Raw genomic sequence first — 144,179 nt, 5'->3', positions numbered from 1 at the left:
AGTTTTGTCATTGTTTTCCTATCTCTGTGATCTCTCTAGTGCTGTCAGTGGGGTGTAAACTACCCCACTATTTTTGTATTGCTATCTATCTCTTTTCTTAGATCTAGTAGTATTTATTTTATGAACCTGGGTGCTCTGGTATGGGGAGCATATAGTTAGGATAGTTGTACCTTTTTGTTGAATTGAACCCTTTAAAATTATATAATGACCTTCTTTGTCTTTTTTTACTGTTGTTGATTTAAAGTCTGTTTTATATAACTATAGCCACTCCTGATTGTTTTTATTTTTCATTTGCATGGTATATCTTTTCACCCCTTTACTTTGAGTATGTGGGTGTCTTTACCCATTAAATGGGTCTTCTGTAGGCAGCAAATAATTGGATCTTGTTTTTTATACAGTTTTCTAATCTATATCCTTTAAGTGAAGAATTTAAGCTATTTATGTTCAAAGTTAATATAAATATGTTAGATTTTGCTCTTGGCATAATGTTGTTACCTAGCTGCTTTGTAGTCTCAATTGTGTAATTACTTTATAGGATCTGTGAGCTTTGTACTCACGTGTGTTTTACAATGGTGAGTATTGTCCGTTTATTTGCACGTTCTTTTATTTGAGTATTTCTTATAGGTACGGTCTAGTGATGAATTCCCTAGTGTTTACTTGTCTGGGAAAGACTTTGTTTCTCCTTCATTTATGAAGCTTAGTTTAGCATGATACAAAATTCTTGGCTGCCAATTGTTTTAAGAATACTGAAAATAGGACCCCAGTCCCTTCTGGCTTATAAGTTTTTTGCTGAGAAGTCTGCTGTTAGTCTGAAGGAATTTTCTTTAAATGTAATTTGGTTCTTCTCTCTTGCTGCTTTTGGGATTCTTTCACGTTGACATTGGAAAGTCTGATGATTGTATGGCTTGATGATGTTCATTTTGCAAAGTATCTTCCTGGTATGCCCTGAGCTTCTTGTATCTGGGTGTGTAGATCTCAAGCAAGGCCAGGGAGATTTTCTTAAATAGGTTTGCCCAATGTTTTACTTCTTCTTCTCCCTCAAGAATGCATATAACTTGTAAGTACATAATCACATATTTCTTAAACATTGTTTTCCATTTTTTTAAATTACTTTTCTTTATTTTTGTCTGATTGGGTTTGTTTAAAAGACCTGTCTTTAAGCTCTGAAATTCTTTCTTCTGTTCAGTCTAGACTATCCTCAGAGCATTCAGCTGTATTTTGTAACTCCTTCAGTAAATTTTTCATTTCCAGAAGCTCCATTTGTCTTGTTTGTTTGTTTGTTTTTCAGATATCTATCTCTGCATTTACATCTTACATTGGTTTTCTGATTTATTTTTGCTGGTTTTCAACTTTCTCTTAGGTCTCATTGAGCTTCCTTACAATCTGTATTTTGAATTTTTTACTTTATCATTTCAGAAGTTTCATTTTGGTTAGGATTCATTGCTAGATAGATAGTGTGATTCTTGAGGGGTGTTACAACACTGTATTTTTCATGGTGCCAGAGTTCTTACACTGTGTCCTTTTCACCTGGAGAAGCTGTTACTTCTTATTTTTGAATTTACTTTTATTTGGATAGGATTTTTTTTTCTAACCCTTGAAAGTATGACTGTAGTGTCTGTTGTTTAGGGTTTTTTTGGCTTTACTTTTTTAGCCCGGTGCACTTCTGTTAGTAGTTTTTGTATTGTGATGTGCAGTTCAACCTCCAGGCCAGTAGGAGGCACTTACATGTAAGAATTGGCTGAAACAGCAGTTGAATATGTGCTTGATCTTTGCTTATTGAGATGTGTTCTCTGGTATTTCAGGTGATGAGCTTCTCTGTGGAGTGCCCCTTGCCTTAAGTTTCTTGGTCAGCAGGGAGTGGAGAAGGTGGGGAGGACCAAACTGGGTAGAGTTGGGCCACCAACTACCAAGTTCACTCATAAATACTCCAACGACAAGCACAGGCACCAGCCCTAATGGGGGTGGGTGGTTGAGCTCCCAGTGAAATGTGCTGAGATCTCTGCAGTGGGGGATTGGGCTGCACCAGCTCTGTATCCTGAGCAGGCAGGAATGTGAACTATTTCCCTATCACACCCCTGTCCTAGGACTCGAGACTCTCAGTTCAGAAAGACACTGCTATCTCCAGGCCACAGTGTAGCTGAGAGCCATGAAAAACACCTGTCCCAAGTTCTTCATGGGAGTGACTTTGGGGTGGATACATGTTTGTGGCTCACTTGTTCTCTGATGCATGAATACTGTTGCTTTGTATAGAGAGGAGGAGGGGCTCTGCCTTTCAACACACGTGGGTAAGTGTCAGCTGTGGTGGTATTGGCTGGTTGGGTGTGTGGAGGTGCGAGTAGTTGTGGACTGGGCTAGGCATTCCTCCAATCCTCAGGCCCCTGGATGGTCTCCTGGATAGTGTGCACAATCCTACAAGTACTAGAGCAGGTCCAGACTAGTGGACTTGTTCTCAGGTCCTCAGGTTTTAGGTGCTGGCTGTGTTAGGGAAGGGAGGGCTAGCTCCCAGGCCACTCGGGCAGGGACAGGCAAAACACTCAGGCAGCTGTAGAACATTCAAGTGACAGCAGTGCCAGGGAAGATCACAGGACTTTAGGAACTGGGCTCTCAGGAGGGCACCAGGCCACAGCTGAAACGATTAGGCAGGGGCAGGGCAGTTGTACGGAGGGCCTGTCGACAGGGAGGATAGTCCCCATCAATGAGAGCAGTGGAGGCCAGCAGTTGTCAGGCATGACAGGCCTGCTCAGGCCTCCCTCCCACAGAAACAGTGACAGAATCCACAAAGATGCCCATTCTCTCCACTCCCTACTTGGCTGGATGTTGGCAGTGACGGTGGTGGAAGCCCCAGGGCAGATCACAGGCCTCTGGAGGCTGGGTTCCCAGAAGGACAACAGGTCAGAGACTAAATGCTTAGGCAGGGTAAGGGTGGCTGTGTTAAAATTTTCTGTTAAAAACGAAGACACAAACATACACATTAGCCTAGGCCTATTCAGGGGCAAGATTATCAATATCACTGTCTTCCACCTCCACCTCTTGTCCCATTGGAAGGTCTTCAAGGGCAGTAACATACACAGAGCTGATATTTCCTGTGATAAGAATGCCTTCTTCTGCAATACTTCCTGAAGGACCTGCCTGAAGCTGTTAATTGACAGCTAACTTTTCTTTTATATAAGTAGAAGGAATACACTCTAAAAGAATGATGAAAGTATAGTATAGTAAATACATAACCAGCAACGTTGTCATTTATTATCAACTATTGTGTATTATACATAATAGTATGTGGTACCTAATAGTAAATCGAGTTTCTAGCTCTAAAAACTAGAAACAAGCTACCTGTGAAAATGCTTTGTGATGTGTTGTTTCATATCACAGAATGGAACTTGTGTTTTGATTCACCAGATTCCAAACATTCTTTTTGTAGAATCTATGAAATGACATTGCTGAGCCTGCATACTTTTATACTCCTGTCAGGGCAGTAGGTTTGTTTACACAAATACCACCACAAATGTATGTGTAATGTGTTGTGCTATGTATTACAACAGCTATGATGTCACAAGGCAGGCTAGGAATTTTTCAGCTCCATTGTAATTTTATAAAATCACCATTGTATATGTGGTCTGCTCTTGACAAAAATGTTTTGTGATACATGGATTGTGTATTGTTTAATAGTGTTATGTATTGATCCACTTGTACACTGCTCTCCTCCACTGCCTACTGAGCCAGACAAGTACGATACTAGTTTGTTCTTCTAACTATAGAAACAGCCTTTACAAAGTAGGTATTCAATAGATACCTTGTGAATAAATGAAACCAAATGGGAAATAATAAAATTAGCACAAATTAATTTAGTGCCATGAGAACACAACATTTTCTTTTCAGTTGGAATTAATTAATGATAGATATTACAGGACTTGGTATACAAGACCTCATTTTATAATGAGGTACTAAAAGAATGGTTGGAAATGCTGAAAGTGGAATTACTTTGCATTAAAATTCACAAGGTTTGGAATCCTACTGACCTGAGTTCCAATTCTAGCTTTCTCACTTCTTGACTTTTGGTTGAAAGCAAACTGCGTAAAAAAAATTTTCACCTTGCAGTGAGCCGAGATCACGCCACTGCACTCCAGCCTGGGAGACACAGCGAGACTCCGTCTCAAAAAAAAAAAAAAAAAAAAAAAAAAAAATTTTCACCTAAGTCTCAGAATAATGCATATACATCTTTGGGTTGTTTTGAGGTATAAATAAAATTATGCTTTCAAAACATACAGCACAAGGCCAAGCACAAAGGATAAGTTCAATAAGTAGCTGTTATTCTCATTGTTGGTGGTAATTGTGATAGTGTTATTTACCTACATTTTAATTTGAAGAATACATTATTTGGAATATAAGCTAAGCTGCTAGGACAAACAGACCTCAACGTTTCATGATTAAAACAAAACAGAAGTTCCTTTTACTTTTAAATGTACAAGTCCAAAGCAGCCAAGTGACCCAAACAGAGTAAACAATCCTGCTCTATGAAGTAATTAAGGCAATCAGGTACTTCCCAACTCTGTCATCCTCAAAAGGGTTGAACTTTTCCTTAGTCAAATCTGCCTCAGCCCCACATCTACATCCTGCCCTAAAAGAAAGAAAAAAGGCACCTGCATTTTAAAATCATTTGAAGCAGAAGTTGCACACATTACTTCTATTCATATCCCATTGCCTAGTTACCTAGTTACATGGCCACATTTCCCTGAAAGGAATACTGGGAACTCTAATCAATAGTTGGACTACCATATACAGTAGTCACCCCTTACTCAGAGTTTTGTTTTCTGCAGTTTCAGTTACCTATAATCAACCATATTTTGAAAATGTTAAGCAGGAAACTCCAGAAATAAATAGTCGATAAATTTTAAATTGTATACAATTCTGAGTAGCATGATAAGATCTCACATCATCTACCCGGGATGGAAATAATCTGTTTGTCCAGCATTTCTATGCTGTATGCGGTATCCCCCATCAATCACTTAGTAGCCTTCTCAGTCATCAGGTTGGAAAAAACACTATATCTAGGGTTCGGTGCTAGCCATAGTTTTAGTCATCCAATGGGAGTCATGAAAAGTATCCCCTGCAGATAAGGGGGGGAGTCCCATATACAGTCTATGGATTGAAGTAAGAAGATAAAGGAAACTGGGAGATCAATATGGTTTGTCCATGTCCCCACCCAAATCTCATCTTGAATTATAGTCCCCATAATCCCCTCGTGTCATGGGAGGAATCTGGTGGGAGATAATTGAATCATGGGGGCAGTTACCCTCTTGCTGCTGTTATCATGATAGTCAATTAGTTCTCTCAAAATCTGATTATTTTATAAGGTACTTTTCCCTCTTTGCTCGGCACTTCTCCTTCTTGCCATCATGTGAAGAAGGACATGTTTGCCTCCTCTTCTGTCATGGCTGTAAATTTCCTGAGGCCTCCCGAGCCATGTGGAACTGTGAGTTAATTAAACGTCTTTCCTTTATAAATTAACCAGTCTTGGGCAGTTCTTAATAGAAGCATGGCAATGAACTAATACAGAGATCACAGCAGGTTACTTAGTTGTAAGCTACATACAGTCCTCTTTATTGTTTGATCCTTTTCACAGATTAGGGCCTTCAGCCTCCCCCTAGAAAATGAGGCTATATATTTTAGTTCTTCTTCTGGAAGCAGTCATTAGATTGCTTTTGATTTTGAAAATTATTTACATTAAAATATCTTTATATATTCATTTTTTGCACTTTATTCTCTAAAGACAATTCTTAAACTTTAGCTCATAAATGTTCAAAGCCAATGGGGGTGGCTTATAACACACAAGGTGGGAGTGAGGATGATTGCAAATTTAACAATATAACTTGGGATAAGTTTCACCTAACAAGCAATGAAACCTTTTATGACCATGTCTGCAGTAAGGAAGATATTTACAATATGACTCACAGTATAAATACTTGGAATTCTCTATGTGCAGCATTCTAGCAAATTATTTAACTTATCTTTGCTTCATTTCTTTATCACAAAAAAGTACTAATAACACCTACCTTATGAGATTGTTGTAAAAATTAAACTACTTGAAGAATCTCATAACAATCTTGCAAGTATTAAGCAATTTTAACTCATTAAACTAATAGATAGGTGGATACATAGATAGATAGATAGAAAGAACACCAAATATGCATGAAGCACATTTTAGGCACTTGGATTACAACAATTAACCAAATGGAAAAGCAAAACAAAACAAAACATTCCAGACTTTGTATAGCTTATGTTTTAATGCCATCTCATTTAAACTCTGAGAAGTAGGTCTCATTATCCTCATTTTACAGATGAAGAAACTCAGCTCAGAGCTGTGATGTGATTTATCCAAGTAGCTAATCACATAAACAATGATAAGTAGAGCCAATATTACACACAAATTAGCTCTAAGAACACTGGGTACCAACTACCATGCTATATGTACAGTAAACATTTATTGAGCTTCTACTATGCACCAGGCCAAAAAGTGAGCCACACACTACACACAGCCACTGAGAGGCAAAGCACTTTGACACTTTGATGTGATATTTCCAGAGAACTTGATCTAACCATTCACTTACACACCCTGTGCCATGTAAACACAGCCTCACATCTCTCTACTCCCCACTCCCAAATTCGTCTCTGGAAAAACATATCTGTGGCAGGAATAAATTAATTAAGAGTTAAATCACTTCTATTTGAAATTATTTGAATGGATAAGAAATAATTTGGATGGCAAGTTTACAAAGAATACATGCCTCATTCACTGAAATTCAAGGACAGAATCAATATTCCTGGAGGAATAGTTCTTTCACTGTGGTGTTGTGTCTAAATATAACTCTCTGGCTTTAATGATTTGCTTTTACACAGGGGAACAGTACGTGCCGGTGATTTAATGAGGGAATGGATTTTCTTTCTAGTTTCACTATTTTACTACCACTTAAATACATCTGAGTGTACATTGCTGTTCTCATTTGTATATGATTCTATATAGCATATGAAAAGAATTTTTGTGAGAATCTTTAATTTTAAGGAAAAAAGTAGTAAATGTGAGTCATTTATCTAGATTAGTTAGAAAATATATTACCTATTTAATTGTTCTGAAACATTGGTAGAATGTTCATTGCTCACAGAAACCATGAGCAAAACAATGTTTTAAGATATAAGTATAATAAAAATGATACATAATCATGAGCATGTGATATGGTTTGTGTATTTGTCTCCTCTATCCCATGGTAAAATATAATTCCCAATGTGGGAGGTGGAGTCTGGTAGGAGGTGTTTGGGTTATGGGGGCAGATCTCTCATAAATGGCTTGGTGCTCTCCTCGCAGTAATGAGTGAGTTCTCGCTCCAAGTTCACATGAGATCTGGTTGTTTAAAAGAGTGTGGCACCTCCTCCCTCGCTTTCTCTTGCTCCAACTCTCTCCATGTAATACATCAGCTCCCACCTTGGCCTTCCACCATGATTGTAAGCTTCCTGAAGGCCTCACTAGAAGCTGAACTGATGTTGGTGCCATGTTTTTACAACCTGCAGAATCGTGAGCCAAAATACAATTCCTTTCTTTGTAAATTACCCAACCTTGGATATTTCTATACAGAAATGCAAAAATGGACTAACACAACTTAATTGAATCATTCTTTAATAATTTAAAAGAAAATTTAGAATGTTTCATCATTCTAACATATTATTTAAAAAATTAATAGACTTTTTAAAATTAATAGATTTTTTAACTTTTATTTTAGGTTTTATTTTAGGTACATGTGAAGGTTTGTTACACAGATAAACATGTGTCATAAGGGCTTGTTGTACATATTATTTCATCACACAGGTATTAAGCCCAGTACCCAATAGTTATCTTTTCTAATCCTCTCCCTCGTCCTTCCTCCTCCATCAAGTAGACCCCAGTGTCTGTTGTTTCTTTCTTTGAATTTGTAAGTTCTCATCATTTAGCTCCCATTTATAAGTGACAACATGTGGTATTTGGTTTTCTGTTCCTGAATTAGTTTGCCAAGTATAATAGCCTCCACTTCATCCATGTTCCCACAAAAGCCATGATCTATTTCATTCTTTTTTGTGGCTGCACAGTATTCCATGGTGTATATGACTACATTTTCTTTATCCAGTCTCTCATTGATGGACATTTTTCCATGTCTTTGCAATTGTGAATATTGCTGCAATGGAGATTTGCACAAATGTGTCTTTATGGTAGAATGATTTATACTCCTCTGGGTATATACCCAGTAATGGGATTCCTGGGTTGAATGGTAGTTCTGCTTTTAGCTCTTTGAGAAATCTCCATACTGCTTTCCACAATTGTTGAACTAATTTACACTCCTGCCAACAGTGTGTAAATGTTCCCTTTTCTCTGCAGCCTCGCCAGCATCTGTTGTTTTCCAACTTTTTTATAATAGCCATTGTGACTGGTGTGAGATGTTATCCCATTGTGGTTTTGATTTGCATTTCTCTAATGATCAGTGATACTGAGCTTTTTTTCATATTCTTGTTGCCCACATGTATGTCTCCTTCTGAGAAGTTTCTGGTCATGTCCTTTGCCCACTTTTTAATGGGGTTGTTTTTCTGTTATAAATGTGTTTAAATTTCTTATAGATGCTGGATATTAGACCTTTGTCAGATGCATATTTTGCAAATATTTTATCCCATTCTGTAGGATATCTGTTTACTCTGTTGATACTTTCTTTTGCTGTCCAGAGCTCTTAGGCTTAATTAGATGCCACTTGTCAATTTTTGTTGAGATTTGTTTGCTAGTTTTTGTCATGAAATCTTTGCCTGTTCCTATGTCCAGGATGGTATTGCCTAGGTTATCTTCCAGAGTTTTTATAGTTCTGAGTTTTACATTAAAGTCTTCAACCCATCTTGAGTTGATTTTTGTGTATAGTGAAAAGTAGGGATCCAGCTTCAATCTGCCTATGGCTAGCCAGTTATGTCAGTGCTATTTATTGGATAGGGAGTTTTTTTCCCCGTTGTTTGTATTTGTCGGCTTTGTCAAAGATCAGATGGTCATAGCTATGCAGCCTCATTTATCGGCTTTCTATTTTGTTTCACTGGTATGGGTCTGTCTTTGTACGAGTACCATGCTATTTTGGTTACTGTAGCTTTGTAGTATAGTTTGAAGTCAGGTAACGTGATGCCTCCAGGTTTGTTCTTTTTGCTTAGGATTGCCTTGGGTATTCAGGCTCTTTTTTTGTTTCCATGTGAATTATAAAATAGTTTTTTCTAGTTCTGTGATGAATGTCTTTGGTAGTTTGATAGGAATAGCATTGAATCTATAAATTGCTTTGGGCAGTATAGCCATTTTAATGATATTATTCTTCCTCTCCATGTTCATGGGAAGTTTTTCCATTTGTTTGTGTCGTCTCTGATTTCCTTGAGCAGTGTTTTGTTATTATCTTTGTGAAGAACTCTCACTTCCCTGATTAGCTATAGTCCTAGGTATTTAATTTTGTATATGTGGTAGTTGTGAATGGTATCACCTTTCTGATTTGGCTGTTGTTGGTATAAGAATATTAGTGCTTTTTGTATGTTGATTTTGTATCCTACAACTTTGCTGAAGTTGTTTATCAGCTGGAGGAGTTTTGGGCCTGTGACTATGGGGTTTTCTAGATACAGAATCATGTTGTCTACAAACAGAGATAGTTTGACTTCCTCTCTTCCTACTTGGATGTCCTTTATTTCTTTCTCTTGCCTGATTGCTATGGCTAGGACTCCCAATACTGTGTTAAATAGAAGTGTTGAGAGAGGGCATCCTTGTCTTGTGCCAGGTTTGAAGGGGAATGCTTGCAGCTTTTGCCTATTCAGTATAATGTTAGCTGTGGGTTTGTCATAGATGACTATTATTATTTTGAGGTATGTTTCTTCAATACCTAATTTATTGAGAGTTTTTAATATGAAGGGGTGTTGAATTTTATTAAAAGCCTTTTCTACATCTACTGAGATAATCATGTGGTTTTGTCTTTAGTTCTGTTTAAGTGATAAATCATGTTCATTGATTTGCATATGTTGAACCAATCTTGCATCCCCAGGATGAAGCCTACTTAATCACGGCAGATTCGCTTTTTGTTGTGCTTCTGGATTCGATTTACTAGTATTTTTTGAGGATTTTTGCATTGATGTTTATCAAGGATATTGGCCTCAAGTTTTCTTTTTTGAGCAGTGTATAATAACATCTATCCACTATCACTGTATTATACAGAACAGTTTCACTGCCCTAAAAATCTTCTGGGCTCCATCTGTGTATCCTTAACCTCCTCTCCCCTGAGCTTTGGGCAACCACAGATCTTTTTATTTTGCCCATGGTTTCAGCTATTTCAGAACATTACATAGTTGGAAGCATGCAATCTGTAGACTTTCCAGATTGGCTTCTTTCACTTAGCAATGTGCATTTAAGGCTCCTCCATGTTGTTTTGTGGCTTAATACCTCATATCTTTTTATCTCTAAATAGTATCCATTGTATGAATATACTTCTACTTCTGTTTGGTTATCCATTCACCTACAAAGGGCATCTTGCTTCCTTCCAAGTTTTGGTAATCATGAATAAAGCTGCTATAAAAATGTCTAATGCCATAAACCATCATTCTAATATTTTTTTCATTCTATAGTCCTCTGTATTTAAAAATAGGAAGCCTAACAGATCTCCATGAATAAATTCCAGAAGCTGGTTAAAAAGAACAAATACCTGATTCTAATCCATTTATAACCATTTTACGTATCCATAGATTAAGGAAAAGTGTTTGAAAAAGCATGCTGTAACTTTAAGTTTTAGATAAATAGGTGCTTGATGTATAATTATATGTTATTTAAAGGCTAAAAATAATCAAAATTCAAATTATAATAAATGAAGTCCATTTTCTTTAGTTTTGGAAATGACTGAAAACACAATTTACTCTCTAAATTACATTACACTATATAGCATGTAATTTTTTTTCTTTTCTAAAGGACTTAAAAATTTTTGCTATAGCATACAATATTATGTTAATTTTCTTTTGTAAAACAATTATGGTTTGCAGAATAAGCAACATAAAGCAAATAATCAGATCGCCAATAATATTTATAAGTATCTACAATTAACACTTGCATGATGTTTACTAAAAGATTCTCCCTGGAGCACTTGCATCAGCAAGATAGCAGAAGCAGGAAGAGAGTTGGCTGGAAGACAGGTACCCCGTGAAGACCCAGAGAGAGGCCACCCGGGTACAGCCTAGCAGTTACATCAGACTGAGACGCTTCCTGTTTACAGGAGACTATAAAACGCCTGCCTAGTCCTCATTTGTTGCTGACGCCATTTTAGGCCTCAGCGCGTCTGCACCCAGGCTCTCATGGAAAACAGCGTCTTGCTCCACACCACCTTGTGTTGTTTGTTGGCATGCTCTCCGGGTTCAAACCGATACAACAGCCTTGCATTTACTATGTGCAGGCACTGTTTTGAGTGCTTTTATATACATTAATAAATTTTTTCCCTTACAATAAATGTGTCAACACTATTAATAACTCCATTTCACAAATAAAGTGTGGTGGTCACCCTGGAGAGGCAGAATGGGCCCTCTCCACTCAAAAGTTGGTTGAGTTGTTGAGAATGATGACACTACACATGCACAGAGGGTATGAAAATATTTGTTACTCACATAATGAGGTTTTCTGAGAGAGGAGGCTCCCAAACAGTCCCGAAATGGCTTGAGAGTAGCGGCAAGAGACCGGTTTGGCTTTTAGGGTTTTTGTACGGTTTAAACTTTTTACAAGAGCCAAAGGAGGGAAGACTCAGGCTCTCTTACCACTTTCTCTAGAAAGGAGGCAGAGGATCCATAAGGAGTGGCAGGGCTTGAAAGCTGATAGCAATCAAACAACAGAAATGGAGTCAGATGCTTCTTTTAAAAAACAAAAAGGCTCAGCTTAGATAGTTTACCCTAATCAAAGAGCTTTTAAATTGCAGATCTTAATTACAATTCAGTCAGTTGGTTCCAGTATCCATGCTCTTAACTCAGATACAACTTTTCTAACTATAAAAGCATCACTTGCTTGCTGTAGAAAATATGGAATTTATAAATAAGCTTTGAAGAATAAATAAAAATCACTCTTAATTATACAACTCAAGGGAAGGCCATTGGTTATATATAGTTTAGTTCTACATTGTCCTTTAACTGTTACACTGTTTTAATATTATGTAAGGTGTTTTGGATTTTTTCTAAATTAAATATTATATATAAAACATTTTTTCAATAAATTAAATATTCCTCAAAGTGGTAGATAGAACTCTAAGATGCCCCTGAGAATCCAGCTCTTGGTGTTACGCCCTGTATTATCCTCTCCCCTGTGATTTGATTCTAATGAATAGAACCTGGCAGAGGTGATGGGCTATTAGTACCATAATTACCCTACTTTATATAACAGGTGCAAATATTTTAGACATATGACTAAGGTCCCTTGAGTTCATCAAAAGGGACATTATTCTAGATAGGTATAATGTAATCAAGATAGTTCTTTTAAAAAAAAAAAAAATACCATCCCCGAAGAGAAACATTCTTCTGCAGGTCTTGAAAAAGTAAGCTGCCATGTGGAGAGAGGGACTAGGAGAGGCCATATGACCAGGAACTGCAAGTGGTCTCTGGGAACAGCAAATCCTGGCTGACAGTCTTATAATCACATAAAATCATAGAAAATAGGGACTTAACTCCTATAATCACACATACACACAAATGGAATTCTGCGGGCAACCACGTGAGATTGGAAGAGAACCCTGAGAATGGCATGCAGTCCAGCCAACACCTGGATTGCAGCCTTGCGATACCCTGAGGAGAGGATCCAGTAAGCCACCCCTGGACTCCTAACCCATGGAAACCATGAGATAATTAATAAATGGTTTAAGCCGCTATCTGTGGTAACTTTTTATGCAGCAACAGAAATCGCATAAACATGTGTTTTCAAATCACGGCGCAAATAACTAACAGATGACTCAGACTTAAATGATTTAAGTATTTTTAACATAAACACAACCCTAAATCCATGATTCTTTTCTTGGTATAAATTTAAGGAAATATAGAGAAGAGAGTGCACATATGTTATTTTTTGCATCTTCAAATTCATGGCACCTTATTTTAGTAATAGCAACTCAATCGTCCGATACTTGCAGTCTTGATGAGACGTCAGCCTTGGTATGCAGCCTTTGCCTGACCTGAGGAGAGTCCTGGACCTAACACGACCCATCAGACTCTCTTCCTGGAATTTGAATTTAAAAAAAAAAAAAAAAAGGCACTGAAAATCCATAAATTTGATTCAAGCTTATTATGACATCTGATGAGACTTTCTGTAATTCCCTTCCAACTGGATCCCCACGTGCCTGTTTCATACCACTTCTTATGCTTCATTGTTCAATTTGTCTTTAACTCCATGAGTGCTGACTCATATCCTTCAAATAAATCTCTCTCTCTCCCTCTCCATGCATACACACAAACACACACACACACACACACACACACACGAGTCAATCCTCATTATTCAGTACTTGTGAATTAGCTTGCTAAATGTATCTGTAACTCCAGAATTAATATTCACTATGCTTTTGTGGTTATACCCTCACATGTACAGGGCATTGAAAACTTTGTGTCACCCACACATACATTCTCTGATGGGGTGGAACAAGGCAAGACTCCACCTTCTTGTTCCAGCTCTCACACTGTAAACGTGCTCCTTTCGCAGTCTATGTAATGCCATTTTCACATTTTTGTGCTTTTTTGGGGGTGACTTTGATGTATAAAATGGCCTTTATGTGTTAGGCTGAAGTGCTGTCTAATATTTCTAACCACAAGAAGGCTGTGATGTTCCTTAAGGAGAAATGTGTGCTAGATAATCTTTGTTCAGGCATGTGTTACAGTGCTGTTGGTCATGAGTTCAACGTTATGAGTCAACAATACCACATGTCTGGAAAAAGAAAGAGAAAACTCACTGATGTGTACATGAATGAGCACACAAGGCTGCTTTGGAAGGTGCTAAAGTAACATAGACACAGGATGTAATGAAACTATAGAAAAGACAAAAAAGTAGTTAAACGTTTGGATTCATGTGATGACTACGAATTGTTAAGAAGCATAGTGGTCAGCACTGTTGTGAGGTTAAAACCCAAAAATATGTATGGTCACCTTATCCATATTCAAGAAAACGTTAAACCATTCTCAGCTAGTGCTGGCTGGTTTGCATGTTTCAAAAAGCAATGCTACATGGAAAGTGTTTAACTGGCAGGCAAGGCAATTAAAAAACACTTGCCAACTGTCATATAGAAAATGAGTTGTGTAGAAGAGCAGGTTTTTAAAGGTAATGAGACTGGCTTGCTTTTCAAAGACTTTGGCAAACAAACCTAGATAACACAAGTGGTGTTAGGAGTGACAAAATTTTGTGACCACAGGCTCACAGGAACCTAATCCTATATTTCCCCTTGGAGCAATTGTTCGATATCTGCTAAATTAATATTCATAGTGACTTTATGGGACATAGCTACCATGAATAATGAGAATTAACTATGTGTGTGATACACACACACACACAGCCCAATGTTCTGTTGCTGGCAACTAAAGAATCCAATCAATAATACACTATATCAAAAGATTGAACTTCAATCACTTTTAATATAGCTTGCCAACCAGAAAACTTTATCAGCTTGCATCAGTGATATTTCCAGTTTCCCTATATCGTAAATCTTGTTATATCTTTCCAATTTGGTAGACAAAATATTTCCAGTTTCCCTATATCATAAAACTTGTTATATATTTCCAATCTGGTAGACAAAAAAGAAACATCTTTTTGTTTTAATCTACACTTCCATTCAAGCAAAATTTGCCTTCTCTCATTTATTGTATGTGCAATTCTCTTTTGTTGTTGTTGGGGTGTATTCAGGCACTATCAAATTTTCTTAATGCTTTCTGAAATCATTTTTTACAATCTTCAGACTGAACCAATCTCAATTTTCTGGTCTAATTCAATAACCTATATAGTTTCCTCATTCTTTTGTGTTTCTTGTTTTCCTCGTCTTCCTTTTGGATTCATTTTGTGATAAAAATCCATCCTACAATATTTCTTCAACTAGGAATTTTGAGAGTAAGCTTTATGAGTCCTAGAGGTTTGAAACTGTCATACTGTCCTCACACATATAATTCATTGGTTCTAGAAAATTCTAAATCAGACCATTTCTTAAAATCAGATCGTATATTCAGAATTATGGCAATTATATTCAGAATTGCCAACTAGAATTCCAATGTCAATGTTATACTTTGTCCTTTAGAGTCTCTAATTTTGTTCATCTTGAAGCTCATAGTAAGTTTCACTTTATCCTGGGTTTTCTAAAATGTTACCAGTATGTCTAGGTATGAAGTTTTGCTTTGTTTCATGTATTTACAGTATGTTAAGCACCCAGTTAACAAGATTAATGCATACCTTTCTTCAATTCTGATGGTATTTATATTTCCTCCTTTCTAATTTTGAGTATTCTATTTATAATGAAATTACTTTAGACATATGTTGGAACTTTTAGATCTATCACTCTTTTTTTCTAACTTCTGTTTTTATACATTTTAATTCTCTGTCCTTTGTGGGTTGAATTAGGAAGGATTTTTTTTTTCTTTAATCTTGTACTTCACTAATTCACTCATCTGAGTCCCATTCTGACATCAATTCTATCTGCTAATTTTATTTATTTTAACAAATTTTAGTACTTGTAAAATTTATTCTTAGCTTTTTTTGTGTTTTGGGAGGTGTGTTAAATTTCTTCTTCATCACTTTCAGGATAATTCTGTCTATTCTAAAGTTGTGTGTTCTATTCATGCTGTTTCATTAGGCATTATTTCTTGACATTCATATCTTTTCTTGATGGAGTGTTGTTGCTTACAGTAAGCTGAGATTTTTTTTTCTTGTGTGCTCATTTTACTGGGCAAACTAGTGAGAGGCAGGATGCTATAGAAAGAACTACATCAGAAGTTAATTTTCTGGTCACAGAATTTTACATTTTACATTTCTTCCTGGCTGTCTCTAGCTCTTCAGTACATTGCCATGCTTCTCTGACCCAAATGACCAATTTCACGGCTTGTGCCTGGCCACAAAAACCTCTACTTGGCCTTAAACTAAGAGAGACAGGGAAGGGTTGCATGTCTTTGGGGTAGCCTCATCTACCAAGGCTCTGTTAGTTGACTCAGGGCCCCTTTCTCCTTAACAGATGCATCATATCCAAGCTTGGAAAAACTTCCCCCTGCATCCCCCCCAACCCACCATCTTTATTTTTTCTATCAGTTTTCTTGTATATAGCTTTTGAGCGGTGACTCCCTCCTTTAATCTCATTCTGTTGTCTGCCATCTTTCAATGATTCATATCCGGTCCACTGAGGTTATGACTTTTCTATTCCTAGTTCTAATGAATGTTTTTTTAAAAGTATACTGTTCAGCATTTAGTAAGGGAGGGTTGTCTAGAGTGTGTACTCTGTTAATCATGTTAAGGTAATCCTTAAACAACTTCCTAAGTTTAAAACCATCTGAAAACATAAGAAATAAAATCAGCTTTAGATTTGGCTTATTTAAAAATTAAAAGCTGCATTACATTAAAAAATAAATAATTGAATAGAATTAAATGAAGTAATGCAAAGGGGACATTTGCAATAAACACAACAAAAAAGAGTTCATATGAATATATAAAAAATTAATGTTCCAATAAATAAAAAAAATAAACTGGAAATTTAAATGACAAAGATAAACGTAAGTAAACAGAGAAGTACAATCCAAATAGCAAACAACGTAGACATTGAAAAACTGAGAAACTTTTATATTTGCTAAATTCACACATAAAAATAAATTTTAATGAGAATATTTAATACTACCAAGTATGTGGTAAAATGAACATTATTATATACTGCTGATGAGTATTGGAATTGAACTACTTGCTAATGCATTTCAAATACCCCAAATGTTTACCCATTTGAGCCAAATATATGACTAGATTTTAAAAAATGTTCAAATGATGATATGTTCTATAGAAAATGTATAATGAAGAAAAAACAAAGTGTTCTTTGAGAGAACAGTTAAGTGAATTAGAGATCAGCCACATCATAGACTATTCTGTAGGCATTAAAATTATGTTTACAGATATTTATTTTATAGGGAAATGCTTACAATAGGTTATGTCTTTAAAATAAAATATAATTATGTATATAGGTTTCTTTTGACTTAAAAAAAATGCACATATGAGTAAACCAAAAACTAAAAGGACGTTTATGAAAATGTCAAGGAAGGTTTTCTTTAGTTGATGAATTTATTTTAGATTTTAAAATCTTCTTATGTATTTTCAAAATCATCTGCAGTGAGGAGATAATAAACTGATAAATAGTAAGAGAAATTATTTTAAAAAGTAGTTATCTGAAAAATACTTTACTTCTCAGGATCCTTTCCTTTTATTTCATGTCTGGTAGCTTTTTTCTTCTTGTATTAGTTTCCTAGGGCTGGTGTAGGAAATAGTATACATTGATTCTGTGACAGTTCTGCAGACCAGAAGTCCAAAATCAAGATCTTGGCACATCTATGCGCCTTTGGAAGCCCGTGGGGAAGAATCCCTCTTTGCCTCTTCCTATCTTCTGGTGGTGGCCGTGGATCCCTGGTGTTCCTTGGCTTGTGAGAGCACAATTTCAGTCTCTGCCTCCATCTTCACATGTTCTCCCTGTGTCTTCGCATCTTCTTCCTTCTGTGCAAGTCTGTCCTGTGTTCAAGTTCTCCTTTTTGTAAAAAGCACACTGGTCCTATCAGTTTAGGACCCACTCTAATGATTCCATTTTAACTTGATTATCTCTGTGAAGATCCCAGATAAGGTCACATTTGGAGATACTATGGGTTAGGATGCCAGGGTATCTTTTTGAGGGGACACTATTCAATTCACCGTAACCCTGCTTGCCAAGTAATGATGCTATATCTATGTCTGTCTTCAAAGGGACTATCTCTTGATTTTGAACATCTCTCTTAATCTTCTCAATTATCAAGATGTACTGAATTAGTATGTTATCGCTTCAAGTTGTCTTCTCAATTTTCTTACAGAAAAGGGCTTCATTTTAAGATAGGCTTAAGGTATAGTAATGGCTTATGGGGTGAGGGTAATTACAGTCTGGAAGACATTTTCAGCACTCTCCAATCATGTCGTATGGGAGACGTGATAAACTACTTCACCTAATGCAGGGAGAGCAGAACCAAGCAGCTGTCACCACGCTGGCTCACTAGAGGCAACAAAGGAAGACAAGATTCAGGATCATTGAGAAGTGGCAGAAATGTCATGTTAGATAATATGTGTAGTGACTCTTTAAATTGCTTCCTTAATTTAATATTGTAATTTTTGTTTAGAGAAACCTCTCTTGGAAGCAGTAGTAACCCTTTCAAAGTAGAAAATAATAGCATGAAGCTAGAGCCAATTTCCTGGCTTTCTTTTCAAAGTCTACATCCAAAATATAAAGAAGCAAAAATATATAATACATATGGTAATTTAGGTGATCTTGGAAATTCTCAGTAAGATGCATTGAATAAGGTATCTATTAAGTACTTGAGAGGTACTAAGCATTACTTATTCACTAAATGGGTTATAGTTTTCATCATCAAAATAAATCTTTAATTGTGAAGGCAGTAAGTGAGAAATCAGGGAATAATACATTATTAATATTTCTTGATCCCCCAAAGTGTTCTGGTATGCATTATGAATTATACCTAGAAAGATTTTTGATTTTAAAGCCACTTTGGAACCAGTGTCAGTGTCTACTATTTAGATCTCTATATTAAATTGCATGGCATTTTTTTCCAGTTTATTTCCACATTTAAAATGTATATGCCACACGGTATTGCATCTACAGGCAGACTTGCAGGAACTAATTTCAGAGGTAACCCTGTTACAGAATCAGTCCTAACCCATTACCTCAGCATGACTTTGTGGGATCACACTGGGGAAAAAAATGCCCTTTCTTTTATGGTGAGTGATTTTTTTCTGGCCCTGTCCATTCAGTTCATGACAGCAGAATTAATGGTTTTGACATGTAGAGATTATTCTAAGCCAATCCAAAATTACAGACGAGTGTCCTACCTGTGTAAACACTGCTGCTCTTCCAAATGGAAGGCTTACATTTGAAATTTTCTAAAACAAATCTAAGCACTATTTTTATATTTAAAACCAGATGTATTTAATATATTAGTTTTGTTGTTATTCTGAGGGAAATGATGATTTAATACCAAAATATCTTTAAAAATCCTTAAATCTGAGAGGTAATAATTCATGTTGCATTACTCTCCCAAGACATTGTTTTATTTTTTTTTCTGCTTCATAAATTCCTTAGTCTTTATGATACTGAATTCAGAAAAACACTGCAAAATTTCAAACAAAAGCGTGGGTTTGCTAAAATGCCTAAATTATCTCTCAGAAGACCAACTGGACATCTACTGGCCTATATTTTCAACTTCCTCCAAGATGATTTTTCTGATAATTTTTATCCAGCATTAGCCACTTCCCTATCTTGAATTTCTCAACACCTTGATTATTATTGGGGTAAATAAAACTGCAGAGTTTTATTTATTTTTATCCAGCATAAATGTTCTTTAAATACTTTTGGCTGTTTCTCTTTCTTGTGGTAGAGATATCAAGTCCTCAGTTTTGGAAATGTCACTGGAATGCCATCCCAGTAATTACCTCCCGCCATCTCCCGCCCCCACCAAAAAAAAGCACATGACCAAAGTCATGATGTATTTTGTTTTGGTGAAGACCTTTGGCTTAGGCACTGGTGTTGGATGGTGGTGTATTATGAATGCACTGCCTTACCTGCTGTACGTCTCTGCATCCAGAAATTTACTCAGAGATGAAGGAGAAAACTAGAAGTATTGTGAAGGAAACATCTGTTCCTTTCTTTTAAGGTTTGAATATTTAAAATAGGAAAATATTTTTGCCGTGATAAAATGAAAACAGGGTTACCCAAAATGAAACTCTGTTTTAAAATGGGGATTTGGCCCATGACCCAAATTGCCACGGAAACTTTGTTCACTGTGTGACTGATGCTGGAATCCCGTGGAGCCATTGTACATAGCATAGGTGGGTGTGCCTTAGGATTGGAGGCTGTAGGTAAGAATAAAAGAGCTGCTCTATAAGAACTGAGTCTAATTCTGGAGGGAGATGGACTCCTACTTAGACCTCTTGCCATTTAAAAATAAGCGTAGGAAAATAAATATAACTTTTTACCCCAGTGAATGAATGCGGCATACCAGTTACATTTATAATAATATTTTTTGTATTTTTGTAGACTGTTCCAGCATAGTAGTTTTATTTCTTCAAGAATGTTATCTCCCTGAGAAAAAGAACCATATTTCCTACAGTTTTTTGGTTTATGATAACATTGTGAATTGTATTAATTTGTGGATAGTAAACATCTGATGTGTGGTTGTTGAGAAAATGATATCTCACCTGTATGTGGCTTTATGGTTCATAATGTGCTTTCACAAAATTATCTTACATCTGAACAGAGAGGCAGCTGTGCCAAATAAAACTGTGTCCCTGAGACTTGAGGAAATAAGAGATTTGTTCACAGTTGAAATCTCATAGCTAATAATGGAAGATACCAAAACTCAAAAGTATGATGACAGAATCTGAATAAATTACTATTTAAACGAGTACTAGAGGCAGCAATCTAGGAAACTTCAAGCTAGAGTTTAGTCACAGATTTTTTTTTTTTTTTTTTTGAGATGGGGCCTCACTCTGTTGGCCAGACTGGAATGCAGTGGCACATTCATGGCTCACTACAGCCTTGAACTCCTGGGCTCAAGTGATCCTCCCACCTCAGCCTCTCAAGTAGCTTGGACTACAGGCATATGACATCACACCTAGTCTTTTTTTTCACCTACCACTTGATGAGATGCTCTCTCTCCAGTTGATCACATTACTCAGGACTCACAGTTAAGCGATGCCTAGCATTTCTCAGTGACTCATGTTACCTGCCTAGTCACTGAAGACATGATTTCCTAAACTTCACTATAAACTAATACAAGATGTAGAGCTTCTGTATCAGCTTTGGGACTTGGCTTAAAACAGAAATTATTAGGAGTTAGAAAAAAAGCAAAGTAATCAGTGAATGGACTTGGATGGATGCAGAGCTGTGGGAAAAGACTTTTATCAGAGATCCTCATGAAAATTTCAGTGAGCCCTGAGACCTCCGTCATGTAATGATCATCCCCTCATCCCTTCTTATAGAATGCAAAGGAATTACAAACTGTGAATTTTGGTTTTAAGCAAATAAATCTCTTAATACCCCTTTCAAGAAATAAGCACCATATAAAAAAAGGGATAGAATTATGTAAGTCTACAGTTTCACCCTTATAATCTCTCAGTGTCTTTAAGGGATCTCAACATCTGCAAAGTCCAAGCATTTATCTGCGTTTCATACCCAGTTACTGTGAGAGAACCATGAGCCTCTGCTCAGAATTGGCAAGATAAGGAAAAAATGCCAAATCAAGCCGAAACTGGAAGGAGTGCTAGTACTAGTAGATTCACATTGCTTAGCGTCGTATTTAATAGGGAATTGAAAGGTAGGATATCCCTTTCTGGCTGTCTATACCTCTAATTTTCCTGGAAATTAACCTTCTTGATGCTCTTTAAAAATAAAATAAAACTTAAGCTCAGAGAAGGAAATCACTCTTAATTTTCTTGAAAGAGGATTGCTGTTCTAATTTGTACTGAGGGTCTTTGAATCATTGAAATGCCTTAACTTGCATCACTTTTATTAAAAATCTCTGTCCCTTTCCATCTTCTCTAATTCCTATTACATTTTTCAAGATTGCATAAGAAGGTTCTACACATTTTTTAAATAGAGCCCTTTGGAGAAAAGGGTCTTTCTGTGGAAAACAAGTCTTTAAAGATTTAGGTTTTATTCCTCTGCTGATCTATTGGTAGTAGTTTTCCATAGCAGTTAGTTAAGAGGAACTATAAGTCTATGTTGGGCTCAGTAAGAGTTTTAAGTCAATTTGTGTATTTTTCAGAGGTTTCCAAGAAAGAGTGAAGATGGAAAGGCCAGGCACTTAACGTGATCACTGTGATAATCTTGTTATGATCAATATGTCCACATGATTAACTCAGGTGACTATGGCTCAGGTTTGCTGGAATCTCAGTAAGAAACAAAGGCTAAGGACCTGGTCAACTCTATCACAAAACTGACAGCTGACCCTGGCTTACCCAGTGCCTAAGAATAAAATTGCAGCATGCAGAAGGTCCAAAGGAACTGAAGCTCAAGCAGGTCCATCCTCAAAAGGCCTGCTGTGGCAACTACAAATCAATTCAAATCTTAATATGGAAAAGTACTTAAGGTGATGTAAATGCTGAGCACCTGGTGGATTCATCTTCTGTTTATGACTCATGGCAGTGTTTTCTAGGGGAGAGGAACACTGGAATTGGGTGGCATCAAGGGTCAGTTGGTCAAGGCTGAGCCTCGTAGGGAAATGGGGCTGGGAAGTAGAAATTGAGGTTAAAAGAGAGTAACAGCAATTGGGAAAATCTGGCCAGGGTGGTTAGAGGAAGCTTGAAGTTAGTTGAGCTGGGCATCCCAAATCCTGACGATAGTGTTGAAGACTGCAGGCCCCATGACCAGTTCAACATAGTCCTACCTTTTCTCCAGCCAGCCCTCTGCTCCCTGCCTCATGTTGAGTTGCAGGGACGGGATGGGGATTCTGTCTGGGACTCCAGGTCAAACTGGGTCCACTGAGAGTAGTGTGTCATTGGCATCATTGAAAAAAGATCCTTTTCTGAGCTTTCTAGGGAATACAATCATCATGGACCTAAACTTGGAGTAACCATTTTGACAGGATCTCCACTTCTAACTATGGCAGAAGAGAAGCGTTCAAAACATTTTACCTACAGATTTCATGCTGCTCGGTACATCTCTTACTTATGCCAAAATGCAAACATGTTTATCAAAATCGTTTTGATTTTTTCATAGATGTGGTCTTAAAAAGAGCAATTTATAGACAACAAATCCAATACAACAAACTGCCTAGTGTCACGGAATGCATTCAATGTAAAAAACTGTTCTAATATATTAAAAAAATAATTTTATTTATTTATTAGAAGATATTGTCTGCTTTGTAATTCTTTCCCAACACTGGAACATTGGGACAATGCCAATAAGATAAATGACATAATGTGGATATTAATTTATCCTGAAAAAGTGGACATATTTTGCCATCAAATAAAATATGAGAGAAAAGAAGAAATCATGATGGGTAACTGCTCAAATCTGGAGTTGCCATGGTTCAGTACAAAAGTTTCTCAAAATGTAGTATATGAGAATCACCTGGAGATCTCTTTTTGAGTCATAAGTTTGAGGATTGCAGATTTATCCAATTTAGAAAATTATCTTAAGTAAGATAGTTTCCCAGGCTAAGTTTTAGAGACCCAATTATGAATGTCAAATGCAAACTGTACACAGCAAGAAATTATGAAGATTATTTTATATGGTGTACTATAATTTTAATTTATTCTATATATCAAAGGACTGTTATCTCTGTCTTTAAAAATTGAATTGATTTTCATAATAATGAATGTGAAAATGCTCAATAAGTAGAATGTTCTAAATCTACTTCAGTTATGGAATACTACTTTTTGTTTGCTTTTTGTATATGTGCATTTATCTGTATCTTTAAAAATATAAAAGCAATGCCATTTTCTAATGTACTGGAGAAAATATGTGACAAAAGATGTAACTGCTAAAAGACATGTAACTTCTAAATAAGAGGGATATGTTAATTTGGCATAGTGAAATACATTTTTAACTATTAGGTTGGTGCAAAAGTCACTGCAGTTTTTGCTATTGAAAGTAATGGCAAAACTGCAATGACTTTTGCACCAACCTAATACATAACTACATAACTGATGACCTACCAAAAAAATGGCTAGTAGAACTAAACTTGCTCAGTGGAAGAACACAAGGTCTCTAGGTAAAGGCAGTGCTGGTGTTCAGACTCACCTGGATTTTTGCATTTTCTAACCAGAAACATTCAGACAAATAATACACTTATCATCACAGGTAGTAAGAAATTTGTTTATTTTGTATTAATGCCAGTATGGGTATTTTATCTGACTATATGGAAAGAATTTATTTTTCTTATTATCAATAGCTGTGAATTCAGACACATAATTTTAAACAAAACATAATTTAATATGACTTCCTCTGTACACTGTGCAGGACTGGGTTTTTGTTCTTTTATATTTCAAGCTGAATTTTAACTGCCTCAGGAAGGAAGTTAGATATAAGTTTGCCTTGAATTTATAAAATAGTTTTCTTCTCAGGAACTCAAAATTACTTGCATTTATTCTTTGAAAATGTTTGTCAGGCTGCCAGTCTTACTGTGTTCTTTTATGCACTAAGATGTGCCTGGCAGAATGTCTGTTAACCTCTCCTGCCTTCTAATCAAGAGAACTGGGCAGACTCAGGTGGAACTATATGAGTTATAGGTCTGATTTACTTATTGACACAATAAAACTTAGACATCCATGTGTTTGTGAAACTTCATCAAAGTGGTCACCTCAGAAGGATAAACATTTAAAAGAGTTGTTATTGTCTCAAATGTTTAGTGCCCTTTTTGATAAGGGATGGCATTGCCTTCAGAGCCAGTGGATGGACCCCCTTAGCACCACACATCACTCTTTCATCTTTCATCCCATTCCTCCTTCCTCAAACACAGCTCCCACCTATTTTATTATTGTTTCTCTTTTTGTTGCCTTCTATCAAATTATCCCCATGAGGAAGATTTTGTCACCACTGTAAATATGCAAAGAATGATAAACCAGCTCCTGCCTTCACAGATCTGTTTAACAAAAATGATGTTCATAAACATAATGTTATGTTATGTTATTTTTTTAAATTTGCTGAGGTTCCTTTTTTCATTTCTAATAAATATACAATTTCTTCCCCTATCATTGTTCACACTTTTGTAATCTTTTCCTTAAAGGGCAGGTTTTTACTGAAAGTTTTCTGTAAGCCAGAAACATTCTGAGTCCTTTGTTTGCATAATTTTAACATTCAACACAGCTCTGTGGAATGGGAACTATTATTCCCATGGAACAATTTTTAAAATGAGATATTGAGAGATCTCAAGCCTATAGTCATAACTTGTAAAATGTTCATAGGCAAGCTTGATGTTGCCCATTTTCAAGTGATCTCTGACCAAGGCAGGGAATATATGGGAAGGTGACACAGACATACCACTAGCAACACAGAGAGTGAGAAAAATATACTACAAAAATACTAACAAGCAAAAAGTTTGCAGTAGAGTAGACATGACTCCTCATCCTCCAGTTTTCTATTCATCAAAGAAGCAGTATTGTGCTGGGCATGATTGCATGCCAAGAAAGAAACCCACCGTTGGACTCAGCTGACTCAAATTTTGTGGTGCCTGAAGAATTTTAATTCAGGGGCCTGCCCTTTAAGGAAAAGATTACAAAAATGTGAGCAATGATAGGGGAAGAAATTGTATATTTATTAAAAATGAAAAAAGGAACCTGAGCAAATTAAAAAAAAAATAAACAGTATCCCAAGTTTCACAAAATAAATAAAAGAACACATTAGTATTACTAATTAATAACCTGTGTATCTAACATTTATTTCCTACAATTTTTGGTGTATACTCTCTGACTGTCTCTTCCCATGGCAACAATTTTGTGACATAATTTTCTAAAAAGAAAATAAAAAGGTAACAGTCAATCTTTCTTCTGACATGCTTGATAGAAAGTTGGGTGTACTTTTAAAAGTTATTGACACAAAAGTGTTTGTGTATGTCACATTTCTTTACTAATAGTGCCACATCTGCTCAGACAGTGCTCCTTGAGAGGGGACAAGTCATCACAGAACTGAAAAGACAGCAATTGGACCACCTTAACTGTGTCTTCCTTGAACCATACCAGCCCTCACCAGATCATTGGTGTGCAGAGCATGAGGTAACTATGAAGCTTTGTCATAGTAACTTCTGGATAGGAAGCAATGGGGAAGACTCTGAGTCACTTCCCTCTTCTTTAGGTCAAAGACGCGGTTCCAGATGAATGATGACATTTACTGGGCCCAGATCTAACTACTGAAGGCAAAAATGGCAGCCTATTGGCCTACCCTCAGCCCCAGGGCCACCACTGGTGAACAGAATGTGGGACCTAAGCTAGGCATCATGCCATGCTCCCAGCACTTCTCCACATACACTATGAAGAATTCTCCTACTCATTTTTTATTAGCTTCTTGATAAAGCCATCTCTAACTGCAATATTTTTCAGTAGTTAGGAGAAGTTAGGAGGTGGCAAGTAACACCCATGGACTATGCAACAATGGAAGGTTTTAGCCAGAGAAATATCTGGTTGAAAGAAAATGCAAAACTCCAGGTGAGTCTGAACACCAGCACTGCCTTTACCTAGAGACCTTGTGTTCTTCCACTGAGCAAGTTTAGTTCTACTAGCTATTTTTTTGGTAGGTCATTAGAACTTTGAGAGACAAGAAGACATTAAGGAGAAAAATTTTCTCCTTCCTAATGCTCTAAGAAAGAATGAGTTTTGGATCCTGATAGACAAGGTCTGACTCTATTACTATTTTTATAAAATTGGAGTAATACATGTGGTGTAACGTTGAGTAGAGATTAAATGAAATTTTTTTTTTTTTTTTTTTTTTTTTTTTTTGAGAGGGAGTCTGGCTCTGTCGCCCAGGCTGGAGTGCAGTGGCGCGATCTCGGCTCACTGCAAGCTCCGCTTCCCGGGTTCACGCCATTCTCCTGCCTCAGCCTCCTGAGTAGCTGGGACTACAGGCGCCCGCCACCGCGCCCGGCTAATTTTTTGTATTTTTAGTAGAGACGGAGTTTCACTGTGGTCTCGATCTCCTGACCTTGTGATCCGTCCGCCTCGGCCTCCCAAAGTGCTGGGATTACAGGCGTGAGCCACCGTGCCCGGCTAAATGAAATATTTTATGTGCAAATAACAGTGTAGTGCTTGGCTCATATATGTTTTATGATAAATCTTTATCATTTTTCCTGAACCAAATAGGACCAATATTTTCCACCAGTGGAATAAGTTTGACTGCTGTACACTTGGCAGGTGGGGCATCTTGTTGAGCACTGGAAATTCAAATATGCACCATTGCACAGCCAACCTCAATCTCTGCTCTCTATGTTTGATATTGCACTTTTGAGCATAGTATGCCAGATCCCCAATGGATTGAATCTGTGCTGTAAATCTCTGCTCACTTGACTAATTCTGAATGTATTCATCACTAGGATACTTTGTGTTGGCCGCTTAGTGACTTAAACATCCTTTGATGTGAGTGACCTTTGCTGCCTTGTTCAATCAACTAAATTAGATTGCGTTCAGTGTTGTTGCTGACCTGTCTGAAGCCTAGAATTATCCAGGTCCTGTGGCACCAAGGGCCTGGCTACAAAGCTAAGTCATTTGATTTCACCCGGAGCATTAGTGCTTCTCTTTGCTGCTGTCTCATGCTGCCAGGTACTCAGCCAGGAGGAGAGTCTAACGCAGTCTCTTAAGCCATCCCTAAAGGTGGACGTGAAACTGCTCTCAATAACAACATAGTTGAAAAATACAAATTGGCTTCTAGGATGACAAGTTTGAAAATCCACACTTACCTGAATAGAAATTGTAAGGGCCAAAATAATGCTCACAATTGTGCCTGCACTCTCTCTCTTACTCTTCAAAAGAACTCTGTAAGGGAGCTATATTGTTATCACCATTTCATAGATCAGCATTTAACAAACTATGGCTCGTGGATCTGGCCTGCTACCTGTTTTTGTATGATCCATAAACTGAGAATGGTTTTCACATTTTTTAGTGGTTGAAACAAAATCAAAGGAAGAATAGTATTTTGTGACATGTGAAAATTACATGAAATTCAAATTGTAGCGTCCACAAAGTTTTTTTCGAACACAGCCACATCCGTTTGTTTACATATTATCTATAGCTGATTTGGGTCTAGAAGACAGAGTCCAGTAATTGTAACAGAGACCCTATGGCCCACAAAGCCTCAAATATTCACTATCTGACCTTTTATGGAAAGCTTTCCTGACTCCATTTACTAGACAACGAAGCTCAGAGAATTCTGTAGCTTACCTAAGGCTACCTTAAAAATCAGTGGGGAGACACATGAAAACCCATGTCTGATTGCTCCCAGAGATCATACTCTTAACAACTACACACTGTCGCTGTAGTGCTTGATTGTTATGAAATCAGTGAATTTCACACATGAAAAGTAAATCACATTGTAGTGACTCTTTGGTTGTATTTTCTATCTAGAACATTGCAGAAAGGTTTGGCAGAAGGTGACTGCTACCACTTCTGTAAAGTGGCGTGCTGCTGAATTTAGGAGAGTGTTTTGTTTTGCTGACATCTGCACAGCACGGTGAAGTTCCGGTCCTAGTTCAAGTGCAACGGTTGCCAGCCACAAATTATAAACACTTCTGCTTCTAACCTAACTTCAGAAGCACAGCACATATGCTAGGGTTTTGGAATTGGATAAAAGGTATGGGGACCATGCCCAAGAAATAATTACAAATGATTATTCAAAATTATACATTCGGTTAATTGCCAGTGAAGAGAAAAAATAATCCCTTCCTGGTTTCAGAAGCCAGAAATAGTGGCAAGATTTGGTCCATTAAACCAATGAAAAAAAAATTATTATGTCAGAATTATTCTCTCACAGCAACATTTTAATATCCAATATTCATTTTAATATCCGCTTTTAAATGCATTTATAATATTTTAGTTTGCACCTTGACAAATTGTACATTGTAGATATTAGGGTTTAAAACAATCATACAGCCTGGTTTTTTAACTATAAAAATGGCATAGTGCTAATATTCAAGAGTACTATTTTGTATTCTGTTAGGGCACCTAAGCAGGACCATGAAGGATTGAGGGATATCTTTTTAAAAATATTTGCAGAGATGTGTAGACAGGGGCACAGTGGCTAACTAATAATTAGTTTGGGGATTATATGTTGACTTATGAATTAACAAATTTGTCATTTGTATCCCATGCCATCCATGTTGTCAATGGTTTTAGGATCTTTGGAGTGAAACACTTGATCTACATTTGTTTCATGGTCTGTTCTGGAACATGTTGTCCTCCAATGATTGTTATGTTGGATCTTAGGATGTCTATTTTTATGACTTTGCAGCAAAGATACATAGCACAGCTTGGAAGAGCACTGCTTTGGTTAAACTAGTATTTACCTTAAGTGGAAAAGGGAGATAGTTATTAGAAAATTATACAGAGTAAATGTCTTGCCTAAAAATTAAAATGGATATTTCTAAACTTTCTTTTTTACTTTTGGGTATCTTTGACTCATTTTTTGGACAAAGTTTGCTTCAAAACTAAGTTATTTTCAAACAGTAAGTAAAACATGAATTTTCATCAGGTTATGTTTTCTCCCTCCTCTGAGTCCTCTTAGTATTTTGTGTACATGGCTCTTACTGTACTTTTGATCTTTCATTACAGCTATTTATTTACCTCAGTCATTCTACATAGCCCTATATATTATTAAGTCATTGAAGGCAGGTACCAAATCTTTAAATGATATTTTTTATTCTGGTTCTATGATAAAAGGGAAAGCATTAATTAAAATTGAGTAAAACATTTAATTGTGGAAATGTGTATTATAAGGAAAGCTGTGTGCTTTTGTTTGACAGACACAGGGAAATTAGGTGCCACATAGTTTTCTGTGTTCAACTAAAGTAAACCTGACTACTTACAATGTTTGATTTGCTTTGATCATTTGCAATGATGAAAGAGAGATATATATGTAGCAGAGAGGGCAATTTGTATTTTGAAGAAAAGGAAAATAAGGAGAAAGGAAACTTGAGGGAGAAGTAAGAGGGCTAGACATGAAAAGAACTTGCAGTTCCTAAGGCAAGAAAAGTATGAAGATATAATATTAGGAGCATTGGAGAACATGCCCAGTCTGAACAGTTTTCAGCATTATCCTTCTTTCAGATACAATCACAGTATCCAAACATTTTCCTCTTTTTTCACTGTCTCTAACATTTATTATTTAGTATATGCAGGACATTCTGCTAGGAACCATATCTATACCTTATAGGCTATGTGTCTCAAATTAATTTTAAAGAGGTAAATAGATAAATATGACTATTTTAATTTAGGAGAATAAATCTGGTCTGAACAGACTTTGTGGTTAAGACATTAATGGGCATATAATGTGTTTTGAACCACAGTCAATTAATCCAATGAAAGATGAATCTGCTTTAAAATATGGTTTTTTCCTTATGTGGACTTTGAAAGCTAATTTTTTTAGTTCAGATTCTAATTCTGCCACTTACTAGCTCCTTGTCCTGTGAGACCATTAAAGGAGATTCAGCTTCAGTTTTCTCATTGGGTGAATGGAGATGTTAGTAAAGCTGAGTCAATACAATTTCTATGATGATCAATTAAGATAATGTAATTAAAACACTTAGCATGTTATAAGCATTCAGTACATACTAGTTAATACTGTTATACTGAGTCTTGATTTATTGTGCAGCTGTCCCTATTATGACTCTCCTGTCCTATGGGGCAGATATTTTTGAATGGATAATTAATGCTGGTAAAGTGTAAATTTGTTAATTGGTCTCAATAAGCTAACATTTGTCCACTTAGAATGCTTTATGAAAAGGGAGCTGTCTCAAGCCCAGGAGACCCTGATATTCTCTCATTCATAACAATGCACAGAATTTCCAATCCAGATTATCTTTCCATTTTTATTTTAAATTTTGATCCTGCTCTAAATAGTCAGATGTATTCAAATATATCTTAAAATTAATTCATTATTTAAATTAATCTGAACAGAATACCTAAACCATTAGTGTGTTTTAAAAATATAATTCTAGTGCATTATCTTAGAATAGTGTCAACACAACTACCCAGTAGCTCTTTACTGTGATTATATAACATCAATTCAAGAAGTAAAAGGTTGGACTGGTGCAATGGCTCAGGCCTGTAATCCCAGCACTTTGGGAGGCCAACATGGTAGGGTAGCTTAAGCCCAGGAGTTCAAGACCAGCTTGGGCAATATAGGTGGGATCTCCTCATCTCCGCAAAAACTTAAAATTAAAAAATTTGCTGGGCATGGTGGTGTGCGTCTCTATTCCAGCTACTCGGGAGGGAGGATTGCTTGAGCCCAGGAAGTTGAGGATACAATGAGCTGTGATTACACCACTGCACTCCAGCTTAGGTGACAAAGTGAGAACCTTGGATTCTGCTGTTATTTATGAAAATGAGGCTCTTACGTGGACCACCTTATTGTTTCCTACTCAAATGTTTAAAAATTATCTTTAATGGGTTTCTCAAAAATTTCAGAATTCACACTTGAAGTACAGGGTATTTGATAATGTGTTTCTTTCTGCAGAACAGCCAGATCAAACTGATTGCAACCACAGAGCCCTGGAGGAACAGCAAATATGCCGTCTTGTCACTAAATATGGTAAAAGCTTTAGAGAAAAGAAAAATATTCCATTCTCAAATGGCAAATTAAATGTTATTTTAATAAACTGCAATGATATAGAGTACACAATTCCCAATCTAATTTCACATTATTTATTTAAAATATGCATTAGCACAAAGACAAATAAGATTTGTTTCAATGAGAAACTAATACAGATATAATTCCTCTCCACTTCTGACACGTATATCATTTTACAGCTAAGCAAGCAACATCTTTAAATTTGGATAAGGCAAATAAATCAACTTTGCACAAGTTGAAGAGGGAACATTTTATGTGGGAAACTATTTCTAAGCTTGAAGATGGAGAAATTATGGTTTCTCTCTAATATAATCTTGTTTAACCAAATATAGGTCCTAGGAAGTGTGTGTGTGTGTGTGTGTGTGTGTGTGTGTGTGTGTGTGTAGAACTAGCAAACAGGAGAATATAATATCTTTCCCTATACAATTAAATAAACTAGGGCTCATCAAATAGGTGTATAATAATGTCATGAGAGACCGATTTTATAAGAGATGGTAAAGAAGGAAAATCATTCCTAAAAGAACAAGTTTTAATATTTTATCTTTGTGGAATTTATTAAACATCTTGATGTCAATATTAAATTCTGGTAATGCAGCCTCTGAAGTTAAGACTTAAGAGGTTTTTTTTTAGCATTACTAGAAAATTAGCATTCAATGACTCAAATTATGATGCCCAGGCTAGCAGAGAAAGCATCATCCAGGGACTTAGAAATGCAAATTCTCAGGCTCCACCCAGACCTACTAACTCAGAAACTCTGGGGGTGGACATCAAGAAATCTGTGTTTTAATGAGCTCTTCAAGCAATTTAGATGCATGCTAAAGTTTAAGGACTCCTGGTCTCAATCAATTCCTCAAAAACAAGGGAAATTTGATGTATGTAACCAAGATGTTCAGGAGCAAACACATGAAATCATGCTTAGGTAACTTACTTAAGTTTGCCACTATTGCATTTTCCAGATGCTTTCGAGTCCTATTTATTTTACTCCTTTGACTAAATTAAAATGCAATTTATACAATGCCCTATTTGTTCCACTTTTGCTATAAATTCAAGTTCAATTTTATTTTGATCTTTAAAACTGGTCTTGACTGCATTCAAGGTAACTCCAGATCAATAATTTGAAGCTCAGTGCTATGACTCTTTTTGCCAATCTCACTTATCATAATGGCTAGTTCTACCTTGTCTAGTTATCAAACCAAGTTCCTATTTCTGAAGCATTTATGCTTCATTCTTATATTTCAGTTTCTTGTCACCGAAGATACAATGTCCACCCAAGCATGTGCCTCTGACTACTCTTTCCTACTCTGCAAGGGTGGAATAATTATTAAGCAAACTAGTCAGAGACTAAGTCATTGAATAGGCCATTCTTCACCAGCATGCAAGAATACTAGTGGTGTGTATGAGAGCAAACATGGTTGGGTAGAGGGACAGATGGTAGCAGAGAGGGATAGGAGTGTAGCAGGAAGCACCCAACAGCATGCCAGGTCTAAGTTTAATGCTACTTCTCAGCCAAGCCTTGAAGGTGGTGGGGCATCAGGTGCTTTCTTATCAGAGAATCCCAGAAGGAAGAAGAAACAGTGGATTGAAAGGTCCTTGTGGCCAGCCATCACTATCTATATCAATTGCTCTGAGATAAACCAGCAGTTTATATGCTCCATTTGCCAATATTTGGGGGACTCATCTTACCCTTTGTTTGTATTTCCAAATGTTGAGTTCTGTTTTGGGCCATCTCTTGTGGTACAAAACATCTATATTATACTTCCAGTATTTTAAGTTCTGCCTTCCTCTCATCATCCTGGAGAAACTTCACTTATTCCATGCCCCATTAAAAGTCATTCTGGTTCTAACTCTAACTCTTAGATCTTTCTTTACAGTTCTGCTGTAGTTACTCTGTCAAAGCCTGGTTCTATTGTGAAATAGAATAATCACTTTATTCAGCAAATGATATCAGGCTAGAAGAGATCTTTGAAAATGTTGCACTTTTGAGTTTGAGTTTTCATCATGATAGACCATCTGGATAAAGAGAATTTCAATAGATGACACACTTAGAATAAGAGAGCCATCAAAAACTTCTTTGGTGGTTACTTTTAGCCTAAGGCAGTTTTATGGCTGTTGGCATCTTGAGAATTTATTTATACACGTTCATAAATGCAGAAGCAGTATTTAAGATACATAGCCAGTATCTTGGATTTTAATCAGGAGTTTCCAAGTAAAGATTTTAGGAGAAGTCCTTAACTATTTAAAAGACACAATAAATAATAAAATAAACAGATTTTTAGCAGAGAAGACCCATTTATTTTGCAGACATTAATAAAGGAAAAAAAGGACCGAAAAAACCTGCCATTTGCTCGTCTCTTCTCTTTCTCCTGTCTTTACTTCCTTTTTTGTTTCTCTGTCTCTCTGCACTATCTTACCTAGTGTATTAATCGCTTCAGTTATAGATTCCAATGCAGATTACTTCCCCATCTATCTCATTCTTCTCCATTGAGCTCCAGGTACATACCATTAATGCATACCTATAACCTGGGTACCCATTAATGGGTACCCAGGTGTCTCATGGTCAACTGAAAAATAATCCAACTGCAAATGACTCACCATCACTGTGCCCTGTACCGTTCACACAAACACACATTGAACATGCTCTTCCTTCTACATGCCTTATCTAAGCTAAGAAGACCATGCAGTTTCCCAAGATAAAAATATTGGAATTATCTAAAATTCACCCCCTTTTAAATAAAAATAATACATTTGTTATTAATTTTTATTTCAATTCCATAGTATTTCTCAATTTTTCTCCTATTCTTCCCCCAATGCCACTGTATTAGTTTGTCACTCATTACAAATTTCTTGGATTACTGAAATAGCTGCTCAGTTGGTCTCCAAGCCTCCAGGTTTCCTTCCAGTCCATCTTTTGTATCACTTCTTGAGATTTATTTTTAACAAAAATAAAAATAAAAATAAAGGTCATTCTGTACCTAAGAGCCTCCAAAAATTCCTCGCTATTTCCAAGGTAAAGTCTACTTCAGCTAGGCACATAAGACCCCTTACAATTTTGCTCTAAAATCTGTTTTCTATCATTTACTGTTTCTCCTTTGCACCTCCATAAATGCTAAGTTCAAATCACACAAACTTAATTGTTTTAGAAAAATACCTTTTATGCTCTTTATTGGGGAGTCGGGGGGTGGTGGGATGGAGTCTTGCTTTGTTGTCCAGCTGGAGGGCAATGGTGCTATCTGAGCTCACTGCAACCTCCACCTCACCTCAGCCTCCTAAGTAGCTGGGGTTACAGGAGCCCACCACCACACCCAGCTAATTTTTGTATTTTCAGTAGAGACGGGGTTTCACCATCTTGGCCAGGGTGGTCTTGAACTCCTGACCTTGTGATCCACCCCTCCTTGGCCTCCCAAAGTGCTGGGATTACAGACATAAGCCACCACGCATGGCCCTTTTATGCTTTTGTTTCTTTTTACAGTATATATTTTTTTCTTTACATAGAGTATCTCTTTTTTTATCTTACTGTCATGCAGTATCTCCACTATGGCTTCTCAAATGGCATGTTAGTTGTGTGTTTGTGACTCCTTGCTCATTGAACTGTGCTCCTGGAAAAAGGGATGATGAGTATACCGTAGTTATCTAGCAAATAATGGACATTTAATTTCAGTGAATGATTAAACAAATCAATATAAGGCAACATGCTTAGTAAGTACACCTGTAAATAACAATTTTAGTGATGTTTGAATAAAGTTGATAAATGATTGAGTAGTAAATTGTACATATTTGAGGAAGGACTACAAATCTGGAAAGATACCAGTTTTCTTCTCATTTACTTGCAATGTAAAGGAAAAGTTATTTTCATGTTTAAAGTACACCATGTTTGCCATTTTACATCTCTGTCGAAAACTAACTCAAAAATTTTGTCAGAAATTTTCCTCATCTAATATCAAGTCAATCCTCAGTGTATAATATTAAGGAAATGTCTTTTAAGTGAAGTTTAATGTTGACTATGAGCCAAACAAAGAAAAACATTTTTGGATCTTTGCTGATATTAAGAAATAACTTGTACTGGTATTATACAGTTACATTAGATAAGAATCCTTAAATTTTAGAGATACATTGGAAACACAGATATGACTTGTGAGATGTGCTTCAAAATAATGCAAAATGGTGATGTAATTAAGAATGTAAACAAAAAATGCTTATCCACAGTTTAATGGGTGTATTAGTCTGTTCTCACGCTGCTGACAAAGACATACCTGAGGCTGGGTAATTTATAAAGAAAAAGAGGTTTAATGGACTCACAGTTCCACGTCGCTGGGAGGCCTCACAGTCATGGTTGAAGGCAAAAAGCACGTCTTACATGGTGGCAGACAAGAGAGAAGTGAGAACCAAGTGAGAGGGCTTTCCCTCGTAAAACCATCAGATCTCATGAGACTTATTCTCTACCATGAGAACAGTTATGGGGAAAACCACCCCCAGGATTCAATTATCTCCCACCAGGTCCCTCACATAACATTGGGAATCATGAGAGCTACAATTCAAGATGATATTTAGGTGACAGCCAAACCATATCAATGGGTATATAGGACAGGTGATGGATAATGAACATTCATTCAAATATATGTTCACCTTTGTGTATGTTTGAAATTCTCTACAATAAAGTTTAAAAAAGAAATACATTTTCCATCATGACCAGTGCCTACACAAATATGAACAATTAAAATGACATCAAATGCTTGTTGCTATTTGTGACATACTCTAATATTTTCTTTTCTATTCTATTTTTAATTTAAATTAAGCCTACTAAGGATGAATGACTAAATTTATTTCAGTCTTTGCTAAAAAGTAATGGCAAACACTGTTCTATGTCATAAAATAATCCTTCATGAATTAATCTCCCTCTTATCCAATGCCCACTTTAAAAATCTTCCATAACTCATATTAAATATTAACCTTCTCATAAAGCTCCTAATCTTTTAAGCATCTCCCTAATGTTACTCTAATTTCATCACATGGTTCTCATCATAAAGTCTGCGGCAGAAGAGTTTTCTGGGGTTGGTCTAAACAGTTGAAGACTGAGACACATTATGGACAAAGTTATGCTTGATTTCATGTATTGTCCTTCCTTCAAAAATTTTTTTTCTGACTCTATATATTTAAAGATAAAACAATAAGCAATATTGTCAACAATATTGTCCCAGATGATTAAACTGTATCCTTTATTTAAACTTGACCCTAGCATAAAAGAGTCTTCCTGAACGTTCACCCTTACCTGTGTTCTGTTCTGTGTAAAATCATCTGCAATTCTCTTTGTTTTGCTGGACTTTCTAGTGCTACATTCGGATTGTTTTTTAGCTTTGCAATTACAGAGAAACTTCCAGTTTCCTATATTCTCTAGGCATCCCAAGTCACTCCTTAGATTTTATTTGTACAGTCCATTTTTTTCTGATTAAAAAAGTTAAATGCCATTCTGTTTTTATTAATAAATACACTTGCTTTTACCCATGTCATTTGTTTTCTATGGTACAAGCTAGGCCTCCTGGGATGTGCCATTAACAAATAATAAACATTTTTTATATTGGACCAGTTAGTGATACTGTTGCATCTTATGCAGTCCCACTGAACTGCCTTTATTTTTTGCCCCTCCAACTTAGTTGGACTCTCAAATCTATTTTAACTGATCAAATAAGTATACTTCCTCAAACCTGTTTTCAAGTTTCAAACTTATTTTAACTTATAAAATAAATGTTTTACCTCAGACTTATTCTCAAGCCTCAAATCAATTTTAACTGGTCAAATAAATATATTGAAAATGAAAAACTGAGTACCACTAAGTTCTTGATATTAGCAAGCCATATAGGCATCTAAATATTGACAAATCAGTTTTTGAATTATTTAATAGATATTATCTACATTACTACATTTAAGAATAATAAAGCTTGATAAAAATGAATACATTTAACCTATACATTGTGTTATAATCTTTAACCCTTCAATAATTGTTCTTATGTATTTACATTATTTCTATAGATGTGTTTTAAGGTACTTGAGGCCTGTACCCCATAACTTTGAAGACAGTGTTTGATGTGTGCTAGCTAGTTTGACAGTATGCATATTGAATTAAAATACCAACTCATCGGCCGGGCACGGTGGCTCACACCTGTAATCCCAGCACTTTGGGAGGCTGAGGCGGGCGGATTACCTGAGGTCAGGAGTTCAAGACCAGTGGGCTAACATGGAGAAACCCCGTTTCTACTAAAAATACAAAAAAATAGCCGGGCATGGTGGCGCATGCCTGTAATCCCAGCTATTCAGGAGACTGAGGCAGAATTGCTTGAACCCGGGAGGTGGAGGTTGTAGTGAGCCGAGATAGTGCCATTGCACCCTAGCTTGGGCAACAAGAGTGAAACTCCGTCTCAAAAAAAAAAACAAACAAACAAAAAAACCCAACTCATCCTAGCTCTGTAATGTATTACCATGGTCTAGGGAGAAATAAGAACAAGATAACGTCTAGGTGTAAATGGAAAATAATTGGGTAAGCACTTGAAAAAAAATGACCTATAAGTAATTTTTGATTATATACATCAAGTAATATTATGGGAGAAAAAAAGCCTTGCATGAATTTGATGAGTCAATATGGAGTATAACATGGCAAAGTTTGTAACTAATCTAAAATCTATCATGTAGTACGTATAATAATCAATCCTGGTTGCCATCTTTAAACACAGATTTTGCCATTAACCAAACTCAGATGTGTTGCTATTGTGGTAGAAAGTTCATAGAATCTCATTCTAGTAATTGCCTGACATTAGATAAAGATAACTTAAAAATAACTTCCCAGGTTTATTAGGTATTAAAATATTTTACAGTCTCTGAAAATCATTGTCTGTAGGATTCCAACAATAAGAAATGGGTTCTGTCATTCTGACTGATGGAGTCATTGTTACTCTACGCATGTCACAGGGTGGCTGCATCAGAACACGTCCAATCTTGGGGGCACTAGGAGCAGCACCTGCTACTGGCATGCTCTACCTCTAAATCACTCTGTTCCAGCTAGTCTCTGACCTCTGATTATATGGGCCTTAAAGCTCATACATAAACATTTAATCTAGATGACATTTTTAATTATATTTTACTCTCAAATACTTAGTTTTAATTCCAGCATCTGGAAATCTACCCTTTTGCTAAACACTGAGTCCAGTGAAGAGAACTACTAAGAATTTAAATATTATTACTGTTTTTACCTAAGTAGAAAAACAATGCAAGAGGGATGATGATCTATGGTAATATTTGCCTTGTGCCCCTTTCAAAGGGGCACAACTTGTAAGATAGATGTCTTTAATATTTACATATTTTCATAAAGTAAAATACAATGTTTTATTTCATATGAAGGAAACCAAGTACAAATAAGTTTAGTGTCAAAAAGTGAGTTACCAGAAGGTAGAAGTAACATTAGGCCTTTCACCTGCTCTGTGCTCTTTTTTCCATTTCTATGTAATTTTATTTCAAAACAATGTCTTTTGCCTTAACTTATAATGCAAAATCTCTCTCAAATTCTTCATCTGAAAATAAAATGAGATCAGCACTTATTAAGTCCCTTCCCTATGTCAAGCACTGTGAAAGCACATGGTGTAGCCAGTATTGTTTAATTTTGTGTCACATGAAACACATTTTGTAAATGCTTTGCGAAGCAAAATATTTTTTCATACTTGAATTAGCAAAATACATAACAATTTCCTTCTGTCTTTAAAAAACAACATTATATTCTGCTTGAAGAAGAAAAACAAGAAATCAAACTTCAAGTATTTTAGACTTTCCACTTATAGAAATACATTTAGTTCTTAGCTTTATGGTAGATCCCAATTAACTAGAATACTTAATAACTATCTGACTTAGCCTTAGCAGTTAACTAACATTAAATTTTGGTAATGTGTAAAGCAACCAACACGCAAACCAAAAATACACAAACAATAAGAAAAAATAAGTTTCTTTCTGAAATGTAGGCTATTGAGTCTAACTGAATCTGCCAATCGAATTGAGACACATACAGATTATTAAAATGCTAAAAAGAAATTTAGAGGCAAAATACGCTAAAATTAAAATATACACTGAATGTTGTTTTCTAAAACAAATCCCTGATAAAAGGTTTTGTTGTTGGACTTTTTAAAAATTTACCTCTTTTTTCAGATGGAGTCTTGCTCTCTCACCTAGGCTGGAGTGCAGTGGCGCGATCTTGGATCACTGCAACCTGGGCCTTCCAGGTTCAAGCAATTCCTCAGCCTCCCAAGTAGATGGGACTACAAGCATGCACCACCATGCCCGACTCTAAATTTACCTAATGAAAGTAAAATAGTGATCATTCTGTCAAAGTCCAATTTTGTATATTGTGTCTGCAGTTGTTATAACCTTTCAACAATAGCACAAGGGCTGCTGTTGAAAGCAAGAGGTCGAGTGTTCTGAGGTCCTCAGTGAAGGTGCTCGCTGCTGTCACTACTGACACCAGGCTGTCCTCACTATACAGATTTTAGAGGAGCCATTCTTCAATTACGGTTCCCATACAACCTGCCTATGGTAGCTGAAAATCTAAAGGACTAACACAAAATCACCACTCCCTTCCCTCATGTACCAATTGCCTTTGAACTTGATTTGTTGAGCTCTACTCTTTTTTCCTTCAAGATGAATTCATCAGGGGTTTTCTTTCCTGCACAAAAATATATGCTAGGAAGACCAATACTTCTGGGTCTTTAAAGATGCCCAGATTCTAGGGTTAATGTGGCTGAAGTTTAAACTAGCACCCTTGCTGCATTAACCTATCTACATCTTCTAATACAAATGCCTATTCAGGTAGTTATAAAATGCCTATTTTAATGTATGGATATTAATGGACTATTATATTTTCCTAACTGCAGCTAAGGAAATGACTGGATTCACACATCAAGTATTTATCAGGTATCTTTTATTGCACCCTTTTTTAGGCACTAGGAGTACATTAAGTAACAAGTTAGGACAAATACCCCTCAAGTAACACAGGCTTTTGCTGTAAGTTGGGGTATTCTTAAAACATGTATGAAAACTTGCTGGCAGCCTCTGATTATCCTGATTATCCAGACAACCTTTTTTTTTTTTTTTAATTTTTATTTTTTCCACCAAAAGCCTACTATAACCTACATACTTGGAACAAAGTAGGTCCCCAGTATAACTGTTAAATAAATCAGCCAGATTGTTGAAACATTCATATTATAGGAGAAATGTCCAAACTTAACATACTAACCCTTTGTTAACTCAGAAATATTCCTCTGTATATCTCTTGCTTGTGTTTCTCACTGCTTGAAGCTCAGGTAATTCCCCTTACGTCAAGTGTTTCCCTGGACAGGATACACATATATCCCATTCAGTGCCCTTCCATCTTTCCCAGGTCCAATTACTCAAGATGGTCTTTGACTCCTTAAACCAACTGAACCTATTGATAACTTCCCTTTCAGATGGCCACAAAAGTGAAGTCTTATCCATTTCCCTTACTATGCTAACTGAACTAGGCTTTTCTTAAACTTTGGCACTTATGATTAATTTATTCTACCATTTGTTCTACCATTCATTATGATTAACTAGTTAAAAAGCACATTTGCCTTTAAAAGGACACAATTTTTAATTTGCAATACACACTATTTCAACTACTTCATAATCTGTGATAAAAAGGATATTTTTTTCTAATAAATTCTGAGTCTTAATTCACTAATTCTCAGACTGTAACAATGTCACTAATACAAATGCACATTTAGAATATTTTACGCAAACCAAATGCTATGAAGTTATACAGAAGTCAGCCATCATTTTTTTTTCTTTTTTAAAGATTCTCTATCTTTTAAAGTAAAAATTAGGCCAGGAACAGTGGCTCATGCCTGTAATGCCAGTACTTTGGGAGCTCAAGTGGGGGCGGATTAGTTGAGGTCAGGAGGTGGAGAGCAGCCTGGCCAACATGGTGAAACTTCATCTCTACTAAAAGTACAAAAATTAGGTGGCAGGTGCCTTTAATTCCAGCTACTCAGGAGGCTAAGGTAGGAGAATTGCCTGAACCCAGGAGGCGGAGGTGGCAGTGAGCCGAGATGGTGCCACTGCACTCCAACCTAGGTGACAGGGCAAGACTTAATCTCGAAAAAAAAAAAAAGTAAAAATTATTTAAAGTAACCACTATATTACAGTAATAACAGAACTAAAGAGAACGTGGATATATAATATTTCGCTTAAAGGAAGAGAATTGCCACTGAATTTCAAATATGAATAAATTACTATATGAAATATAATTGCTAATCAAAATAATATTTTAAAGATGATTTCAAAGTTCATGAAGAAATATTTAAAAATATGTCCACATCTAAATTCCTGATTAGAATAACTAGGTGAAAGACTGAGCTTGAATGCAGAAATGCAGAGTATGAAGATTAAAAAAACAACAGCTTACAATATATTGATGTTTGTACAAAATAATTTATTATTCATTTATTGATCTAAAAACAGAAGTTCATTTGGAAGAATATTTCTTTATAACATCGTACATATATAAAATGTTGAGCTACTCAGGAACCTGAGGCTGGAGGATTGCTTGGGCCCAGGAGTTGGAGTCCAGGCTGGGCATACAAGCGAGAACCCATCTCTTAAAAAAGAAGTTAACAAGTTGACTCTTTGGTTTATCATTTTATCCTTTTTGTTTTAAATATTCTAGAACCCAGAATCTATCTGAATATCATTATAAAGTTATTTAAAAAAAAAACAGCATTGTACACGTCACATATATAGTCAGTGTAAAACAATTCTAGTTTGCATCCCTTAGCCACAGGCACATTAAGAATCAACAGATATTCACAGAACACAGAAATATCTGTGGAACGATACTTGAATATGTGGATCTTGAGTAAAGCTGAATTCAGCCAGAATTAAACTTTTTGCATTGTTTATCTAGATGACACTAGACATCATCTTGATTAAACAAGATATTTGCTTCCACAAGTGTAGACTGATAACATATCCCCATATCTGAACACGCCCTATCAGAATTATGGCTAATCCCAAACTTGTAATAGAGGGATATCTGCGTATTTGGGATACAGGGTCACTTACAGTATTCTCTAGCCATCTGCCAAGAACTACTTTGAAATTATACCCATTTTCTTGTGTTTCTGATTAAAAACTAATGTACAGTATTACATATAGAGTAAAAACTGCATTACCAAACTTTAATATCAATGTACATCAAAGTGATATTATCTGTCCCCCAATATTAATATGGGGAGAAAAAGACAGAAAGTATATTGCCTAAAACTATTTCATCCACAAACTGTGGTGGTGTCTGTTTAAAACTTAAACAGTAGCTGTAAATTTTTTGAAGTATTATATTCTTGCTCAGTCTTGTCCCTGGAGAGTTTCTTGGCCACAGAGACTTTGGAAAGTTGCTATGTACATATTCTCAAATATAGATATTTTTGAAGAAAAAAGATGCAAGAAAAACAATTTTTAAAAAACGCAGAGAAAAGTAAATCTGCTGTGCAAAAGCGTAAGTTACCTGTCAGGGGATGATGAAATAAAGCATTCTGTACTCCTCAATTCCACTTAAGAGGAAGAGCTCAGGAACTATTTAAAAGGATGTTTCCATAAGCTATCTATATTTCCTGAAATTAAGGAAATTTCTGTACAAAAAGGCAATAGGCTTTTGGTTGTAATTAAACATGATTAAACTTCTACTCTTTATATAATTTCAATTTTAAAGTTACATTGCACTAAATTTCAGGGCTTTCCATTTCAGAACTGCCTAATGGCTCATTATCCTAATTCCCCATCCAATACTAACAAAGAATGGGTAATAACAAAGTCAGTCTAGTTTGGTTAACTGTGGGTTCGGGCCTTTGTTAGGTTTTCTTTTCCTGTCATATTTTCTCCTGCTATGTTTTCTTTTTCATGGTTTCTAAACACTATGGAAAATTATTTTAATGGCATAGAAATTTTATACCATTATTTTAATTATTTTAATGAGATACATATAAAAATTTGTCTGAATCTTCCATTTTTAAAACAACAGTATACTGCTCCACACAGCAACTTATAATGTATTAAGTAATATATTTAAAGTGATGTAAAAACACTTCACACTTCTCACAGGATGCATTGCTTCTTGAATTCTGTTCTTTGTGAATGAAGCAAAGTCAAGTTAAAGTCTCTGGAACAGATATGGAGCTTATACTTCATTACTGTAAGAAAGACAAAGGGTATCTTATAATCTGAATATCATCCTCAAATCATGGACGAACTAGCCCAGTACAACTTTTTATTTTCCCAATGATATTCTTACAAAAACACTATGCAGTCATATAATATTTGGCACAACTTAAAGAAGAGCAAGACCTGTAATCCCAGCACTTTGGGAGGCCGAGGTGGGCAGATCATGAGGTCAGGAGTTCAAGACTAGCCTGGCCAACATAGTGAAATCCTGTCTCTACTGAAAATACAAAAATTAGCCAGGTGTGGTGGTGTGCACCTGTAATCCCACCTACTCAGGAGGCTGAGGCAGGAGAATTGTTTGAACTGGGGAGGCAGAGGTTGCAGTGAGCCAAGATCATGCCACTGCACTGTAGCCTGGGAGACAGAGCAAGACTCCATCTCAAAAGAGAAAAAAAAAGGAGCAAGAATTTTTGCAAGAAGGACCCCTTCGCATTGTCATGCCAATCTGACAAAAATTTAGGCAGAAATTTACATTTCTAAAAGCTTTTACACAAAAGAAAAAGGAGGGGGAATCCATTCAGATTTTCTAAATTCCTACTGGTTTGTTCTAAATGTGAAGTAAGGATTGACTATAAAAAATCAGCAGCCTATGGGTAAGAGGGGGACAGCTCCCTGGGTCCAGTGTAGAGAGAAGCACATCCCAGACCGTTTTCAAAGGCTTAGGAAAATAAATTCCTACGAATGTCATTATACTACATGAGGCTGATACTTTGCAAACACTTCAGGCAAAAAAAAAAAAAGTTTAAAAGGTACTGCTGTTGCCCAAACAGCTGTACAATGCAACAGAGAAAAATTAATATTAATAAAATATAACAAGTTATCCTGTAGAATTTAATCTTAGAAAAAGGCTTTGTCCCATTTGCTTATATTTTTGAAGATATGAAAATATTATAAAGACATATTATAAAGGGTTACTGAGGGTAGTATGACCTTTTTAAAAGGAAATGGTTAAAATCCATACACCATACACCATACATCATCCACGAAAGTTTCTAAGTAAGACTTAAAATCTTCAGTCTAAAGAAAATGATTTAAATACACCTGTTATTTTTACCATTACCACTTACAAATCATGTGTTTACAGAGAAATTCTATCTACAGCAGACCCTAACTTTATCACACAGGAAAATAACTTTATACAAGGACACTGGTAAACATAGATATCATACCCATAATTCTGTCCTTAGGAAAATCTATTGGCATGTTACAAAGACTGTCCACAATTTTCTTTGGACAAATATTTATAGCCTCATTCATTTTGCATTTCAATAGCTATTTATTTTTGTGTATAAAGTTTCCAAACTTTTGCATAAATCCTCGAAACTTGTTCTCATTGGGTTGATACGAGCGATAAACACCAGTGTTGTAATTAAGCATTGGACTAGACCTGCCATAACTGTTGCTCACCGTCGCAGATTTTATTTCTGGGCGATTTATACTGGTATTTGGCATGTTGCTTGTTGGCTGAATAGAGCTCTCAATCTTACAAAACGGCTCAAAACGACTGTAAACACGCCTATCAGTTGAATGAGATCGTAGAAGCTCATTGGACGTTGGCCTTGGAGAAGAAGTTGGTCTTCTTTCAGGAGTAACAACTGCATTAATCTCCCTTGAGTCTCGGTATTGGATCTGTTCAGTGTTAAATCTTGGGGCAGAGGCATCTCCTGCTCTTTCCAACAACTTGCTTTCAACTGGACCTGGAGAAGGTGTTCTTTTATTTTCATCTGATGGAGCATTTATCTCTTGAGATGGACTAACTGTTACATCTTCCTTACTCTTGTGGATGCTGCATTGAGAATTCGATGAGGAAGAATGTTTTCTTCTAGGAGATGAATCAACTTTTGTGTCTGATTTCTTTGGTTTTTGATTTTCTTCACCCTCAGAAACTAATGTGTCAGAGCTACTACACAATCTATAAAAGGCAGGTGCTTTATTTTTGGATAGATTTTCTTTCTTATCTGGGGTAAGGCTAAGTAATGACCTTAACTTCTGAGACCCCTTCTTCAAAAAACTTGGGGAACCCTTAACTTCCTTCTTTGAAGTGAGTTCTTTGTTGGATTCCTCTTTATTCACGTCAAGTAAAGCAGCAATGGAAATTGACTTGGTAGTAGTGCTACTTGGAGGGTTTTCCTTGGTGACTTCCTCCTCATCCTCCTCCAAGTTATGAGTCACGTTGTGCATGCTTTTAGAACTTTTCAGCAAATCTTCTTTGGGCTTTTCTGGTTGTCTAACTCGATTCCTGGTAAGTGTACTATATACATAATGCTTACTATTTCCAGGATCTAAGTTGGCTCTTGAGTTGTCAAATAATGGGAAACTTCGCCTTTTAAGTAGATTCTCAGTCTGTTGATTCTTTAGATTTTCTGTCTGCTTATTTACACACAAGGTTGTATATATATAGTTATTTGATTCAGTATGGCCATTTGTAGTTTGGTTTAAGGCTACTGAGTGGTTTTCAGGAACCTGCAAGGTGTGCATTTTTGGTGCCTCTGACTGCAATGGGAGCTTGGGGACTGATTCTGGCAAGGGTTTGTCTGTCAAATGCTGTACATTTGTAGGGGTGTCTGGGACCTCTTTAGGTGTCTCACTTCCCTGAGAACCAATGATAGTTGAATTTGAGGAGCAAGTTGTACAACTGTTAACTTCCTTTTGCTCAGGTAAAGTGGGTTTAAATACTAAAGAGGAACGAAGCCGAGAATGAGTATAAAGGGCATTAGCCTTCAAATTCTCAGGATTATCATAGCCCTCAAATCGGTCACCTAAAGCTGATCCATTTGAGTCTGGTATTGCTTCTGAATGATCATTTAAGTAGGATTCAATTCTCCAGTTACGTAGGAATGACTTTGTGGTATGTTCAAGAGTTGGCATTCGTTGTTGCAAAAAGCGGATATGGTTATCTGTTCCATTAAAAGACCTCCGAACATTTGAATTCCTGTCTGCAAGATTTGTTGTTTTTCTCTGTGCAAGCCGATTGACAAAACTCTGGGCGGGTGCGTTGTGGTGGCTTGCATAGCCTTCCCGTGATGAGGACGCCACACTGAGACTATCAGATGGCTTTTTCCAATTACCAGGTGGATTATTGGTTCTATTCAGAGCTCTATTAAGCAGGAGGTATGGCACTGTTTCCGGCTGTTCCCCAGCATAACTATGTCTTTTCCAATTTTCATTTATCTGACTGGGTTGGAAGTGACGTATTGTGTTTGGACCATTAAAGTTTGGAACAAAATGAGGTTTGTATCCGTGACTTCTTATGTTATATTTGTCATGTTCATTTAAAGTATATATCCCTCTGTTTTTGAAGTAACTAGAATCTAGTTTATGAATCTTGTCTTGTTTACCAAAAAGGTTTCTTTGGCTGGAAACAGATGCTAATGAAGAAACCGAATGTTGGTAAGTGCCATTTTCCCAGAGGGCTTTGCCATGCTTCACCCTTGCTGATTCTTCCTGAGCAAATGAACTGGGGACACAGGATCTGGCATAGAGAGTTCTAAATTCTTCATCAAAGGACTCAACAAGTTGTCCTGTAATTATCTGAACCATGCTGAGGTGAGCTTTCTCAAATGACCACATATAGCTGGGGAAAAAAATGGAAAAATTTTAATCATTTAAGTTAAAAGACTGATAATAACATATAGTTCTACTAGAAAAAGTAAAACTTAATGACTGAAATATGTTTTTGTACTTTTCTTTGGCTACCATTATTTAGAATATTTACCATCATTACATGCACTACATGTCTTCCCATCCTCATATTCACATTTTAAATATCAATGCAACTCAAATTATGGCTTTGAATTCACTACTTCCCAGAAGTCCAAAGAAAAACTTGCTGTGCATTTTCAAAAGCAATCTGTACATTCAATGCAATTCCTATCAAAATACCATCATCATTTTTCACATAAGAAGAAACAATCCTAAAATTCATATGGAACCAAAAAACAGCCTGCATAGCCAAAGCAAAACCAAGCAAAAAGAAGAAATCTAGAGGCATTAAATTACCTGACTTCAAACTATACCACGAGGCTATGGTTACCAAAACAGCATGGTACTGGTGTAAGAATAGGCACATACACCAATGGAATAGAATAGAGAACCCAGAAATAAAGTCAAATACCTACAGCCAACTGATCTTCAACAAAGCAAACAAAAACATAAAGTATGGAAAGGACACCCTATTCAACAAATGGTAGTGGAATAATTGGCAAGTCACATGTAGAAGAATGAAACTGGATCCTCATTTCTCACCTTAAGCAAAAATCGACTCAAGATGGATCAAAACCTTAAATCTAAGACCTGAAACCATAACAATTCTAGAAGATAACATCATAAAAACTCTTCTACACATTGGTTTATACGAAGAGTTCATGACCAAGAACCCCAAAACAAATGCAACAAAAACAGAGAAAAATAGATGTAACCTCATTAAACAAAAAAGCTTCTACACAGCAAAATAATCATCAGAGTAAAGAGAAAACCCACAGAGTGGGAGAAACTATTTGTGAACTATGCATCCAACAAAGGACTAATATTCAGAATCCACAAGGAACTCAAATTAGCTAGAAAAAAACCAAATAATCCCACCAAAAGTGGGACAAAGACATGAACAGACAATTTTCAATAGAAAATACAAATGACCAACAAAAATACAAAAGAAAATGCTCAACATCACTAACTATCTGGGAAATGCAAATTAAACCCACAATGAGGTGCCACTTTACACCTGCAAGAATGGCCATAATTAAAAAATCAAAAACTAATAGACACTGGCATGCATGCGGTGAAAAGAGAACATTTTTACACTCCTGGTGGAAATGTAAACTAGTAAAACCACTATGGAAAACAGTACAAAGATTCCTTGAAGAACTAAAAGTAGAACTACCATTCAACCCAGAAATCCCACTATTGGGTATCTACCCAGAGAAAAAGAAGTTGTTTTATCAAAAACACTTGCACATGCATGTTTATAGCAGCACAATTTGCAGCAGCAAAAATATGGAACCAGCCTAAATGCTCATCAACCAACAAGTGAATAAAGAAAATGTGGTATATATATACCATGGAATACTACTCAACCATAAAAAGGAACAAAATAATGGCATTTGCAGCAACCTGGATGGAATTGGAGACCATTATTCTAAGTGAAGTAACTCAGGAATGGAAAACCAAATATTGTATGTTCTCACTTATCAGTGAGAGTTAAGATATGAAGATGCAAAGTCATAAGAATGATATAATGACTAGAAGGAGAAGGTAGGAGAGGGGTGAGGGGTAACAGATTACACATTGGGTACAGTATACACTGCTTGGGTGATGGGTGCACCAAAATCTCAGAAATCACCACTAAAGAACTTATTCATGTAACCAAAAGCCAACTGTTCCCCAAACACTAATGAAATAAATAAATAAAATAGAACATTAAAAAAAAATAAAGAAAAACTTGCTGTGTATTTTGCAAGTATACAAAACTTTGTGGCATAAAAACTGATATTATATTTCATATATACCATCTTGGCAGAATGCAGTAAAGCCAGTGTTGGAGAAAAAGTCGAGAGGCCTGGCTTCTGCTGAATTGTAGACACATGAGCTTGGGCTTCACTTTCCTCGTGTCCAACGTAAGGATACGGACAGCATAATAGCTACAATGCCTTATAGCTCTAACATGATATAATGTAAGATACAGCTGTGCTAATGCATTTATTTTAAGAGTCTATAAGTTTTCAGACTGCTATCTCTGTGTGGTTTACTTAATAAGTGTAATTTAGGATGCCAAGAGCTATAAACAGGATTTGTGGCCAGCTGCCTCAATCATTAAAGAGCAGACTTCACTGTACTCGCTGTACACAGTATTAGTAAATGTAGGCCTCAGAAACCATGCCAGTCAAAATGGCAATCAAGATCTTTTAATATAAAATACAATTTTTAGGAAATTAATGTTTATATGACTTTATAGTACTTTATGGAAGCTCCAATTCCTTTCCTAGAGTTTAGAGGTAACAGCTATCTTTAAACTTCATATCAAATTTTAAACCTCGTTTTTGAAAATCTAATGATTTAATACACAGTCTCTGAGCTGAAAAATAAATTATGCTATGCATCAAGTAATGTATATGACACAATGGGGATTAATACAAAAGAAAAAAGAGACACTCTCCACATCGAAGCATCTTATTTCTATAAAGGAGACAAAAAATGCAGAAAAAATAATTAAAAGAATGTGCAAACATTTAAAATATATAAAATATTACATATCACACACAGGAGCATGTAATTTAAAAACTTCTTATTTGGATATGCTTAATTTTATCTAGCATGCCTACAGGAAGCATGATATAGGAGGAATATTGATTATGCCACTGGGCTGACTTAAAAGAAACGGTACAAAAGTAAGTAACTAAAGAAATTTTCAATCTGACTAAAGGTATGAATACAAAATATTAGAAACAGCAAGTAATGGAATGAACAGTCAACTATCAAGTATGAGGAAATCCATGAAGAAAGTGAAGTTTTGCAATATTTTGATAAATACTAGATTCCCAGTTCAGACACAAAAGATGTAGGAAGACAATTTGTGTGGAGGGAGTAATATGGAAAAGGGAAGAATGCAGTAAGGGTCATGTTCTAGCTGAACACAGAAAACATACTATATATAGCTGGAGCAAAGAAGCCTTATAAGAGACTGATGAACTAGTGGGGAAAATCTTGAAAACAAAACAGAAAGTTTGATTACATAGAATTTGTTTCCAAATTTGGAGAAATTATAATAGAAAGAACTGTCTGAGGAACTATTTTTTTCCAGCAGCTATTTGTAGTACTATTGCAGTATAGACTTAAAAGAGCCCAACGAAAGTAGAAATTGGAATAATGAGTGAAAATGTTGAGCCAGTAGTAAGAAGAAAGAATCAAAAGATGTCATGTCAAAAGAATATCCATACGTTATTAAATAAAAACAACTTCCAAGTGTTGAGGTTAGGAAACTGAGAAGATACTGGTATTGATGAATGTGTGGCAATTGGAAAAGTTTCCCTGGTATAGTAAATCAGAAAATAATATTGTAAAAACATTTCAGGCAACAGGAAGAAAACCTACAGACATGCTTTGGGGCTTGGAAATGAATCTCTATGTTCCTCTGTTATCATAGGTGATTTCTATGCCATTAACTACCAAGTCTGTATTGTCAGTGCTGACCTCTTCCTCATCTCTGGAATCAGTGTTCAATCTCTACTCAAAATTTTAGTGGGCCTTGCAAACCTAACATGTATGACTCGTAAGTTGTCATCTAGCACTCCTCCTTCCCCGACCTATTTCTTCCCTAGTATTACTTATTTAAGTCAGTGACTCAACCATCTTTCAGGTGATCAAGACAGGAAACAAGCAGCCATCTTTGAATACCCTCTTTTTCAGAACCAAAAGGTCCTGTTGACTCTGCTTGCAAAACCTCTCATAAATCACTCCTACCCCACTATCACCCTAGTCTTAGCATTATCAGCTAATTTGACTCTTAGCGTCCTCATTTGCTCATTTTTCAATCAACAGAACAGCAGAAGTGATCTTTGCATAAAACAAATTGGGTCAGGTCACACTTCCACACAGCACTTTCTATTTTGTTTAAAAGAGAATTTAGACTCCTTACCTGGCCTAAGATAATTCCTCCCCTGCTTGCTTTCCAATTCTACTACGGATAGCTCTTCCCTTGATTAATGTGGTCCTACCATATTGGCCTTTCTGCTTATCCCCCAGATATCTACTCCAGGATCTTTTATCTATTGTTCCCTCTTCAATACATCTCTTCTCTCTGACAGTCCTGGGCTGACATGCTCTTAGAATACATCTATGATCACTCTATTCAAAGTATCCATCTGATTATGCTTTATCATATTCTCCTGATTTCATTTATGCAATACCCCATTACCACTATCTGACATTTCATTGCATGTTCTCCCTTTGTTAATCATCTATCTCCAATGCCCCACTAAAATAAAATTTAGCTCAACAATCTTGTATACCTTATTTAGGACTGCATTCCTAGGTGCTAAGAATGGTGCTTGGCATATTGTAAACACTTAAAAACATTAGTTGTAAATAAACAAATGACAATATAAATGAATTATTAGTTTCAAAATCAAATAAGACTAAAAGGCAAAGATGTTTATGTTGGTGGAAAACTTAAAAGGTTTACATTAAATCCGGATTATCATGCACGTTTATTTCTTTTTCTTCCCTACACACTACTAAGAAGATAGCAAAGGGAAAAGGGAAGTAGCAAGTGAAAGTATTTAATACAAGTTTAGAATAGAGAAATCTGATGGAGAAGTGGTGGCTGACTTAAAGTTTGCATGAGGTGAGCACCAATGAGAATAAGCCAGGTGGGCCCAGCAGAATCTATGAATTCAACATTGGATCAAAAGGTAATAAAAATGGTGGGTTAGAAAGGTCATGAAAATAGAGAAACAGGAAGATTGACTGAAAGTCCCATACAGAGCAGTTGGGCCTCCAGGTTCCCTACTCTTTCCTTTTCCATGAAGCACTCCTTGTTATGCCTTTCAGAAATCCTAAGGTTTACTTCAGCAGAAACCAATCCAGAGAAAGTCTGAACTCAGAAACTTTAAACAACTCACGACTGGGATAAAGGTGAGCTAAGAATGAGGCTTTTCAGACCCTCAGCTCTCTTCCCCATTCTGCTTCTAGAGTATCTTCAGTTAGGATCATATTCTGACTTCGTTCCAAATTCCATCTCCTTTGACAATCTTTTGGAGAAAGAGATTATTCTCTGGAAACATTGAAAAACCCCAGATAAGTGATGTTTATATTGATAGTTAGGGATCCTCCTGTAAAGTTGCCAGGACCCCAGTCTATCATTCAGCTGTAAACTCAAATGTTGATAAGCATTTCCCCGCTCAGTTTCTAATCAGCTTTACAGTCCCTCGTTCTTAAATATAAACACATAGCAAAGATTAACAGATGAATAAAGCAAGTTTCAAAGACAGCTTATGAAGCTTAAGAGCTTAGATGCAATCAGAGATCAAAACAAACTGGAAAATGGCACCTAGAAGAAACAGACACAAACCACAAATAAAAATACTTCCCAAAACACAAACACAAGGTCAGCAAAGTGGCAGATTAGAAAGTTACAGGCTCTACTTACCCCAGAGAGACACTAAGTTAACAGCAATATGTGAAACAGAACACCTCTGTGAAACGCTAGAGACTATTTGCAAAGACAGAGCACCCAGAACATTGTATTCCAGCCAAACAGGTTGGAAAACCTGTGATGTTTGGCATGCTTATTCCTATTCCTCCCCCATATGGTATAGCATGAAGCAAACAGAGGGAAACTTTTCTCCCAGCCCCCAGATTGGGGGTCCTCCCTCAGGATGGAAACAGAAGAGTAGACTATGGATCATAATTCTGGCTTGTCTTCAGTGCAGCCCAAGAGACTGGCTTCTATTTTGCCTGAGTGCTGGTAGGATTGGAACCAGAGTTTAGAAATCATTGAAAATAGAGGTAAGCAGCATGTTAAACCTGCAGTTCCATGGGCAGACACCAAGAGAACAAGAGGTCAGAAAAGATCTGAAAGGTCCTAGAATCCGCGTCTGGGCTGAAAAAGTTCTTCCCCCGAACAAAGACAGTTCATAAAGACTGGGAGAGGTGACTGATTATTTTTAAAATGCCTGAATACTAGTAAAACATTACAAGGCATATGAAGAAGCAGGGAAACTCAGCCCAATCATAAGAAATAAAATAACACTCCAGAAACTGACTCCAAAGAATCACAGATCTATGAGCTCCCTGATAAAATATTTAAAATAACTATTATAGAAATGCTCAATGAGCTAAAAACAAACAAAAACTAACAAACAAAAACATCAACAACACACACACACAGACAAGTAAACAAAATCAGGAAAATGATATACCAATGGAATATCAACAAAGATAAACTATAAAATAGAACTAAAAGGAAACTCTGGAACTGAAAAATAAAATAACTGAATATTTCATTAGAAGGATTCAACAGCAGACTGGATCAGGCAGAAGAAATAATGAATAAACTTGAAGACAGGTCATGGATATAATTGAGTCAGAGGAGCAAAATGAAAAAAAAGGAATGAAGAAAAGCAAAGATATATTAAAAAATTTATAGAACTACCAAGCTTATCAATGTATGCATTATGAGAAGCTCAGAAAGAAGAGAGGCAAAGAAGCGGATAACTTATTTGAAGAAATAGTGGACAGAAACTTCCCAAGTCTGAGGAAAAAAAACAATTGACCTACAAATTTTAAAGAACTCAAACTGGGATAAATTCAAAAAGAATTTATACCAAGACACATTATAATCAGACCTGTTTAAAGTCAAAGACAAAGAGAAAGTCTTGAAAGCATCAAAAGAAAGGTGATTTGTCACTTACAAGGGAGCTGCCATTAGACTATCAGCGACTTTCTCAGCAGAAAGTTTGCAGGCTACAATGAAGCAGGAAAATATAATCAAAGAGCTATAAGAAAAACACTGAAAACACCAAAAATCCAGCAAAACTGTCCTTCAAAAGGAAGGAGAAATTAAGACTGTCCCAGATAAATGAAATCTGAGAGTTCACTATTAGATCTACTGTACACAAAATGCTAAAGTGAATCTTTTAAGTTGAAATAAAAGGATGGTAGAGAGCAACACAAAGCCTTATAAAAATATAATGTTCTCCAGTAAAAGTAAATATGTAAACAAACAAAGTGACTTCTACTGTTGCAGATGTGGTTCTTAGAATTTAAATGTGAAAAATATGAAAAGTAACTTTAAATCTGTGTTCATTGCTATACAATATATAAATATGTAATTTGTTGCAACAGTTATGTAAAGTGAGGAGTAGAGCTACAAAGGAGTGGAGTTTTCATATGTGATTGAAGTTATCAGTTTAAAATAAAATGCTATAACTTTAAAATGTTTTATGTAAGGCCATGCATAGTGGCTCATGCCTGTAATTCCAGCACTTCGGGAGGTTGAGGTGGGCGGATCACCTGAGATCAAGAGTTCAAGACCAGCTAGCTAACATGGTGAAACCCAGTTTCTACTAATAATACAAAAAATTAGCCAAGCGCGGTGGTGCACACCTGTAAACCCAGCTACTCAGGAGGCTGAGGCAAGAGAATAGCTTGAACCTGGGAGGCAGAGGTTGCAGTGAGCCGAGATCGCACCAGTGCACTCCAGCTTAGGCAACAAAAGTGAAACTCCATCTCCAAAAAAAAAAAAAAGTTTTATGTAATTCCAGTGATAACTGAAAAGAAAATATTTTTAGAACATACGCAAAAGGAAATGAGATGATAATCAATGCATATATGTGCAAAAACAACAACAACAAAACACAAAAAACTTCAGTAAAAGAGGGAAAGAACAAAGAAGCTAAAAGACATACAGAAAAAAAATGACAATAGTAAGTCCTTCTCCATTAGTAATTAGTTAAAAGGTAAATGAATTAAATTACCTCATTGAAAGACTTTAATTGACTGAATGGATTAAAAAGAACAGTATCCAAATATATGCAATCTTTAAGAGACTCACTTTTGATCTAAGGACACACATAAGCTAAAAGTAAGAGGATAAAAAAAGATATGCCATGCAATTGGTAACCAAAAGAGAGAGCAGGAGTTGCTATAAAAATATCAGGAAAAACAGGCTTTAAATTAAAATAAAAAAACTTACAAGAGATAAAGAAGAATATTATATGACGAAAAAGGGGTCAATTCACCAAGAAGATATAACAATTATAAGTATTTGTGCAGCAAACCTCAGAGCTCCTAAATATACAAAGCAAATTTTAACAGAATTGAAGGGGACAGACAGCAACACAGTATTAGTAGGAGACTTCAATTCTCCACTTTCAATAATGAATGCAATGAGACAGAAGATGAAAAGGAACACAGACAACTTGAACAAGAGTACAGACCAACAGCACCTGACAGACACATAGAGAACACCTGACAAAAGCAGAAAATATACGTTCTTCTCAAGTACACATGGTACATTCTCCAAGATAGACCACAGGTTGGGCAAAACAAACCTCAACAAATTAAAGATTTAAATCACACAAAGTATCTTATCCTGATTGCAACAGAAAACAACTAGAAATCAATGGTACAAGGAAAATTGGAAAATTCACAGATATGTGGAAAGTAAACAACACAACTTTGAATAGCCAATGAGTCAAAGAAGAAGTCACAAAGGAAATTAGAAAATATCTTAAGACAAATGAATATAAAAACACAAGATATCAAAATTTATGAGATGTAGCAAAAGCACTCTTAAGAGGGAAGTTTATAGCTGTAAATACATATATTAAAAAAGTGAAAAGATCTCCTCTGACTTAACCATTACCTAGTCTATGCATATGATAAAATATGAAAAATATGACCTATACCATATGTACACATATTTCTATCAATAAAACATTTTTTTAAAAGCTAAAAGATCTCACGCTACAACCTAACTTTATACCTCAAGAAACTCGAAAAAGAAAAACAAACGAATAGGGAAAAAAGGGAAATCCTGACAGGTTCAAGAAAGAAAAAATGGCTGCATGAAAAAAATGTGACTAATAAAAATTGTTGAAACTTCTCAGCAGCAACTTTGATTACGGGGCAATACCTTACCAATTCGGAGGAAAAATGGTTCAACTTAGAGTTCCATCCCAAGTTAAGCCATAAATGACCTAGAATTATAAATTTTTTAAACTTAAAAGTCCTTGAGCAATTTTGGGAGAAAAATGGAGACTTAGAAACAAAATGATGAAATATGGGATTTAAGAAATCATGGATCAAATCACTTAGAAATATGAAAAATATCAGGCCCCCAGGTGTGCTTCCAATTTAAGGACCTGCTAGTTCAGATGGGATGTCATAGATGGTTGGTTGTAACTGAGCATTTGGGAAAGTCATTCATGTGTTGCAAAATCTGTGTGGTCAACTGGAGAAAAAAGTAGCAATAGATAAATAGAAAACAAAGACAATGAATAAAAACAAAATGGCCATTATTAACTTGGTTTTGAAAAAAGAAACATATATCACTCTATGGCTCATCAGTGATCCATTTTGACAAAGTTTCAATAATGTAGACCTGGACTTCTCATTTAACCAAAAATTGTGATAACACTATAATGCAGACAAGAAGGAATAGTAGGTAGGAAGTACAATTCTCCAAAAATAAAAAGTCAAGATAATATATGAAATTGGTAAATCAAACAAGAATAGCATAATCATGTTATTTAAGGGATGAAATAAATATCGGAAGAACCAACTAAAAGAATTGAGCAACTGCATCGAGTTGGCTACAGATGGAAAACAAAAATCACTGTTTTGTACTGCATATATTTTAGTAATATTTGGTTTTTTTAAAAAGTGTACAAATATTTTGATGGATAAAAAAACTAACTACTCCCAGCTCCACTAAACACACACTGTCAGACATTAGTCATGAAGTTGACTTAAAAATTCCGAGTTCCTGGCTGGCAGCTTAAATAAGTCCATCGAGTGTAAATAGTAACAGTATGTTGGTTGCAGCATGGACCTCAACTGTGATGATTTTTATGTATGGTTAAAAATGGAACCTGAGAGGTGCCAACATCAGCCAACTTGTCTTTTGAAAGTAACTTTTTTATCGAGCTCTTGAGATTAAAAATGAAAAAGCCTATAAAATTATCTCTCAGTCTGATTTATAGACAATGGTTTATCAAACATTCATCAATGTTAGTATCATGTTATGGAAAAACTCCTCATGCTTTCCTGATAAAGTCATCACCATGTTAGTGAGCTGCCACACAATGTGTAATTGTGGAAAATACAGATTCTGGGCCTCTCCAGGAACGGGAGCAGTTTAGAATCCAATGATATCCCAGGGCAAAGAATACTGAATTAAAGAAGAAGGCATTTTCAACTCGCCTATGAGGAAAACAATAGCAATACTAGAATATGAGGGACAAAGGCAGTTTTTAAACCAAAAGGAAATTCACTTGTAAACAAGCTAGTTCGTAACTAGTTCATAACTAGTCTACCACATCCTGTTCGAATACTGTTAGCAATAGGAAAGGTCCACGATAATGTCAAAAAAATAAAAAGGACAATGATTGACCACTATGAATTATTTAAAGAAATGTATTTAAAATGAACTTGAGATAACACAGAGGGTGTTAGTTAAGAGTTGTGATGAATTTTTATAATCCATGGTCCTAGGAATCCCATAGTTACTATCATAAATAGTAACTTAAATTCTGCCTCTGGCTTCTGATATAGACAGAGAGATACAGATATATAATTTTTTTTGTCATTGCTGTTGTTTGATTTTCCCCTAAATTAATCAAAAGTAGCTCAGCTACACTCATTGCAACACTAGGAACTACTAATATCTAGTGGCAGCAAAACAAAGTTGAGGTAAATTTACTGTCAAAGACAATCTTAAAACTTAAATAATAACCATAGAAACTATTAATTGTGATGAGCTTAAATAACAATCATTCTACAACTCAAGTGAACTCTCAATTTTAATTAAAAGTTCAATTAAAACCTCTCTAAAACCAAGTGGGTCTGGACAAATATATTCACATATAATGAGTCTTTAAAAGGACTCACTAATTTCAAGCACTAGTTGTATTTTCTCTCTTAATATGTTTTCATTTGGAACTCCAAACAACATTTTTTTTAAAAAAGGTCCTGAGCTTAAAGAGAGGGTTAGCAGAAAGTAACAAATCAAGTCCTAAAATAATAGTTAACATTAGGGGTTTGGGATGCATGAACTCATTTAATCCTCACAACAATGTCATGAGGCCAGTTCTATGATTCCCCTCATTTTATAGCAGAGGAAACTAAAGTGCAACCATACAAAGTAACTCATCTCAATGTGACACTTCCTTCTCATGCGCTTTCTGCTGCTAAGACAGGAGACAAAGGTTTCACCTTACACAGTCGTGTTCACATCCATAGCTCTTCTGGATTCTTCCCTCAGTCTTTAATAATGAATCTACCCTGCCTCAGTGACCTGGCAGTTCATGGGTATTTGCTGGTGCTTTTATCTGCCTGTTTGTGTAGCCTCACTCTGTATCTGATTCAGGACTGAAGCCAGGGGATTTATTTACAAAAGAATATTAGGGCAGGCTTACACTCTGGAGCCAGCCTCACCTAGACTGGGCTGCCAGTTCTGCTTTGACCAGATTCTTAAGAATACAAAATAAGAAAAATCCATTTACCAGATTATTTAAAGTGGTAACTAACTTATGCTTTCACAAACAATTGTAACTAAATTCATACTATGTAATGTTTCCATAAGGAGCAAACCCACTTGTAGTACCATAGAGGTGTAGGGAACCTTAGATATTGGTCAATGTCTTCATTTTCTGGATGAAGAATCTGAAGCTCAAGGAAGTTATATGATTTGCCTAAGATCTTAATGCTCCTTCGTGGCAGATTCATAACTCAAACCTAGGTCTCTAATCTCCCATGCAAGTGTTCTCTCTCTTTTTTTTTTTTTTTTTTTTTTTACTTTTAAGAAAGAGCTTAACTGATTATGTTAAAATTTGAAACTAATAAATCATCTAAATGATTGATAACACTGAAGTTAAACACAATGATCTTACCTGTAAGAACCGTACATCACTTTCTGGCAGTCAACTAACAAAAATTTCTGTTCCATTTTTCCATGGAATTTTGCCCCCGTTTTTGAAAGATAATCTTGGCCTTTTACTGTTCGCACTCGAATATTCTAGAATTATATATAAATAAAAAGCAGACATTATGGGTAGGAAAAGAATATTTTGAAAACTAAAACCCATGATATAATCTTAATATAAAAAAATTACTTCAGGTAATTTTTTAAAAACTCCCAAATATTAAATCCTTAAGGAAAATAATCATTTAAAATATACGTTTCAACACAGCTTAAATAGGAGACTTCACTTTACATTTACACAGAATGGCATCAAAAATCACTCAGGCTCTGAGTATAAAAAACCTTTTTGGGTTATAATGCCTTGATCATAAATTAACTAAAATAAAAATTAACCTTTCTTTTAAAAAGTTAAAAGTAATAGAAAATACTACGCAAAATGATTCTGATAAGCAATACATGCTGAACCATAGACGCTTGTGAGTCACTGGTTTCAAAGCCGTGCATGCAAAACTGATGTATTAAATATTAATCAGTAAAAGCACAATATAAAACCCTCATGAAGGCCGGGCACGGCACTCATGCCTGTAATCCCAGCACTTTGAGAGGCCGAGGTGGGTGGATCACGAGGGTCAGGAGTTCAAGACCAGCCTGGCCAAGATGGTGAAACCCCATCTCTACTAAAAATACAAAAAAAAATTAGCCGGGCATGGTGGTGGGCACCTGTAATTCCAGCTACTCGAGAGGCTGAGGCAGGAGAATTGCTTGACCCAGGAGGTGGAGGTAGCAGTGAGCTAAGATTGCACCACTGCACTCCAGTCTGGGAGGCAGAGCAAGACTCCTTCTCAAAAACAAATAAACAAACAAACACACACTCTCATGAAGATGTGCTTTCAGTCACATTCTAAAAAGTACAGGGACCTTTCTGTGATCAGTCATTCCTTAACCTTAAATATGTATACTTTTTTTTCTTTTTAACTTTTATATTCATCTACCTTAATATGCCTTACATTTGACTGAGTTGAAAATGACACACAAATTACTTGAGAAAAAAACACAGAATTCTTTTTTTTTTTTTTTTTTAAATTTATTTATTATTATTATACTTTAAGTTGTAGGGTACATGTGCATAACGTGCAGGTTTGTTACATATGTATACTTGTGCCATGTTGGTGAAAACACAGAATTCTTACCCTGAGACGCTGAACTGAACAACCTTGTTTCTCAGTCATATTTAGAAAATGATTAAAATTGGACTCATCAAGCAGAATGTAAACAGATACTCCTCGAGTTGATGCCTCAACTATTTCTTTGAAAATGTCCACATCTGTAAATATATCCATCACTAAAGCAATGACCTGTTAAAGAAAAGAATATGAAACAATGTTAGATCCTTGATAGAGAAAGATTAAGAAACTGCTTATTTTCAGTAAAGGTCAGATAAAATTTTAAAAAATTAAATGCATAAATGTACAGATGTATAATATATATGTATATACAAATATTCATTTCATTTTCTAAAATGGAAGATAAAACCATATTAAAATAAGCAAATAACTATATGCAAATTTGTAACACTAAGTCATTTTCATATTAGCTTTAATTTAAAGGAAATCTGCATTTCAGTAAGATTTTGAAAAATGGGGGAATCCAAATCATGGATTTCAAGACTGCCCATAAGGTAGACAAAGAGGACAAGGTGGAAACCAGTGTTACTATTTTTCTAAGAGACATTTCCAGGGGAAAGTAGGATTTTTTGAATAGTTGTTAAGAATAAAGGTCTTAGGGGAAGTGAGACAGAGAAAAAACTATTCTAGAAATAGAAATATACCTAGGAAAGGATGAAAGATGGAGAAAGAGTATAAGATGATTTGAAGACCAAAAAATTAAATATACAGTTGTTCCTCAGTTTACTGGGGGAATGGTTCTAGGACCTCTGCATATACCAAAATCTGCACATACTCAAGTAGACAATCAACCCTGAAGAACCCATGTATATGGAAAGCAGGACCTCCATATATGCAAGTTTCATGCCCCTTAAATACTGGGTTATTTTATCAATGTTTAGTTGAAAAAAATCTGCAATAAGTGGATTGAAGCAGTTCACACCCATGCTGTTTAAGGGCCAAATGAACTTGCCTAAAATTGTTTAACAGATAATATAAGCAAAAGAAAAAAAGTGAATTAAAAAGGTGATATAATTGAGAAGGAAAATGCCCTAAAGAACAGGTCCCTAAGATGTAGAGTCTGTGTTGATTGTTGGAATGAAAGTAAAATAATGCTAGAAGAAGGGGAAAAATCATTTAAGTGATTGTCCACCTTCCATGTGCCAGGCATATTTATTGAGCACCTACTATGGGCCATGCAAGAAGAACAAAATCCTGCCCTTATGAACCTTACATTTTACTGGGGGAAGACATAAAAAGTAATAAAGATAATACATAAGTCAATTATGTAACAAGCTATAGGTTTTTTGGGGGAAAAAATAGAGCAGAATAGGGGATCATGGGTTCCTGGAAATTCAGGAGGAGTTTGAGGGTTTCAGGGAAGGTCTCTTTGAGAGAGTGTCCTTTGAATAGAATTTAAAGGAAATGACATTTTCCACATTGATATCTTCAGGAAGACTGTTGTAGGCAGAGGAAACCAGCAACTCTGCTCTGGCAATCCAAAAAACAGAAAGGAGATAGCAGGAATGAAATGAGAATGGGAGAGTTATCACAATGTCTTAAAGGCATTAAAAGCCCTTTTTTTTTTTTTTTTTTTTTTTCCTGAATAAGACTGCAAGCTATTAAAGGACTTTGAGTTGAAGTAATAAAATGATCTGGTTATGTTTTGAAAGGATTGTTCTGGCCACTGTGTTAAGAACAGGCTTTAATAAAAGGTAGCAAGGATGGAAAACAGGGAGGCTAGTTAGAACTATTGGGGCAACGGAAGTGGGAGGTGATAGTGTGTAGGACCAGGACGGTAGAGTCAGGGATGAAAAGAGATGGTCAGATACTGGATATCTTTGACTCTAAAGGTCTTGTGGATGGATTGATTATAAGGTATGAGAGAAAAGGGAGAAAAAGTGAGGAAGACCAAGGATCGAACCCTGGGACACTCCAAGTTAAGAAGTCTAATACCAGAAAAATTCCCAGCAAAGCAGATTGAGGAAACAAAGGGCAGGTGGAATCCTGAACACCAATAAAGACAGTGCATTTGTAAGAAGGAAGGTGAACTTGAGAGGTTCCAATCCTACAGCTAGGCCAAGAATAGTTTTAGCGGAGATGGAACAGCAAGAGCCTCAGTGGAAGGCATTTAAGAGAGAATTGGGGCAGACACTAGACATAGAAGATACAGAAAACCACTTTTGTCTAATTTGGCTATAGTAGGAAGCAAAGAAATTGAGCAGTAGGTGGAGGTAGAGCTGAATCAAAAGAAGTTGTACTTTTTATTTTTTAATTGACATAAAATTGCATATAATCATCATGTACAACATGATGTTAAGATAGAGATTCAATCTAGGTGTCTATCAACAGATGCACAAAGAAAATGTGGTGTGTGTGTGTGTGTGTGTGTGTGGGTGGGTATAAATGAATACTATTCGGCCATAAAAAGAATGCAATTATCCTATTTGTTACAATGAACGAACCTGGAGGGCATTATTTTAAGTGAAATAAGGCAGACACAGAAAGACAAATACTGCGTGATCTCACTCATATGTAGAATCTAAAAATATTCTAAGGTGAGAGAAATAACAGTATGTCTTTATGCTAATGAAATGCTACAGTAAAGAGTAAAATTAATAGTGCAAGAGAAGGTGGGAGGTGAGGTGGAGAAGGGGAGAATTTCTGGAACAATGTCTTTTAGTAGACAATAAGGTATACAGTCTAGTGCAAAAGTAAATAAAATAAAGTGAAATGAAATGAAATAAAATAAAATAAAATAAAATAAAACTATAGCACAAAGAGTAAAGACCAGTAACTGATCATCTGTTATATGAAGACAGAGGGCCAAGTATAAAGGTGCAGATGCTCGTGGGGGAGACAGTGTGGCAGTGGTGCTGTAGATGTTCTCTTCTGAGTTCTTTGATTTTCTCAGTGTAGTGGGAAGCAAGGTCTTCAACTTTGAAGATTCTAGAAGACATTTTAAAGATCTGAGGAAAAGGTTACTATGTAGTCATCTAGGAGAGTACAAAATAAAATACACTAAGAAAATATAATATGGTTGCTGGTTAGCTTTAGGGCTCACCAGGTCATAAATTTAATATGGGACCAGTCAATGTGGTTGTAAGTTATTCTTCAACCCTGTTTGGTGGCAAGGCTATAGAAATGGAATAGGCAGAGTTTGATTTAGCCATGGCTGTGGTTCTGCCATGAGTGTATAACAAATTAAAGGAGGGCAAGGAGACTGAAGGTGTATATAATATGGAGTGGCTGAAATGATTGATCATGGGCTTTAAGTTTGATATAGAAAGCAGAAAAGATGTCATGAATGTGAGAGGCAGTGAAATGAGGGTAGGATAAATGAATTTTAGATCCTGCTGGCATTAAATAACATTAGATATTAAAGGATTATTGTTAAAGATTGAATATATATCTTATCTTTAAAATATACATGTTAATATAGTTATAGATGAAAGCATCATGCCTTATATTTACTTCCCGTTATAATGGATGAAAAACATGGCCATGAATGATAATTGTTGAAGCTAGTTGATTGTACACAAGGGCTCCATATACTATTCTTCCTACTTTCAAAACTATTACTAGTATACTCCATATACTATCCTTCCTACTTTCAAAACTTTTTATAACATAAAGTTTAAAATATTGAAAAGACAAGAATATATTTTACTAGCAGTTACTAGAGATGATAAGCCAAAAATAGAAGTAGAGGTGGTAGTCAGATAAATAGTGTTGAAAAGAGTGACACAGACCAGAAAACAAAAATTGTAAAGAAATGAGGGGGAATGGAATGACCTAAAAATAGGCGCATGGCAATATACAGCATAATGTAATGGATACACTGTGAATACGTTAGAAGATGAGCAAAGTTATGGATAATATATGAAATAATTTTTATTTACTCTAATTAGAGTGTTTAAACAAAATTCTGGACCATGCTCAAATTCTATCAGTGATGACATTCTTCAAACTACCTGTGAAACATACTCCAATCAGATTTTCTCTAGAAAGAACAATTGCAATCATTCCAGTAGCTTTTCACAATCTTTTTCTTGTTTGTAAATGGTATGAGGAACCAGATGAAGGGAGAAACTAGTGATAACAATCTCATCCATGTTTGAGAATATTTTTCATAATGTCAAATATACAAAAAGTCTTAAAATTGTACCCCAAATTATTAATTTAATGCATTAGCTATGCATTAAGGAGGGGTGTAATGATATATAGGCATTAAGATTTTTTTAAAGTCCATATTATACATTTATTTTACAAAATAACTTTCAAAAACATATGTCTGGTGCAGTCTGGTACTAATTTTTTTAACCAGAATTTTTTGAATACAGAAACAGTATTGTACAACATGGTATTCTTTAATTAGCATATCTAAAAATTTATTTTTAATTTGCCAGATAGTCTCATGTAACACATTACTTTAGACTTTAGAAGCGAACAAAAACACATTACTAGGATACATAAAGGGTTTTGTTTGCAAAAAGTAATTGAAGTCACTCAGCCAATGGATGTTTCTGTCACACTAAAGGCAGAACAAATGACAGTCTTTCTTGCATGACAAATAATACGCTGGATCAGGATCCAGGAGACTAGATTACCCATCTCTGACAAGCTTATCTGATGTCAACGAAGCCAGGTTGCTTTTCAGGGCTTCTGTTTCTTCGTACTCTCACTTGATGTGTGGAAAAATTACATGAAATCTACAGTAACTTTTAGCTAAGCTGCAAAAGGCAAAATAAAACGTAACTTTTTTTAAAAAAATGATGGGTTACATTTCTGGGAAAGAATAATAATTAGAAATGAGGTATGCCAAATCTGATCTGAAATTATTACATGCTTGGTTAGTTATCAAAATTACACTGTGTTGCACACATGGCCACATGGCTACATGTAATTGAAGAAAAGTTATATGCCTGATTAGTATTAGGCTTTTCAAAAGGTACATCAATCGATTATATTAATACAGAAACCGGTCCTATTAATTGGTATTCATTAAAATACCATGACATTATATAGTTCTTAAATTATTTACTTGCTTCTTCATTAATTCTTGCCATGAATTCACAATTCTTGCATTATAATTTGAAAAGGTAAATAAATAAATGCATTCATCAGAAACATGAGACTTAGAAAACTTTTAGAATGCTATCCCAGGACATTTTTAAGATCTGAGTAAAACTTCACATCTTTTCGTATTAAAGGTTTCTGAGAATCTGACCCAAGGACATTCATCTTCACTCATCTTTCTTACAGTACTAAATTTTCCCGAAGTGACACAGACCCCAGAGGATACCGATGGTATATATTACATATATAGTCAATGAATATTTTGATAAGTTCATATGCATTACAAAATTTAAGGCCATTCAGGAAAGTACATAATCAAGTGTTAAGTAATACACGGGAATGGTAATTCAGAGAAAGAAAAAACAACAATCTATATGTACATGGTTGTAAAGGTGGGTATAGAGTAGAATGAAATAAACAGGCCTTCATGGATAAGCAGTAAATAATATGTAAAATTATTTTTAGCCATCCAAGGTGAAAGGCTAGTACTGCAAAGATACAGAGGCAAAGGTAAAAAAGATGAGGGTTCTAACAAATGTTTATTGAATTAACATAAAGTTAAATACAAAGATCATTATGCTCACAAATAAGGAATATAGTTAGACAGGATTTATACAGATTATGAAAGATTTTGAAAATCTGATTCATTATTACATCTGGTCTGCAGACCAATATAAGTGCTAGAAAAGAGAATATCTAGTCAAAACTGTGTTGGGAAAATGTATCTGATAGTAATATGCATACTGAAAATATCTAAGTTCTACTGAGTCATACAATTGAATAAGATTGTGAAGCCTTCTGTATGATTTTTATTGTAATTTAATAAATGCACCAAATAACCAAAAAGTGTGGTAGAAACCAGTGATAAGAAAAGTGAAAATAAATGTCAGATTTCATAGAAAATATTCATCACAGTGTTGACATTGAAAACTTGCATTTCCTTACAAATATGCTTCACTATTTTCAATATTTTATGTTGAACCCTACATTGCTTTTCCCTTTGAAGTCTATTATAATACAGAGCTATTAGCAATATGCTTTGGTATGACCTAGATACTTAATGAAATATAGGTGTACCTTGGGTTAATGTTCTTTAGTCACACAACTGTCATTATCACCCTCACAACTGAATATTATTCAGACTTCTTTTGTAATTGCCTAAATAGAGACAGGAGGATTTTTTTTTCAACAGAAGAAAAACTCAGAGGGAGATCAAATTAAAAAAAAAAAACAGATTAATGGAGCTCTAGAATAACATTAAAACAAAATTCAACACAACCGAAAAACTTTTAAGAATTCAATAACAGAAATAAAGGGAAATGATCACTTAAGGGACATATATTTCCAAGTCTGTAAACCCTGTCAAAAGCAATCTGCTAAATGATTTCAGAAAAAAAAAAAATGAGGCTGATATAAAGAAGTAGCTTTGGCCCAAATCCTTCTATAGCCTAAGTAAGAGTATCCATTTTGCATGAAATTTATATATAATATACTGTGTGCACTATAGCATTGCTTACTAACTCATGGCTTTATATTATGGATGTATTAATAATTTCTCAGATATTTAAGAATCTATCCTAACTGCTATATCTATATATCTACTGGTTTGGTCTGCCATAAATTAAGTGATTCTGGGAAAGTCACTGAAATGACTTTGAGTCTCACACACCTCTAAATATAACAAACAAATAAACCAGAGAATATCTTGCATGTACCAGGTTCCAAAATTTTATGTTTTCAATAATCATTCATTCACTCCATATTATGATGGATAAAATAATATAAATAGACATAGATTTCAAGCACTACCATAAAAGAGTATTACAGAGTTTCATTTATATATATTAAAACATGAGAACTGAGTCACACTAGACATATTGCTAACATATTATTCAAAACTGATTTATATATTACTAGGGGGATACAAACAAGACTTGATAACTATAATCCTAATTATCTAGACTTTGTAAATAATGAGATCTCAGTAGTTTTTAGTAATTGGATTAAAAGGTACATTGTACATAGCTTGCTTGGTGAAAGCAGGGAACAAATCTAGAGTATTGTAATAAAAGTCAATTGGAAATGTAAAGGGCATGTTTGGGTTCCGTTATGGCAACAGTAATCTATAAAATGAAAGTGTATGGCAACTCAGAAGGGAATTTGTATACATTATTTTCCACATGATTTGCATCATATCATAGAACTGAAAATACTTAATACTACAAAAATAAATCACGTTTTTACCTTTGTCCAATTTAAGGAAATCTTTATATCAGCTCTGTACAAGTACGCAACTTTGATTTTTAAAGTAACTTTTGCTCTAATAAGGAAATCTACAAGGAATTAGGAGGAAAAAGAATGAGGAGTAGGCCTAAAAGAAACTGCAAAGACAAGTCATAGTTTTATTTTTACTGATTTCAACAATTCAATCATCTTTCACGTTCTAACTTCCTCGGTACTTCCTGAAAAGTTACTTTGTTTGAAACTTGGTCTGGTAAGCGTCCCAAGCATGGGCCCTCAAAGCCAAGATGTCGGAGGGTAATTAGTGGTGGAAAAATGAGCTCAAGACCCCTCAGCCTCTCCTATATTAGAATAATCTAGCTCTGTGATCACACAAACAATGCACCTTACAAAGCATAAAAGGAAGCTCTGCAGAGAGTTACACCATTTGAGGGGATGCTGGAAGACAGAGAGGAGGCAATGTCAATGGCAATATTTAGTTCAACCAGAAAACAATTAAAATGCCCCTAACTTTGTGCACAATCTAACTCTCAGTATGTCAGAAGGATGTTGATATGGTTTGACTGTCTCTCCATCCAAATCTCAGCTTGAATTGTAGTTCCCATAATCGCCATGTGTTGTGGGAGGGTCCTGGTGGGAGGTAATTGAATCATGGGGGTGGTTACCTCCAAGCTGTTCTTGTGATAGTGAATGAGTTCTTCCAAGATCTGAAGCTTTTATAAGAGGCTTATTCCCGCTTCACTCTGCACTTCTCCTAGCTGCTGCCACGTGAAGAGGACCTGTTTGCTTTCCCTTCTGCCATGACTGTAAGTTTCCTGAGGCATCTCCAGCTCTGAAGAACTGTGAGTCAATTAAACCTCTTTCCTTTATAAATTACCCAGTCTGGGGTATTTCTTCATAGCAGTGTGAGAATGGACTAACACAGATGTTCTTTAAAAAAAAAGATGTATGCTGTATTACTACAGAGTTAGAAATCCCAGTGTTTTCTGACTTGCTGCTATTGAAGAATCAGGGCCAGTTTTAGTCAAATTCTGACAATATTTGTAAAAATGTAAGGAGAAATATATTTGAAATTAATAATAGACTTGACTAAGAAACTATGAAGCATTCATAATTTCTCTCTCTCTCTCTTTTTTTTTTTTAGATGGAGTTTCGTTCTTGTCACCCAGGCTGGAGTGCAATGGCACGATCTCGGCTCACCACAACCTCCGCCTCCCGGGTTCAAGCGATTCTACTACCTCAGCCTCCCAAGGAGCTGGACTACAGGCGTGCACCACCACACCCGGCTAATTTTTGTAATTTTTTTTTAGTAGAGATGGGGTTTCACCATCTTGGCCAGTCTGGTCTCGAACTCCTGACCTCATGATCCACCTGCCTCAGCCTCCAAAAGTTCTGGGATTACAGGCGTGAGCCACCGTGCCCGGCCAGCATTCATAAGTTTTCAAAGTGTATGTTATAGTATTCTAACACTTCATTACCATAGAATCACTTCATTAGGAATGAGTATTAAAATATAATATTTATATATGACTTTTTTCCTTCATTCTCAATTTTATTATTAAAATTGTCAAACCTACAGAAAAGTTGAAGGAATAATACGAGTATCTATAACTCATCACCAATATTTTTAAATGTTAAAATTTTGCCATATTTAATTTTACAGGTATTTATTAAGTGACATGGGCTCAAAATTCAGAGTAAAAACAGATACATTTGATATGGCTATATTTATTATTATTATTATTATTATTATACTTTAAGTTCTAGGGTACATGTGCATAACATGCAGGTTTGTTACATATGTATACTTGTGCCATGTTGCTGTGCTGCACCCATCAACTCGTCAGCACCCATCAACTCGTCATTTACATCAGGTATAACTCCCAATGCAATCCCTCCCCCCTCCCCTCCCCCGTCCCCATGATATATTTTTTAATGACAGTTAGAGAGAGGGTTTCGGGTGGATTCATAAGGCAACTTGCTAAAACAGAAGAATTTTTTATGAGACTTTTTAAGCCATGCATTTAAAGTAATAAATATTTTTCTACTTAATTTCTTAATAGCTTACTATTAATTTTTCAATTTTGCACTATAACCAAATGTGTAATTGGTCATTTTCACTGGTGCTATTTAAAAGAAAACTTATTATGGAGAAAATGAGTATTATAATAACTGTTATTTTAGATTATTAATTTGAACCAAGAAAAGCTACTCAAAATTCTGACCAAGAAGGTAAAAATTCTGAACAAGAAGGCAAAAATTAGATCATATATTTTTAAATTTTTCTCTAGCTTTTTTTATTTTCACCAATCATGAATATAGGCATGCATTAAAATGAGAAATGATTAAATTATTAATTTAATTATGTAAATAAGACATTGGGAAGGGAATATTTAAAAGTGAAAATTTAAAAAAAAATTATTTTAGAGTTAAGTGAAAACTTTAGTTGTAAATAAAACCTCTGGGTTAGACTAAACCATATCTGATCTTTCTAAACATGTGTTTTGTAATTATTGAGTTAATTAGATCTTTCCATAATTAACCGTACAGCTTGAGAGTACTTACTCTGTTATACCTAGTTTCTAAGGTAGTTATAACTGATATATTTCAGGTATTCAATAAACTTTGGTTGGGATGCAGTGTCTGCATGGCACCTGTTCTCAAAGAGTACACAGTATTGAGAGACTCATTAATAGAACTATAAATCATTATGACATTTGCCATAAAATGTACATAACACAGTAGAATAAACTACTGTAAGGGAATAATTGTTGATGACTAAGAATTATGTGTCATCAGTACCTACAGCCTACAGTGAGTGAGGCATCCCTGTGGATCTTGTTTAATAAGGGAAACGAGACTGTCTTCTAAGAATTAAATGTCAACAAATGAAAGCATTCAAAGTCCCTTAGCAGACAGCAAGGTCTGCAAGATGTAATAATAGCCAGATGAAAGATAGCAACATAACATATAAAAGTCGACATTTCAGTAGAAAAATGTAGAACTTGGTTGGTAAGTCATGCAAATAGAGTCACAGAGACAAATACTGCCCACATTCATCTGTGTACTATACAGAAGAGAGGAGGGGTATCAAAAGGCATGAACTTGATCTTTCTATAATATTGGCTAGGTATATTTGGTTTAATAATGGCATCAGAGCCAGATGCATTTTAAACATCCTATTAGTTCCTCTTGTTCTGATTTTATAGCCTTCAAATATATTGGCACTTAGTATGTATATTGCCACAAAGAGAGACTGAGCCAGTTGGAAAATGCAAATCTGCTAGGATATTGAGCACTTACAATTGGCACTGTAAAATGAAATTAGTTTGTCAGACATCCACGTTCCAAGCTTAGTCAATATGACTTTGTGAATCAGGCTTCTAATTCTTAAGTGTAAGGTTCAGATTCTGGATTTTGGCAAAGTAACTACAGAAAAAAAAAAAAAAAAACATTCCCCCAAGACCTCTTGGTAGGTAGCTTTTTCTCAGTAATGTAATTATCCATGGTCCTGAGATAGCTATTATCTTATTTTCTACTTTAGTGATACAAATGGGTTTCTGTCATGAAAAAAGGAGTGAATGGCACTGCAGGCAGAAAGAGAAAGAGGGAGGAAGGAGTAAAAATTCCTCTGTGTAAGGAAAATTGTAAAATAGTGCATGAAGAGGAGTTTGGGGAATAGGAACAGAAGCTTTAGGAAGGTTGAGCAGCAAAGCAGCACTACAGCAGAAACAGCTAGAGGCCCAGTTTGTTGGGAAATGGAATTCTATTAAGAAAGAGATGGCCATAAAGCTAGGAAGATTGTAATGGTAAATTTGGCCGATTGCAGAGGGAAGTCCTTGAATGCTAGGCTAACTATGGATTCTATAAGGCACAACAGTGAACCATTCATAACTTTATAGTCAAAGAATTACATGATTAAAACAATACCTGAGAAGATTAATGTGTTTGTATACATAGGATGAGTTAGAAATGTGAGTTTCTGCCAGTAGGTAGAGGAGTTAGGGGGTTTCAGTCCTAGTCTAGCACGAGATGCCAACGTGGATGGTGAAAGCAGGAATTAAAGGGTTGGAGGTAAAGTTGTAAAGGATGATGTGACAAGATTCATTGGCTAATTGCTTCTAATGGACAACAGAGAAAGGATAGACAGAAATCTCTAGGGTGTAGAGACCTAAATTACATGGAGAATTATTGCAGCATTATAAGAAAACTTAAAATTCAAAAGTAGTTTTTCATTTTTGTGTATAAAGAAAGTCATCAGACTAAGTCAAAACAATATGATAAAAAGTTGTGTTACTTTTTAATCTACCTACCATTCATCCATCTATCCATCCACACATCCACCCATCTAACTATCTATGCTTTTTTTTTTTTTTTTAAACTATAGAAACTCGGGAATTTTTATGCATAAAAACAGGTGCGTGAACATCAAAAGAATAAAATGGGAAAGAGGTGATTTGCTTGATGATAGAAGATATCAGTGGCAGCACAATGACATGGCGTAAGCACAAGAGAAAAAGTCTGCCTTAGAATTAAGTTATACAAATATGCTAAAACTATAGGGAAGAAGAGAATGGGTCAAAATGAAAAGGCATATTTCGGTGGTGAACGGACATAAAGGAGAAATGGGAACCAGATTAGGCGACTGTCACTTGATGCCATTAACATACCACTCATGATTGGAGGTAAAGTTTTCCTTTGGGTGCAGTCAGTGAGGGTTCAGATTGTGGGCTTGCCAGGAAGTGAAAAAGATCAGAATAGCCGCTCTGAGAAATACAATAAGACTTTATAAGAAATTTTTAAAGGGTTGGCAAAGCTCAGTAAGAGCCCAACTGAGATTCAAAAATGTAAACTTGAAGTGGACATTTTTTACAAATTTTTTAGACATTTTCCAGCAAAGCTCAACAAGCCTGGAGTGAAAGCAAAGGCAGCAGGAAGTGGGTTTGACTCAGGATTAGGGGTTCCTCAGGTTAATAGACAGATGGGTTCTAACACAAATGACCAAACAGCATCCAAAGAGACTGACGGATGGATAAGAAGAATTTGAAGAGACCAGAAATCAGCATAAGAAAAAAATTCAAACTCAGTGGGTTTGATGAAAAGTGACCTCTAGGGTGAGACAGAATTTAAGTGCTAGGTTCAATATATAAATAAATAGGTTATTTTTTATTATGTCATGAAACTTGGCATTTCTAATATGTAACATAAACTTAAGGTTTTGTCCTTTCTAGCAGCAATGTTATGCAGCACATAATTCATGAATAAATTCTAGTTTTTCACAGTACTCTGCTGATGTTAATAGGAACACACCCATTGGTATCTTATGTTTAAAAGACACCTAGAAAACAGAAAATACCCCACCACTATTTACCGAAAAAGGAGAGAGAAACTTATAGATTAAAAGATTACTAAGAGGCATATCAACAAAATGCAACGTGTGGACCAGAGCTTGTTTGGATTTCAACAAAACAACTGTTAAAAGACATTTAGGTAACAATCAGGAAAAGATCAACACTGACTGGATATGTGATAATATTAATGATTATTTTTATTCTTTAGGTTTGATAATTACACATGGGGTATGTTTTCAAAAGCTGTTTTTTAATATAAAAAAAGACAATCACATTGAAACAATTCAGATGAAATTAAAAATATATGATGCATGAAATTTGCTTTAAGATGATTCAGCAAGAGTGGGAGATACGAAGAAAACAAAATTGACTACAAGTTGATAATTACTGAAACTGATTCTTCATATACATATGTTTGAAAACTTCCATAACAAGATGTTAAGTATTCAATGACCTATCTTAGCTTTCACTCCATCTATCTCATTCCTCTTCTCATGTTTTTTTTTTCTATTTTTATCTCTCCTTAACTCGTATATAACATTCTTGCTAAATTTTCCCTTTTTATTTTTGTTCTCATTCTCCCTAAGTCACCTTTCAGTACTTCCTTTTCTTCCACAAGTGTCTGTCTCTGTGTATCTATTTGAATCTGGGATCTGCCATTTTCTACTGGGGTAAACTGAGAGAAGAAAATTATCTCTCATCTATATTTATATATATATATATATCTCATATATATTCTTCACCTATATTTATATATTATCTCTCATCTATATTTATATATAGATCTCATATATATTTCCTCATCTATAAAGTCAAGTAAATACTTCCTGCCCCATGGGATTATTGGGAAAATTGAGATTATGAATACCAAGTTGTTACAGCAGTAGCATATGGTAAGGAAGCACTAAGTAGTGGCTACTATGAATAAAAATGTTGGTGACAATATAACTTGAAGAATAGAAATTGATAGTTCCACACGTAAAGAGAAGATTGGTGAGGTGTTTCACATTTCTCAAGCCATTATTTTTAATTTATGTTGACCTTAACCAAATATTCTTCCAACAATTAACACAAAAAATATGGCAAAACAAAACTTTCTACTCCCATTTTAAGAGGTTGCATTCTTTACTTGGGTGATAATTGTTTCACTTTGATGTCAAGTATAAACAATTAACTAACCTAGCATAAAAAATCAAATATACTGCATAGAAAAAATACAGTCCTATTCATTCTTTAGTAATTTCCATTTTAATAAAAAACTTACATATAAAGCAGTTACATTCAAGTCATAAATTGGTAAAGTAGCAATTTTGTATTTAATATAATATATTCCTACATCTGTACCCAATAGTCAATTTCTATGTACCTAATCTCCTGTTTATTTCACTCCACTATTCCTCATTCTTCTCTTGGATATTTTCACACCAATAGCTTTCGTAAATTATGCATTATGCTTCACTTTCAAGCCTGAAACTTGAAAGACAGCATACCTTTGGTGGTAGAAACACTGGTTCTCAAAGCTAAAGATGTGAGAAATCAATTTTCAGGGGGCCATCAAGCTAAACTGAACAACTTTAGCCATGTTACTTAGAATACTAACTGAATATTCCTCTCACAAATATTTAACAACTAATGATAAATGAAAACAGATAATCTATAAACAGATAAATAATATATAAATATACAGTTCAAATTATAAAACTTAGAAGATTTTTTCAATTGGGCTGTAAGATGTAGAGTTCGTATTTTACTAACAATTTCTATTTTCAAGTTTTCAGGTAATGATTAAGATCTCACTGTCAGAATCTTTTTTTTTTTTTGGCTGGGAAAATTATGAAGTATAATTCACTTCCTTTCCTAAAGCAGGTTCATAAAAAAGAAATTGTCAGTGTTCTGATTTGGAAGGTTGCTTCTGTTTATTACGTATTTTACATCTAAAAACTGACATTTTATTGAAATTGAGATTGCCTATATCAAAAGCTAAAATAACCACATTTACTCCAACCATTTTCATGACCTTAAACCAAATTGTTTTATTTGTGAAATTCAAAAACTTTCATAGCCTTATGTATCACACTTGATTGATATTCTAAATAAATATGTTATTTGAGAAAATAAAATATACTTTATATAAATATATCCTCAAGCAGACAGTTAAGTTACAAACAGAGGGATCATGAAATATAATGATTAAAGAACAAGAAAATGAGACAAAGAGGGCAAAACATAGAAAAACAAGTATAAAAATTATCTTGGAGCAATACATTAAATGTGGTTATTGTACCAAAAATGTAAAATGGCATTTAAAAACTTACTTCAACTTTACATATTTCCAAAGGCTGAATAATTTCATCTTTCATACATAAGGACACAAATAATATTAAAAAGATAAATCTATTGTGATAAGCAACATTCAAATTAGAATTTCAATTTGGGCAAATGAAATATTTTGAGAAAATTTAAATATGCCTATAATTTGGATTTCTTGAGACTTCATTTTCAGAAACAGATTAAATGGCAAGAGAAAATTATATCAGATGACCAATAAAAATCCCAATAGTCACAGCAAAGGAAAAATTATCCAAATTACTAAAATGTGAAGCAGTTCAGCAAAAAAATCTAACCCTTAAGCTGTTATTACTGACTTTACCAAATACAACAAAGCCATATACTAAGAAGGGGCCCAAAGTATTGTGTCATCTGAGAGGAGGGAAGAAAAGTGTTTTGTAAAATATTCTTCTGAATTTATAATTCATGACAGTATGTAACATATTCAATAAAATATTTAATTTTAAAGTAAACTACAATTTGTGAGCATCTAAAACAGGCTCCTAACCTCACTTCCTGAGATAACCTTATCACTAGTGGTCCAATTAAAAGATCTCACTGCTTTTTTAGACTTAATGTCAGACTGCCTTTTTTTTTTTTTTTTCCTTTAACTCAAACTTCCTAAGTAAAGTTAGGGGCATTTCTTTCAATTCTAACATCTGGATTAAAAAACAAAGAAACAAACAAATAGTTGGTAACATTCTATATAAAAAATGTATAAAATATTTTTCTATTACACACACACATACACACACACAAACACACACACACACACACAGGCTGTGTGTCATTCTCTATTCCTCTCATGCTCACTCTCTCTGTACCCCCAGAATAAAAATGATAGAAAACAGACTAAGAAAAGAAAAATAACCATAATTTTACAACCAGGAAAAGTGATTCTTTTCCTTTCATCTTGATATAGGTATATTTTTACAAAGCTGAGATCATCTTATGCATGTGATAATTGTATGTTGCATGTTTATCATTATAGTATATTTTCTTATTACAAACTGTTGTTACATCCCATGTTTGGGGAAAAAAGTTCTTCAAAGCAGTATGAAGAATGTAGTCTGCACACAGAAAGACCAATCATAAATCTGTTGCAGAAGTCCAGAAACGAGAATCTAACTTAATTGGCAAAGGGGATTCTATCATTCAGGGTTCTGGCGGGAATACAAATTTCCCTAAGAGATTTAATGCTGACATTTACGAAAATGAGACATTTATGAAAAGACTATTTACTGAAGTGTGAGCATGGCTAAGGAAACCAGCAAGGAAGACGGAACTCTGGCACTAGAAGAGTGAGGGAGCAAGAGAAAAAACAAGCAAGCAAATAAAGTGAACTCTGCCCCGCTCCAGTGTTCTACTCTCCTGCTGCCACCACCTATTGGGCAACCTTGTCACCGCCAGAAAGGCAGGCAACAAGGAAGCTCCGGCAATGCAGTCCATGGCATCAGCCTCGGAAATTCCCTTTTTGAAAGGGTAGAGAAGATGGAAAAATAGATCTGGTAGGGCGGGGACAGAGAACAGCATGCTCAGGGATGTAGAACAGTGGACTCGGATTTCAGAGATATTTCGAAACTAGATGGCAAATATAAAATCTGACAATTAATTGGATGGTCAGGTACATGAGGAGAATGTATTTCCAGGTTTCTTGTTGGCTAAGTGATCGGTGTTGTCAATGACAGACATCTGGAGATTGATTGTTGGAAAGAATGCATCTGGCTTTGGGTCGCTGAGTTCCAGCCATCTATGAAACAGCCAGGTGGAAACTCATAGTGTGCTGGTTTTCATGGCCTGGGACTCAGGAGACAGCTCCTGGCCTCCAATTTCCAATCTATCTTTCAGATAAACTAGTTAAAAATAATTTATGGAATCATATATAAATTCTTTACAATGATATTCAGTGTCTACCAAAAGTTAACTTTTCTTCTTAGTTTCACACCTTACTGCATCTTCCATGTGTGCTGCTCTGATGGCCATGTACTTTCCCAGTATCATGCTCAAGTGGTCCCTTTCTTCAGAAATCCCTGTCTTTTTTCTCTAAGAAAATTCAACTCATCTTTAAAGGCACAGGTCTCTGCAAGCCTCTTTATAAAGCCTTTGCCAATGCTCTGAGCCTAAATTAACTGCACCCTAATGTATGCTTCTCTACAGTTTAGGTATACGTTCAGTGGAGTGTTTATTTTATTCAGCCTTGTTGCTTACTTATTACTTTCTTGGGGGCGATAAGTTACTTGAGGGTAGGTGTGGACCTAAGTCATTGTTGTATCCGATCCAATTAACTAATATAACTCAATAAAACTAATTATTCATTGTTATTTCTACAAAGCATCAGTACTTTCAAATACTAAACATGCAAATAAATATATTTAATGAACATTTCATTTTTTTTCTTTTGAATTCCTGAAACTTGTAATAATTTTCTAAATGAAGCAATGCCTCGGAAATCTCTCACAGTATTAGGTTGGTGCAGAAGTAACTGCAGTTTCACCATTGAAAGTAATGTCAAGAACCGCAATTACTTTTGCACCAAACTAATAGTTTCATTTGAAATCTACAGCATTCCAAGAGGGAGTTGGATTGGAATATACAGACTGTTATTACTTTGCTTGCTGGTCTTCTGGTTCTAGGTAATATTTTATGCATGAACACCTGTATGAAACAGCTAGAAGACTCCTAAAGGTCACCCGCCATATATTCAAATAAAGTATAACCTGAAATATATTCTAAATGCTACAAGTAATAAATGTAAAAAATATGAATCTTAGTAAGTTTGGAATAATAACACTTGCATTGTGGAAGGTATCGTAACAATCAAATTTCTCAAAACAGCCCTATAAGTTGTGTTAGACAAGTAGTATTATTTCCATTAATACAGACACATGCCAAAGACATCAGCAATAAGAGACTAAATATCATAGAAATGAATTTTATTTAAGATCACAGAGTAGTGATGAAGTTATGACTAGAACTAGTTTTCTTCTACATCAGTACTCTACTATTATACTATATGACTCCAGCCGCCTACCAGAATCAAGGGAAAATGGGTATACCTGAGGGGTTCCAGAACATAGAATCCAAATTGATCACAGATGTATGGTTAATGCTCCATTAACAAGAAGGGTCAAGGAACAGTATGATTCAAAGTTCCATTCCTGAAGTACACCTGTACCCCATGTTCTGGAATCCCGCCTCAAACTACAGGCAATTTCCATGTTACCATCATTTGGGTGAAGCTAGTATTGAATTGTACATTGTCTCCAAGATGAGTTATAGCTGAAGCAAGTGTAGGACAGAATCTTAAGTCAGAGCTTCAATTATAAAAGCACCTAGACCCATTATGGATGATTTTTAATATAAGCATAAATGATATGAGATATAAAAACTATTGCTAGAAATTTGGTAAAACAGTATAGCTACAGGTAGTTATTTGAAAAATCCACCCCATTTTTAATTAGAAATTGTATAATTTCTAATGAAGAGAAATTATAAAATATAATTAATAATTTTTTAATTTAGAAATTAAAAATTATTCAGAATAAACCAGAAATCAGAAAGTGTTCATCTATGCTAAACGCATACAATATTTATAAGACAGATTTCAGAGTGTTTAAAGGAGTTCTTTTCCTTGGTAGTAGAATGATACTTTAGGAATAACTCTCAAAAATGAAAGAACCCTACCTATTCAAAGTTAGAATCTCAACAGTGAAAATACAATCGCTCATGGAAGAAACTGCTTAGTTTCTAATAAAGAAATAGAGGAAAGTAAAAAAGAAAAGGGAATAAGGAGTTTGAGAGTAAACAAAATCACTAAACACAACTTCTATCAGTAATATAGCTATCCTCTACACAGCACCCACCCTGTCAGCAATTGCTAGATTTTTTTTTTTTTTTCCATGAAATCCCAAGAAGGCAGAAATCTCCATTTGGTCAACAAATTAGACAGCAACAGATGCTTTGTTATTTTGAAAGTGTCAAGCCCACTTTTTTTTCATCTTCTAAATTATGGCCAAGAAGAACCTTAAATAAGCAATGGTAATTTTTTATTCCTTAAGTGGACTTTGATTCATTACAGAGGTCTACATCGTATCTGTCTCATGTCATTTCTTTGATAAAAGTCATATGGTAACTTATTCAAACTAAATGTGTTCTCATAATACTTATGACCTTAGGTCTCTTCCCAAGCCAATATAAAAAATGTATTAGGCTTTAGAAATCAAGATTCCTTCACATCTTAATATATTCTCCAAAATTTGGCAACATTACAGTGTTTAACCGGAACCTTGCATGGAACAGAAAAAATTCATACATTGAACAAATACATAAATTAGGTCAACTCTGACCTCTGAGGTGCCTTCAAACTCTGAAATTCTATGACACTGTTTTTAAAAAAAAAATCTTCAAAAAACATTCTCTATGAAAATATCATCAAAACCTCTCTTCTACTTGCTCAGTCTCACCCTGTCAGAAGGCTCCTTATGTTGAAAGCTAATGAGATGTTAAATATAGAAATTGAAAGTAAAGATCAAGTGAGAGCAAAGATAATAAAGAACTGAAGAGATGCAGTGCTAGGTTTCTGAGAATGGTTACTAATGTTACTGAAAAACTTACTCATACTGAATTATTTTTAATTTTTTTTAAATTTTAGCCACATTTAATAAAGCTTTGTGGTTGTTTGGTTATTTTCCACAGTTCCAAACCATTGAGATACGTAAATAAAATAATCTGTGAAAAATTGCATATTCTTAAATACCATTTGATTGAATAAAACAATGATAGGAATAATCTTTAATTAAAAACATAATAAGACTAATGTAGATAATAGCTTTTCTATCCTAAAGAAACAACAAAAGAAGCTGGAATACGTTTCCAGTATCTGTTTTATTTTACAGTTAACTAGTATTCAAGAAAAGGCACAGGCTGATAATGGATGCATAGCACGTGTTAAAAGTAGGCTTTCTCCATATAACTGTAATGAGGCATAAATTTGAAGGTACTGTTCACTCTTAACACATGACAATAATAGAACAAATGGAAATGGGCATTCATAAAACAGAATAGATTTCAATATAATCAGGAAAGAATGTCTAGCCAAAAGGGTTCACAAACATATATTAAACAAAAGAGACTATATAAAACCTGCTGTATCTGTGAATGTATTATTTCAGTATGTTGTTATTTAGTCATATGACTTGGACTTAAATTAATTCTTAGCAACATCCTCTATTGAATCACCATTTTTAAAAACAATCTATTAACTGAGAGAATGGTCGATAACTTGTCTTGCTTTAACTATATACTGTACTTTATTAGATTGAGTTTTCAGTCTAAAAATAATTGTTTTCTTGGCCAGACATGGTGGTTCTTTCTTGTAATCTCAGAACTTTGGGAGGCCGAGGCAGGAGAATCACCTGAGGTCGGGAGTGAGAGACCAGCCTGGCCAACATGGTGAAACCCCGTCTCTACTAAAAATACAAAAATTAGCTGGGCATGGTGGCATGCTCCTGTGATCCCAGCTACTCGGGAGGATGAGGCAGGAGAATCACTTGAACTCGGGAGGCAGGGGTTGCAGTGAGCCAAGATCATGCCATTGTACTCCAGCCTGGGCAATAGAATGAGACTCTGTCTCAAAAATAAATAAATAAACAAACATAAAAATAATAATTGTTTTCTTGATTTAAATTTAGATAAGAAAATCTGATAAAATAGGTACCAAAATACCAACTCAATTCATTTCATGTATGTTAACTATATAGGGTAATCGTCAGATTCTGGCACTTTTATCCACTCTTAATAGTATAAATGACCTAGTTTATATTTAAATTGAACTAGACACTGTAATTTGAGGGCCTTTGAAAATGCCATTTAAATAGAATCTACAGTCTCCATAGAGAGAGAACCAGCTGATCAGTTGAAACAAAGAGTCTTCATTTAGAATATCACTGGTTATTTTAATAAGGTTTTTTTTGTTTGTTTGTTTGTTTTTTTCCCCAATAGTAGGTGCAGTAGAATGACTGCAAAAGAATAGTGTCAGGGAGAACACATATAAACTATTCTGTATAGAATCTTAACCATGAAAAGAAAGAGGAAAAATCATAACATAAATAGGATAAATAGTGGGATTCTGTTCTTCCAATAGAAGAGAAAAACATGTTTACAGAGGGGCAAATGGGGAAAAATAGAAATGGAGAATTCATAATATAAATGAAGCAATTTATATTCCTTATATTATATTCCTTAATACAAAGGAAATTGCTCCCTTTATATTATGATTGTGATCATAAAAGATTATGATCCTATGGCCAAACCTTGATATTTGTTTCAGTTTTATTCAATTTTCTTAATATTATTTATTTTGTTAACATATAAGTTTTAGCTTTTACTAAGTTACATAACCTTTCTAAACTTTTTATTTTCTCAACTGTGTAATTAAGAAAATAGTAAAGACTATTTCACACACACAAAGTTTGAGACAGGAGGAATACATTTTTGAGATCTACTGCACAGCATGTTGACGATAGTTCATAATAATGTATTGTATTCCAAAATGGCCAAGAATAAAAATGTTGAGTTCTGACCACAAAAAACAGGAAAGAATCTGAGGTGAAGGATATGTTAATTAGCTTGATTTATTTACTGCACAATGTATACATATATTAAAACTTCACATTGTACCTGATAAATATATACAAGTATTATTTGTCAATTTTTAAGTTTCAGGTTCAAAATTTAGTCCTTTCAGCACAATCGCACATGTACTGGGAGCTTCGTATTAGGGAGAGAACTGGCTTCCTGAGGATTCCTGCCACCTGGTCAGTAGTAAAGCTAAGACTTTACCACTATGCTATGCTATTCCCAGAACAGCAGGGGCCAACAGTGGTTCCAAACGGCATCACCATCTTATATTTTCTTTGCAGCAAATAAATTCTCTCTGCTGACCCTAGGTTCTTTTCTCCACCTCTTGCTTTTTGAGTAGACAGAGAAGACTATTCCCAGTAGGTGCCCTGCAGCTACTCCTCCTATCCACCTCCTCCAGGTCCTGCCTTAATCACCATTCCTACTACCTCTGCCAATCATTTTACACCTTGCTGAAATGTCCTTCCTTTCTTTACAGATCATTGATCTCCTGTCCTCTCCCTCCTCTTTCTTTCTCTGCTCTCTTATTTCCCTCTAATTGTCTTTTGTCTTTCTTCTTTCCCTGCTCCTCAGAATATATTTTTTCTTTGCTTCTCTTTACTGCTTGCCTTCTCCACAAAGCTGGTAGTATTTGCCACCTACTCCTACCATGCCAACTTTGGCTTGCATTCAGTTCACGAAGCCATGGCCAAATCCTGGCTCTTACCATGTTCTGGCTTCACAGCTCTAGTGCTAATGTCATCCACTAACCTTAGTGTCTGAGTCTCTTAGTCTAATGTCTTACCTGTCAGTCAGAACATCTTTGGTCCACCCATGGAATGAACAGTAATGACTGGTATGGGCAGAGGTGAGGCCATATCCATATGTTTATTTTTTATTAAAAAATGGGCTCTCATTCGCTGACAGGCACTGTGAGAGATATTAAAACAGAGCTGTGGAGTGGGGCAAGGAATGGGAGGTGTGTTTTCCTTAAATTGCCTTAGAAAGTAGGGGGAGGCAATGATCTAGATTAGAAGAATATTTAATCCTTGGACAATAGTACCTCTACATAGAAATGGTAGTACCTGTAGATTCACTCCACAGGTACCTTAGAACTTGTGGAAGATCATGCTACTGGCTGCTTTTGAAGAAATTTTGTTTTCTCAGATGGACTTGATCACTGCCTACATATCAGCATATGTACTGATCATCATTCTCTAGCACCATTAAAAACCTGTGAAGATCAACTACTTTGTAAAATATTTCAGGAGAGAAAGAGTCTTTCATTTATAATTTTTTAAAAACATTGACTCATTACTTAACAACTTAGCAATGAACAATATGTAAACAGACTTTAAACTGTGATTAGTCTGAAGAGCCTTAAAATAAGCAGTAAATTATCCTGGCCAAATGAGAGGGCACAGCAACAATCTAGGATGCAGAGGACAGTTTTCAGCCTAACAAAGGAAGTTTCTCCCAGCCATACTGGATAAGGGTTGATGTGAAATCTTAGTGAGGAGGAGCTGGGAAGTGACATGAGAATCTACTCTGTACATGTGTGGTGCATAAGCATATGGGGCAATGATTCCAATATTTGCCTGAAAAATAAAATGTGAGACTATATAGAAAATGTAAGAGAAAAAAGTACTTTAAAAATCTATTATGCTAGAATAAAATAGTATGTTACTGGCATACAAGAAACAGAGCAGTAGGAAGGTATATAGAAAAAAATAAAGAATGAGTTAAAAAACACATTTGAGTTGATTTTTATGAAGATGATTTTATAGCAGTTAAGACAGGATGAAAAATTCTATTAATGTAGTTAGGAAATAATAAAGATTAATACCCCAAAAGAATAATTATTAAAACCAATATAAGTGGCAAGAAACATATAAAAAGATGCACAAGACCTCAATAACACATGATTGCAAATTAAACTATGATGTTTTGCCTGTCATCTTTGTTAAAAATGGAAGCTGTTGACAACACTCAAAGTTAGCAGGTGGTGTGAGAAATATTCACATGAAGTCTCAATGGTAGTAGAAATGGAGACAATTTTCCTAAATGACAATCTGGCAATGTTCTTTACAGTGAATATGTGACCAAGCCATACTCTTTTTTTTTTTTTTTTTTTTTTTTTTTTGAGACAGAGTCTTGCTCTGTCGCCCAGGCTGGAGTGCAGTAGCCAGATCTCAGCTCACTGTAAGCTTCGCCTCCTGGGTTTATGCCATTCTCCTGCCTCAGCCTCCCGAGTAACTGGGACTACAGGCGTCCGCCACCTCACCTGGCTAGTTTTTTGTATTTTTTAGTAGAGACGGGGTTTCACCGTGTTAGCCAGGATGGTCTCGATCTCCTGACCTCGTGATCCACCCGTCTCAGCCTCCCAAAGTGCTGGGATTACAGGCTTGAGCCACCGCGCCTGGCCCCAAGCCATACTCTTTTGCCATGTCAGTCCAACTCTTTGGACTTATCCTAAAGGAAAAGCATGATTCAAATATACAGAGATGTATATACTTACACGTTCAGCACTACAATCTCTACACTTAGGTTAAGAAACTTAAATGTCCAATAAATAATAAGGCATTCCAATTACAGTACACTTCTATAATGGAAAATAATGATTAAAAAAAGTCAAGTTCAAAGAATGCTGAATACAAACCCACTTACTGAAATATAGAGAAATAAATCCATAGAAACAAATCTATAACTATATGCAAATCGTATGAGGATATTTTTATTATCTTATATATATCTTCTTTTAATACATGAGTATTACCTTAAACATGACTTGTTCTATTTTTTCTGGTTACCAAAATGTACTTGTTTTAAATATTTGTGAAAATAAAGTGAATAAATCTCATCTTACACCTTGTGGGTTCAGTTATTCTGAACAAATCATTTTGTTTTACTCCTAAAAGCTAAAGAACCCTTCAAGATTCTTGTACACAGAGACAGATCAAGTCCAGTAATCAGCACTCTTTGAAAAATTCTGTCTTAATAAGACTTATTTCTGCCTGACTGAGTTACAGGTTATGTGGGGATCACTAATAGAGTACTGGAAATAAAATGAGAACAAACTGACATTTACACAAAAGAAGGGGAGTTATTGCCTGGAACTCTATGGTCCTTTTAATCTTAGGACAAACATAAAAATATGGAAAAATGTAGAAAAATGTCAAAAACAAGGTAACTACAATGATCAATGAGGGCATGTGTAGCCTCCAGAAAAGCAAGCTAATTAGAACTTCCACAAAGACGATGATCATAACAGAGTTGAAGACTGAAATCATGACACTGCACAATTCCTAATAACATAACCCCAGTAAAGAAATTTCATATAGCAGATATTGGACCTATGGAATTTCTACCTGTAGAAGTTGGTAGAGTCAAGACAATGGAAATATGATCCAGAATGAGAGCTGGGCACTGTAGCCCATGGCTGTAATCCCAGCTACTCGGGAGGCTGAGGAGGAAGGATTGCTTGAGGCCAGGAGCTTGAGAAATAATCCAGAATGAGTAAAAATAAATTCATAGTTTATAAATTTGCAAACACCTCTGAAATGGAACTTGAGGGCACTTGGGGACAAAGCTTTACTTTCTAGAGTCAGATCATGGAGCACAATTGCTCTGCTATCTTTAAACATACAGCTTGGTGTCAATGTGAGAAAGAAAACATTGAGATATAGGAAATAATGGTTGACCCAATACACCAATCCCTTCACTATGAGTTAAATGAAATAGAAAATAACTGTGTTGAAAGTGTTTCAGGCAAATGGCAGCAAATTTGCATATTATGAATACAAATAAAGTCATGATTCCTAAGTAAGAGGGACCATGGATGGGAAGACAGCTGACCTGTAAAGGCTTGAAAAAGGAGGAAAAAGAGGGCTTACAGGAAGGAAATATAGTCTTCAAATTAGCTATTTGTCATAAAAATGACACACCTGTCACTAAATAACATCAACCTGTCAGAGTTAAAGTGCTTAATTACCTTAAATTGCTTCTCTATAAATCTGGTTTAAAAAATGATCTGAATGTAAAATACTAAATTTTCCTCAAGGTCATTGCAAGAAAGACCTTAGTGCCTTGACAGCATAACTTCAACCAGCAAATATTGTTTATTTTATTTATGTTGTTTCTTTTATAATGTTATGTTTCAACATTAAAGAACCAAATAAAGGAAACAATGCAATTTTTAATAAGAACCTCTATAAGTTATTGACTTTTTATATCATAGCAATGCTGCATCTCCACATTTTAAAAGCTTCTTTGAGTGAATATGTGATTTGTTACATATTATTTCATGACAGAAAATACTTTAACATAATGGTTTGCAGGGATAAAACTATTTACCTTGTAACAGGCTTTTATCACATTTGCTCAAGAGGATAATACGATACAGTGTTGTTGTTTTTTTAAATTATGAGAAACTTTGTAAACCCGACACAATTTTAGTTACTGATATTCTATATTGATCCAGGAGTTTACCAAATTCCCCTGTCCCACAGGTGTTTAGTCTAAGAACACATGGTAGATGTATTAAGAGGAGTACAACAATTGTCAAGGATAACAGCCTGAAAAGCAGGATCAATATAAATTGTATTCTGAATTATTTGTCATCTGTAACCTTCAGGCTTTCTTGTTTTAGTCTGTTCAAGAGTCCTGGCTTGGCTAGATAAACAAACAGATTCTCAGTTCATTCCACACATCGATAATAGCTTTTGTTGTCAGTAACACAACATTTTTATGGTGTCAAAGAGCAGTCATATTCCAATGGGAAATTTTAAATTTTGACCTATGATTACTCTTTAATGTCTGAATACACAATTAGAGTTGTTTGAATGTTGAGCCCATGTGTGCCTGCTGTTATTTATTGGATATACATGTGGATACAGAGCTTGTAGTTCTGTGCCCACATTTCCCAGCCTTTCTTACTAAGTAGAAGGGGGTGGTCTATCACACTCATCAGTTTTGGCATCTCTCACCTTCTTGTTAAAGGAACTTATTTGAGGCATACCATCATTTAGCTGCAAGCTATAGAGTCAATTCAGCCTTCCTAGGTCAAGCACTGGATTTCCTATGTATATGTGTTATATATATATATATATATATATATATATATATATATATATGTTGTCACTGACACATACTTATTTCTACATCTGGTCTCTCTTTTTTACCCCTGTCAACAACACTTACTTGATTATGAGCAAAGACAGAATCTATGGCACCAAATAACTTCAAAATAAATATGCTTCATTTTGAATATTTAAAAATGAGTTATTTTATTTTTTATATTTTTGAACTATGAAACAGAAATCAGATCAGCTATTAACTTCTTCCTCCAACAGTACTCTCATTTTTTCTGCTTCAATATTCTTCAAGAATAGTACACTCCTGTCAGGCAAAAGCTCACATTACACCTGGTGCTTCCTACTGGGGCCAAAGAAAATGAGCAGTTTGAAAAGGCCCCCCAGAGATCCTGATATGCCGACGTGGGGTGGGATAGGGCCTCCCTCTTCTCTCATCACTCCAACCCACTGAAAGGCAATGATCTAAAAATAGATTGGTTCTTTGTTCTTGATTTCATGTTGTGCCTTGTATTTATATGAAAATACTAAATATTGGAAAGCCCCACCATTAAGGTTATGTGTGCTACAGAAATGATTGTATATCAATAACTTCATGTACATGATTATATTTTGCATAACAAATGTTAATTTTGACAAAAACTTAGCTTTGAAATGTGATACTGTGTTTCGTAATCATCACAATATATATCATAGGATAAATTATTAACTTGTTTCATATATCAGGTTTTCTTTTTGTTTTAATGTGAGTTGTTTCATTTTATTATAATTGAAATACATGCTCTGGATCATTTCATTCCTGGAGCTCAACTTACCTTCAGTCAGAAAAAAAACTGAAAATGAACATTTGAACAGCATTCACTTTGGTATTTCCACTAGCTATTGAAAGAAACACTGACTGCTATGGTAACATCCATGTTTGTGTTTCCCTCGAATTCTTATGTTGAAATCCTAACCTCTAAGGAGATAATATATTAGGAGGTGGAGCCTGTGGGAGGCCTCATGAATGGAATCAGTGCCCTTATAAAGCTGGTACCAGAGAGCTCCCCGTCCCTTCTCTCATGTGGAGACACAGCAACATGCTAGTCATCTAAAAACAGGAAGTGGACCCTCACCAGACACTTAAACCGCCAGTGTTTTGATCTTGGACCTCCAAGACTCCAGAATTGTGAGAAATAAATATCTGCTGTTTAAAAGCTACTCTGTTTATGGCATTATATTACAGCAGTCCTGAACAGATGAAGACACTGACAGAAACAAGTTGAAAGGAACACTGAAGTCATTAGGTATAACAAAAGATAAAATGTGTGTTGTGAATCCATGTGGAGAGTTGCTGCATTTACTACAATGAAAGAATCCTAAATCTCAATGCAAAATTACACATGCTTGTGATTTCTGACATCCTTAGAAATGTTTAGAAAAATCTCGAACCCATTCTCCCATTCAGCCAAGTGTTATATGTAACACTCTTCAAAAATAATAGAGCCTTTTCAATTTCTACTTTATATGACTAACTCTAGATTTCATGACAAATTTAAACTTACTTTTTCTATTTCTCATTTTTATTTAAGAAATATGCTGGGCATTTACTATGAGCTAGAAAATGTTAAATGGGGAAGATAAGTTTCCTATCTCAAGGACTTCAAAGTTTAGTTGGAGCAACAGGCATAAACAAAGATTTGAGTTACTGCCTGATCCAGTGCTACAGAAAATATGCATGACAGCATGGAAGGCAATAATGAACTAACTTGGAAAGTTCAGGAAATGCTTAATAGAAAAGACACTTTAAACCTTACAGAAGAAGTCAAAAGGAACACTGCAAGAGACCACCATCAAGTTAAAAGGTTCCTGAAACAGTCAAAGCAAAAGATCATGCAAGCCTAAAGTATAGCATGTGGCACTGAGAATAGAGAAAACAGAACCAATTTGGTATATACTGGTGATAGAATCAACAGGTCTTGACAAAAATTTGGATGGGGTTAGGGAAAGGTAACAGGAAAGAGCAAAGAGTTAAAAATTAACTTCAATGTTACTATGTTGAATGAGTGGTTAGACGGTAATACCATTATCCTAGTCAGAAGCTATAAATGGTAATAACCAGTTTGGAAGTGGAGTAGAGATAAGGAGTTCAGTTGCGGAAGTAGTACCTAGTCTGGGGTCTATGGAACACTCAGGTAGGGATGTCCAGAAGACGATGTTCATGAACTAGCAATGATGGGCAGCGCTTCATTTATTGTGGCCTTTGTCCCATTTCTCAACAAGTAACAAGTGACCTACAGAGATCAGCTATCTTCATTTCTGAGTCAGTGAACAACGTAGAGTGGGCCCAAACCTGCTTTACACTTGAACAGAGCTAGTGATAAGTCTCCCAGGAAATCCTGTTATTCCTGCACTGCTGTGGGGCTAGCAGGGAATTTCTTTCTGAGCTAGAGACAGGTTGGACGGAGAAGAGTATCAGAAAATAGCAATGGGCAGGTTCAAGTATGTCAGGCACCCGTTGTTTCTCTCAAGCATTAATTCTAAGAGGAAATACAGAGAAAGCTATATTGGATTCTTAGGAAGCCTATTTAAGCCAGCAATTTCCCACCAAAAGGGGAGGAAGAATATATCATTAGCCACCCTAAGAAAGACCTACTGAATAGAGGGGAAAAAAAAAAATGTATTAGTTACATACAACCAAAAAGTATACATGGCATCATATTCTTTCAATTTTCTGAAAATTCTAGTTTAAACATATATAATAATTCAGGTATGTTTCTTATTCATTCGGGTCTTTTCTCTGTCCCCACGTAATTGTTTTACTTGATTATGTTGTAATTATAACACCAAATGTCCTTAAATATTAAGGTTGCTGATGAGAAAGTATATAGTTCAGGCAATATTTCTATTTTATACTTATATAATCCCTATATGCTTGCCAGAAGCATTACTGATGGTGAACTGGCATGTGAGTTGTTTCATTCTTTTTCTTCTAGATATCTTCGTGTTGTTTAAATTTCTTTTTTACTGAATCATTATCTTACCAGTTCAGACAGAAAGACAGAGAGTGACTAGAAATTCCAGAATATAACTCTACCCAATAAGAGATTAAACATTTGGACCAGACTTTGACAACTAATTTAACAGTCAGGTTTCTACGTTGTTTTGCTTTTTTCCAGACATCTGCAGTTTTCAGATGGAAACTGTTATTAGGATTTCTGTCAAAAGTTCTGAAAATAATTTTAGATCCTTACTTCCCTGTATTCTACTTATAGAGAATAAAATGATATATAAGCAAATGTCAGAAATTTTAACCTCATTTAAGGCTTTCCTGTTTGTAACATTTAAACTACTGAGAATACATAATAATGCAATCAAGACTTTCATTATCAGCAAGGAGATTATAAATATTGTTTTAGATTAATCATCGTACCCATGACTGTTTCCCATATGTGATTTCCCCACTGTCCAGGTTTTTTTTTTTTTTTTTTTTTTAAGATCACAACACGGTTTACTGCCATACCAGTGTGGCAGCAGTATTAGCTGGTAAAGCTGTCCCCAGGTTTGCTGTGGGAGTAGCCTAAAGGGTCTCAGAGAGAGGACAAGGGAAGAAATTTGGCAGTGACAATAATATTAACAGTAATGAGGAAAAGGAGGACTCCAGGAAAGGCAATACAGAAACAAATTCTAGCTAAATACTAACAGGATGGTGTCAAATGTATTTTCATAGTATTGTGCATTCTTACTGTTCCAGTATGACCTCTAAGAATCTAGACTTAACTATAATATCCAATTATGTTTAATTTTCAACAAATATAATTGATTTTTGTTAACTTCCTTCCAAAGATTGTGGCTAAAGTTTTCCTGACAGTTTTAGAAATGTGACTTAAGTATAAAATTATTTTTGTTGTTTTCATTCTGTCAACTTTAAATGGAAAATACTACTAAATATAGAATATACTTTCCTGACTTCTCAGAAATACTGTCCAGAACATAATTTAAATTTAGTGTTATTTAAAGATACTCTGAGACATTGACAATTTTAAAGGCTATTGAGAGTGGCAATGGCCATATTCTTTTGCTTTATGGTGCTGTGTTTATGGTATTCTTTTGTACGCTTCTTAACAGTATTTCTCTTGCTTGTTTTCCTTTTAGATGTCAAGCTAACACTTCCTTCTCTTATCAGTGTGGACTGGCCTCTTGTGTTCCAGTTTCATACTTTGATCTGGGTGTGGAAAGAAGATCAGGGAACTTATTCGAATTATGTATAAAACAGGGGTAAATGAACTCTGAGGTAGGACGAGGAGGCCTCTTCTACCAACAAGCTTTTATTTAGCATGTCTGTTTTGGCAGCTCAGTGAATAATTGGTTTATTTCTTGTTTTTTTGCATCATTCTAGATGGATGCTACAATGTAGCCAAATCCAGAAAGGTAGAATGTTAAGATTATGTTTTTGGTATGATCAACTGATGAAGTATTTTATCAATAGTTGTTTTTTTACTTTGTCGTAAACCTATGCCATGTTGCCGGGCACAGTGGCTCAAGCCTGTAATCCCAGTACTTTGGGAGGCCGAGGAGAGGGGATCACAAGGTCAGGAGTTTGAGACCAGCTAGCCAACATGGTGAAACTCCGTCTCTACTAAAAATACAAAAATTAGCTGGACATGGCGACGCACGCCTGTACTCCCAGCTACTCAGGAGGCTGAGGCAGGAGAATCGCTTGAGCCTGGAAGGTGGAGGTTGCAGTGAGCCAAGATCACCCCACTGCACTCTAGCCTGGGTAACAGAGCAAGACTCCATCTCAAAACAAAACAAAACAAAACAAAACAAAACAAACCTATGCCATGTTACTGGTTACTGGTTTCAGAACCCATTTTTCCCTAATTCAGTTGAAGCCCCTCTCAACAAAAACAATCATTATATATAACATACATACTACGTACAATATAAAAACTATAAATGTCAACTTCACATATTTAGTTTCAGAATCTATGATGCTTGATATGTAAATGTGTGTTAAAATTGTGATGTAATAACTGTGTTTGAATAGATATTGCTTGTAGAAGTAATACTGCTTAAAAGATACTGCTTAAAAAGTTTAAAAAGTAGTAAAAGTCAGAAGCAGAAATTGGCACAACTACCTGAGGATATGGAAAAGACACTATATGTCTTATGAAAATAAATGTACAAGTCCCAAGGAAGTATAATAGAATTTTATGCAAGGCTAAAATAATAAAGACTGAGGAGACCTTGAAATGCTATTGAATCTGTTCCAAGACCTTTCCAAGACCATGGCTTTTCTAGGTAAACCAAATTTGTTCTCTTCATACTCAATAGTAATCACTTCTTCAATATCTCTTTGTAATGTTTTTCTCACTGATACAGGTTTTGGATGTTGTTGTTTGGATACAGGTTTGGATGTTGTCCTTTCTGAGTTACAGAATCTATACAATACAGTACTTTTAACACCCCTGGTAATGCATGAGTTAAGACCTAGTCTTTGCAGTCAGAGACTTAGGTGTCAGTCTTGAGAGTCAGTTGCTGACCTTGGTCAAATTACTTAACCTCTTGAAATCTCAGTCTCTATGTGAACAATGGGAAAATAATACCTTACCCACAATGTTTTCAAAGTTCAAGTGAAAGACTCTTTGAGGCATGTGTAGCTTCATACGTAAGACACTGTAAAAGCTAAGTGGTAGAGCTGAGATTCAAAGCCAGGCACTCTAGATCCCGAGTTCATGCTCTCAATCACTGCCCTAAGCTGCCTCACAGTGTCTTTTCAAAAACCACAATATCAGATTTGTCCCTGCTTCTAAGTTTTCTGACCAAAGAAGCCATTTTGTAATTGAATCCTAAATTCTGAGGGCCTGCTACCCTTTCCAATATGTCATCAACTAAACAAAAAAACTTAAGTAGCAGGTTTTGTATTCTTTTCGAGTAAAAATCAAAATGTGTTAAACACCAGATGGTAGAGGCCAAACCCCGTGGAGTTCTATTTCTTAGATTCCCTAAGATGACATATATTCTTAATTAAATCTCTTCAACTATGTTCTCTCAAGTATAAGATACCTGCATAAACTAGATTGTATTTGTGCATTTTGTATGGCATGAGTATGCATTTTCTTAGCAGACATCACACAAATAAGTTACAGAATGCATATTTCCCCAATTTACCTATGAGACTATCATCCTAAACAAAATCAAGGGATTCATCAGAATCCACACAGACCAATGTACCATCTTACCAAATTCTGTAAGAAAAAAAAAAAAAAAGTTCCCAGGACATCAGTTTGTAAATTCTTGCCAGATTCATTGCTTCCTGAATTCAGATACAGAACACTTGCAAGAACCACTTAAATCAACGGACACTACAATCCCTGAAGGTCACTGGTACCCATATACAGCATTTATGTGATGAAAGCACAAAAGACACACTTAAATATAAGCTTTGAATGAACTCTTCTCCCTCATCCTTAAGTTAAGCCTCTACAGAAAAATATAAAGAACCAAGTGGAAAGGAACACAGTTTACTTCACGGAATAATGAAGAGTGTTGATCTTTGACCATAATAAAACATACTGACTCGGGTTAAAATAAGGTGAGAAGAAACCAGTGATCTTTTATCACCTATAACACTTCAAGTGATTAGAATGTCAAATCATTTCCAAAATGGACAGAAGTAGAATGGCTAGAGTAATAAATATTGAGACCTCACACATATATACATGTGCACTATAAATTACTCATTGGAGGTTCCTTTCATATTTCTCTGCATATAAATAGTATCAAAGGAAACTCCTTGGCACTAAACTTAAGAAGGTTCTTCTAAAAAAAGAATCACTTCCCCTGTATGTCTATATATATATATATCTATGTTTATCTATCTATACACACATAGATATATATTCATGTGTCTGAATTTGGATTTAGACACTGGCTCTATATATAACTTAATGTAGTAGAATCATAATTCTTTAATTGGTTCAGGTATATTGGACATATAGCATAAACAGAAATATGAAGCTTAAGATGAGGAAGTCATTTAAGAACCACCTGGTGATGATAAACATTTATATCTAGAAATATCCCAAAATATGAAGTATTAAGATACTACACACATAACCAGAATTCTGGCTCATATTTTGAGCTTTTATGTATTTACATGTTTCATTAAACAGTATAGACTTGGAAAAACTTGCCCTAATACACAAAATTATAAAATGTATTAACAAATAACCACAATATGAATGGACTGTGACAAGGAACAGGTTGATGGTATAAATAAAAAATTCTCAGGAGAAATATTATCTTACTAATAGAGACCAGATCTTCTTGAAAATATACTGTATTAGTTATCTATTACTGCATAACAAATTGTTCCCAAAATTTAGTGTCTTACAACAACAAACACTTATAATCTCACAGTTTATGTGGGTGAGGAACCTGAGAGGAGCTTGACTGGATGGTGCCAATTCAGAGTCACTTGTGAATCAAAGCTGCAGTCATCTAAAGTTGACTGGAAAAGGGTATCTGTTTCCAAGATGGTTCATTCACACAGTTGTTGGTGGGAGGACTCAGCTCCTCATCGCAACAGCCTCCATATAAGCTGCTGAGTCACCTCATGACACAGAAGCTGGATTTCCATAGAGGGGGTAATCCAGAAGAAAGCAAGGGGGAATCATGATACCTTCATAACCTATGATTCACGCCATCACTTCTGCTATGTTCTACTCATTAGAAGGGGGTCACTAAGCCCCATCCACACTTAAGAGGGAGACAATTGGCTCCACCTTTTGGAGGGAGGTTTGTTGAAGTGTTGTAAATGTATTTTAAAATTATCACATGTAACATTTAAATTTGGTGTTCAAATATAAATGTAAATATATAATTTATATATTATATATATATAAAATATTAATAGGAGGAGACGGAGAAGAGTATTTTTGGAAGAAAAAAGGGAAAGGAAAGATTCAGAGGCAGCCATAATAAGAATGAGACCATGTCCTTTGCAAGAACAGGGATGGAGAAGGAGGCCGTTATTCTCAGCAAACTAACACAGGAACAGAAAACTAAATACCGCATGTTCTCACTTATAAGTGGGAGCTAAATGATGAGAATACATGGAAACATATACAGGAACAACATACACTGGGGTCTATTGGAGAGTGGAGGGTGGGAGGAGGGAGAGGATCAGGAAAAATAACTGAGTACTAGGCTTAATACCTGGGTGATGAAATGATCTGCACAGCAAACCCGCATGACATGATTTTATGTATATAACAAACCAGCACATGTACCCCTGAACTTAAAATAAAAGTTTTTTAAAAATAAAAAGATTCAGAGGCAGAAAAAAGTAGCATGTTAAATCTAGAAAGGCAGGCTAGGCTGTTGGATGAAGTGAGGGCTTCTGTGGCACTTGCAGAATGCAAAGATACAGAGATTTATATTCAGAAAAGAATCACATGATCAGTGATCATTCAGGCAAATGGCTATAGGAATACTGGAGAAAGCAGAAATGTTCTTTAGCAAGATAATTTAAGGGTACTGTTGTAATTAATTATAAAATAGAGGGCAGAACATGGATGGTAGCAATGGAGAGCATTAAGAGGAGGAAGACATGGCAATTTCCAAGACCCAGTGCCTGTGGCCAGGCATGCTGGCTCATGCCTATAATCCCAGTACTTTGGGAGGCTGAGGTAGGAGGATCACTTGAGTTCAGGAGTTCTAGACTAGCCTGGACAACATAATGAGAACCAAACATTTCTATATTAAAAAAAAAAAGAAAAAAAGAAACAAAACCCAGTGCCTAATGACAAAAGTGAAGCTATACAATGAGAGAAGAATGAATCATTATGTGATTCCAAGATACTGTAGTCTTGGCATCTAAGAATGTGATGATGCCTTTAACAGAGAGAGAGGATGAGAAAAAATTTAGTGCGTTTTCCAAATTTCTAACTACTATTTTGGACATGCTGCATTTGATAGGCCAGTGGGCCACAGGTAAAGACGCTGGACCATCAGCTAGATTACATAGGCTAATGTTCAGAGACAGGTCACATCAGGCTGTAAATAGCAATAGTGCCAAAGTATGAAGGTAGAAAGCAGCAGTAAGTAATAAAATGTAGAGAACAGACCCAAGGTTAAAAGTCTTTAAAACATTCACTTTCAACAGATGGAAAGAGCAAAGAAACTCAAGAAACAACAGTTGAAGAGACAGGAAAAGAACAAAGAGAGAAGGCAAACTACTTACAGAGGAGTGGAAGAGACTAAAGGATATTACAAAGTAGCAGGCATGTCTTGGTCATGTGGACCACAGTAGCCTATGAGACACAGTTTAGGAGAGGAAGGAAAGCAAAATTCAGACTGCAGGGCTAGGAGGAAAGAGAAGTAAGGAAGTAGAGCCCTTTATGGAAACTACTTCTTTCAAATGTATAATGGTTAAAAGGTAGGGAAAAGGAATAATAACCTGAGACACTAGCAGCAGGGAGGCAAGCAACTCACTCCAGAGGACTGTCATGATGGAACACAGAGGAGAAGTAACCATAAATACAAATTAAAGGTATAAAAGTTAAACAGAATCTCAGGAGGCTCAAGATCACAACTTTATTTTTTTCTCTGAAGAAAACAAATTAGAAGAAATGGTAGCTGAGATTAGGCTTTTGAGACTGGGGAAATTTAAAATTCATTCTGAATGTCCCCTATTAAACATCAGGGATTTGTTGAGGGAAGGAGAACAAAAAGGTTCAGTCGAGTTTACAATGTGAATGCATGTGATAAATGTATAAATTTTTAAACTGATCTTATCACTATTTCTTCTCACTGATTACATAAATTGAATGCAGTGATACACAGGTTACAGCAATCTATAGAATTCTTCTATTGTGATTGTGGAAAGTGCTGGGGGAAGATGCGGGGAGGGCAGCGAATGGACTTTTTCTGCTTTTGAAGTTGAGATATTTCACATATGTAACTGATGAGTGCATTCTTTGGGTCACATTTCCTGTACTACTATGTTAAAATAATTGTTTGAACTCTTAATTTCTTTGATCTCACCCTTAAAAATAAAACAATATGGACATACAAGTTAACATGAAACTAAGCTTTGGGAAATCTATAACTTTGAGCTCCAGGAATTTTAGTATTGTGAAACTATGTAAATAAATCCTAAAAAACTCGTTGATTGAATGAGAATTGGTCCAGTTTTACAAAAATAGAAAAAGGCAGCTGACAAGGCAGTCTTTTATTTGGGGAATTAGTTGCAGTTTTTCAACTTGGGTTGTTAAGAATTGAAATAAATTGTGAAAATGTAATTTAGCAAAAGGTTGGTGTACTCGGTTTTCAATAAAGCATTTCTTATTTCAATGTGTCAAATAATTTTGAAAATCAGATTAAATGAACATATACTCAAAAAACTTTTGACATTACATTTTCCAAACCTATGCCTTCTACGATACAATTATTTTCTAGAATAGCTGTAAAGAATATGATGTGATAAAATTCTTGTATTTGGTTTTATTTATGGCTGTTCTTTTGATGTTTTGAATAGATCATGACTATATATATACACACACACACACACACACACACATATATACACACATATATATATTTAAAAGAAGTTGAACATAAATGGTTAAAATATAAAACTTAAAACTATCAAGAGCTTTACTACTAAATTATGTATGTCTGTAGGATATTTATAATCCCATTTAAAAACTACACACCCATAATTAATTTTTTAAGGCTTTAAAGCCATGAGTAGTTAAACTCTGCTGTGTTTCCAATAGAGTTAACCATTTGTAAGTGTGTATCAACAACTTGGAGATCATTCTCTAAGTTTATGAAGAAAATGAAAAGTCTACACATATATTCTCATATGTATACATATACAGTCAGCCCTCTGTATCCATGATTCTGTTTCCAGAAAATATTTAACTAAAAAAAAAATTAAAAAATACAAATTTTTGATATACAATATAGCAATATTTAAACAGCACTTGCTTTGTACTCGGTATTATAACCAATCTAGAGATGATTTAAAGTATTCAGGAAGATGTATGTAGGTAATATGCAAATACCATATCATTTTATATAAGGGCCTTGAATATTCATGGATTTTGGTATCCCAGGTTGGTAGGGGAAAGGGTGTGGGGGTCTTGGAGCCAATACTCTGCAGTAGCATTATTTTAAACGTAGGGATTTATCATATGTAGCTTAAATAGACAACACTTCATTGGGATAATGGTTAAAATCATGTTTCATTATGTGCACTGCATAAATAAATGTTAGGAAAGTAAGACATGGGAAGAAAAAATAAAAGGCAGGATGTTTTTCATCCATTAAAATGTTGGAAATGCTTAAAATAAGAAAATAAAAACAGACAAAAGAAACAGGCTTACAGGTAATGCAGATATTGGTGTTATCAAAAACAGACTCTGACATAATTGTTATTGAAGTATTCAAGACAATAGATGCCAAGAAAGAAAATTTCAACAGAGAACTGAATATACAGACTAATGAGAATTATAGGACTGACAAATGTCAATACCAAAATTAAAACTCAACAGACGGGTTTAATAGTTAATTAGACTCAACTGCAGAGAGGATTAGTGATTGAAAGATATCTATGTAGAAAATACATAAAATGAAGTACAGAGAGAGAAAATTATAAAAAACACAAAAACGAATAAGGGATGGAACATGGTTAAACAAACAAACAAACAAACAAAACAATGTATGCCAGACCTGTAATTAGAATTCCTAGAAGAAGAGAAATAGAAGGTAGAAGCAGTATTTGAAGAGATCATAGCTGACATCTTTCCAAAACAGCAGGAAAACCTTAAGGTACATATTCAAGAAGCTCTATTATGTCAAGGAGAAATAAAAAATTTAAAAAAGTGTTCCCCTAGTTACATCATGTTAAAGCTATTAAAAATGAATGACAAAAGGAAATCCTAAAAAGTAGAGAAAAAATATATACCTTGAAGCAACAATAAAAGTCAGAAGACTTTACAACTGAAACTATGAAAGTCTAAAGATAAAATAACTCAAAGTCACTGAAGTGCTAAATAACAATAATAACAACTTTTATTCCATACCAGGTATAAATTATCTGGAAAAAAAAGAAGGAGAAATAAACAAATTTTTTAAAAATTCCAAGAGGATTCATTGCCAACAGACTGGTACCAAAAGCAATCCTAAAGGGAATTCTTCAGGAAGAAGGAAGATTATCCCAGATGACAGAATCTTAACAAGTATGGAATGAACAGCAACAGCTAGAGTGAATATGTATACCTAACTGAATGAATATCCACAATTTAAAACAATAATAAAAATATCTTGGAAATAAAACATACATTCATGACAACAATGACCAAGATGCAAGAGGCATTAGTAGAATTAAAGTTTTCAAAGGTCCTTGTACTGTCTAGATTGTACTAAGAATACTAAATTCTAATACAGTCTAAAATGTCAAGAATGTAAATTTATTATTATATAAATAACACACAACAAACAAGCTCATAAATGAGGAAACTGAATAATAAAACCTATGTGAATGATCCTACAGAAACAAAACAAAACAAAAGGAATAAAGAACAGATGAGGTGAGTAAAAGAAATCAGTAATTACATGTTATACACTAATTATACCAATTAAAGGACAAAAGGTGGTTAGAGTTAATTTTTTAAAATATAACTATACACGGTTTATAAGGAACATACCATAATTACACAGAGAAAAGTTGAACATATAGGGATGAAAATATATACCATACAATGGATAGTGTGTATGTGTGTGTGTGTACATAGACACGTAAAATATACATACACATTTTATATATACACACATATAAAATACTAATTTTATAAATTTAAATAGTTATGGAATTTCAAATTGAGTAAATTATAAAGAAGTTTTTTAGGAGATAAAGAGAACTGTTTCAAAACAAAATAAATTTCTATGTACCTAAGAAGACTCTCAAAATACTCCTTTTAAAAATAAAATAATTACAATTAGTAATAACCAGGTACATAATTGATAAAACAAGCAATAAGACAAACAAACAAAAAAACCAAAGTGAAAATAGGGAGGACTATACAGGAACTAAAACTTAACCTAAGGAACAGAAGACTTCACCTAACAGCTATCGAATACATAATACAGTCGTCCCTCGGAAAACACAGGGGATTGGTTCCAGGACTTCTGTGTGTTCCAAACTCTGTGCATTCTCAAGTCCTGCAGTCAATCCTGCAGAACCAGCATCAGGAAAAGTCAGCCCTCAACAGATGCGAGTTTCGCACCCCAAGAATACTGTCAAGAATACCCTATTTTTAATCTGCATTTGGTTATTGATGCAGAACCCTTGGAAAAGGAGACCTACTGTATTTGTTGAATAAAATCTACATATAAATGGACGCATGAGGTTGAAAGTCATGCTGTTCAAGGGTTAACTGTGTTTTTCAAATTCTCAAACATTTACCAAAATGCAACACAAGCTGAATCATAAAACATACTTTAAATATTGTCAAAGTACATAAGTCATATAGAGTAAATTATCTGATCACAGTATAATTCAAATAAAACTCAACGACAAAAAGATAAAAATTCAAAACGATTTGGAAATTTAACAAACACTTCTGAATAATCCAGCAACCAAAGGATCAATTAAAATTGAAACTAAAATATAGTTTAAGTAATGATAAGGCAAATATAAATATTTAATCTCATAAGATAAATCTAAAGCTATATTTAAAGAAAAAATTATTTTCCAATTCATATATTACAAACTAAAACACTGAAAATTAATAGTCCAAGTATTTAAGAATCCTGGAAAAATAAAACAACTTAAAATAGAAAAAAGAAAAAGGGAATAATGAGATCAGAAATCAGTAACATAAAAAAATCAACACACTAAATTTGAAAAAGAAAATCAAGAAACTAGTCATGAAAAAGAACACACCTCCAATATGAAGGATGAAAAGATAACATCATCACAAATCCAACAGTCATTAATACAATGAGGAGATATTATAAATAATTTTATGCCAATACATAAGAAAAACTCAGGTGTTCCTGTAAAAAATATAACTTAAAAACAGTAAAAACAAAACAAATACAAGAAAAAAATAGAAAATCTGAATGGCCTTAGACCTACTGAAGAAATTAAACCCAGAATTAAAATTAGACTCATAAAAAAGACTTTAAGCACAAATAACTTCACTGGCAAATCTTTCCTAATATTCAAGGTTGAAATCTTACACAAACTCTTCCAGAGAACTGGGAAAACAAAAAACACAAAAACATCATTATGAGGGCGGCATAACCTTGATACTAAAAACTGGTGACTACAATTATAAGAAATGAAAACTACAAGCCAGTATTTCTTCTGAACATAAACACAAAATGCATAAATAAAATACCAGCAAATATAATCTAGCTTTATAAAAATAAAATATCACAACTAATTCAAATGAATTCCAGGATTGCACTGGTGATATATTTCTAGAAAATCAATTAACATAGTTTAAGATATTACCAGAATAAAGGAGAAAAATCATATGACATGATAAAATGACAAAAACTTTTTAGGAATAGAACTTCCTAAATATGATAGTTTCTTTTTTTAAAAAAATTTTACAGCAAGTATTGTTTACATTTAACATTATGTTAAACATTGCAATGGAACACCTACCCAATGTACTAAGGCATTCAAAAGATTTTAAAGTTATATGGGTTGGAAAAGAGAAAAATAAAACTACCATTATTTACAGATAATATATCTAGAAAATCCAAAATAATATATAAACTATTAGAATTAATAAATGTATTAATCCAGTCACTGGACTCAATGTCAATATACAAAAAATCCATTTCCATATTAGTAAAAAAGAAAAAAATTAAAACAAACAAATTAAAATATTTCCAACAGGATGAAACATAACAAATAATGAGGAATAAATCAAACAAATGGTATGTGAGATCTATGCACAGAAAACAACAAAATTGTACAGAACGAAATTAAGCATAACTTGATAGAGGAATAGACCTTGCTCCTGGATTAGAAGACCCAATATTGTAAAGTTCAAGTCTACTCAAACTGTTCTATAAATGCAATGAAATCCCAATAAAAATCCCAACATTTTTTTTTTTTGGAAAGTTGACGAGATGATTCTAAAATTCCTACAGAAAAGCGGAAGATTTAGAGTAGCCAAGGCAATACTGAAAAAAGAACAGTACTAGAGGACTCACTACCAAAGGGAGAGGTTTACAAGTAATAACCAAGACACTGTGGTCTTGGCACAGCAATGATAAATAAACCAATGGAATTAGAATAGAGTCCAGAAATATACCCACATACAAGTGGTCACTTGAGTTATGACACAGCAGTAACTGCATATTCATATGGAAATCAAAATGGACCCTGAGCTCACATCATATGAAAGACAAAAATAAAACGTCTAGAGGTCAATTAAGGTGAACATCTTCTTGATCTTGGGGAAGGCAAATATTTTTTTTTTTTTTTTTTCTTTTTTTTCTTGAGACAGAGTCTCACTCTGTTACACAGGCTGAAGTGCAATGGCGCAGTCTCGGCTCACTATAACGTCCGCCCTCCAGGTTCAAGCAATTCTCATGATTCAGCCTCCCAAGTAGCTGGGATCACAGGCATGCGCCACACATCCAGGTAATTTTCTTTTTGTCTTTTTTTTTTTTTTTTTTTTTTTTAGACAGAGTCTTGCTCTGTCACCAGGCTGGAGTGCAGTGGCGCGATCTCGGCTCATTGCAACCTCTGCCTCCCGGATTTAAGCAATTCTCCTGCCTCAGCCTCCCGAGTAGCTGGGACAGAAGGCACACACCACCACGCCCGGCTAATTTTTGTATTTTTAGTAGAGACGGCGTTTCACCATGTTGGCCAGAATGGTCTCGAGCTCTGGACCTTGTGATCCACCTGCCTTGGCCTCCCACAGTGCTGGGATTAAAGGCATGAGCCACCATGCCCGGACTTTATTGCCTTTTTAGTAGAGACAGGGTTTCCCTATATTGGCCAGGCTGGTCTTGAACTCCTGGCCTCAAGTGATCTGCCCGCCTCAGCCTCCCAAAGTCCTGGGATTACAGGCATGCGCCACTGCACTCGGCTGCAAATATTTCTTTGATAGAACACAAAAATAGCTAACCTTAAAATAAAATATTAAAACATTGGGCTACATTGAAATTAAGAACTATAAATTAAGAACGCCTGTTAATAAAAAAAAAAAAAATACCATTATCAGAGTGAACAACTAAGCTATAGAAAATATTTGCAACATGTGTCTGACAAATAATTCATATACAGCATAAAAAAATTATTGCAAATAAATTTAAAAAGAAAAATAACCTAGTTTTTAAAAATCGGCCAGGTGTGGTGGCTCAGGCCTGTAATCCCGGCACTTTGGGAGGCCAAGGCGGGTGGATCACCTGAGGTCAGGAGTTGGAGACCAGCCTGACCAACATGGAGAAACCCCGTCTCCACTAAAAATACAAAAAATTAGCTGGGCGTTGTGGTGCATACCTGTAATCCCAGCTACTCGGGAGGTTGAGGCAGCAGAATCACTTGAACTTGGGAGGCGGAGGTTGCAGTGAGCCAAGATTTCCCCATTGCACTCCAGCCTGGGCAACAAGAGCGAAACTCCGTCTCAAAAAAAAAAAAAAAAAAAAAATTTTTAATCACTAAAAAATCATGGGTCCTATGACAAAATGGAGAATATATCTCATATTACAGAACAAGTATAATGTGACAATAATGGCCGGGCACGGTGGTTCACGCCTGTAATCCCAGCACTTTGGGAGGCCAAGGCGGGCAGATCACGAGGTCAGGAGATGGAGACGATCCCGGCTAAAACGGTGAAACAAGTCTCTACTAAAAATATGAAAAACAAAAAAATTAGCTGGGCGTGGTGGTGAGTGCCTCTAGTCCCAGCTGAGACAGGAGAATGGCGTGAACCTGGGAGGCAGAGCTTGCAGTGAGCTGAGATCGTGCCACTGCACTCCAGCCTGGGCGACAGAGCGAGACTCCATCTCAAAAAATAAATAAATAATAAAAAAATAAAGTGACAATAATACAGAGGATGACTAACTGAAGTCTGTAAGGGAATCAAACAAAGCTTTCCCAAACAAGTATAATTTAACGTGGATTTTAAAAGATGAATTGGAGGCAAAAAGTTGGGAAAGAATGCTCCAAATATGTGAATAATCATGAACAAAAGCTGGAAGGAATACTTCTACAGTGGAAGACCCAGAGCAGGCCCAGTAGCACTGGAGTGGAAGTGACTGAGGGAGGCATAAGATAAAGCACAAAGCCTCATCATATACTCCATGCTTATGAGTTGGAGTCCATGTGGCAGATAACCAGGAATCAAACGCAATAATACTAGAACTAGATACTATCCAGTAATACTAATACTAGAAAGCATGGTTGTGAATGTTCAGTTGGTTTGCATGGAGCCTGCCTGGAGTGGTGTATATCAGAGGTAATACACCATAATGGTTAAAAGCCCAAGCAGGCTCTGTCTGAGCCCACGACCCAGGCTCAAATACCAGACCTGTAATTTTCTACTTCTGAAGCCTAGAAAAAAATTATTTAACTTTTTTATTCCTTACCTCTAAAAAAAAAAGGGGGCAATAAAGGTATCTATGTTAGAGAACTGTTGTGAAGATAAATGTGTTAATACATTAGTACATATAAAGTGCTTCAAACACTCCCTGGCACATAGCATTAAACATTAGCTATTACTGATGTCATTAATAAATGTATTTCTCCTTCCCACTAGAGAAGCAATACGATACAATAATCTTAGAATAGAAGCCCAAATGCCTGAGTGCTGTCAGTCCTTATGGTCACCAAATGGGTGACTTTGGACTTTCTCAATTTCTCATTGCCCAATTGTAAAAAGACTACATGATCACAAACCTCAGATTTTTTTTTTTTTTTTTCAGTAACTGCTCCAGAATTCAGCAGGTTGAAATATGACTACTATGACTCAGGTCTTTTCTATGATTATAGATTTTTTTCAGCAGCATATATTGGATTGATATTTAGCCAAATGACAATGTTTTCCCTTTCATGTTTATTTATTGCCTGTGTTTGAGTTCAAGGAAGAAAAAAATCAAAATGTGATTATTAATATGAAATTAATATAGCCCAAAGGAAAGTTCTCATTTTCAAAAGAAAATGTACATTTACCAATTTTTCTTACTGATGATTACACAAAAACAGTTATGAGGCTTTCTTCATTTCTGAAGGAATATTACCATGAGACTCTCACCATATCAGCACTGGTATGCCAATGGGTAGAGGGATGAGTAAGAAATGGGTGGAGGTGGCAGTAATGAAGGAATATATTATCACTAATATTATTTACAGTTGTCAGCACATGCTCTCAAAAGCAGACTGTCATCTAGTCAATCTTACTGTTTTTAAATTCCGTGGGAGACACAGCAGCTCCCACTGCCCCCTATTTTATTATGCCATTGCATTTCAGCATAAGAAATCAATTATTTTATTGTAAGAAAAATCCTAAGTGAAAAAAGACAGGAGGCAATTTTAAAAATATTACAAAATATATGATCTCAAATATAACACATATGAATCTTCTATTTCAGGGATTTATATAAGATATCAAAATACATACACATACACTTATGTATACATGTATTTCTCTATTTATTTAATCAGTAAGAAAATTTCTAACATTAGTAGCAGTGATTATCTCTACTGGGAGATTACGATTGCCTTTTCTTAACCCTTTCTAGAATTTTTCCATATTGCCTATAAGGAATATATGCACCCCAATAATAAAAAATAAACCTTCAACTGGGCACAGTGACTCACACCTTTAATCCCAGCACTTTGGGAGGCCGAGGCGGACGGATCATGAGGTCAGGAGTTTGAGACCAGCCTGACCAACATGGTGAAACCCCATCTCTACTAAAAATACAAAAATTAGCAAGGTATGGTGGCACGCGCCTGTAATCCCAGCTTCTCAGGAGGTTGAGGCAGGAAAATTGCTTGAACCTGGGAGGCAGAGGTTGCAGTGAGCTGAGATCATGCCACTGCACTCCAGGCTGGGCAACAAAGCGAGACTCCTTCTCAGAAAAAAAAAAAAAAGACACGTTCTATATATACATTTGTTGCACTAGTGAAACACATTTGCTAATAAATATTTTGGAGGTATTTTATCTGTATCATATTTTTGCTACTTTAAAATTTCAATAATTGTCTGTATAATCCTGATACTTAAAGAGTAAATAGGTGGGAAAAAATCCAGACCCTATATAATACATAGCTCATTCGGGTAATGCCCATAAACACACATGATTTTACCTATATATTTCCAATGAATCTTTTACCATATCCCTCAAATATCAGACTTTAAATCACTTGAAGTGGGTTATTCCCCCCATCCATATGAATTAGCAGAGTGCCTTGCACATAGCTGGGACTCAATAAGCATATGTAGACTTAAACCGTATGTAGATAGTTAAAACTTTTTTGTACAGAAATACATTTTATTACCTTAAAATCAGATAATTAAGACATCTTAAAAATAGCTTTAAAACAAAAAAAAAAAAGGCACTTTCCTTAAGATACAGAATTAAGTAGTTATATTTACATTCTATTCTAGTAGGAAATTGAAGATATATTTTCCCCTTGAAAAGACATTTTGTTTGCTATTGAACATCAGCTTCAGCTTGTTGCTGACCATTATCCCAATGCCTGTTACAACCTGTCTTATATTCTTCTCTATGTGTTAACTAACCAAAACGCAATATTAATATGTCCAAAATCAGATTTAACAACATTACTGTCACTAAAAAACATCTCATGACTTTCCACTATTCACTTTCACAAGGTTTGATCAAAGGGCTTTCACAATTTGGCCTTAATCAACCTCTCTCAACAACTCTGCCTTCCTTTTTTTCCACCCTACTCTACTTCTCTTACACTCCCCCATTGTCTGAAAATGCCCAGCTCTCCACCATTCGTCTCCTACTTATCAAAACTATCCATCCAAATAGCCTGTTTAAAAAAAGGGACCTCCTACGTGACCCCTTCCCAGTTTCTCCTTCTGTGTCTTCCACTCACCTGACCCAGCAAAAGGAATTGCGAAATAATTGCCTGTAAAAATTTGTTTGAAAAGACTATATGTTGGGAGGTTCTGCTTCCCAGCAGGGTAGATAATCTCCTGTTTTATTAGGTCCTGGGACAGCATCTAATCAGTCATGTTCTTATCTCATACTCTCTATTTACCTACTCCTTTGCATCTGAATCTTATCCAAGTTACTTACAACTAGGTCATCCGGGTCAGGACTATTCTCCAAGTCAGTCACTATTTGGGTTCCAATGTGAAACCTCATCTAGAGATACTTAGCCATGTGTGTCGCCAGATGTCAGTGGCTGGGGTTACGGATCAACCATCCAAAGGCCATGGTGAAGTGGTAACTTAAAAGTCTCCTTAACTCACTCTCTATGCCTGCTTCCTGCTCACAACTTTGGGACCTCTGACATCAACCTCAAATGACAATGCCATCACTCCAACTGCTCAGGCAAAAAATGTTGAAGCCCTCTTGCATTGTTCAACCTATTTCACATCCCATGTTTCACTACCTTCAAAATATACCTAAAAACTAGCCATTGCTGCCACCATCTGACCATCTAAGATACCATCATCCCACACCTGAATTATTTTAGTAATATCTGATATGCTCATTCTTAGTCCCCTACAGTCAATTTTCAATATTACAGCCAGAAGTATCCTGTTAAAATATAGCCGGTTTAAAACTGATGTCTCTCTTTTGCTCACAATTGTCCTGTAGATTCCTAACTTACAGGAATCATTCCTTAAAATGGCCAGTGGGATCCCCAAGATCTACCCTCCATGTTTCCTCTCTGACTCATCTTCTACTCCTCTCCTCTTTGCTGTCAGGTCCAATAACTGGCTTCTGCTCTTCTTCTAAAAAACAAGAAAGCTTCCCCTATGTCTCCTGTGTTCTGTGCACAAATATATGCATGGCTTATTCCTTCTTTACTCAAATCTTGGCTCAAATGTCACTTTGTTAAGGCCTGCTCCAAGCACCCTATTTAAAATTGCAAGCTACCTTCCACCACCACTAGTAGCTCCCTTTACTCAAAAATATTTGTGTTTTGCTTCTTCCTGCTAGCACTCCTTATTTATTAGTTGATTATTCCCATTTGTAGGTAAACTTCATTCAAGGGCAGGCAGGGTTTCTTTGGTACTTTATTCACCTATGTATTCTCAGAACTTAGAATAGTATCTGATACATCACTGGCACTAAAAAATAATTGCTAAATGAATAAATGGCCTGCAATACCTTTAACCTATAAGGCTGGCCAAAGACTTGCTGATTTCCCTCATAACTGAACCCAGCAGAGGCCAAAGGACAACTTCACTAACTGATTTTCCTTTTCTTCCTGCTTCAAATTTACCTTATATTTGAACTCAGAAACGCATTTCCTTTCAGTGTCTCCTGGCCTGGTCTGCACTCTAGGTACTATCACCTTATCTGCTTATCATAAACTTTTGTCAGCTCCAAGTGAGTTACTTCTGACTTCTAATAACAACCACGCGATACTTTTTACCTGACACATTTAGAAATCAACGCTTCCACATCTACACCCACTGATCTCAATCTTAGACCCTCTCAACCAGGTCTTCAAAGACCTCTGATTAGGAACATGTAATCATTACCACTTTCAGGTTATGATCATTTTGGTTTCATTCTGCGTCATTACCACTGACCAACCTATCACATGAACCCAGCATTTTTCATCAGAAAACTGTGGATGATAAAAGGACACATTTCACAAGGTTGCTATGAAGGTCAACTTAAGATAATGCATGCAGAGTGCTTAGCGCAGAGCCTAACATGTCAGTGCTCAATACATGTTACCTGATACTGTTACTAAATTACATAATATAAATTCATTACTCAAAATCAGATGTGAGTTCCAGTCCTTAGGATAAAAGCCACCCAATTTTTTCAAGATAATTTGAAGAGTGACTAGTTAAAGATATCAATAATTGATACAAAAAGGTATGCCACATGATGGATCTGTAGCAACTATAAGAGAGCAGGCAGAATCCTTAAAATGCAAAATGTCAGTGTGTCAAAATGTCAGCTCTCATCACCTCAAAAAGGCTCCCATGTCAAACCTTCATGACTTTTTTACATCTCATTGAGAGGACAGACAAGTAAAGTAATATCCCCTTATTTTCATGAAACTTAACTTTTGATATGATGCCTCAATGTGTACCTAAGGTCCTAAGCTTATCACCTCTATAACAAATGCCTAAAGAATGCCTTAAGTCGGGTCAAGTTATCGCTTCTTCCATGTTCCTTTCATTCCCTATTTGAATACCACCTGCCCTTTCTCCTTTGCAGAGTTATTTTTGTGGCTTAGCCCTGAAGGCACTTGAGTGTGTAAAACTGCTAATTTCTACCCATCTGGAATTTAGGTGTTTAGGCATTAGGAACGCTCAGTATTTTATGATAAGGTTTTATGATGACAATTAACTTTGCCATTCCAACAAACTACTAAAGGTGTATCATCAGAAAATATTACATATTTCATATAAGTAACTGTTTGGTTTTTATTTTAAACCAGAGACAGAAGAAAAGAATGAGTAAATACAAACAATCACAAAAAATAAATATTCTACTTCAGAGATCCCCAAATATATAGAACTACATTCTGTACTGTAGTCAGTAACACTACCTCAAAGCTCAGAGGACTAAACACGCCATGTGCAGTCCTTACAAAAATTGTTTCTCACAGCTTATTTTACATTAAAAAAGAGAGAGAATTTAAAAGTATTAAAAAGTAATAGCTGAGTAAAGAAAATAGTCTCAAAAACATTTCTCGTAATCAGATAAATTATATGTGCTCCGGCAGGGTGCGGTGGCTCATGCCTGTAATTCGAGCAATTTGGGAGGCTGAGGCGGGTGGATCACCTGAGGTCAGGAGACCAGCCTGGCCAACGTGGCGAAACCCTGTCTCTACTGAAAATACAAAAATGAGTCGGACATGGTGATGGGTGCCTATAATCCCAGATACTCGGGAGGCTGAGGCAGGAGAATCGCTTGAACCTGGGGGGACAGAGGTTGCAGTGAGCCAAGATCGCGATATTTTACTCCAGCCTGGGCAAAAGAGCAAAACTCTTGTCTCAAAAAAAAAAAAAAAAAAAAAAAAAAAAAAAAAAAATTATATATATATATATATATATATATATATATGCACTCCTAAATAACTCGCATTTTAAATTATTTCTTTCCAACTATTAATAGAGGTATAGGTTAGTATTAGCAACACAAAGACTCTGATAAACTTACTGACACCCATAAGTAACTGTATTTTTTCTTTTTAAAGCCAAAGTCTTTTCTCAGTTGTCAATTTTTAAATGAAAGTCTCTTAAAAATACAAGTCACTGATGATCCTTAGACTTTACCTGATAATACACAACAGAGTAAAACATCTGAAATTCCTAAGTTACTGATGGCTTTGGTGTGCAACCAAGTTGGAACTCTCATATAACAATTTCATTTTCATCTTTTCATACTTTTTTAATTTTTTGCTTCAACCACCATAAAATAGACATGGAATGTGTTGTCTCTGTATAGCACCAGGAGCTTGTTAAAGGCACAGTACTGCCATACAGACACAGCAATAGTTGGCAGGATGAAGTCAGTGCAATTTTAACCAGATCTCTTTTTCTTTCTCTCTCCCTCCCTCCTTTCCTGTCTCTTTCCCACCTTCTTTTCTCTCCCTTTCTTCCACCTTCCCTCTTCCCTCTCTTTCCCTCCATCTCTTCTTCCCTCTCTCTCCCTCCTTCTCCCCTCATGCCCTCTCTCTCACACATACACACTCAAACATAAATATATATTAACATGTCATACATTTTATTCACAGAAGAAATGTTCAACTTAATGTCCCAGGATAGTAACGTCACTAAATTTAACTAAGCAAAATATATTTCCAAGAAGAAATCAATTTTGACTCAAATTCAAAGAATCACAAAATTCACAGTGAGAGTTGGGACAGGGATAGGGTAGAGAGGAAATTCTTAATAAAAATTAGGAACATCAGGACAGATCATTCTAGTCTAATGAAGGCACAGATAAACATATAAATATCACTTAACTGGGCAGGACATGGTTGCAAAGGGATGCAGATGGAAGTAACATATCACCAGAGAATAAAAATCATTTCTTTCACAAACTAATTCAGCAAGAAGTATAACATATCAAAATAATCTTAAGTTGGTAAACAATATTAGAGATTTGGTTAGGAACACCCGATTTTAAAAATATGAAAACATTTTTGCTTCACATCTTTCCCTAAATAAATGAAGATACTTGAGGAGGTACAACGACTTGTTTAATGCCACACTAGTTAGAGTCCTGGTGACAAAGTCTCTAGTCTAGTTCTACTTTTATAATATCAGCTTATTCCCAGAAGATTTCCCATCATCTGTTCATCTTCCTCTTTGCATCTGCGGGGTCAACTGATGGTTAATATTTCTCTGTATTACTAATAACTCCTAAGGCCATAATAGACACACCCAGGAGCAGTGACTCAGTGAGGAACCAAGCCCTGAACTCAGGTAATGTGGTACAGAGCGCATTAGGAATTACTCTGCCCTAATTCTCACTAGACTTTTGCTTATGTGTCTTGATTCCATATTTCGCAAGAGTAAGATTCACATCTCACAAAAAAAGCTAGCCTAGAATTAGGAAACAGAGATGCAAATAACACTGTGGCTAAACATTCAGATATTCAAGACTCTCAGAAGTTATAACTTTGTAAATACATACCACTGAGTGGCTAGGAAAAAAAAATACTTTAATGAAAGATGACTTTTTTAAGTAATTAGAGGTGATGTTTTCATAAGAGGAGTTCACAGTAATTAGGAATATGTGCATATATCATCTTGGGAACACTTCTTGACAGACAAATAATTACCTGGGAAAAGTCTGAGTAGACACTATCAGACTTCATGAAGTTGACCCAAATGTAATTATGTCAATCACAAAGTAAAAAACAGTGTCTTAAAAAAAGAACCAGTAAATTAAAATATGTCCCTTTAGGGCACAAGTAAGATATTATCGACAATTGAATTTTCCCAAAGGAAAGTTATCAAACAAACTAAGCAAACAGACAAAAGAAAGAAAGAAAACAAAACAAACAAAAATCTCTAATCAATTTCTAAGTGACAATTAGCAAAAATAAAATTAAAAAGTAAAAAAGTATAGATTTTTGAAATACTATAAAGATCACATTCTGCTTATAAAAGAAAAATGATCAAGAGATCATTTAACTATATAACTTAAGCTAGAAATGAGAGCATATAAATTACTGAAATTCAAAAACAAAAACAAAATGTTTCACCTCTTTCCAGTAAAGACAGTTGAGACTGAGAATCATTTTTAATTCCTTTCACAAGAGACTGGAAGCTAAACTTGGTGCTTATAATCAGACTTCAAATGTTTGGGCCTTTAAGCAGATAACTTATATTCTTTTCATTAGTTGAAGATTTTTCCACAAAATGGCATTATTTTCAGAAGTACCTTATCTCAATTGCAAACACAAAAGTGAAAATGGATTTAAGTTTTTATCTGAGATCTTTTCCTGGGTTCTGTTTTGCTGGTGTCTAGTCCTACTGGTTTGGCTTATCTCTGTAGAGATTTACAACGTTTATTACCAAAAAACTCTCCCTGAGATATTTGGAAGCAAAAAAAAAGAAACTTTAACCATTAAAATATACATTATCCAAACACTTTATGGAAAAAAAGGTCATCCCTTTACAATGCCATGACAATTCATTGAGTTACCAATAAAGACAAATTATCCTCTGAAAAAAATTCAAAAACAGAAAGCTTATCCTGATGACTATTAGGCTTCCATTGATTCTGAAAGATAATAAGAGCAAGACATCTGTTGAGTAAATGATAGTCATGAAAACCACATTTAATCTTTAAAAAGCAATGTGTTCTGGTAAGCTTTTATTTCAAAATATTTGTTCTTTTAAAAATTCTTCACAGGACAATGTCCAGTTATAAGCTAAATAATCTTAATTTCTTTAAAATGGGGTCAATAACTTTTTTCCCCAGAGTACTTAATCCTTCAAAAATCTTTAAGTAGATATGGTGACATAAGAAGAATCTTCCACAATAATTGAGAAATACATATTCCATGCAAAGATAGCCAGTTAGACTTCAATATTTATTGCATCTGGGTAGAAACTAGCACATTCCCTAACACCTTAAAAAATAACAGCTGGGTGTGGTGGCTCATGCCTGTAATCCCAGCACTTCGGGAGCCTCAGGCGGGAGGATTACTTGAGTTCAGGAGTTTGAGACCAGCCTGGATAACACAGGGAAACCTTGTCTCTGTGTTAAAAACAAAAAATCAAAACAACAAACAAACAAACACACACACACACACACCATGTTCACCAAATTGAAGTCATCTGTTATAATTTATATTTGATTGGCAGTATACTCAGTTTACAAGATCAAATAATTCTCTTACTTTGAATTCAGCTTAGATATAGCTATACAAGTAGAAAAAAGACACAATTCTCTTTCTTATTTTTATGCCACATTGATTTTATGAAAGAGAAGCACACATTACATTACTGTTTTACAGTATGGACTTCAATTTCTTCAGCTCGCTAATTCAAGTGGGAGTTCTCAATGGACGGTTACCGGGTAGAAGATATTACTTTTAGAGGCTTATTGAATACATAGCTGCCACATTAGAAAGAAAAATACATCAGAAGATCATGACTGATGTTCAGTTCCCAGTGAGTGCTAGCCCAAAAACTTATGGTATCTCTTGAATTAACATTTTGTGTCATAATAATGCAATGTCCCAAAGGAAACCAGCTATCATGCAGGATGATAAATGCATTACTACTAAGTTACCACAATAAGAATCTTCATCTTCACTGATGTATTTTCAAAAATGGATTTCAATTTTCTGTTAACACTTTGCTTCAAAAGCATATCATGTCCCCAAATAAAATTAGCAAACATTAATACTTGACATTTATGATTTTGCCATTAGAAAGACTCATATATATCCTCAAATTTTGTACTGTTGCCTTACAAAATACAGCTGTATAATTTGTTCAGATAGTACTGTTAAAAAAAAAATTCTTGGTTCAATTCAGAAAATTGAATGACAGTTCAATTTATTCAATAAAAGTTTGGTCACTTACAGTGAGACTGATTCTACAGCTAATTTTTAACAACTGGAATGGATTAGTACTTTATTTAATATAATACTGCTAAAGGAGTTAATACAGCTAAAAAGACAGGTTATTCGAACTAAAAAGGTTTAGGGAAAAAATTACCTCATTTTTGCAAAGCTTGCATTTGACATTAGCTTCAGAACACTGTGTCTCCCTACGTGATTGTTAGCCTTTTAGTTGCCTGTCCTGCAAACTGCCATGTCACTGAGGAATTCAAGGGTCTTATATTGATGTACTTCATAAAAGCATGCTTTTGCAAGCATTTCTGTGCTTACTGGCATAGAAGAAAGCAATGTCATGCATGTGTGCTCCTAAGGTCCTTTTTAGATCTAAATTTCTGTATCAAATAGTCATAACTAAAAAATGTACACTTTATAATTAAAAATTATAACTTTTTGCCTATCCTTTTTTTTTTTTTTTTTTTTTTTTTTTTTGTGAGACAGGGTATCACTCTGACAGCCCAGGTTAGAGTGCAGTGGTGCAGTCTCGGTTCACTGCAACCTCCACCTCCCAGGTTCAAGTGATTCTTGTGTCTCAGCCTCCTGAGTAACTGGGACTACAAGCACCCATCACCACATCGGGTTTATTTTTGTTTGTTTGTTTTTGTAGAGATGGGGTTTCACTATGTTGGCCAGGTTGGCCTCAAACTCCTGACCTCAAGTGATTCACCCGTCTCAGCCTCCCGAAGTGCTCGGATTATAGGCGTGAGCCACCATGCCCGGCCTTGCCCATACATTTTAAAACTCTAGATTGAGCTTGGCAAATTTTTTTATAGTCTCCAAAGTGCCTACCATGGTGCTGAGTAGATAGAAAACTCTTAATAACTTTTGTTGTTTGATTAAAGAGTTCTACAGTTTTACCCAAGCTCTAAAATAAGATCTGTGAGATGTATAAGACAATATAAATATTTGATAAAGAACACCAAAGCCTTAAAATGCTAAATATCTCAGAATCTTACTTTAGAATTTTATATTATTATGTTGATTTTATACTGTTCCCACACAACTCAGGAAAATAGATAAGTAAATGTATGGTTTATTTAACTGCATAAACCACATCCAGAGCAAGAATTGGCATTCAGTCCTGTTAAGAACACAGAAAATTCCACCATATCCACCAACTACTTCCTTTCAGAGAAGAAGAAAAATTTAAGTGTTTTAAAATTGTGAGTGTCAAGTCATCTTATTCCCAGTCAACATACCTCAGTCTTCTGGGAGAAGAGATCTTCAGTACATTAGAAAGAAAGGAAATCTCTTTCTTTAGCAAAGACCTAATGTCACTTTCTTGGAAATGAATAGAAGAGATCTCTTCAATCCATTAGAAAGAAAAGGAAATCTCTTTCTTTATCAAAGACCTAATGCCACTTTCTTGGAAATATGCAAGATATAGGAAATACAACCTTCCTGTGTATCATGGGTACATTTCCTAAAAATAAAAGACATGGCGTATACATATAGAGATTCTTTTGTTAACATACATATTTGTGTTATTACTCTCTGTACTTTTCTATGTTTCAAATTTTTCATTTCAAAATAGAAATGTTATTACCTTTCTTGCTTCTTTTATCATCTTCCGAATAGTTTCCTTTATTGTAAGTAGATGTGCTCTTGGTGGATGAAAAAGGAGATCTATATGGGTGCCCCCTAAGAGTCCAGGCATCACATATGGCCAGCCTAAGTCAAGATTTGGAGCTTCCACATCAGACTCAACAGGCCAGTAGGTCCCTGAAGATGAGGTATCATCACAGGAATTATCAGTACCATGCACTGTGCTTTGTGCAACTTTCTGGACATTTTTCAAAATATAATTAATTTCTTCCTCAGCAAGAAAGTCTGAAACTCGTTCCTGGACAAGAAATTCTTGGTACGCTTCTAACCCATGTTCAATCAGAATATCAATGGCTACTCGATACCATTCCTTGTAGTGAGGCTCAATGTAGTTATCAGATTTACACTCATCATTCAATGAGGAAAGCATTGATGAGGTCTCCATGCTTGCAAGTGTTTGGCTATGGCACTTTCAAATGTCCATTCATGCAGTGGTGAGAAGTATCTGGTATTGGAAAAGAAGAAAATCAAGATCAAGTTAAAATTCTGCAATAGAATGTTTTATGATACATATCAACTATTATTTTTTCATTTACACATTTACATTACCAGAAGTTCAAAATGACAAATATTTCATATCCAAAATGACATTAACAGCACCACAATTCACACATCTATCACAAATAAGCTAAACAATTTCCCTTACAGATTGCTGTTGGATTTTCCCTTTCCAAAGTATCTCAATTTAAATTAAAAGAGAATTAGAAAACAATCAATGCCTACCCAGTCATTAATGTCTCCAGTGAGTACCTGTCATGCATACAGTAATATGCTAGATGTAATGTTAAAAGCACAAAACACTGGTCTTTCAGGAATTTATTAATTAGTTGAGGAGGCAAATTGTACACACAAAACGTTAGTTACCACTTTGAAGAAAGCCATACATTGCTAAGGGCCAAAATGAGTAACACCTATATTCAGTGCTTTAAGAATAAAAGCAAGGAGAGATCAATATGGAGAAAATGGGTTATGAACAGCCATGAGCAAGAGATGGGCTTCAACTGGACCCAGAGCAATGAGTAAGAATGTGATCAGGTGGCAAGAAGAAATATTTCCATCCCATACAAGTAAAAAAACATTAGCAAAAGCACAGAAGAGATATGAGAGTTTGGTACATTCACTAATCATGAAGGAAGAAAAAAATTTAAAGGAAAAAAAACCTGGCATGCTGGAAAACAGGTTCCTTTTACTAGGAGTAAGAGATAAAATTGAATAGACAAGATAAAGCCAAGAACGGAAGGACACAAATTTTTGTGATTCAACAAAACTTCTGTTTTAAACAATTCTGGCAGTAGCAGGGGACTGGAGAAGAGACAGGTAGTTAGGAAAGTGTTTCAGTGTTCAAAAACCCAGTGAGGAAGTGGACAGAGTATTCCAGAGATGGTCTGAAGGAAGGAGCCTTGCGATTCAGTGACTTGACAGAGTATACAGGATGAAATTTAAGGCATGAAAGATAATTCAGTAATTTCTCTTAGGAGTCAAAATCTGCCTATCCAGGCTCACATTCCATCTCTCATAATGCCCACAGAATGCTCTTCATTCAGTCATTCAGTCACTACTCCACACTGTGTGAGATACTGGAATGGGCTATCTCAATCAGATGATGGACTTTCCAGTCTTTTGAAGTCATAATCTCCATTGTGTGGATTCAAGGTACAGCTTTATGATGTGCTACAAGCATTAAAAAGCTGACTTGATGAGATATATATTTGTCAGTAACCCTGTCTTAATTTTAAATTTTATATTTTCCACTTGACTCAGTCTTTTCAGTCTCAGGCCTACCAAAATTCAAATCTTATTTGGGAGGGTAGCCCAGAGAACCATTACCATTGAATAACTCCTTAGCTCAAAATATGGAACAGGAGTCACAAGCTAATCATACAGAGCAGTCCTGAAGAATGGACAACAGAGCAATAAATTTTGCTGGGGAACAAGGATCAGAAAAGCTCCAGCAACTAACATAGAACTGAGAAGCATGGAAGACAAAGGGTGCCATTTTAGTGGAGACCATCCTGTTCCCATCGCTGAGCTCAGAAGTTTTACAAAGAAAGTCTAACAGTACAGAAAGCCCAAAGATTAAATATGATACAGGAATAAAAATAGAACATGTTCTCTTCTGTCTTTTGGAAAGCCCTCAGTTTGAGTCATAATTTGATCCAAGCCCAGACAACTAGAACTATACCTGGATCCTAGGCTCCACAATGCAGCATCCGAATTTTGGGGATGGCAGCATCTGAATTCTGGGGATGGCAGTCTTCCTGCCCTAAATAGTATTATGGTGAAGTTTTGCAAAAATACTCTCTTCTCCAAGAGAAAAAGGAAGAACACCTATCTTGTCTGCTAGTATAAAAGCTATCGCATGGGGAAATAAAATTTCTTTTGTTACCTAATTAAAATTAATCTATTGACATGTATGGGGATACATCCTGAGACTTTCATAAATTTCTCAATCATTCTAGGATATGTCATCTTTTTCCCAATCACATTTCAATCAAGTTCAGTGGTTCTCAAAATGGAAGATTTGTCCCTCATGTGACAACATCTGGAGACATTTTTAAATAGAATCACTTGTGAGGAGGAGGGCTACTAGCATCTAATGATTAGAGAACCAGGATGCTGCTAAACATACTACAATGCATGAGACAGCCATCCATATTAAGAAATAATCCCGCCCAAAATGTCAACAGTGCCAAGGCTGACAAATCTTCATAAAGTTGCTCACCTCATATTCATGATATCATACCACTAATTAATAACTTTCAACATTCACTGAAGTTCTCTTTTGCACATAATGCTCATCTTTATTAAAAAAAAAAAATAAGATTTACATTCACTTGAAAGACTCAATCATTATGCTTACAGTTTCCTAAGGTTTAGTGAGGTACAGTTTTCACTTGAAAATTCCTGCAATGAAGGAACAAGTATCTGGTGATTACATGATAAATCACATCTGTAATTTATAATTGTTAAGTCATAGGTAACTACTAGTTGTTCATAAACAAAGTTTCCTGACAACTTATTCATTTAATTTTTAAAATGTAACTTCTGAATTCCTATATATGTGATGTTAAACACCTGTTACCTATTTGGAAGTTAAAATGCATAAAGTACTTTTAAAATACTACTTATTTCTGAGCTATACCTACGCAAATAAATATTTTGCAACTGTAAAAAATTCTTTCTGGAACTGTGTAAACTCTGAAATCACAGACCTCGAAAGGACCATGAAAACCAAATAAAACCATGAAGACAGATAAATTAATCTGAAGAAAAAAATGGAAATAAGAAGTGAAACTTATTTATAATTAATTACAATTGTAGGACTAATCAATGGCCAGATACCACACAGAAAACTATATTACATAAAAAATACAACAGAATGAACAATGAGGTTATAATATTATGTACAAGACTTAAGATTACTACTAAATATACTTGATATTGTTCTGGTAAGAGAGGCTATGTTCTAGCCAATGTCCAGAGATACTTATCACAAGAGCTATTTGCATGGAATACTTGTGAAGGAACCATCTATAAACAAATTTTATCAGAGAACTACAAGGTAATGGCACTTGCATAGTGAGTATTGCAATAAAATATCACCTATATTTAGTTATAGACTTAATAAAGCACTCTCAACAGTTCAATCCCTGAAAATTTGGAGGCCTTTATTTGAGGACAGAATTAATTAGGTGTGCCTTTAAATACATACATAAAAAATAAGGCATTATTTTATTAATAACGATTAAAAGCTCCTAGGAAGTACATTCTTTTATCATATACAGTAGAGTTAATGAGCAAAGAAAAAAAAAAAAAGCTATCACTATGCCATGTAAGCTGAGCAGACCATTAAGCTTATCTAACAGTTAAATGACTCATTCCAGAAAAAAAGTGGCCTTACAAATCCATGCCTCAAAATAAATTAAAAATTGCATTTGATATTGAGCTTTAGGGTCATTTGTAGCAAGTAGAAATTCCATTGAAATTCTATAAATACAAAGGATATACAATAAGTCATAAAAATTGATTTCAATTCATGGGCTCCTCTGGAAAAACAGTTTGGCAGTTTCATTTATAAAATGATACATGCAACTAACATACAATGCAACAACTGCACTTTGGTGATTTATCCAAGAAAAATTGAAACTTATCCTGTACACAAATATTTATAGCAGCTCTATTCATAATAGCCTAACAATGGAAACAACCCAAACGTCTTTCAACAGGTGAATATTAAACTATGGTACACCCATACTGTGGAATACTACTTGGTAGTAAAATAAGTGGCCTACTGATACATGCAACAACCTGGATGAATCTCCAGAGAACTATGCTGAATGAAAAAACACCAGTCTCCAAAGTATACATGCTGAATAATTTCATTTGTTTAGATGCTGCACTCTTAAAATGACAGTGGGAGAGGTAGATGTGGCTATAAAAAGGCAATCAGAGGAATTTTTATAGTTATAGAAATATTCTGTATCTTGACAGTATCAATATCAGCATACTTGTTAGATACAGTATTATAGTTTTACAAGACAGCAACACTGGGGGAAACTGGGTAAAGGATAGAAGGAATCTCTCTGGATTATTACCCTCAACTGTATGTGAAACCACAATTATCTCAAAATAAAAAGTTTAATGAAAAAAATCTTACTGATGAGCAATGTCATGAGCATTAGATAGAAAAAAAAAAACAAAACCTATAGCACACAAGATAATTGTTCATCTGTAGGGTCAAATTGCCAGGTTAAAATTCTGCTTCATCAATTACTATGAAGCTCTTGAACAAGTTACACATGTCCACAAGCCTCAGTTGGGGCAGATGTAGAGAGAAGAATAACAACAGTTTTTATCTCCTTGGGTTATTTTAAGGAATAAATAAGGTAATGCACTTCAACCTTTTTATGATGATGATGATATTTTACATGTTCACAATCTGCTACAGTATAATTACTACAAATATGTGATAAATTTGATAAGAGATTTTAAGATTTGAAAAGAGATTTTTATTCATACCATTGGCAATATCGTACAATTTGTAACTATTTAATCATCTGCAGTATAAAACAACCAAACCCAGTCTCAGTTTGTTCCTAGTTTCTGATCTGAGAGAATTCATTGAAAAGGCTTCTGATCTAATAGGTCAGTGGGAAAATGTTCCAAAGAGAAATTACAACTTTCTTAAATCAAAAGTCTGAGGCTATAATTACCTAATGTGCAAGCCAACAATCCAAAGTCAGAATTTTGACTGAAACAAATATAAAAAATATCACAGGTGCTAACATCGCTGCAGTCCATTTTCCAGTCTCTCTCTTAAACTGTTTTTCTCCAACTATTGAATGCTTTATGAGTTGCACTACATCCTCCAACAGGATATGTTGAAGTCCTAACCTGCAGTACCAGTGAATGTGACCTTACATGGAAATAGGGTCTTTGCAGATGTAATCAAGTTAAGATGAGGTCATATTAGACCCAAGCTGGTCCTAATCCAATATGACTATATGACTTGTGTCTATAAGGAGAGAGGGGACACAGAGACAGACACAAAGGGAGAACTGCATGTGACTACAGAGGCAGAGACTGGAATGCCGAGAATTGCCTACAAGAGCAGAGATAAGAGAAATGCATGGAACAGATTCTCCCCTAGAGTACTTCAAAGAGAGCATGGCCCTGCTGACATCCCGATTCCAAACATCTAGACTTCAGAAGCATAACAGAATCAATTCAGCTGTTTTAAGCCCATATTTTTGGTATTTTGTTACAGCTGCACTAGGCAGCTGATACAAATGCATACAAAAATGCTTTTATTTTGAAATCTTCATAATTTTAAAATAAGCTTAAATTAACAAGTAAATTCCATTTAGAAATGATTGGTTTTTGTAGTTTATATGATATTGTTAAACTAGTTACCTGATGTAACTTCAATATTAAGCAATTTTATTAAGAAATACTTTGCAAACTCTCATATATTGAGGGAAAAAATTCTTGAATTCGTCATTTCTTTTGGTAATTGACTTTATGATATATATCAAAATGAATATCTACATAATGTAAGAAAATGTTTCATAAAGGATTGTTTCAGAACATCTCTGAATCATTATTCATGATTATCATTATCCATGGTCCACAACAGTTGAAAATCATATATCTTTTCTTTCTTCAGCTAAGATTGTGTTTTTCTTCTCATTTGATTACCAGAAATTTAAGATGACAATTAAAACATGAAAGAAGTTTCTATTAAATTAAAAATTGACTATAATATTCAAGCTGTCAAGTGCAATTTGATATCTCATGTTGACATCCAAACTCATTAAAAGATTCTAAGCTGGCTTCATAATAACACTTATAACAACATGGCCCAATAGTGTGGATTACAGTCATCCTCACAGTATGATACTCAGCAGGTCACAGAACATATAAACACATGACGCACTCAGTCACAGGGTGTTGGATGCAAACATCTCCACAGGTGCATTACCAGTAGAATCACCCATCTTATCAAACTCATAAAAACAACAAACATACTTCCAATTCATTTTCTAAACCTCAAACCGGAATCCCATTTGCTCAATACCTAATAATTCTTTAATTTCCTCAATTTACTTTGACTGGAGGGAGGGGACAGCAATATCACTTTCATACCAATATGATACCAGGGTTTGTTTCTATTGGCTGCTATTTGCCTTCTTAGATCTAAACTATAGGAATTTTAGATATCAGGAGAAAAAAACACCCAATATATGTTAATGACATTAAAACACAATTATTCAATGTAATTTGGAAGCATTTATTGAATACTTCCTGTAAACAAATTCATTTAAAAAAAAAACCATTTACAGAGAGAGCTTATACTGAATGCTCAAATTCCAAAGGATTATACATGGCTTAAAAATGTAAATAAAATTAAATTATTATTTTTACCAACATCTAAACTATAAGGCTATCCTGATAAAGTTGTGTCTTGTGCCATACCAAAGTGCTGTATTCTTGTTCTGGCCCTGATCAGTAATCATTTGGATGAGTAAATAGAGACATATTCTCTAAAATTTCTGTAAAAATCAACTAAAATAGACATTCAAAATAGTGACAAAGTGGCAAAATAATAAATCAACATGAACATTATTAAGTTCAACTGCAACAAATTTGGAGGTTTTAATTTATATCAAAAATTAACTAATTCATACAAGTTTAGGCAGGGGTTGGAGCCCATTATGTCATGAAAAATAGTTGAAAAATTGGAACATTTAGTCCAAAGAGAACACTAGGAGACGCACTAAGGGTAGTCTTCAATTTTATGAAGTGGAGAAGTAGAATTATTAAGGACCAAATGACAAAAATCACAGGTTGGCTCAGCGGCATAGTTGGTAAGACGGCACAGGTTTTGACCTCTACTCTGAAACTGAGGTTGTAAACCTCAGTCGTGTTATTTAAGGGCTTTAAGCCTCATGTTACTCACCAGGAAAAAGGGTAAAATAACAGTACTGACCCCGAAGGGTTTCTATGTGGGCTAAATGAGATGAAGGCCCTCAAGTGTACATCTGCCATAAAAACTGCTAAAAACTGTTAGGTAATAACCTAAGATGAAGTTTTATTTAATTAGTAAAGGTGCATAAAAATAGAATTGGTACCTCTATTTTGTTTTTTATTGTTGTGTTGTTTTTAACTGAAACCCCTCTTTATGCACATAATTAAGCAGAGGACACATTTTTGGAGAGAGTCCTATAGGATAACCAGTTGGATTTCTGAGACATTCTTCACATCAGAATTCCAAAACAGTATTTGTTTTGCCTGCTCAAAAGATCTGTGAGGTTCATAAGCTTGCTCAGCAGTGACGTGTGTTGTGGTTTCCTACACCAGAGTGACAAGAACTTGCCTCCTACTCTTCTTCCCAGTTTCTCCAGAATCAGCCTTCGAACTTCAGCTTTATTTATTTTTTGCACTAATCAAAAGTATTTAATTAATGAAAACAAGATGGCAGGTGGGGTTTTTTGTTTTTTCACGGGTTTTTTCTTTTCTTTTCTTTTCTTTTTTTGAGATGGAGTCTCACTCTGTCACCCAGCCTGGAGTGCAATGGCGCGATCTCAGCTCACTGCAACCTCCACCTCCCAGGTTCAAGCGATTCTCTTACCTCAGCCTCCCGAGCAGCTGGGACTACAGGCATGCGCAGCCACGCCCGGCTAATTTTTTTTTTTTGTATTTCAGTAGAGATGGGGTTTCACCATGTTGCCCAGGCCAATCTTAAACTTTTGAGCTCAGGAAATCTGCCTGCCTCAGCCTCCCAAAGTCCTAGGATTAGAGGCGTGAGGTTCCATGCCTGGCCAATGACAGGTTTTTTAAAAAGAAGAAGAAACACTTGCTGATCCGCTAGCCTCTCATTTTACGGAAGAAGCAAATGTCCACCACGGGCCACATACTGAAAGTCACATCCTGGGTAAGAACTCAGGTCTGTTAACTGCCACCTAGTGTCCTTCCCACAGTCCTAGCTTCCTCAGCAAGGGTTACTTCCCTGTTTTTAGGGTGTGCCTTGGATCACTCCAACTATACCCTGATGCTGCTCAAAGGCTGGACTACACCTTCTCCTTTTGTTCTCCTCCTCCTGTGACCCACTGTGCTCAGCCCAGACTGGTCATATAATCTGAATAGACCTATAGCCTGTCAAAACCTGTGGCCTTCAGTGGCAGGCCAGGTTCCCATTAGCCACCAGAAGAGTCAGTTTCTACTAACCCTCTATTATAACTCTGATGTGTGTATAAGTTAAACATTAAAGAACTGGAGAAACTGGACTACAAGGGCTGGAATATGAAAACAAATCCATTATGACCCCACCTGGCTTTTCTTAGACCCTAATGTCTGATTGAATAATAAAGGCATTCTCATACTACCTTGTACCAGGGCCCACTTAAGAAACTTTCCAAGACTCTAGAGAAAACTTTCCAGACTACAGACTCTAGTTAAAGAGTACATATAGATTGAATGAAACACTCCGGCTTGTAGGTACACTCCCACAAGTAGGCATGGAGCTTAAAATGTACCTAAGCACGAGAAAAAAACTTGTAACTTGGAGTTGGTCTGGTGAGTTACTCAGGCCTTTTCCCTGTAACCGGTTGCAGAAATAAACTCCCTTCTTTCCCAGTCTGTCTGCATCTCGTTACTGGACAGTGAGAACAAGCAGCCAGACCTTTCTGTCTGGAAACACTCCAACTAGATTTGGGGTCATTTTACCTGGGATTCATTGTTTCTTCCATCATTTTTTAAAATGAAATGACATTTAGGGCCAGAAAGAACCCAAGAGACCACATCATGGACCGTTCCTCTCATTTTATGAGACCACTTCTTTCTTGTTTGTTTGTTTTGGAGGTAGGGTCTCCCTCTGTCAGCAGTGGCACCACCTTGGCTCACTGCAACCTCCACCTCCCAGGCTCAAGTGATCCTCCCACTTCAACTTCCTGAGTAGCTGGGACCACAGGCATGCCCCACCACTCCTGGCTCATTTTTTTGTATTGTTGGTAGAGCCAGGGTTTTGCCATGTTGGCCAGGCTGGTCTCAAACTCCTATGCTCAAGTAATCCACTCATCTCAGCCTCCCAAAGTGCTGGGATTACAGGTATGAGCAACTGTGCCCGGCCTAGGCCACTTCTATACTGGGACATTTTGATGCAGTATAAAGAATGAAATATTAAACTCTCATCTTAAGAAAGATTTGCTCAAATTCTTGCTCAAATTAATAATGAAATACTGCCTTAATAACTGAAGGTAACAGAGTGAGAGTTGATTAAAGTATAAACTAGAGACTACTAAAAAATAAATTTGAAAAAAACACAATACCCATGGCCTGGTATGGTGCCTCACACCTGTAATCCCAGCACTTTGGGAGGCCGAGGCAAGCAGATCATCTGAGGTCATGAGTTCGAGACCATAACATGAACAACCACAATACCCTCAAGTCCTGGATAGGGTCAGGGATAAGCAGAGCAATGAGTCAAGGCTCACGGAAGTCTGTGGTTAACATGCCACGAACATGTACAGAACAGAGTTTTATATTTTGATGAAACATTTTCCTTATGCAGCTTTATAGTTTTAGATTTTAAATGTTAGGTCTTTGAATCATCTAAAATTAATTTTTGTATATGGTGTGTGATACGATTATGTACATATATTTATACACACACACACACAATACAGTTGTTACAGGGCTATTTACTGAAAAGACATTCTATTTCCCATTGAGTTGATTCATGCCTTGGTTGAATGTGACATAACTATATAAGGAGGGTCTATTGCTGGGTTCTTTCTTCTGTTCCATAGATCTCTTTGTTGATACATACGTCAGTATCACACAGTCTTGGTTACTACAGCTTAACAGTTAGTCTTAGAGTTACTCAATGTAAGTTCTCCACTTTGTACTTCTCTTACAAGATTCTTTAGGATATTCTAGTCCCTTTGCATTTCCATATATGTTTTAGAAACAGCTTGACAATTTTTTTAATGGTATACAATAAAGGATACAACTCAGGGAGAACCAAAGGTATAGGGCAAGATATAAGAGTATAGAGGGAGTGGAGAGCTTTCATGGCTTCTCTAAGCACATCCCCCTCTCAGCAAGTCAATGTGTTTACCAACCCAGAATCTCCAGCTTCATTTTTTTTTCTAAGTTAACTAAGCAACATTATCAACATCACTATTCAAATGCAAAAACAAAACAAGAATGTTAAAAGCTGCCTCCAGTGGTTTTAATAGCATGCAGAAAAGCTTGTTACAATGTTATGTAGCTAACAAGCAGGCTACAAAACTATGTAAGAGCACAATTATAATTGGAGAAAATATACCCCAAAACAAAAGGAAAACACACACACACACACGCACATATAATGAGGGTGGTTTTCTTCGAGTAGTGGTTCTACAGGTGGTTTTCTGAAGCTTCTTTTCACTTTTCTGTATTTAACATTTGTTAAATCATTATATATACAATACAATGTTAAATCATTAATAATACAATGAATATGTATTATTTTGCAATGGGGAAAGATTTTTTTAAAAGAAGTACCTCAACAGTTATTTTTGAGTTTACAATAACCACTTCTTTTCTCGTTCACAGATTGTTGGCTGCAATGGGTGATTCAAAACCCTGCATATCTAAGTTTAATAATTCTTACAGAGCAACACATGAACAAGTACAGAATATCCAACCTAAAGTCATATGGGTACTGACCCATAAAGGAAAAAAAATAAAATAACTAGATGTACCTAATTAGGGCTTAGTAAGTAGCTCACCGACACAGAACGTCATGCCTAACTCTCGGGGGCTAGTACAACAGTCAGTGAAAGGAGCTCCCACAGTAATTCCCAATACATGTTATCCCTTCTCATGCATTATTTAAATGCATCATACTCTACCCTCTCCACTAGATTGTGAGCTCTATGACAGCAGAGATTATGTCTGTTTATCACAACTCTAAATGCTCAGTAAGTACATAATTGTTAAATAAGCTCATGATATACTGCCTTAATAACTGAAGGCAACAGAGTGAGAGTTGACTAAAGTATAAACGAGACTGTTAAAAAATAAATTTAAAAAAAAATCATAATACTTATGGCCGGGCGCAGTGGCTCATGCCGGTAATCCCAGCACTTTGCGAGGCCGAGGCGGGCGGATCACGAGGTGAGTTGGACGCCAGCCTGGCCAACACGGCGAAACCCAGTCTCTATTAAAAATACAAAAATTAGTCGGGTATGGTGGCCGGTGCCTGTAATCCCAGCTATTCAGGAGACTGCAGAAGGGAGAATGGCTTGAACCTGGGAGGCGGAGGTTGCAGTGAGCTGAGATCACGCTATTGCACTCCAGCCTGGCTGACAGAATGAGACTGCGTCTCGGTCGGGGGGAGGAGCGGTGGGGCGTGGGGGGCGGTGGGGGGAAGGAATTTTAATACCCATACAGAAATTGTTAATATTTGAACATACATTTTCTTATGTTAAATCGAGGTTAGGTTTTTGGTAATATAAAATATTACCCATTTATAAAGGGCTTCAGAAAGAATAACCAGAAATGCAGTGAGTACTGTAAAGGTGATTAGGTAAATGGATAGATCTATATCAAAAACATAAATATTAATTTCAAATGAGAACTTTGTCAGAAGAACAAAGGTGGTATCAAGTGTCTTTGGGGATTCTCCATAAAATTTGCATTTTTCATTGTTTTATTATGTTAAAGTCATTCAGCAAACAGTTTCTGGGCATTTTCATTAATCATAACAAGATAAATTACCGACTTGTGTTTTCTACACAAGTAGTGATACAAATTAGCTATAAAGCATGACTCATTTTTTCCGGTGTTTCTGGTATCAGTTATTATATAAACTTATTTCAATAGCAAGGAAAGATGAATTGGGTGTTTAAATAAATTATGGTTATGTATGTTTCGTATATCAATAAGGTGAAATTGAAGTAACTATATATTTCAGAGCAGTCCCTGGGAAGCTGAAGTCTATATTTTACAACTTGATATAACACAATAGTGTAAGGCTTAAGTTCATCCAATAAGTCATCCAAATATGAATCTAGATTCTTTTTTCAAGAAGAATGCATCCCTCACTCTACTGTAAAGGTAGGCAAAACTTACAACAGGATGAGAACCTCCTTTTCTTGAAAATGTCGGAGAGGTGGGGGAAATGACTTTTCTTTTCTTCTTTTTTTTTTTTTTTTTTTTTGAGATGGAGTCTCGCTCTGCCGCCCAGGCTGGAGTGCAGTGGCGCGATCTCGGCTCACTGCAAGCTCCGCCTCCCGGGTTCACGCCATTCTCCTGCCTCTGCCTCCCAAGCAGCTGGGAATACAGGCGCCCGCTACCATGCCCAGCTAAGTTTTTTGTATTTTTAGTAGAGACGGGGTTTCACCATGTTAGCCAGGATGGTCTCGATCTCCTGACCTCGTGATCCGCCCGCTTCGGCCTCCCAAAGTGCTGGTATTACAGGCGTGAACCACTGCGCCCGGCCGGAAATGACTTTTCAATAGTGACTACTGTTAGTGCCAATGGTATCTGAAAATCATTGCTGAGCTATGCAGAAGACTAAGAATTTTCCTCAAGTGTCATCAAAGCTATTGATTTCCTGTTATCAGGGTTTCGACTTGGGAGTTGCCATCTCTCTTAGCTCTTCTCTCATTCCTTTCCCAGAATAATCCGGTCCAGCCTTATATCCATGAATGACTTGCAAACCTCCAGACTTCACTGCTCCCTTCTCCTCTAGACTCACATATCCAGTTGGTTTGTGGACATCTTCCCCGGATACACAACAGGTTTTCTTTCTTTACACCTAACATCCTGAGTTAATTTCCAATTTAGGATCTTTGCACCAGCTGTTCCATCTGCCTGGAATGCTCCTTTTTTTTTTCATTTCTATCTTACCCATATGCCACCTTCTCTGAGAGGTCTTCCAGACTACCCATTGTAGAGAGAACCCACCCTCTCTGCCATACTTAATCGTTTTACCCTGCTTTAACTTATAACACTTATTATGTGAAATAAAATATTTATTTATTTATGTGCTATTTCCTGTACCCCCTTCAGTAAAATAACAGCTGCTTAAAGGCCACTGAGTCGGTATATTCTAATTTACCAGTGGCCCCATCATGTTAGTTATTTCATATTTTGGGTATCATCACTGTCTTGGATAAGACCTATTCTCTTACATTACAAGTAAATTCAGTTCTGCCCTCACGGTATAATTATAAAGGGGAAATAACTAGAGATCTATTGACCTACCCCTTACTTATTCACCTTGATGTTCCTCCTCCTCCTCCTCCTCCTCACTTCACAACTCTCATACACAATCCCCTGAACACCACAGGAAGTAGGGTTCAGTCTCCTTCAACCTCAGTTTCAGAAATGTAGTATAATTTATAACAAAGACATATTGAGACAAAAACACCACAGGCAACAAGAGCCCCATGGAGTGAAATGCTGAATGTGTCATGTACCCTCCTGCTCCACCTCTAAGTCTAAAAGGCAATAAAGTCACTCTTGGTGCATGCTGACATTTGCAGAGTAAATGCTGTAGGAAAACTCATAAATGTATGTTCCAATATGAACTCTTAAAATGGCTTCCCAAATACATTTAACAAGGGTAGTGTGCCTCAACTAGAAAATAGTGAGGAAGTCTATAAATAAAATGTCTTAAGAAAATATATTTTGCTTACTTATGTTAGGAACAGCTTTTCATAAAAAGTAAAATTGTTACATACATTTAGTAGCAGGGAAGCAGTCTCAGACTGTTATAAAGTAGAGGCTTTAAAACAGAAATAATTTTGTGCCAATTGTGTAAGTGGACACAAATTTATTTAGTTTGAATGCCAAATAATATTAAATATTAATAATATATCTAGCCTGGAAAGATTTTAGTTTTCACGTGGTTAAAGAGCCATATAAATAATCAGAATATCTAAAATAATCCCAATGCCTACCAATTCTTTATTAGTCATTTCCCTTAGGATTCACTTTTAATGAAGCCTGGCTAGACAGCTGTATCACAACTGAAAAAAGTGCTTTTCTCTTTATGTTACCCTAGAAACTGCCAACAAACCTGATTAGAAAACCAGCCCACTCTAGTTCAACTTTTTATTCTTTTTGAAATAACCTTTTTCGTTGGCTTCTTACTTGTTTATAGAGACTTTGCACAGCCGGAAGTTAATAAATAAGAAATAAATATAGCTTTTAAATGTGTAAAATGCTGCTGGATTTATACAGACAGATTTCTAGGACTTGTGGCTTACCTACAAATAGTAACCTGGTTTCTCAGCTCTCTCTCTCTACAATTGTGCTCAATTCTTCTGACAGCAGCGCTAACTTGGAAGACTGCAGTTCTCAGACAAAGCTGATGTTTATAGAACTCTGCTAGTCACAGTTGCTTAAACCACACCTGAATCAGAAAATGCACCTGGCAGTTATTTCACTTTCGTCTGTCCTCAAGGCCTATGTCAGCATAACAGTGAGGGAGAAGGAGACGACTTGGCCGCATAGTATTGCAGCTATCACTGGTTTACTTATCGCTTTGCACAGTCTACCTGTGGGTGTGGATATGTGAGTCCATGAGTAAATCTTGCTTTTTCCACTCCTTTGCAGCTCAAAGTTCTAATTGATTTCAAAGACAGGGTTCCTCGCTTAGTCTCTCAATGAAGCTTTCCCCAAAGAGCTCTGGCCATTATTTAGAAATTGCTACAACACTATATATCTTAAGTGAAAAGACCTTGGCACCCTTTCCATGGAATCATCATTGATTATGTTATCTAAACCTTTCTTCTCCTTTCTTCTCTTTGTTTCAGTTTTATCCATCCTCTATACAAATCAAAAATATTTCTCATATGTATACAAAATAAACTGAATTATTTGGGAGACAATGGAATTTCTGCATTGTTACATTAAAATCAAAGATGATTCGTTTCTTTAACTCAAGTAATTAATGATTTTATCGAATCATTTTCTCTGTGTGTGATACATCCACACACACACTTAGGATTTTAAGCTCCTGACCCACTTTTTGGTGAATCGTATTTTGGATCCACTTCAAATTTCTGTGGAATCACATTTTGGATCTAGTGACCTTGGAGAGATTTAACACTCTTCTTTTCCTCTAAATGACTTATTCCAATTCTTCCACATACAAGATTTAACAGGCTAAATGGGAGTGAAGTCACTCCGTAAACAAAATATAGAATTTCAGAAAGTTTGAAGACCTTATGTTAATAACAGAGCTATGAGTATGGCTTTGAGTATGAACCAAAAGTGACAGATTTCTCAGATAATATATTGAGATATCAGTGGACATGAATTGGCCTAGTATCATACAAATAAGTGCTTCTGCAATAAAGCACTTTCTGTATTTCTTTCAATGTATATGGACTGATGTTTTTGTCTGACATTAACAGACATAGAAATTGTAGCCATATGCTGTAATTTTCAATTATACGTATAAGTGATCTCCTAGTTAGTTCTTTCGACATTTGAAAATCCTGAACTTTTCTGCATGAGAGATTGACACTCAAAACAACTTTAATAATTCCAGAGTTTAATCTATCATTACTAAGTATTTCATTTTACTGTACATGGGGCTGCCAGCATGTCAATATGCAGTTTTAATAATATCATTGTATTTCTTTTTACCATGTATTTGCACACTTATTTGAATATTTTATTGCAATTTGAACTTATAATACATTTTGAAAACTGGAAAAATGAAAATTCTGAAGTTAGTGGCAGGATGTTTATAATTTGAATTAAAGCAAAGATGAACTTCACTGTACATGCCAAAAGAAGTGACTCTTTGGTCCTGATCAGATGACCATTGCACATATGTTCCAATGTGAAGAAAAGGAACAACTTTTTAAAAGTATAAAATATTAGAAACATATTGTTGAATATTGTGCTTACAATGTTTAAAGAGTAATTGTCAATTTTATTTATATTTTAGCTACTAGAAAATAAAATTTGCCTTGCATTAGAAAATAAAATTTGACTTTCATACCTAGGCATACGTTGAAGATAATACAGGTTGGGTTCCAGACACCACAATAAAGTGAGTATTGCAATAAAACGAGTTACACAAATTTTTTTTGGTTTCCCAGTGCATATATAAGTTATCTTTACATTATACTGTGGCCTATTAAGTGTGCAATAGCATTATGTCTAAAACACCAATGAACAACCTTAGTCAAAAGATACCTATCGCAAAAAAAAAGGCTATCACCTGAGCCTTCAGCAAGTTGTAATCTTTTTGCCAGTGGAGGGGCTTGGCTTGATGTTGATGGCTGCTGAATGATCAGGGTGGTGGTTGCTGAAGGGTGGGGTGGTTATAGCAATTTCTTAAAATAAGACAATAACGAAGTTTGTCAGAAAGATTGACTCTTCCTTGCACAAACGATTTCTCTGTAGCATGCAATGTTGTTTAACAGCATTTTACATATGGTAAAACTTCTTTCAAAACTAGAGTCAATCTTCGCAAGCCCTGCCGCTGCTTTACCAACTAAGTTTTTATAATATTCTAAATCCTCTGTTGTCATTTTAACAATGTTCACAGCACCTTCACCAAGAGAGTAGATTCCATCTCAAGAATCCACTTTCTTTGTTCATCTATGAGAAACAATGCCACATCCATTAAAGTGCTATCATGACACTGAAGAAACTAAGCCACACCATCAGCCTCCTCTTCTAATTCTATTAATAGTTCCCTTGCTATTTCCATCCTATCTGCAATTACATCCTCCACAAGTCTTGAACCTTTCCAAGACATCTACAAGAGTCAGAAGCAACTTCTTTCAAGCTGCTGTTAATGTTGATATTTTGACCTCCTCCCATGGATCATAAATGTTCTTAACGGCATGTAGAATGGGGAATTCTTTCCAGATTTTCTATTTATTTTGCTCAGATTCATTAGAGGAATCACTTATCTATGGCAGCTACAGCCTTATGAAATGTCTTTTTAAATAAAACTTAAAAGTCAAAGTCACTTCTTGATCCATGTGCTACAGAACAAATGTTGTGTTAGAAGGCATGAAAACAACATTAATCTCCATCAGATCTCTTAGGTGACCAGGTGCACTGTCTATAAGCAGTAATATTTTGAAAGGAATCTTTTTTTTCTGAGTAGGTCTCAACAGTAGGCTTAAAAAGTCAGTAGACCTTGCTGTAAACAGATGTGCTCTCATCTGAGCTTTGTTGTTCCATTTATAGAGCACAGGCAGACTAGATTTAGAATAATTTTTAAAGACCTTAGGCATTCTGGGATGGTAAATGAGCACTGGCTTCAACTTAAAAGTCACCAGCTGCATTAACCACTAAAAAGACAGTCAGTCTATCCTTTGAAATCAGGCATTCTCTAGCTCTGAAAAACCAGATGACATCTTCTTCCACTAGAAGGCTGTTTCGCCTACATTAAAAATGTGTTGTTTAGTGTCACCTTGTTCATCAATTATCTTAGCTAGATTTTCTGGATAACTTGCTTCAGCTTCTCCATCAGCACTTGCTGCTTCACTTTGCACATTTACATTTTGGAGACAGCTTCTTTCCTTAAACCTCAGGAACCAACCTCTGCTAGTTTCATACCTTTCTCCTGCAGCTTCCTCATCTCTCTCAGCCTTCACAGAATTGAAGAGAGTTAAGGTCTTGCTCTGGATTAGACTTCGACCGAGAATGTTGTGGCTGGATTGATCTATCCAGGGGTGTCTAATCTTTTGGCTTCCCTGGGCCATACTGAAAGATGCATTGTCTTGGGCTACCCATAAAATACACTAACAACAATAGCCAACGAGCTAAAAAGAAAACAAAACAAAAAATTGCAATAAAAATCGCATAATCTTTTAAGAAAGTTTACATTCAAAACCGTCCTAGACTGCATACGGCCTGCAGGCCACAGATTGAACAGCCTTGAACTCTAGACCAATATGACTTTCTCCCTATCAGCAATAATGCTATTTTACTCACTCATCATCTGTGTGTTTACTGCAGTAGCACTTTTAATTTCCTTCAACAACTTCTCCCTTGCTTTCACAATTTGGATAATTGTCTAGTACAAGAGGTCTAGCTTTTAGCCTATCTCAGCTTTCAACATGACTTCCTCACTGGGCTTAATCATTTCTAGCTTTTGATTTAAAAAGAGGGCATGCAACTCTTCCATTCTCTTGAACATTTAAAGGCCCTGGTAGAGTTATTAAGTGGCCTAATTTCAATATTGTGCCCAAGCAGAGGGAAAGACATAGGGGAACGGCTGGTTGGTGAAGCAGTCAGAACACACACAACGTTTATAGACTAAGTTCACTGTCATATGTGCACATGATTTGCTGCACCCCCAGAAAATTACAAGAGTAGCATCAGAGATCAATGATCACCAAAAAAGATATTATAAAAATGAAGGAGTTTGAAATACTGTGAGAATTACCAAAATGTGACACAGAGACACAAAGCATGTGCTGTTGGAAAAATGGTACTGACAGACTTGCTTGAGGCAGTGTTGCCAGAAACCATCAATTAGTAAAAACACAATTGCTGCAAAGTCCAATAAAGCAAAGCGCAATAAAATGAGATATGCTTCTAATTTTAATTGTACAGATTTGTAGAATACCAAAGTAGAGAACTGTGCTGATAAAGATGACTGACAGAAATAAAGAACTGTAAATAGGCCAGGCACGGTGGTTCACGCCTGTAATCCCAGCACTTTGGGAGGCTGAGGCAGGTGGATCACAAGGTCAGGAGTTTGAGACCAGCCAGGCCAACATAGTGAAACCCCATCTCTACTAAAAACACAAAAATTAGCTAAGCATGGTAGCACATGACTGTAGTCCCAGCTACTTGGGAGGTTGAGGCAGGAGAATCGCTTGAACCCGGGAGGCGGAGGTTGTGGTGGGCCAAGATTGCACCACTGCACTCCAGCCTGGGCAACAGAGCAAGACTCCATCTCAAAAAAACAAAACAAAATGTAAATAAATCGGTAGTTCAACAGATGGCGAAATGGACAAATAAACAGAAGTATGAAATGGGAGATAAGAAAGAAGAAAGATGAACAGGTAAAAAAGTAAATCAGAAGGAATGAGAAGGGATAGATAAAAAGAGAAGGGAGGTGAAGAGAAAAACATAACGGGAAGGAAGAGAAGCGAAGCATAAAAGAAAAAAGAAGGAAGAGAAGGGACAAAAGGAGGGTAGAAAGGATGAGATGTGACAAACAAGATGAAAAGGCCAATAAAGATGAAAATGGAAAGGAAGAGTTGAAACTAAAAAAAGAATTATGGGAGAACACTGTAAACAGTTACTTACTCTAAAAACATCTTAGCTATATTGCACTTATCTTTAACAAATAACTCAGAAGTTATATTTGAAAAAATACAGCACTTTTTTTTTTTATTTTTTTTTTGAGACGGAGTCTCACTCTGTCAGTCAGGCTGAAGTGCAGTGGTGTGACCTCGGCTCACTGCAAGCTCTGCCTCCCAGGTTCAAGCAATACTCTGCCTCAGCCTCCCAAGTAGCTGGGACTGCAGGCGCCCGCCACCACACCTGGCTAATTTTTGTATTTTTAGTAGAGATGCGGTTTCACCATCTTGGCCAGGCTGGTCTTGAACCCCCGACCTTGTGATCCACCCGCCTCGGCCTCCCAAAGTGCTCGGATTACAGGTGTGAGCCACCACATCTGGCCGTTAAAATATAGTACTTTTAAAACATCTGTTGAGACCAGGCGTGGTGGTTCACGCCTGTTATCCCAGCACTTTGGGAGGCCGAGGAAGAGAGATCACGAGGTCAGGAGATCGAGACCATCCTGGCTACCACAGTGAAACCTCGTCTCTACTAAAAATAAAAAAAAAAAAATTAGCCAGGTGTGGTGGCGGCCCCTTGTAGTCCCAGCTACTTGGGTGGCTGAGGCAGGAGAATGGCATGAACCTGGGAGGCGGAGCTTGCAGTGAGTGGAGATTGTGCCACTGCACCCCAACCTGGGTGACAGAACGAGACACTGTCTCAGGAATAATAATAAAAAAAAAATCTGCTGAATGAGTCTTATGAGACTAGGTTATTTGGAGGAACATGCTGTTAAGAATTAAAGCCATAATTGCTAGTATGTATATATAAATGACAGCCCAAACATCTCATGTCGATTGATTCTATTACCACCATTGAGATGGAAGATGTCACTCTTTAGTACTTTGAAAACTGCCTTTTATTTCCCAAGTAGTAATGTTTATGTAATCAAAGAAGGAACGTGATGTTAAATAAAGAACGAAAACCCTTTGAAATGAAAATTTGGCCAAAGTAGTGGAAATAATAAGCTTCACAGTGATATTGTGAAGAAACCTTAGTTAACATTATTTTATGATATTTTCAATAAGAAGTGATCACAGAGAATTTCAGAGCACTGTGGGTGGGACACAGGAGTGGCCACATAGTCTAAACGTTTCACAATACCAGTGAAAAACCTGCAAGCCTAAAGAATGTTAATACTTTGTCAAAAAACATGATAATCCCAGGGCTGCTAATGTTCAATTTCACAAATGAATTAATGAACACGAACAACGTCTGCTGTGATGTTCAGAGAATAGGAAGGAACTACAAAAATCAGTGGACTTGATCCATTTATTTATTTGTATACTTGTAATCATCATTAGGTCCCTAAACTGCAAGATTCCTAAGATCCAGGAATATATTTTCACTTTCCTATCCCTGGAGAGGAATATATTGCTTGGCAGATAATGGTCAATAAATATGTTTAATCAAAGAGATAGTGTAAAAGAGCACAAAGTTAGAGCCATTAGATAATTATCATCACTGCATAACTTCTCTATAAACTCTTTAACATAGGCCCCTGCCAGTGACCTGGAGATTACACCTGACCCTATGTCAGTATGCAAGAGAGGCTGACTATGACTACTTTAAGTTCCCCACGGACCAGTAATCTACAAATTATTTAAGACACAGCTCAAAAGATAAATGTCATGTGCCCTTAGGGGACATCTTACCCCACTCCTAAGGACAATGTAAAAATAAAACAAAAGACAAACTGGGTAGTAATTAGATGTCCCGAGAGGAAAAGTTTCCTACCATTCATGATCATGTGATTCCAGGACTTCCCAACACAGACAGCAAGCCCAGTGAATATCCCTCATATTTGGATCATCTCTCCACCCAGGCTCACCTTCCTTACAGCATCACAGCCCCCGAAAACATCCTTTGCCCCTCCATTCCCCACCCCTACCTTCTGTACATGTTAGCCCCCTGCCTCCTTAGTGCACCCTCCTCCCCAGCATACAGCCCACTTGCCCCCCACTCCACCTCACCTCCACGTATATCCTTTCCACTGGAGCCTACCATTCCCCCAGCTCTTGTCTTCCCACAGCACTCCGCCTCCCAATCCCCTTGGGAAGCCTGCTCTACCCTTAGGGACCAGGATAATTCTAGACAGTGCCCATGCCCATTGGCACACCTCAGTGGGAAAGAAGCTCCCACTGAAGGCTCTGACACATTTTCTCAGAGAAATGTTGTTGGCTTTAATTCTTGATGGAGTTTAAGTCCTATTTGTACAAATTTTTTTCTGCGGCATCCTTAAAGCTGGGCTGTGAATAACCGTCATTTAGAACTCTTGTTTCCACAGGGGAGTGGAGGTATTCTGATGTTCAAATGATAAATTCAACAACAAAATTCTAAAATACATTCCATTTCCAGGTCAGAAATTAAAGGAACAAAAGCCATTTCAAAAAGAACAAAACATTGTGTTTAAAAAGCTGAATTGTGAAACATCCATGGGACATTCACATTTTGCAACTTATAAAGGGACAGATGTGCAACTTACCTAACTAGCTAAACAAGGATAACTTGAAATTTTACCAATAATTAATTAAACTAAGCTAAGTGGCCTCTTTTCAAAAGGTCTCATCCAACTAGATTTATGTATTGGAAGAGTCCTGCTTTGATGGGATCACAGTTTTTTACCCCAAGATTCTGGACACTTAAAAGTATAATAACATTACATTTTGGCAACTCAGTATTGTATAATGTAATTAAATGGGAAACAAGTAGGTGAGTTGCTGCAAGGTGAGTCATGGTCAAGAAAATACTCAGTGAATGAACCTCCACCTTAAACTATAAAGAACGGTGGACGCTAGAGGGAATAAAATAGAAAGATTAATAAAATTAATTAATTCATCCCAAAAAAGTTTAGCCAGTTAGCGTCATAAACTCAAGGGCATACACGTAAAAGACATCACTGAGTCAGCGCCAGAGGTGTGGCTTGTCTGCATCTACACAATCTCTTTCAGCAACTGTTCAATTGGTAATGCTTCCCACAATACATTCTCAGCATCTGCGGTCTAGAGCCTGCCAGCTTTAAAGGCAGGATCCACCCAGCCCCTTAGGCAGGCTCTAGAGGGTGTAGCCAGCACCCTAAATAGGTGTATACCCCCCCACGTGTGCCTGAGCCCCAAAGGCAAGGGGGTGGAATTTGCAATTGGAAGGTGTGGGGAGTTCTACTTTTCTGGGAACTATAGGAAGACAGAAAGAAACAAACGCAACAAAGACCGGCACTCCCAACCTTCCATCATTCTATTTCATATTATTCTTATTCGTCAATCATTTTGAAGCCTCCCTCCGCCACCACCACCCCCCCCCCCCCCAAAAAAAAAAAACCCAGCTTTCTCTTCTAAGTCCCTTTCATCACTGTCTCCTTTCCTGATGCTAGTCAGCAATGATTCAGCCTCTGTCATGGATTTCCTCCGGGCTCTTGCACTTGTTAGGATGAGAAAGGGAAAGAAGGGAGGTGCCTGCCAGTAACCTGGCAAGATGTTTGTAAATGGGAATTTGGACATAAGGTGTTGGGCATTAAATTCTCGCCTCAACTGCTTGCCACCCGCACACCTTCTTCTTAAGTGTTCTGGCCGCCTGAGCTCTCATTTCCACGTCTAGGTCAGAGAGACCCTATAACCTCACCACTCCAAGCATAGACAACGTGCTAACTTGTGTTCCCATAACCTCCCAGCCTCCTCCTCTAAAGCACTGTTGTCTCTTGACATACCTATGACCCCTGCAATGAACACAGGCACATTCCCTGCCTCTTCACTCACCTTATACAGGCAAGACCCCCCACATATCACACAGAATAGGCCAAAAGTCTCCAAGTCCCGTTCCAGGAGCAACCTGCTCTAGGCATACTCTCCTCCTCTAGATCACTCACCACGATTTAGAGCAGTGGTTCTCAAACTTTGGTAGGTACAGACTTTCTCCTGGAGAGCTGCTAGGGCACACAGACCTAGACTCAGGCCGACCCAAGTTTGAAAAACACAGGTGGCTACCAGTCTGCACTCAGAAACGGGATCCTGTACAATTAAGAGGTTGTGTGAAAAAAACTGTCTTTTCAAGTTCTGCTCCTCACTACGGATCTAAAGAACACCCACGCCCCTCAGCGACCTAAGGTCTCCCACCTTTTCCCGGAACCCTCCACCCCCACGTCCTCCGCTTCCACCCTGGATTTCCTCCCACGAGACTCTTCCCAGCGGTCTCTCCTCCCGCTTCCTCTCCCGGGGTCCTCGGCGCACTCCTACACTGGGAAAGAGGAAACAAATCCAGCGTCCACGAGCGGCGGCGCCCGTCCTTTGGGGACCCAAACCGACTCCGCCCGAGACAACTTTTCAAAGTTCTCAACTCACTCGCACCCACACGACAATGAAAGAAACGTAGAAAAGACTAAAGCAACTGAGCTCTGCACCCTGGGGAACTTCCAATCCCGCGCGCGCTCCCAAGGGGGAGGCCCTTATCCCTCCCGTCAGCCGCGCCGGCCAAGGGCGGGTGAAGCCCTGGCCCTCCCCCCCCCGCCTAGCACCCCAAGCACCTCAACCCTGCGCCCGCTGGGGTCCCGCCCGCCGTGGTCCGGGGCAGGGGAGCCCGAGCCCCACTTACGGCCAGGAGAGCCCTAAGCCGCGCGCAACCGCGCCCGCCACACCGCGCCCGCTGCCGAAGGTTTGCCTCCCAGGAAGCAGCGAGCGCCCGGGCGAGGGCGGGGAGGGGAGGGGAGTTACCTGCCCAGCGTCAAGTCGGCGGCGGGAGGCTGATTCCGGCTCGAACCGCGCCTCCCCGAGACCGAGGTGCAGCGCTAGAGGGGGCGGGAGTGGAGACGGGTTACAACAAGTCTCTAGTCGTGGCACGCCAAACCCCAAACAGCCAGAAAGCGCTCGGAACCTGTCTGAACTCAACCACCCAACCCTCTCCCGGCGGAGTATGAAAAAGCCTTTCTTTCCTGCCCGCCCTCGGGGCTACGGGGCAATTACAAGTCCCGACACCCTGCTCCTGGGCTGGGGCAAGGAGCGATCCCGGAGGACAGCGACGCTCACCTGGGAAGAAGGCGGATCTAGGCCGAGCGGGGCCGTGGTCCCGGCCTCGCTTCTCCCTGGGCTCATGAATGCCTGGAGGACAGGCCTGGGGACGGCGGGGTGAGAGCAAGGGTTGTAGCACCCTCGAGAGTGTGGGGCGGATTCATCCATAGTAGGTAATTCCACTGGGCATCCCGCAGTGCAGACTCCTTCTCAACGCCTAAGAGAGTTTTTAGGCTTGGAGACGACGTGAGGAGTGGAAAAGTACAAGAAAAAGTGCTTGTGCATTTACCTTTTTTATGTAAAAGATTTTTTTTTTTTTTTTTTTTTTGAGACGGAGTCTTGCTCTGTCGCCCAGGCTAGAGTGCAGTGGCGCGATCTCGGCTCACTGCAAGCTCCGCCTCCTGGGTTCACGTCATTCTCCTGCCTCAGCCTCCGAAGTAGCTGGGACTACAGGTGCCCGCCACCACGCCCGGCTAATTTTTTTTGTATTTTTTAGTGGAGACGGGGGTTTCACCATGTTAGCCAGGATGGTCTTGATCTACTGACCTCGTGATCGACCCCCCTCAGCCTCCCAAAGTGCTGGGATTACAGGCGTGAGCCCCCGCGCCCCGTCACAATTTCAAATATCATCAAAGATTTTGGTACTGACTCTCAACTGTCCTAGTTACAGATTTGGGATGAAAGGATATTGTTTAAAATAGGGAGATGTGCGTCAAAAGCAGGTCACTCTAGGTGGGATACTGCGGAGCAATGTTACGGAAGTAGAGACAGTATAATTTAGTTTTAACATGAAATACAGTAAATAATAAAATTTATTTTTTCATTTCCTTGCCTACACCTCAGTAAATCTGTCATGAGTATTTACAATAACTTGTGTAATCACGTAGACTTCAAGATATAGTCATTTGCAGCAAATGTTTAAAATGCAGCCTAGTATTGTAAGAATGGAATTTAGGGTAATAATAGACATATTTTAAGCTTCTGGCATAATATATAAATTATCATAAAATTGAATTGACCCTTAAAAATGACTTTCATGGCTATTTTGCCCGTAATTAAACAGTTTAGGAAAATGCTAAACCATTAAGGTTTGGATTAATCCCTAACTGATGTGCTGATTTAAACTGAAGAATGAAATTCGCATTAGTCTGGATACTGAAACATCAGAGCAAAGGGCAAAGTCAGGAAAGTAAAAGCAAATTCCAGGATATTACAAAGCTAACCTTCCAAATCTTGGTGTCTGATTTGTAGTTTCTTTTCTTCAAAAGCATGTAGAGAATTGTCTTGTTTTATGTATTTATTTTTTTCCTTCTGTTCCTAATTTTCACATCTCACTTGTTAGTATTTTTTTCAGTTCTCTTCCTCATTTTTGGCATGCAATCCATTGACTAAATTAATATTCTGTATGTGGTACTTAATATACTGGCATGTTTCTACAACCTTTGAGAATAATTCTGGATATTTCTTAAAGGTGCAATACTTATGAATATTTTGAGACTACACTTATCCTATTTTTAAAAATATCAAGAATATTTACAGTAAAATGAGGCCCACAGGAAGTCTAATTTTATTAAGATATGCTTTCATGCTAAGTCAAGTGAAATCACAAAGAAAGAAGGATATCTACTAGAGTGTTCATTATTAAAAGCAAATAAAAGATCAGAAAATAGAAGTGGAGAGAGAGAATCCATTAAAGGTATTATGCTATGTAAGACCTTTCCATCCTTAATGGGATGGAAAGATACATAGGAGCCTAGAAGGTAGGTGAGGAATGTGGACAGAATTTCATAGAACTATTAGAATTTGAATTGGGTCCTGACTGATGAGCAAACTTCTCAGGAGAATGAAATTGGCATGTGATTAGATGCTGAAAGAGCAGAGTAAAGGCTAGAGGATGAAAGTTAAAGCAAGTTCCAGAACTCACAAATCAACTACCTGATTTGGCCATGGGCACCACATGGTTTTGGTGGAAGATACGTTTAGAAATAAAGTTTGGAGGCCGGGCGCAGTGGCTCAAGCCTGTAATCCCAGCACTTTGGGAGGCCGAGACGGGCGGATCACGAGGTCAGAAGATCGAGACCATCCTGGCTAACACGGTGAAACCCCGTCTCTACTAAAAAATACAAAAAAACTAGCCAGGCGAGGTGGTGGGCACCTGTTAGTCTCAGCTACTCGGGAGGCTGAGGCAGGAGAATGGCGTAAACCCAGGAGGCGGAGCTTGCAATGAGCTGAGATCGTGCCACTGCACTCCAGCCCGGGCGGCAGAGCGAGACTCGGTCTCAAAAAAATAAATAAATAAAATAAAGTTTGGAGTAATTTTCTCACAGAATGGGGTCAAAATTATTTACAATCTAAGATTGTTGTGAGAATTATAAATTAGATATGGTATGTGAAAAACATTCCAGCTCTTGATCTGCGGTAAGCACGTAAGTGGCCATTACTATTAATTATACTGGGAATCAGATTGGGAAGAACTCTGATTGCAATTTGAAAAATATGGACTTGTGTCTCTTGCTGGTGATGTGTTGACTAATCTAACAGTTGGTGCCTTTGGTATAAATTCTAGGGAGTCAGGAAGAGTAGTTATGCCTAACTGTAGTGTGAATAGTATGACAAGGGGAGAAATAGTGAAAATGAAAAGGAGGAAACCAATTTGACAGCCAATGAGATTGAAAATCATATGATTTGCGTCAGATAGATTGGATGTAGAATTTAAAGTGAAAGAAATAAATAGGTTTTCTTTTCTTTCTTTCTTTTTTTGAGACAGGATCTTGCTCTGCCCCCTAGGCTGGAGTGTAGTGTCTCAACTCACTGCAACATCCAACTTTTCAGTTCAAGCAGCTCTCCCACCTCAGCCTCCCTAGTAGCTGGGATTACAGGTGCACACCACCAAACCCAGCTAATTTTTGTATTTTTTTGTAGAGACAGGGTTTCACCGTGTTGCCCAAGTTATAACTGTGTTTTCAAGCTGCCAAAAGTCATCAATAGAGGGGAAGAAAGAAAGAAAATGGCCACGTATGTGAAAAGTAGGAAGAGGCAGGAGCAGAATCATATGAAAGGTTATTTTCAGGTTGTTGGGAATCTTTCTGTAGCTATAGGTACTCAGGTAATTGTGTTGGAAAGGAAAT

At 36.1% G+C, this 144,179-nt stretch overlaps 1 protein-coding gene across 1 annotated transcript; it reads right to left on the bottom strand.

Moving 5' to 3' along the window:
- Positions 1 to 42,021: 42,021 nt before the first annotated feature.
- On the bottom strand, positions 42,022 to 117,336 carry FAM83B (family with sequence similarity 83 member B). The gene is made up of 4 exons (XM_050786270.1): positions 116,172 to 117,336; positions 60,657 to 60,821; positions 59,435 to 59,559; positions 42,022 to 47,400 (listed from the first exon to the last, which is right to left on the bottom strand). The coding sequence occupies exons 1-4, from the start codon at positions 116,613 to 116,615 to the stop codon at positions 45,099 to 45,101; spliced, it is 3,036 nt and encodes a 1,011-aa protein (XP_050642227.1). The 5' UTR covers positions 116,616 to 117,336; the 3' UTR covers positions 42,022 to 45,098.
- Between the last annotated feature and the right edge of the window lie 26,843 nt (positions 117,337 to 144,179).

This window comes from Macaca thibetana, chromosome 4 (assembly GCF_024542745.1).
Source record: "Macaca thibetana thibetana isolate TM-01 chromosome 4, ASM2454274v1, whole genome shotgun sequence".
Lineage (NCBI taxonomy): Eukaryota > Metazoa > Chordata > Mammalia > Primates > Cercopithecidae > Macaca > Macaca thibetana.
The sequence above is the reverse complement of the archived record's forward strand: the minus strand, read 5'-3'. Positions and strand labels throughout refer to the sequence as shown.

What these genes read in the sequence shown, in the direction of transcription:
- FAM83B (XM_050786270.1), bottom strand. Translation starts at nt 116,615, where the DNA reads ATGGAGACCTCATCAATGCTTTCCTCATTGAATGATGAGTGTAAATCT. An exon ending in TGATAAAAGAAGCAAGAAAG is followed by an intron (nt 60,822 to 116,171) that starts GTAATAACATTT and finishes TTTCTTTAACAG; the next exon opens with GTCATTGCTTTAGTGATGGA. An exon ending in GTGATGTACGGTTCTTACAG is followed by an intron (nt 47,401 to 59,434) that starts GTAAGATCATTG and finishes TTTTTTCCCCAG; the next exon opens with CTATATGTGGTCATTTGAGA.